The sequence below is a fragment of the Pituophis catenifer genome, unplaced genomic scaffold (assembly GCF_029215685.1).
Source record: "Pituophis catenifer annectens isolate HBS135680 unplaced genomic scaffold, rPitCat1.0.hap2 SCAF_38, whole genome shotgun sequence".
NCBI lineage: Eukaryota > Metazoa > Chordata > Lepidosauria > Squamata > Colubridae > Pituophis > Pituophis catenifer.
The window spans coordinates 148,202-288,203 of record NW_027256918.1 but is presented as its reverse complement, the minus strand read 5'-3'; the positions used below and the strand labels follow the sequence as shown (position 1 = coordinate 288,203).

Sequence of the window (140,002 nt, the reverse complement as noted above, 5' to 3'; positions counted from 1 at the left end):
AGAACTTTTAAGTCTCGTTCAATTCTTCTATCCTCAGAATTGGTCTTTGAAAGGAGAAACCAGTTTGGTACCCAAAAGAGAATTTTTTTTTTCTTATCTAGCCTCTTCTTGTATTCCGACCATCGTTTTGGTCTGGCGATGTCAAATTTTGCAAAATCACAGTTTGAACAGCTTCGCGTCTCTCCTCTCTGCTTTGTCACTAGCTGAGTCATAATCGCACTGCAAAGTTGTTGAAAATTGAAAACAAAAATAAAAGGAGGATTTACTGGACCAAGCTGAGGGCGGGGGAGAGGGGGAGGGGGAGAGCCCAGATTCAAAGGAAGCCCAGATTCTAGGAAATAATTCGATTATTTATTTGATAACATGACAATTAGAACAAATAAAAAGAGCCTTGGTAGTACAGTGGTTTAATGCACCCTGTTATTAACACAGCTGCCTGCAATTTCTGCAGGTTCGAATCTTACCAGGCTCAAGGTTGACTCAGCCTTCCATCCTTTCTAAGGTAGGTTAAATGAGGACCCAGTTTGTGGGGGCAATAAGCTGACTTTGTATAAATATACAAAAGTATGAAGGCTATTGCTTAACGCATTGTAAGCCGCCCTGAGTCTCCGGAGAAGGGCGGCATATAAATCAAATTAAAAAAAAAAAGAAAAGAAAACGAAAGAAGGAAGGAAGGAAAGAAAGAAAGAAAAAGAAAAAAAGAGAAGCTGACTTTGTATAAAATATACAAAAGTATGAAGGCTATTGCTTAACGCATTGTAAGCCGCCCTGAGTCTCCGGAGAAGGGCGGCATATAAATCAAATTAAAAAAAAAAAGAAAAGAAAACGAAAGAAGGAAGGAAGGAAAGAAAGAAAGAAAGAAAGAAAAAAAGAAAAAAAGAGAAGCTGACTTTGTATAAATATACAAAAGTATGAAGGCTATTGCTTAACGCATTGTAAGCCGCCCTAAGTCTCCGGAGAAGGGCGGCATATAAATCAAATTAAAAAAAAAAAGAAAAGAAAGAGAAAGAAAGAAGGAAGGAAGGAAAGAAGGAAAGAAAGAAAGAAAAAAAGAAAAAAAGAGAAGCTGACTTTGTATAAATATACAAAAGTATGAAGGCTATTGCTTAACGCATTGTAAGCCGCCCTGAGTCTCCGGAGAAGGGCGGCATATAAATCAAATTAAAAAAAATAAAAAATAAAAAAAAAATAAAAAAAAATTAACCAGGGGAACTCCTTGCCTCCAGAAGTTGTGAATGCTCTGGAATTTTTCCAGTTGTGAAACACTGGAAGTTTTTAAGAAGAGGTTGGATAACCATTTGTCTGAAGTGGTGTAGAGTTTCCTGCCTAAGCAGGGGGTTGGACAAGAAGACCTCCAGGGTCCCTTCCAACTCCCGTTATTCTAAAAATTCTAAATTTGCCAGCAACATTTCTATAAAAAGCCTTTTTAAGATTCTGGCGCCGGGCTGAAATCCCTAAATCCTGGGCTGGTTTTCTTTTTGTCCTGATCTTCCAAATATTACACTTCCGATTCGGCATCTGGAAATTGTTGGTGCCTTTTGATTCAAGGCAGCCTTCTCTTTCAGGGCTGCACATCTGGCTGCGAAAACACTTAAGCTTTACGATGTTTCAAAGGAGAGGAAGAGAGGATACGGGGGAGCGATGGCTTAGGAGGTGCTGCCATCTGCTGCCGAGAGGCGACTTCTCCATGGCGGGAACGGTTCCCATCGGAGATTCGCGACGCAACTCCCATCCCAATGACCTTGAGTTAACGTCCTTGGAAACTCCATATTGGCTGGGGAATCCTGGGAGTTGAAGTCCCCAGGACCTTGAAGTTGGCGAGGTTGGGAAACATTGCCGTGGGGGGGGGGGGCGAGGGGGGGGAGATATTATACAGGTAGTCCTCGACTTACCAACAGTTCATTTATAGTGACCATTCAAAGTTATGACGGCACTGGAAAAAAAAAGAGACTTTGTCATAACATTAAATTGTTACGGGCTATCAACGTAACGATTTTAAATTGGGGTTATTTTAAATTTTTGGGATTTTAATTGGAGCCTAATTATTTAATGATTTTAAATTTTAATCGTTGTTTTGTTCTGTTTTTAAATAGGCTGTACACCGCCCTGAGTCCTTCGGGAGAAGGGCGGTATAGAAATATTATTATTATTATTATTATTATTATTATTATTATTATTATTATTATTATTATTATTATTATTATTATTATTATTATTATATAACATTGTCTTTTCAGAGTTACGAGCTTTCCAGCATCTCTATGATCATGGGATCAAAATTCAGATGTTTCGACAACTGACTCGTATTTATGACCGTTGCTGTGTCCCGAGATCCCCTTTTGCGACCTTCTCCTAAGTAAAAGTCTATGAGGAAGTCGGATTTGCTTCAACCATGTGACTCACTTAATGGCGGCGATTCACTTAAGAACTGAGGCAAGAAAGGACGTCCAATGGGACAAAACTCACTTTTGTAACAAACGATTCATTTTTAACCACAGAAAATTTGGGCTCAGTTGTGGTCGTTACATCGAGAACTACCTGTAATGCAATTTATTCTTGCGGGTGGGAAAATACAGCAGTGGCCAAAATTGTGGAAACCTTTTGGGAAAAGTGTATTTTTGAGGTTTGATGGCTAATAACACTACTTTTTTTTTTTTTTTTGGAGTTTCGAGATCATCCTATTCCACTGCTGGAATGGCCTGGGAATAGCCCAGTAAAAAATTAACCCAATGGAAAATCTATGGAGCGGAATAAAGAAACTTGTTAGTCAGAAGCCACCCAGCAATAAAACCCAGTTAATAGAAACAACCCTTCAATCTTAATTTCACATTAGAACAGCTGCAGAACTAAGACTTGGTTCACTCCATGGGAAGACGTTGTAAGGCCGTCATTCGTGCTAAAGGTTACCCAACGAACGATTAACTGACATGATGATAAATTTTTTTTTTTGCTTTAATTTATATGCCGCCCTTCTCTGGAGACTCAGGGCGGCTTACAAGGCGTTAAGTAATAGCCTTCATCCTTTTGTATATTTATACAAAGTCAGCTTATTGCCCCCACAAACTGGGTCCTCAATTTACCTACCTTAGAAAGGATGGAAGGCTGAGTCAACCTTGAGCCTGGTGAGATTCAAACTTACAGTAATTGCAGACAGCTGGTGTTAATCACAATGCTATCAGTCTGCTGAGCCACGAGATTTTTGTATATCTCGTTTTTTCTATGGTGATTTTTGTATATCTCATTTTTTATATGGTGATTTTTGTGTATCTCGTTTTTTTCTACGTGTTGCACTTTTCTTCTTTATCCTGTAACTGCTATTCGAATAGTAAATCCTTCATAAAAGTTATTGCATTACATTCTTGATTAAATTATCTTTCCATTGATATATAATTTCATGGGACTGCAAGGCGATCCAACCGGTCGGTCCTAGAGGAGATCAACCCTGACTGCTCTTTAGAAGGCCAGATCCTGAAGATGGAACTCAAATCCTTTGGCCACCTAATGAGAAGGAGGGACTCACTGGAGAAGAGCCTCATGCTGGGAACGATGGAGGGCAAAAGAAGAAGAAGGGGATGATGGCAGAGAAGGAGGTGGCTGGATGGAGTCACTGAAGCAGTCGGCGTGAGCTTCAATGGACTCCAGAGGATGGTGGTGGACAGGAAGGCCTGGAGGAACGTTGTCCATGGGGTCATCATGGGTCGGACATGATTTTGCAACTAATAACAAAACTCCAAATTTTAATTTTAAAAAAATACACTTTTCCCAAAATTTGGCCACTACTGTATGTGAAATGTCTTTGAAAAGCCATGGGTCATTTTACACGGGGGAAGTTGCAAAAAATAGGCTCTTGGCATCAAGCCAGCTGTGACCCCATGTCTTCCTGAGAACCCAAAGAGATTCTCGCCATCGTACCGGAGCTCGTGTTTGAAGACATGCCGCAAAAGTGTTGCATTTACAAACATTTGGAAGTTTATTTTTTTAAAAAAAGGAAAAACATCACAACCACGAACATCGTTTACATTAAATTTCCATCCTCCTGACTTCCAAAGACAATTTTACCGGGCAAGCTCACGACAAAGTTGCTTTAAAAAAAGGAAAGGAAAAAATAAAAATAAAAATGAGTTTTTAGTTAAACAGCCATGTTTTTTTGTTGTTGTTGTTGTGGTTTTTTTTTTCTTAAAGGGAAAAGAATAAAGAATAACTCGGCACGCTACCATTTAACTTTTGTTTTAATGTTTCTCCACAAACGGTGAAAAATACTAAGTACAGACAAGGAATCATCATAATGTTGGAGCCAACATTATAAATATGGAATTATAAATTTAAAACATTTTCTGGTTTAAAAAATAAATCTGGTAGTAAATGCAGTCCAGCAGGAAAAAAAGAAGGGAAGCCACTGGCCGCTAATAGGGCCGGTCTCTGCGGTCCTGACGGTGCTCCCCCCTAGGAAAAAGAGAAGGAATCGGATCAGAATGGAAGAAGCTCCCCAAATCCCACCTCCTTTCCTTCTCCGCCAATCCCAATTTCCTGGACCTACTTGTCCATCTTCCCTGGTCCTCCGCGCCTGCTGCCTCGGCCTCCTAGCTGCTCCATTAGAGGTCCAGGCGGGCCCCCGGGGCCTCCTCGCCGGCCCCCTCCAAAGCCCCCTCGGTCCATGCCACGGCCTCCTCGGAACCCGCCTCGGTCTCCCCCACGGCCTCCGCGAAACATCCCTCCGGGGCCGCCGCGGTCCATCAAGCCTCCTCGGCCTCCTCTCATGCCGCTGGGGCCGCCCCTGCCGCGATCACCACCTAAGAGCAGGAAAGACAGGGGTGCTCAAGACGAGGCAAGCCCCGCCCACCGAGGCAGGCGGCATTCAAGATGGCCGTCTCGGAAGCACCCACGGCGGGCTCGGTTACCTGCGGCACACACCGGGCCGAGCCACTCGGGAAACCGTGGAAAACGCGGATGCGTCTTTAATCGCCCGAGTGTGTTCCCCACTTCCCCTCCCCCAAAACAGGATCCGTCCGTCCCTCTTATCAACGGGACAAGGGTGGGTGTGGACACAGCAGCAAGCAAAGGCCCAAGCACCCCAGTTTCCTATACGGTTTCCTCTCTCACGCTTTCGCTACATCCAAAGAGAAGAGTCAACCCAAATTTGGCCGCAGTCGCCCCTTTTAAGCTACGCCAAGAGGTTGTAAGGAGGGGCTTCCGGCGAGGACATTAAAGCCAGAAAGGAGAGGGGAGTTGTGCGGTGTATTTGGCGCACTGAGATTGCAAATCGGGCCATCGGGTTTTCCTAATACACCTTGAATATAAAACAGTTTTTCAAACGAGGGAATTTTGGGGGCTGGAAGTCTACGCCTCTCAAAAGTTGCCCGGTTGGAAAAGCGCTGTTCTAAAATAAGGCAAATTTTTGTTTTTAACAGGAGGTGCAGACCGTAGTCTGCAGAGCCTCAAAAGAGAAGTCAGCAGGCGGCAGAGTTTATGGCATCCTCTGACGTGGTAGAGATCCTTATTTCCAGGGCAAGGAGGACAGTTTTGTTGACTCGTCCAGGGAGAAAGAAACTGGTGCAGTAGGCATTTTCATCGGAGTGGAGATTTATTTTGGGAGATGGGGAGGGCCGCTTCATACACAGGGATGTGGGCGAAGGCCGCAACGGAGGGCATGTGACATGCAGGCCGAGCCAGGGGGTTTTGCCCGTTATGTGGGACTGGGGCAGATTGAAGGAGCAAGCATCGAAGGACCGAAATAAGTCTTGGCATCACCACCATGCTATTCAAGAGATCTTGCAAAGGTCAAAATATCTAGTATTTAAGACATCAGTTACTTGAAATAAACCGACGTCCGGTTATCTTCTGGGCCTTTTTAAGCCTAACATTTAAAGAGAGTTCGGAGGCAAGTTGGGGCTGACCCCCGAGGGCTTGGGAGTGACCGAAGTGGGAGGGGGAGAACAAAACAGGTGATTCGGTCGAGACAGACTGTGCCCAGCACCCAACTGACTTGCCTTCCCCAAGGAATCTTAAAATCTTTCTCACTGAAGAGTGAGAAAACCTGGAGAGCCAGGCAAAGTTTGCCAGAAAGCAAAAACAGGGCAGTGAAAAAAAAAAAGGATTTAAAAATATCCTTTTAATTCCTTCAGCCCTAACGGGGCCTTTGTAAGCAGCTTGCAAGGACTGGGAAACGCGATGGGAACAGCATGTGGGCTGCCCAGAGCCCGTCCGGGGGGGTCACTGCCGCAAAACGGGGCTACCGTCATTGGGACTGGAACTTCCCTTGCTAAGCAAGGTGCTGTTAAGTGCATTTGTGCCTCAATGACGACCTCTTTAGGCCACTTAGTTGTGTTAAGTGAATCACTGCACATGGTCATTAAGCTTCCCTTGTAGGTTTCTCGCCTACTGGAAAGATCACAAACGGTAATCTTATGACCCCCGACACCCCCCCCCTCCCAAGGAAGAAGCTGCAACCATCGCAAATCAGTTCGGTTGCCAAGGCCCCCCGGATATAATCGTGTGACTGCAAGGAAGATTACAAAACAGTTGTGTTTTAGTCTGGCTGAGGAATTCTGGGAGTTGAAGTCCCACAAGTTGGCCGGGTTTGGAGACACCCCCCCCCCCCGCAATCAGCGGTGGTGGCGCAGGGGTTAAGAGTGCAGTACTGCAAGCTACTTTTGCGGACCGCCAGGAGTTTAATCCTGACCAGGTCAAGGGTGTCTCAAGCCTTCCGTCCTTCTGAGGTCGCTAAAATGAGGAGACCCAGATGGTTGGGGGGGGCCCCCAAGAGGCTGACTCTGTAAACCTCTTAAGAGAGGGCTGCGAAGCGGTCTATGAATCTAAGTGCTATTGCTATAAGGCAGGGGTGCCAAACTTGATTTCGTTGAGGGCCGCATCAAGATTCTGTTTGGCCTGGAGGGGGGGTTGGGCATGGCCAGCATGATGTCACTTGTGTTGTGGGGGGGCTCCTGTGATGGCCCAAGTGCTCTGCCAGTGAAAACAGGCTCTGAAACTTTTGTTTTCGGCTGGGTCAGCCTCCTGCAACCCTCTGCCAGGGAAAACGGAGCCAGGGGGCGCACAGCCCTCACAAGCTCAATTTTCGCTGGCAGAGGCACCACGGGCTGGTCCTTCGGTGTTTCCAGGGCAGCCCCACAGGTCAGATCTAAGCAACCCGTAGGCCAGATCAGGCTCCCAAGCCTTGAGTTCGACACCCTGCTATAAGGGATCTTAAATCGTCGGAAGCCACAGATACAAGTGCCTTGTATCGACATACAGGAAATGGGAAGCCACTGAGGTTACTAAGGGCCCCATAGAACCTGGGGTAGCTCTTGCGGAAGAAACACACACCCCCTTCCCCAAAATATCAAAGCAGCTTCCTCTCTACCTGGGCTCCTGTCCGAGCATGCGCCCACGGGCCATGCTTCCAACTGCCTACCTACTGTCCCTAACGCTGCGTGGAACCAACTCCTCCTTGGAAGCGTTTTATACACAAACGAAGGAAAAAGATACCACCTGTATAAGTACCCTTACCACTATTGGTCCCGTATATGAGCCCTCTAAGTGGCAGCGGCTTTCCAAGCAAGAATCCAGGACCTTGTGAATATCACATAAGCAGAGATCAGTGTCAAAATAGTCCGACTCCCACCCCAGCTCACAGACAGTAGGGGCATACCTGGAGGCGGGAAAGGTGGCGGGAGGAAGCCTTCGGGCTTCGGAGCCTTGCACTGGTTGCATTCTGTTCTCCAAGCAAAGTTCTGGTTTCCGCAGCCCCTAGAAAGGACCAGGGTTCCATTAGGAGGGGGTGGGGTGGGGTGGGGTGGGGGAGAGAAACTGGCCTGATCCACACAACCAAAGCCCCCGTACGCACGCTCTCAGGCAAGAGCAAAGGATGAGCAGGGCCTCCCCCCTCATCTTTGCAAGGGGGGCCGCTGCAGAGAATGTACAACATCCGTGGATTTTTCTAGGAAAGCAGGAGGGCGGCTAGGAACTTGGGCAGGTAAAGGCAGATGAAAATGAATGACAGGTAGTCCTCGACTTAAAAAGGCCGCAAATTGAGCTCAACAATTTCTGTGGTTAAGGGAGACATCCATTACGTGTAATTTTGAGCCCTTTTCCCCCTGACTTTTCTCGCCGCCGTTTAGGTGACTCGTTGCAGGTTTTTAAATTAGTTAAAACATGGTCCGTTAAGTGGAACCGGCTTCCTCATAGTGTCAGGCTTCGGTGCTATCTTAAATAAACTTCATTCTCAAACGCAAAGTCTCTAATGAATCACTTTTATTTTATTTTATTACTTTTGTCTGTCGGAAAAGGGGATCGCGCAGGACAGTGCGACCGTCAGAAATACGAATCGGTTGCCAAGGAGGTGAATTTCGATCCCGTGACTGTGGGGATGCTGCAATGGATGTTAAGTGGGGAAAAAAAACTGGTCTTTTTTTCCCCCAGTGCTGTCGTAACTTCAGACGGTCACTAAACGAACTGCTGTTAAGTCGAGGACTACTTGTATATTTTGCCCAGGTGGGCAGAGGCACTCAAAATGTGGGCGGAAAAAACATACCACATAGGGATCAATAATCCTGAAAAGGGGGAGGGGGGGTGTTTCCTGATTTTATTCTCGGCCCTTTTCAACAGGGAAGCCCCATAGAGGGATGCGACTGTGTTAGGGAGGAAAGAACCAACATGTGACTTACGGATTCGGGCACTGCCAGTCTCCAGCTCGGTGCTGGACATTTCCACCACCCGAAGGGTTTCCTCGGGATCCTCGGGGCCCTCTCGGAGCAAAGCCACCGCCCCGGTCACCACCTCGGCTGCCCATACGGCCCATTGGTCCACCGGGGCCACCAGGGCCTCCTGGACCTGAAAAGACAACAGAAGGTGAGTCCAAGGACACTCCACCTCCCCGGCGGAGCATTACCTGCCGCTTTGTGTTTGCCCGGTGCCCCAAAGTTACCTCCACGGAGGGGAGGAGGCATGCCTCGAGGTTCCCGGGGCAGCATGCCTCCTCGCATGCTGTTCAGAGGCAGCTTCTTCCGAGCCATGGAGACCTTCAGTTTGCTGCCTTGGAACTCCTTCCCTGAAACGAAGAAGAAATCGTTCACTTGGGTCATCAAAGCTGCGCCTGAGGGGCTCGTAACACGGCTGGCCGGTGGAGGACGGAGGAGCTAGTCAAATTTAAGGCAGGTTTGTCTTGCCATGGATAAGTCTGCATTACTATAAATCTTCTCATCGTTCCCATCACCCATCTCCTCCCACTTATGACTGTGACCTTGTTTAGGGTATCCTTTCGATTTATATTGATATTGTTTCCAGACTGCTTATTTGTTCCCTATGACTATCATTAAGTGCTGTACCTTATGATTCTTGACGAATGTATCTTATCTTTAATGTAAACTGAGACTTTATGCACCAAAGACAAATTCCTTGTGTGTCCAATCACACTTGGCCAATAAAGAATTCTATTCTTCTATTCTATTCTATTCTATTCTATTCTATTCTATTCTATTCTATTCTATTCTATTCTATTATTCCCATTTCCATCCTATCCTATCCTATCCTATCCTATCCTATCCTATCCTATCCTAAATTCTTATTCTATTCTATTCCTATTTCCATTTCCATCCTATCCTATCCTATCCTATCCTATCCTATCCTATCCTATCCTATCCTATCCTATCCTATCCTATCCTAAATTCTTATTCTATTCTATTCCTATTTCCATTTCCATTTCCATCCTATCCTATCCTAAATTCTTATTCTATTCTATTCTATTCTATTCTATTCTATTCTATTCTATTCCTATTTCCATTTCCATTTCCATTTCTATCCTATTCTATCCTAAATTCTTATTCTTATTCTATTCTATTCTATTCTATTCTATTCTATTCTATTCTATTCTATTCTATTCTATTATTCTATTATTCTATTCTATTCTATTCTATTCTATTCTATTCTATTCTATTCTATTCTATTCTTCTATTCTATTCTATTCTATTCTATGGTGGCGCAGTGGTTAAGAGCGCAGGGCTGCAGGCTACTTCTGCTGGCAATTCGAATCTCACCGACTCAAGATTGACTCAGCTTGCCATCCTTCTGAGGTTAGTAAAATGAGGACCCAGATTGTTGGGGGCAAGAGGCTGACTCTGTAAAACCGCTTAGAGAGGGCTGTGAAGCGGTATATAAGTCTAAATGCTAAGGAGGAGGAATGGGGAACAGGGGCTGGACTCGGTTCCCCAACCCAGTATTTCTCAGCCTGGGTGAAGTTCTGAGGATGGCTTGGGGGGTGGGGGTGGGGAGAAAATTCTGGGAGTTGAAGTGCACACACAGCTGGAAGCTACTGAGGTTGAAAAAAGCATAATGGGTGGGAAGGAAGGACCACCAACCAGCCGAAGCTGCAACATTCATGCAAGGCTCATCTAAAGAGCATTGGAGGGGATCTGTAAAATGTCTGAATTGGCAAGAGCTGTCCCGTGTCTTCCTCAATTGAGAAAAAAACAGGGAAAGGAAGGGTCCCTCCACTTAGCTGTCCCAGGCCAGAAGTTTCCAATCCTTCCCCAAGTTGGAAGAAAGCACTATTAGATTTGGCAAAGCTAAACCCAACAAGAGAGGGGCAGGCAGCTCCCAACAGCAGTAGCCATTTCTGAGGCTTCAGCAGACCTCTATACTACCTTCCTCTCTCTCTGAGGCAAAACAGCCTTTTGGTCAAGGTTGAATTGTTCACACTGCCCGTTTGCAGAAATCAAAGCATAACCCAAGTCTTGCTTTGACCGTCCCTTCCTTAAGCTGAATTTCTGCAAACTCCCGATTCAACCCTTCGGAGTGAGTGACAGGCAACGTTTGTGTTGTAACTAAACTCACCATCGAGCCACTCTACGGCTGCTTTGGCGGTGGGTGGGTCGTCATAGCAGACAGTTGCATCTCCTTTGGGCTTCCCGGTATCTTTGTCAAGATAGATTGTGATCATGGGTTGTCCAGTTCTTTTGTTCATCTGGGGAATGAGGGAGGGAGGGAGGGGAAGGATGACAGAAAAGAACGTTTTCACAGCGCTGAAAGTTTAAGTTGCAAATTAAGGACAACGGAATGTCAGGGGGGTGCGGGAGACTGTAATTTGAAACCCATTGAGCTCCACAGTTTGCCTATCTCTATGTAGCACATCACCACAAGCTCCAATTTTTAAGCAAAAGGTCCAGAAACAGGCATTTATGGGAGCCAAACCTGCCTTTCCTTCCTACATATATACATATGTATGTGTGTGTGTGTGTGTGTGTTATATATATAGTATATATATACATACACATATATTATGGGTCACAATGTTCACTGTGTTTCAAACTTTTTAATAGACACTGTTCGGGATCAGATTTGACATTCACCTTAACAATGCCACACTGTTTGAAGAAGTCAGTCAGATCCTCTAGAGTCACATTGTCAGTCAGGCCCTGTACGTACACGGAACTGTTATCAAGGTCATCATCCAAGTCTAGAGGTGGGCCTGTAAACACAAATCACGGGTCAGCCCAAACATCTACGTCATCATGTCTTCAGAATGACTGTATGCTACTTCCTGCTTTTCCAAGGGCCTGTTCCCGGGCAACCCTATCCATCAATTTTTAAGCCCAGGGTTACTGTATTAAAGTTGCTACTCTGATTTATAGGACCCAAGGATATGGATCTACCTACCTACCATCTAATCATCTATCTTCTACCTACCTATCTATACCTACCATCTATCTTCTATTTATCAATCATCTATCTTCTATCATCTATCTACCTATCTATACCTACCATCTATCTTCTATTTATCAATCATCTATCTAATCATCTATCTATACCTACCATCTATCTTCTATTTATCAATCATCCATCTATCTATCTATCTATCTATCTATCTATCTATCTATCTATCTATCTATCTATCATCTATCTCCTATCCATCCATCCATCCTTTTATCATCTATCATCTATCTATCCATCCATCTTTTATCATCTATCTATCTATCTATCTATCTATCTATCTATCTATCATCTATCTATCTATCTATCTATCTATCTATCTATCTATCTATCTATCTATCATCTCTCTCTCTCAAAATAGCAAGGCTGCTTAATCTAACTTCAGCCAGCAGAGTGAAGTCAAGTGCAAGTAAACATACAGAGAGAGAGAGGGGGGGGGAGAGAGGGAGAGAGAGAGCTGGAATTTTGTGCTGGCCTGCTTTCTGGCACGGATTGGTGCACTGGAAGCCCTGCACTAAAAGAGACCCAACGGCTGATCTGCCCATTTTGGGCTTCAAGAAAGAGTTTTCCCCTCATTTGTCCAAATGCTGCCTTCTCCTTTCAGCAAAAGACGAATGGATGCAGATGGGAGAGGTTTAAGGCTGCTTTGCGGAAGGTAACCCAACGATGATAGAGGAACCTCTTTAACATTTTAAGCAGCGACTTCCAAGTTTACCTAAATCGAGATCTGCCACGTCATCCATGTGTCCTGTCGTCCGGAAGGGGGGAAAAAGAAACCACAGAAGCCATCGTTAGTACCTGCCCCGCGAGCTCGGCTACCCAACAAAACACACAACTACCTATTTACAACCGCGATTAGATGGCGTGGGTTAAAACTCGAATTGACCGCACTGCAAAAACAAAAAAACAAAAAAACCATTTTGCAATGCAACACCCTTTATGCTTTTTTGTTTGCGGCTTGCAAGTTTTAGCAGCCTTCTAAAACCATCACCTGGTATTATTACACACACGGTGGCTGAAGGGGGATGGGGGTGGGGTGGGGCTTTTTCTTGGGTCAAATCAGTGTTGCCAAGTTTTACCAAGATTTACTACTTATTAAAACGCCAAAGCCTCTGAAAAAAGTGATTTCCTTCCCCAATTAGTTTCTCTCAACACCTCATCAACCCTTCATATTTTTTTTTAAACACCCTTTTGTTCTGTCACCGTAGGTTAAAACCTTCTAAAAGACCCATGAAGGCATTGCCGGCAGTACCCATTAAAAGTTCTGTTGCATAGGGCATTTTTCACCATTTAGGAAGCTAACAAATTTAAATTTATGTTATTATTATTATTTTATTATTTTAATTTTTTTTTTCTGGCTGCATATTTTTTTATTTAAATTTTTTTTTTAAAACACGATCCCATTGTAATTGCTCAAAAACTTACCACCAGGCTTACTGAAGCCACCTCGCTCTCCAGCGCTGCTGGGGGGATAAACGAAGAAATGAAGGCCTTCCCTTTAAAAAAGCCAGTCCCGCTTGGAGCCTCTGGGGCTCACTGGGAGAAGGGCACTGGCTAACATATCCAAAACATTGCATCTGTCTGTCTGTCTGTCTCTGTCATCTCGTCACTAGGCCTTTCTTCAGGGCAGCTTGTTCAAATCTCCTTTACACACGTAACGTACACCTTTGGTTTGGTCTGGGGCTGGATATACCACATTTGAGCAGTGGGACTGTTCCACGGCTAATGACGTTAACCATGCAATACTTGGCTTACCGGTAGGAACCGGAAACGATGGGGGGGAAATCTTTTTCCATTCTTTTTTTGTTTTGTTTTGGTTTTTTTTAAAAAAATAATACTTGCATACAGGCACATTGGGCATTAGCCCCTCTTGTCAACTCCCTCCTTGTTTTGCGAACGTAAAGTTGCATCCTCAGCCTCTTGCAAGAAGGAGAATCATCCAAAATTCCTGGATGGGGAAACCTTTTAACATTAACAGTTGAAAAAGAAAAGGAAAGGGAAAACAACAAACAAAAAAAAAGACAGCAAACCCTAGAATACAATGCAGTTGACAAGTCATTAAACCATACATTCAGGTCTCTACTGGATTTAACAGTCTCTGTGAAAGGAGGTCTTACAGAATTACACCATATTCTGAGGTCTCAGGATGCAACTTTGCGTATCGCAACTCCACGAAGATCCGTATCTGTGTTTTTAACGCAGGGCATTAGAATCATGAAATACAATTTGTGGGCAAATAAGAGCCTCATTTATGGGGTGATGATGATGAGTTTTAAAAGGACAAGAATGTGAATTTAAGAAAAAAGGAGGGAGAAGAACAGTTAACGGTGAGCAAGTATTGCATCATTAACCCATAAAAGATTTAATAAACACAATTCCAAGCTGATGCATGCAGCTTTCCTTCGTTCCCAAAGTACACACCATATATGTAATCCTTCCCTTTTTAACAGATGTTTTACACTTTTAATTTTACACAATTCTAAAGTTATCACACCTCCCCTCTAAGTAACATGAAATACTATATGCAGTTACCAAAGTTACAGAAGGTTTCCATTTATACAATTGTACACATTTGGTTTAAAAATATTCTAGGTATATATATATATATATATTTTTTTCCTCTCCATATGGACACCGTGTCTAGTCCCACTTTTCATTATGCTGCCGGCTGAGTACTGAATACGGGTACTTTTTAAGTACTGAAGTGTATACAAGGATCTCACTTTGTAACCTGTAGCATATAAATGCGACAAAGCATGTTAAAAAGTTTCCATGTTTAACAGCCAGTGAAAATATAAAAATACTGAGGCAGTGAAAAAAAAAGGGCATCATGTTAAGAACATCGGGCTCCTTACCTTGCAGGATAGAGACTGAAATGCATCACCACACCGGGAGCGAGGGACCCCGCACCAACCCTGGGGCTGACATCACCGGGCCAGCTTTGAGGTGCGGTTTTCCTACTGCCAATAACAAGGGCAACCCCCTCCCTTTCCAATTTTCAATTTTAAAGTGGCATTTTGGGCACCTGAATGAACCTGAAGACACTGGGATGCCCTGTGGTTAAAAAAGGCTAGAGGTGAGTTTGAGATTTAAAAGAAAAGGGGGAGGGGGGGGAAGGGGAGGAGAGAGATGTGGTGATGGCCATTTCAAGTGTCTACGTCTTACTTTTAAAACACATCTAGGAACACCCAACAAATGAAATCGTTTACATATAAAAACTATGGAGCCCTTTTCCATTCAAGCCAATCCAAAAAGGTTATTTTTCTTCAGCGGGGTTAAGGGGTCATTAAACGAGCTGGTTTTGAAGTCATAAAAATCAAGCGATTGACTGAGCAATATAAAGATTTCAAACCATTTGGACTTGTCGGTGCTTCAACTATGCAGAGGGGCGCTTTGGTTTATGCGCGTTATCAGACCTAACGGAGCCGGGAAGATGTGTGTCACATTAGGCGTGATAACAACGGGGACCCTTTTCCTTCCCGCCCGCCCGTGGTCCCTTAATTCAATCGGTTTGCCGAGTGGACCCCTCTGCGTAGCGTGGCATACGTGGGTAGAACACACACAGACACACACACAAAAAAAAAACACGGCACCTTCAGTTATCAAAAGACCCTCGATCGACCACCTTGTCTTTTTTTTTTTTTAACCTTAAATCAATCAATCACTCAACGGGGCAACGAGAACGGACGGAAACGAGCTTCCCAAATCAGATCCCGCCATCGCTGGAAATGGCCGGGAACTTGATTTAGGGATACCCGAGAAGCTCCTTTGGGGAGCCGGACTCAAGATCTCTGGGCTTCGTTGGGACCGTTTTAAGGGCATGGCTGGCACGAAGCCTGGCACGAAGGCAATGGCCACGCCAGAGCCATTGTGGGGCTTGAGAAAGTGGCCGAGGCTTCCACGGAGCAGCTCTGCCACTAACTCAAGGAGCTATGGCCGAGAGCAAACAGAGCTAGAACAAGGGAAAGGATTTATACCAAAAAAGCAGTGTTGGGGGGGGGGCACCTTAGTACATATACCTGAAACAGCAAAACAAAAATCAGCCAGGAGGACCAACATGCAGACACCCTTGGAAAAGAGGGGGGTATGTGTGTGTTCGACCCACAGAGGACGTTTCCCCGCCCTCCCCCTCTGTTCCGCGTGGAAGGCAGCTGAAAGTTTCATTAATTTAGACACCCGAATCCCCTCTCGTGACCCTGCTCCCCATCATCGCCGCAGGGAAAATTCATCCTGCGCCTAGTTTTCCCCCTTAAGGAGATTGTTCCATGGATTAATGAGCGGTAACAGCTCCTTGCTATTAATAACAACTCCTCCATAGGAAGAGAGAGAGAAAAAAAAAGAAAAGCCATTTTGCTCTGGCATCTTTCAGCCCTTCTCGCTGCCGCACACCACCACTACAAGGGTTTAAAATCAAATTAACGAGAGGAAGGAAGGAAGAAAAAGGTTTACTCTTACCCCATTCCGCCGCGGCCTCCTCCTCCCCGCCCACCTCTGCTCACGCCTCCACGATCAAATCCCCCTCTGCCCCTGCCCCTGTTTTCAGGGCCGCTCAAGCTCCGGCTTTCTCCTGGGCCAGAAAAGCCTCCAGAGTCTTGGCCATACACACCCATGTTGCTGGGATGGTCTTGGCGGAATGAACCTAAGGAACAATTCACACAGCGTTAAGGACGCGGGCCGCGGGCCCCGGCAAGACCCCCGAGACGGTTGCGGAACGACAGGTTAAGACTCTGCAAACTCTACCGGCTGGCTTGATGCTAAGGCTTGGCAACAATCCCAATTAAAAAAGCACCCCTTTCGCTACTACGGTGTGTAAGTTCGAACTACACGAGAGGCTCCTCTCCAAGGGGCAGAAAACTCCACAGAGAACGGGAAGGGTCTCCCTGGATGGGCGAGACCGAAACCTCTAGCGGAAATCTGACAAGCTTTTTTTACGTTTCTCTATCAGCGATATGGCATGAACAAGCCTAAACAACTGGAACGCTGGATTTAAAAGGCAAGCAAGAAGATTCGCAGTTGGGTCTGGCAGGAGAAGAGAGATCTCTTTTTAAAGAGAGGAACGGAACCGTTCAGAATTCACCGTTAACTGAAATAGTCCTTGACTTACAACAGTTCCGTTTTAATGGCTTAACTCGTTTCGAAGTGATAACGGCGCTGGGGAAAAAAAGCGACAGAAGGCTGCTTTTCGCACTTATGACTGTTTCAGCGTGATCAAAATTTGGAGGAGGCTTGGCAACTGGCATGTACTTATGACGGTTGCAGTGTCCAGGGTGGGGGGTGGGGGGGGTCATGGTTTGCCACTTTTTGATATGCAAAGCCAATACAGAAACCAGATTCACTTAACAACCACCTTACTAACTTAACAACTATTTATTATTTATTTATTAGTTCGATTTATATATGCCACCCTTCTCCGTAGACTCAGGGCGGCTTACAATGCGTTAAGCAATAGCCTTCATACTTTTGTATATACCTGCTTAGTAGGGCTTTCGCCCCCCCACCCCTAAGCGGTGTTCTTTTTTTTATACAAAGTCAGCTTATTGCCCCCACAATCCGGGTCCTCATTTTACCTACCTCGGAAGGATGGAAGGCTGAGTCAACCTTGAGCCTGGTGACATTTGAACTCGCAGTAATTGCAGGCAGCTGGCAGCTAAGTGCTACTTTAACAGCACTTAGTCCACTGCGCCACCAGGCTCCTATGGTAAGGTTGTAAAATGAGGCAATTTTTTTTTACAATTCTCTTGCCTACCTGCGGAAATGTTGGGCTCAACTGTGGTCGTAAGACAAGGACTACTTTTGTATCAGAAATGGGGACCTTGGACTGAAAGGCCGGGGGAGGGGGAGGAGGAGAGAGAGGAGGGGATTACTTACTTGGCTGCCCATAGCTGCTGCTCTGCTGGCTGTACTGGCTTGGTGCCTGGCTGTAAGATCCAGTGGGAGGTGGGTAGCTGGTGGGGGGCTGCTGCCCATAGCTGCTTTGTTGCCCATAGCTACTCTGTTGGCCATAGCCAGTCTGTTGCCCGTAGGTGCTCTGCTGGGAGTAAGTGCTCTGGTCGTAACTACTTGGTTGAGAGGAAGAGTAGCTGAAAAGACATGGCAAAGCACAGGAAAGCAGCTACTGGTTAAAACAGGAGAAAAGTTTTTGAAGGGGACTTAAGAGATGGCCTAGCCCGGGGGTCTGCAACGCACAGCTCTGGAGCCACGTGTGGCTCTTTCATCCCTCTGCTGTGTCTCCCCGTCATTTAAAACATGTGTCACAACTGCCAACGAACGACACCTGCTGGCACATGATTTATTGAGCTTTTCAACCCTTTTTTAAATGTTTTTGTTGCATGCAGAAATAAAAAATTGGTTTTCTCTGCAGCAATTCACTGATTTCATAAACGCAACACGCTATCGTTTTTTTTATACATAGCATAAAGGTAAAAAAAATGATATATGCGGTGTTATCTTCATTTTAGATGTCAAAAGGGTTTTGTGGCTCCCGGTGTTTTCTTTTCTGTGGGAAATGGATCCAAATGGCTCTTTTGAGTGTTTAGCCCAAGCTGTCAGCTGCTCTTCATTAACTGACAGCCTTATCAAAATAATGTCTGAGGCATTTTCATAGCTGAAGGATGTATGTTATTAGCAGTTCGCCGTCAGTGATATGGAGTATTCAAATAATCCCAATCATGGGTCCCCATTACAATCTGCGTAACATTACTCTTTTTTTAAATATTTGTCCTCGCTAAAGATTGATTTTTCTCTAACCGCACCAGCACAGTCCAAAAAGTGAAATGTTCACAAGATTGTCTCCCTTGAAGTTAAAAAGCCAGGGGTGGAATAAAGTTATGATGATGATGATGACTCATCGCAGAGTCAGCCTGAATTTGGCATTTTTATCCACCTATCAAGTTATTTGTATCCTGCCTTTTATTATTTTTACAAGTAAGATGGTGAACATATCCAACACGCTTTCCTTCTATTTTCCCTGCGGCAACAACCCTGTGAGGTAGATTGGACGGAGAGAGAGTGACTGGCCCGAAGTCACCCAAGCTTTCATGGCTAATATGGGATTTAAACTCACGGTCTCCTGCTATCTAATCTGGAATAATAATAATAATAATAATAATAATAATAATAATAATAATAATAATAATAATAATAATAATAATAATTTTATTTCTATACCGCCCTTCTCCCGAAGGACTCAGGGCAGTGTACAGCCTGATTAAAAGCACAAAGACAGACAAAATTTAAAAATAATTAAAATTATTAAATAATTGGCTCAATTATAAAACCCCCCAATTTAAAATCCCACATTTAAAACCAATTAAAATCTTTACATTGATAGCCCGGCCTGGCGGAACAACAAGGTTTTGAGGGCACAGCGAAATACACGGAGACACTTAATTACTAGAGAGAATATGCTTACATCTCCTGAATATTGAAACCCACAATTAGATAGCCTTGGTTATAGCTTGCCCTAATGAAGTGCAATACAACTGAATTGCTTAGGTGTGGGTGGGTGGGGCAGGAGGGGATCGGAGTCTAAAAAGAACCCCTTCGTTATGTTCCACTGTGTTTGTTGTTGGGTTTTTGAACTAGCTGGCTACACAAAACACAGTATCACTATCCAAGACATGATCTGGGATGCCAAGACATTTAAATTTTGGGTCACCAAAGGCCCAGGATAGTATAAACTTCAGAAAGGACATCAGATTCAATGCTTCTTGTTAAAAAGGCCATCCTCCAATCCTAGGACGTTTATCCAGCAGAAACCAAACACGGAGACAGGGAGGACAGGATTTGTGAAGGCTCACCTAGTTGGTGGGTAGGCTGGAGGTGCAGTCACCGGCTGCATTGGGTAACTTCCAGGAACCTGATAACTGTAGTTACTCTGGCCATATCCTAGGCTCGGTTGACTGTAGCCTGTTGAACTAGACTGAGCTTGGGTGGTGTCTGAAGGTTTGCTGCCATCCTGGGGTCTAAATGGGGAAATCAAGAAACAGAAGCGTATTTGATACAAAGCTTTTCAGATGAAGAACTGGCTATCACGTCATGTTAACAAGCTGTAAAAAGAAAAAAAAAGAAAAAGAAACAAGCACTTTCTTCTTACACAATGCAGTTGTTACCTCTTTTTATAATTCTTCAGTTTCAAAGTCTCCTTTTAATATATATATATATATGGAGAGAAAACAAAAATTCTGCAAAACCACCATCCATAAGGCAACAGGTAGTTCTCGGCTTATGACCCCAATGGAGCCAATTTCTGTTGCTAAGCGAGACAGTTATTAAGTGAGTTTTGCCCCATTCTACAACCTCCCTAAGGGACGCGGTGGCTAAGTGGCTAAGATGCTGAGCTTGCCTATCAAAAGGTCGGGAGTTCGAATTCCTAGTGCCGCCTAACGGGGTGAGCTCCCGTGACTTGTCCCAGCTTCTGCCAACCTAGCAGTTCGAAAGCAGGTAAAAAAAATGCAAGTAGAAAAATAGGGACCACCTTTGGTGGGAAGGGAACAGCGTTCCATGTGCCTCTGGCGTTGAGTCATGCCGGCCACATGACCACGGAGACGTCTTCGGACAGCGCTGGCTCTTCGGCTTTGAAACGGAGATGAGCACCGCCCCCTAGAGTCGGGAACGACTAGCATGTATGTGCGAGGGGAACCTTTACCTTTTTTTACAACCTTCCTTGTCTTGGTTGTTAAGTGAATCTGGCTTCCCCATTGACTTTGCTTGCCAGAAGGTTGCAAAAGGGGATTAGGTGACCCTGCAACCGTCATAAATGGGAACCGCTTGCCAAGCGTTTGAATTTTCATCACGTTGACCGTGGGGATGCTGCAATGGTCACAAGTGTGAAAAACGGCCGTAAGTCATTTTGTTCGAACGGCCACGAGGACTACCTGTGCTCTCTCATTCTATGTGTGTGTTGGGAGGGAGGCATGTCTGTAGCTCTTAGTAACTGGCCTTGAACCAAGACAACAATCTTGCCCCAATCACCGAGGCAAAACTATTTTTTTAAAACAAATCCAGAGTACAGATATCTTTCCACCCAACACAAGAGTGAATTTTATACGTGATCTGCTTCACTTTAGGCTTTAATGGAGAAGGGGCAGAGAAGACTGGAGAATAATTCAGGGAAGTAATTCGGGGGAGCATTTGCAATCCAAGGAAAAAAAGCAGAACGGAGGCACGATATGAACTTTAAAAAAAAAAAAAACAACAACACAACACAACCAAATCCGTACTTTACCTCTCAGCTGTAGTACTTGTTGGCTGCTGTCCATAGGTAGGATAAGCTGGCTGAGTGCCGTAAGCAGATGGGGCGGCATAGGAAGCCTGTGTGGTAGTAACAGTGGCAGTTGTGGTGTCATAAGCAGCGGTGCCGTACCCTTGGACGGGCTGGCTGTAAGCCTGAGGGGCAGCTGGGGTGGTATAACCTGGAAAGGAAGCGAAAGTAAAACCGTGGTGCTTCTTGTTATCTGTCAAATTGTATGTGCAGTCCCCGACTTGTGCCCCCCAGAAGTTCTGTTGCTAAGCGAGACGTTTCTTAAGCAACATTCACCCCCTTTTAAAACCTTTTTTTTTTTTGGCCACCATTGTTAAATGAATCCCTGCAAGTGGTTAAGTTAGTGACACGGTTAAGTGAATCTGGCTTCCCTTTTGAGTCTGCTTTTCGGAAGGCCGCAAAAGGTTGCTCGCCTGACTCTGAGACACCACAATTGTCGTAAATCCGAGTCAGTTGCCAAGCAGCTGAATTTTGATCATGTGACCAAGGGGATGCTGCAACGGCCGTTAAGTGTGAAAAACGGTCCTAAGTCACTTAGTCCATTTGTAACGTCACTAAACAAAAGGTTGTTAAGTCGAGGACTACCTGTACAAACATAGATATTATGGCACCTGAAATAACCTTAATCTGAGATCAAGGAAGTCTTAAATTAAAGACCAGAGGATTCCCTAATCAGGATGGACAACCGTCGAGGAATCCGGGGAGCTGAAAACCATTTAGGGGAAGGCCATCCAATGTATAAAAAGGTATTTAAGGCGGTGTATTTTCTCCTACTGCTACCTAACAGACCACAGGGTGATGCTAGTTACTATACAACCCAGCTTTCAAAATCTAATTACTAAAGAATTGCCTTGTGAACTATCACTAGTTTCATTTCAACGTAACCAGCAGAGAAACAATGATATAAACTTTCCTCATTTCCACAATTAAAAGATTTTTTTAAAAAATTGTTCATATTTTATGTGAAAACAAGAGAGAACCATGCAATGTATTACAGTAGAGGAAATGTGCCAGAATGCTGAAAACGAGACAGGAAGTGCTTGCTGAATTCAACCCAAACATGGGACAAAATACAGTGTACAGTTAGTTGCCCAACTGTGGAGAATGGGAGAAGAAAGGTCTCTCAATGGAAGAGCTTCCTTCCTGGAGTTGCAGGATGCTCCATTGCTGGAGGTTTTCAAGAATAGACTGGACAACCATTTGTATCAGAATGGAATAGGGTTTCCTGCCTTGGTGAGTGGGGGGGGGGGGGGGACTAGAACAGGGGTCCCCAACCTCTGGGCCCTGGTCTACTAGTTGTGGGTGCTGCAACACTGGAGGCTTTTAAGAAGAGACTGGACAACCATTTGTCTGTAATGGTTTAGGGTTGGAGTAGAAGACCCCCAAGGTCCCTTCCGACTCTTATTCTGAAGTGCTTCCGTCATAAATTGCATTGTTGAAACTTCTGCCCTCTTTCTCTTTAAAAGCCCTAACCATGATAATGCAGGTTTCGAGCACGAGGGGGGAGGTGGGGGAAACCATGCTACTTAGGAAGGGAGTAGAAGTTTTTTTTCACAGTGTTTTTGCATGCACCGAAATTTCAACGGGTTTCTGCCCATCCTTCAAAGGCAATCTTCTTGCAATATCAACATGAAGCATTCGGATCCCGATTTTTAACCGTGCAAGCAAAGTATTCTACAGAACATTTACGAAACATTGAATGTCGGTAACACATTTTGGAGGAGCGATCAGTCAAATGAAACGTGCAGGGATGTTAACAACTGAAAGATGCCTTATTATGTTGCTCACCCTTTAGGAAACTAGAAAAGCAGAGTTAAGCCAAATGGTCTTTTCCCACAGCTGAGGTTTTTTTTTTTTTTTTTTTTTAAAAACAATAATTTTATCAGCAGCCAGAAAGAACTGATTAATGACCCTTCTTATAGAAACGTGGCCTTTCTAACCGGAGTAGCAAACCGCCAAATGGGCCTTTTTACGACCACGCTGCAGGTTTTTGCTGCCAAGATAAAAAAAAACTCCTAAAAGGTGAACACCATAACGTTTAGACAAAATGGACGGCACTTCCCATGCAAAATTGAGGAGATTCAAACCTGTGCTGGTCCCTTCTACTGTGGAAAGCACGAGACAAAAAGTAGAGGGCATTTCAGCAGAACACGCAAGCCACGCTTTAAGCTAACTTCCTCGAAACGAGAGGAGGGAGAAAAAAAAAAGTTCTAGCGTCTCAGAACACCCAGGAATGTTTCATTCGCAAGGAGCCACTTTTTTTGCTAAGCCTTCAGAAGCGTCTCAATTAGGTGAGGACCAGTAGCCCCAATCTTTCTTGATCAGCCAATTGATCCGCGGCATCGTTCTCTCCCCCATCCCAAATAAATAAATACAGGCAGTCCTCGACTTACGACCACAATCGAGCCCCACATTTTTGTTGCCAAGTGAGACAGTGAAGTAATTTTTTCCCCACCGTTGTTAAGTGAATCACTGCAGTTGTTAAGTTAGTAAAGTGGTTGAGGACTCAGATTGTTCTGACTCTGTAAACCGCTTAGAGAGGGCTATAAAACACTGTAAAGCGGTCTATAAGTCTAAGTGCTGTTGCTATTGACTCAGCCTTCCATCCTTCCGAGGTCGGTAAAACGAGGACCCAGATTGTTGGGGGTGGTGGGCCGATTCTGTAAACCTCTTAAGAGGGGGCTGTGAAGCGAGATCGAAGTCTAAGTGCCATTGCCACTGTTAAGTCAATTAGGCTTCTCATCAGAGAAGACTCATCAGAGAAGACTTCTCTTAGACTTTGCTCATCAGAAGGTCACTAAAGGGATTCATAAGAGCCCTGGACACTGCACCCCATCATAAATATGAGTCAGCTGTCAAGCGTCTGAATTTTGGTCAGGGATATGTTTCAACAGTCATTTTTTTCAGTGCCGTTGTTCAAACAGTCACTAAACAACTGTTGTAAGTCAAGGACTACCAGAACAAGAGTGACTGAAGACAGATGTGCTCACCAGTTGGAGGCTGCCCATAAGAACCCGCATATGCAGTCTGCCCGTAGGTAGCTGTGGTCTGAGCCTGGGTGTAGTTGGCATCCGTGGGTTGCCCATACGTGCCATAGCTTTGCTGTCCGTAGGCCTGCTGGCAACAAGAAACATATTAAAAACTATGCCGCTCAAGAACAGATGTGAGAATCTTACTTTTTTTTTATTGTAATTCGTATGTATGGGCATGTCAGAGGTTACATCATCCCAGTTCCTATTTTGAAACGTCCCCAAGTCAGTCGGAACAACTGAATCATCTCATCTCATCATTGGTATCATTACCAATACCCACGAGACCCGAAGGGAAAAAGAGAAACAGGTATATAGTTGGTGGTCCGAGAAATATTCAGGGCTTCCCCCGTAAGTCCAATTCATTCTCTTTTGCCAGGACGACGTTACAGAGGAAAAATCGATTATGGTGCATTAGCAGATAGTTCAAGTTGATGATTTCGTTTAGCCCAGAACTAACATTTAGCAAAAGTGAAGAGATCTGTTCTTAACTTTTCTCCACCCTAAAATCTCCTCAAATTCTCTCGACTCCGCAGCATAATATTTATGGAGATTCTCAATCATCCAGGTCATGGATGTCCCGAAGTGCTTTTTGCAAAAGACCACTGGACTTTTTTTCTTCCTTTAAAAACATTTTCTTCCTCATCCAAGAAGCTTACTTAAAACTGAAGCAGCTTTTTGGACGAGAAGTAAAATGTTTTCAAAGGAAACCCCAATCCCACCCCACCCCCCCAAAAAAGTCCAGTTGTCTTTTGCAAGAAGCATCTTTGAGATGTCTGCAGTACGCTGTGTTTCTTTAAAATACTTAAGTACTATGCAAAAACATTTCTTTTGCTTGTAAACAGCAATTAAGAGACAAGCCTGTATAAACAACTTTGGTATTTTTATTTTTAACACAATCCGCACATTTTAATGAAGACTCCCAAGAAGCATGTATGGGAATGGAGCTTCAAAGATATAAATGTCTCACTATACAGAGCATAGCATCATCTATTCAGAGGTAGCTAACCCCCTTATTCCTGCCAGGGTTTCAAAGAGGCAAAATGGCAAATATAGGAGAGAGATTAAATGTTACCACTAAGTTTGTTGCTCTTTGGGGGGGTATTTCAGTGAATTTTAGTATCCATAGTTTTCAATGCCATTGTCATTTTTAACTTTTTTTTTTTAAATATTTTGTTAAAACATTTAAAACCTTTTAAATGTTTATTTGTAATCTGGGTAGTCCTCGATTTACGACCACCATGGAGCCTCAAATTTCTGTTGCTAAAGTGAGACACTTTAGTGAATTTTGCCCCATTTTTATGATGCCACAATTGTTTAAGCGAATCACTGCAGCTGTTAAATTAGTAACCCGGTTGTTAAGTGAATCTGGTGGCTTTCCCACTGACTTTGCTTGTCAGAAACCCACGAAAGGGGATCACATGACCCCGGGACGCTGCAACCGTCATAAATATGAGCCAGTTGCCAAGTGTCTGAATTTTGATCACGTGACCGGGGGGGAGGGGGGGAGGATGCTACAACGGTCGTGTGAAAAATGGTCGTAAATCATATTTTTCAGTGCCGTTGTAACTTTGAAAAGTGACTAAGTGAACTGTAGTAAGGACTACCTGTAGCATCACCTATTAGAAACGTATTTAGATATAAAATGTACATTTACATTAAAAACTCCGAAATATACACTCTGCCAAACCTGGGCTTTAGTGCTGCATAGTGTATGTGTTATCAAGGCCACACATGCACCCTTCCTTCCCATTTTCTCCCACAACAGTGACCCTATTAAGTTAGCGGGTCTATATTCCGTGTATCATAAAACCTAATTTCAACAGGAAAGAATCTTTGCAGCTCAGGATTGAACTGTCACAAGTTTGCTTGCAGACGTCTCATTACCCAACTAAGTAACGTCATCAAGCGAATTGGGTAATGAAACATCTGCAAGGAAGCAACCAACCAATCAAACAAACAAACAAACACAAAAGCTGGTTTAAAAAGAACACTTCAATCAGGAGAGATTGAAGTAGCTTTTACACAAAGCTTGCCAACATTTTTCATGGGCTTTTGGCATTTTCTTTCCTAAGACCGCCAATACAAGGGGGTATTTTTGTGAATAGAGACAAGGTAGGCACTTTCCAATTTAACAGCTTGTTTTTTTAATCCTAGAAAATCTGTTAAAGCTTCAAACTGGTCAGAGTTTCTATTGTTATCCTGGTGGTTGCATTTTACCTGGGTAGTCTGTGCATATCCTTGAGTTGGTTGAGCCGCATATGCAGTGTAGCTATAAAAAGAAGAGGAAATATTGGAAGGTTTATAAAACAAAAGAACTTGGTTTAAAAAGCAGCAAAATGCATCGCTTCTCGTGTAAAGCTCTTAATGCAACTTTGCAATGACAAAACTGATACTACTTTAGAACTCTAATCCAAGTTTTTTTTTTTTATGTAACATTACTATATATAGAAAAACTCACCCCTGCTGGGCAGCTGCTTGACTGTAGGTACTATAATCTGCAGATGGTAAGAAGAAAACAAAACCAAGAGTAAGGGGAAAAAAATAACTATAAAACCAACTCTATCTAAAATCTAGTTTTTTCATTTCAGAGTAAAGGTGTTAAGAACTCCTGAGAGAAAAGACCTTGTGCTAATAGTCATCAGAAGATGGACCGATTAAAAAAATTACCATTACACAAGCAAAATGCAATTTATATAATGCAGTCAGACTGTAAATTTTGGTTTTTAATGTGAAGCTAAAATGTTCAATGAACAAAACCAAATTCTACTGTATCTTGGGTAGTCAATTTGGGTGTTGTGTTTAATTTTAATATATGCAGATTGTTTTCTTCCAGATTTTTTTGTAAAGCATGTGCTTGAGAATTGTTATCAATTTTATAATGTTTTGTGGCCATGCGTCTATCCAATATCCTGCCAACTTGCATTCACATAAGCGGTACTTTCTATATGCTTGATTTTGAGAAGGAAGAATGTGATTGTATTTTTCTTCCTATTTGGGGAGAAACTAGCCATGAAAAAAATATGGCCAACAGACTTGGAGGCACATAACCTCCACTATGCCTTTTCTCTACATTTTTGCAACACAGTGAAGCATGAAAATCCAGGATTCTAGATCCAGTTATCTAGATCTGGCACATAAAACGAGCTGGGATTTATAAACCAATTTCAAATCAAGGGTTCAAATTGGGGGGCATTGGTAAAAAAAAATCATATGGGATCAAATAAGATTAAACTTTGTGACAGACTAACATGATTTCCATTCCACAAAGCAACTCTTTTTCACTTAGTTGCAAATACAGTGCCATGACTAGCAAAACAAAAACAAAAACAAAACACACCCCACATCTCTACACATACTATTTTCAAATATTTTTCCTGCTTTATCAGGTAAAATATTTTCTAATCAACAGTAAAATCTGTTTTACTTAAATTTGTTTAATTTGTTTAGCTTTTCATTTTCCATAAGGAATATTATTGTATTTTATGTGGTTTAGCAGCATTCAAAATGGAATCTTTATTTAAAGAATTATAAACTGCTTTTTTGGCATACACTACTAAAATATACATGTGTATAGATGTTCTACCCAGGTAACCTTCACAAGCATCTTATAATTCTTTTACCTGTACAAGCGTAACAGCCAAACCACTTCAAAGTCTCAGTGAGGAAAGAAACTAAACTAATCTTACTCCTTAAGTCTCCAACTGGAATTAACAGACTTTTCAGCTTGATCATAAACCTGCTCACTAATAGGGTGCAGTGGCTTATTTCCAAATGTGCTATTGATCTTGACCTTTTAAAATGCAGAGTTGTGATTGGATTATGCTCTATACACATATATTTGAACTGCCTTTTTTTTATACCCCCAGGACAAATTTCAGAGTAGAAGCCATTATCAGCTGCAGCAAAAGTAAATAATGTTCTGCCACCTTGGAACTTAGCAAATTATACCTTTTAACTTTTCTAAACTAGATGTAAATTGCTACCATTGGTTGCTTGGAGCAACAAAACTGAAAGCATTGCTAAGAATATTTTAAGAACGATGTATTTCCCTGATTAAAAATGAAGTTTCATTTTAACACACGTTTCCTTTAAAGAAATAAAAACTTGGTTGCTGTCTTGTGTTTTAGATACAGCTTTATTGCTTTTCTTGTAAACCGTGTTTAATAATGGAGAATGTAAAACATCGGTCAGCTCCAGCATAAACTGAAAGCAGTAAAATCAAAATCCAATCCTTGTCTAAACCACTTTCACTAACTTTAAAATGCATGGACTTCCACACACACACCCCCATGCTGCCTAGGGGAATTCTGAGAGTTGAATTTCGCACTTCTCAAAGTCGTGAAGCTGGAGTAAAGACAGGCAGCAGCAGAAGAGATTCATGCAGGGAGAAAATATGCAGCAATGTTTACAAGATGAAGATCAAAAGGGCCCAGAAGCAGAGCTGGGAGCAAAGAGGAAGAGCAACAGAAGATAAAATAAAGGGAGGCCATGTAAGAATCTCCAAGAAAGAGCAGAATAATCCCTAAAAAGAGCCAATGAACCAAATTTCAGTTTTTCAATTTGAGAAATAAAAAAAAAAAGGGGGGGGGGTGGACGACCTAAACCAGAGTGTAATTCTAATACAGGTAGTCCTTGACCTATGACAACTGAGCCAAAATTTCTGTTGTTAAGTGAAACACTTAGGTTTTGCCACATTTTACAACCTTGCTTGCCACAGGTGTTGAATCAGTGCAGTTGCTGAGTTAGTAACATGGTTGTTGTAAGTGAACCTGGCTCCTGTAATTGGAGATAACGGTATATATAATTATAAATTATTTGTAATAATTTGCTTGCCAGAAGGTCACAAAAAGGGAACCATCATAAATATGAGAGCCAAGGGTCTGAATTTTGACCAGCGGAAATGCCACCACGGTCGTTAAGTGTGAAAAACGGTCACCAGTCACTCTTGGCAGCGCCACCTCCAACGGTCACTCAATGAACTGTTGTTAAGTCGAGGACTACCTGTAAAATAGAGCGGTGTTTCTCAACCTCAACCTTTTTAAGATGGTAGGACTTTCCAACTCCCAATGCTGGCTGGGGAATTCTGGGAGTTGTAGTCCTACCGCCATCTTAAGTTGCAGCCCTACTGCCTTCTGGGAGTTGTAGTCCTACTGCCGCCTTAAAATGGCTGAGAAACACTGGAAGGGGGGGGAGAAAAAAAAGAGCAGGAAGGCAAAAAAGAGCAAGAAAAGAAAGCAACAGATTTAAAAAAATAGAATCAGAGGAAGGAAGTCTTTAAAAACGGGAAGGAAGGAAGGAAGGAAAGAAGCACAGGAAGGGCGCCAGCAGAGGTTAAAATTTAAAAAAAGCCTGAAAAAATAAAAATAAATAAATAAATAAAAATCAGTCCATTGGAGTCCATTAAAAGAAGAGGTGGGGAAGGAGGGAGGGAGGGAGGGAGAATGGCGCGGCTGTTCCATCCTCCGCCTCTCCTCCCTCCCTCCCTTCCCCCCCCCACCACGTTCAATGGAGCAACTAGGCCCGGTGGCAGCGCTGCGCATGCGCGCCTCGGCCCCACGCCTGCGCACTTCGCCGGCGCCCTCGCCGCCTTTCTCTCTTCCCCTCCCCCACCCCCCCGTCTCAACGGCCGCCCGGCCGACCTTTCCGCTCCCCGTCCGCGCGCTCGGGAGCGGCGGAATTTTCCAGAAGGGGGCCGAGGCCGAGGTTTCTCGTCGCCGCCCGGCGCCTCAAGGCCGCTACGTTTCCTCCCCTCCCCCCCCCCTCACAGACTAGGCCGCAGCCTGTTTTCGCCTCACCCGTCGACGCCATCGCTTCGCTCGCTCCCCTCCGCTGCTGTCGTCGTCGTCGTCGTCGCCGGCGCTGCCTGGTTGTCCCGCTTCGGCGTCGTCAGCGTCGTCTCTCCGCCTCCGCCTCCTTCTTCTTCTTCTTCCTCCCTCCCTCCTCCTCGCTAACGTCCTCCCGGTCTTTCTGCAGCCCGCGACTGCGCAGGCGCGAGCCTTTCTTCCTCCTCCTCCTTTCCTCCCCCTCCCACCTCAGCAAGGGACGCTACCACCGCGCGGCGAAGAGGAGGGGGGGAGCAGACTCCGCGGACGCGCCTTTCCTCCCCAGGAAAGAAAACCAGAGAGGGGCCCCCCCAAAGAAGAGAGAAAGGTAAGACAGAGGAGAAAGGCCGGGCCAAGGCAGCGAGAGAACGAGAATGCGGTTCTTTTTTTCCCCCATCGCTAGGATGTACCACCCCCCCGCGCCAGATGTTAGAATGGTACCGTCCGGGCTCTTCTTAGGGATCCTCGCTCAAGAGGCGGAAGGATGGGAAAACGTGGAGGAATCTGCCAATGGGGTTGAATTGGGATGGAGAGTGGGGGGGGGTGGATGATGGGAGGGGTTGTACTTTGCTCAATTTGTACAAAAGGGAAGGGCAAGGGGGTCGACTACGAAGCACCAAGGTGGTACTTTCCTTGGTGCCTGGCTTGGGATTTTAATTCCCATCAACACCACATTTACAACACTTTGTAAATCCTTAGTAGGACCATAGCTAGGATTCTGCACCCAGTTTTGCTCCCCACATTGCAAAAAAAAAATGTTGATGTTGAGACACTTTGCAAAAAGGAGCCTGGATAGCTCAGCAGACTAAAGCACTGTTATTAACAAGTGCTGCTTGCAATTACTGCAAGTTCGAATCTCCCCAGGCTCAAGGTCGACTCAGCCTTCCATCCTTTCTAAGGTAGGTAAAATGAGGACCCAGTTTGTGGGGGCAATAAGCTGACTTTGTATATAATATACAAAAGGATGAAGGCTATTGCTTAGTGCATTGTAAGCCGCCCTGAGTCTCCAGAGAAGGGCGGCATATAAATCAAATTTTAAAAAAAAGAAAGAGAAAGAGAAGGAAGGAAGGAAGGAAGGAAGGAAGGAAAGAAAGAAAGAAAGAAAGAAAGAAAGAAAGAAAGAAAGAAAGAAAGAAAGAAAGAAAGAAAGAAAGAGAAGCTGACTTTGTATGTAATATACAAAAGGATGAAGGCTATTGCTTAACGCCTTGTAAGCCCCCCTGAGTCTCTGGAGAAGGGCGGCATATAAATCAAATTAAAAAAAAAAGAAAAGAAAGAGAAAGAAGGAAGGAAGGAAGGAAGGAAAGAAAGAAAGAAAGAAAGAAAGAAAGAAAGAAAGAAAGAAAGAAAGAAAGAAAGAAAGAAAGAAAAGCTGACTTTGTATGTAATATACAAAAGGATGAAGGCTATTGCTTAACGCCTTGTAAGCCGCCCTGAGTCTCCGGAGAAGGGCGGCATATAAATCAAATTTTAAAAAAAAGAAAAGAAAGAGAAGGAAGGAAGGAAGGAAGGAAAGAAGGAAAGAAAGAAAGAAAGAAAGAAAGAAAGAAAGAAAGAAAGAAAAAGAAAGAAAGAGAAGCTGACTTTGTATGTAATATACAAAAGGATGAAGGCTATTGCTTAACGCCTTGTAAGCCCCCCTGAGTCTCCGGAGAAGGGCGGCATATAAATCAAATTTTAAAAAAAAAAAAGGTGCAAAGAAGAGCAACTAAGATGATCGAAGGACCTGGAGAGTAAAACCTACGAAGAACGGTTGCAGGAATTGGCTGTGGTTAAGCTAGAGAAAAGAAGGACTCGGGGTGACACGATAGCAGGATTCCAGTATTTGAGGGGCTGCCACAAAAAGAGGGGGGGTCAAATTATTCTCCAAAGCAAGAAACACAATGGATGGAAACTAACCAAGGAGACCTTATACCACTTCAAACAAGTGGCTGTCCAGTCTCTTCTTCAAGACCTCCAGTGATGGAGCATCCACAACTTCTGGTGGCAAGCTGTTCCACTGGTTAATTGTGGGGCAGCTTGCCTTCAGGAATTGTGGGTGTTCCATCACTGGAGGTTTTGAAGGAGAGAATGCTGGTCTGGAATGCTTACAATCCTCCTGCCAAAGCAGGAGGTTGGACTAGAAGATCTCCAAGGCCCCTTGCAACTGTGTTATTCTCCAAGGCATCTGAAGGAGCAACGGATGGAAACTCATTGAGGAGAGAAGCAATCTGGAATTAAGGAGAAATTTATTTATTATTTATTTATTTATTACATGTATTTATATGCCGCCATTCTCCCGAAGGACTCGGGGCGGCGAACACAAGTTAAGAAACAAGTACAATAAAATCATAATTTAATCCAAATAATTAATTAGTAGTAAATAATAAAGCCCGGAATCAGTCTCAGCCTATTCGTTTAAAAAGCCAAGTCTTCAAGTCCCGACGGAAGGAGCGGAGAACTTCCTAACAGTGAGAACAATTAACCAGTGGAACAGCATGCCACCAGAAGTTGTCAGTGCCCCATCACTGGGGGCTTTTAAGAAGAGATCGGACAGCCATTTCTCTGAAATGGTATAAGGCCTCCTGCTTGAGCAGGGGGTGGTGGACTAGATGACCTCGAAGGTCCCTTCGAACTCTTGTTCTACGTTCCTCTGACGGGGGCAGGATTTTTTCCCTTGGTGGTTTTTCTCCTGAACTGTTAACTTTCCTCATGGAAATGCAGGCAGTCTGTTTTTAGCATTTCCTCGTTCGTTTGTGAAACTAATTTCTGAAGGTGGGTTTTAATCAGGGAGCATCCTCCGTGGATACAGAACGATTAAAACTCGGACCGCACGTTTTCTGAATAGTTTTGATCCCAGAGCTATAATGGCACTCAACCATGAACTAAAGGGCCACCATCGGTGAGCTGTTGGACAGCATGACTTGGTCTGTTGTGTGGATGTTTGGGTGGTTTAGGGGGTGGGGAATTTGTGGTGGGTGGGAGTGTGTTTGGGGATTGTTATGTGTGTTGGACCTGGTCTTTGGATGTTAAGTGAATTTCGTTGTATGGGTATACTCTGAATACATGTACAATGACAATAAAGTTTGTTTGTCTGTCTGTCTGTCTATCTATCATCTATCTATCATCTATCTCTATCATCTATATCTATCATCTATCTCTATCTATCTATCATCTATCTCTATCTATCATCTATCTATCATCTATCTCTATCTATCATCTATCAATCTATCATCTATCTATCATTTATCTCTATCTATCTATCATCTCTATCATCTATCTATCATCTATCTATCATCTATCTATCTATCTATCTATCTATCTATATCTATCATCTATCATCTATCTATCTATCTATCTCTATATCTTTCTATGTTTGTCTGTCTGTCTATCTAAATATCTATGTATCTATCTATGTATATGTATATATCTATCTATCCATGCATATCTATCTATCTATCATCTATATCTATCATCTATCTATCATCTATCTCTATCATCTATCAATCTATCATCTATCTATCATCTATCTATCTATCTATCTATCTATCTATCTATCTATCTATATCTATCATCTATCATCTATCTATCTATCATCTATCTATCCATCTATCTATCTATCTATCCCCAGAATAACTCTTTGAGTTTGGCTTCGCACGGGGTGCGTGTGTGAATCCAGCCAGCCACCATCCAACAAATCACAGCTTAAGCCATTAGCAAGCCGGTTTTGTTGCAAACCTCAACTTTGGCCTCCAGGATTGAGAATTTGCCTCTCCTTAAGACACCAACGGTTGGTTTGACGGTTCGGCGGCCCTTCCTCTTCCTCTGGAAAGGAGCTCCGAATCGTGGTTTGTTAAAAGAGATTGTAAGAGTGTGCCGGCTTCTCACTCCAATGAACTTGCCGGAGTCGGTCAATAGAACGTTGAGGGTGTAGGAAACCAAGAAGGAAGTAGTCGAGAATGCCAGGCTCAGTGGAGGAAAAAAAATAATAATAATAAAGATAAAGAGATAAGCACACACACATACCAACCTGCGCATGTGCCCCCTAGAATGGGGTCCAGCAGGGTCTTTGCAACCCCTGGCAAAAGAGTTGGCTTGCTTAGACTTGGAAGGGAGTGGGGGGGGGAGGGAGAGCCCTCCCCCTCCCCTCCTCAGCATCTTCTACCCTGCTTCCTCCTCTTTCGAGATGCTCCCTCGCCCTTTCCAACATGTGCCAAGCCGTGCCCGCATGGACAAGCTGCTGGCATGTCCAAAATGGCTGCAAACGCCAGCCTTCTCCAAACTGATCAGCTGCCAGACAGACAGACTGGCCGGGGCATCCCACCCACCCCTGCCTTTAGCAGCTGTTCTCTCTCTCTCTCTCTCTCTCTCTCTCTCTCTCTCTTTCTTTCTTTCTCTCTCTCTCTCTTTCTCTTTCTCTCTCTCTCTCTCTTTCTCTCTCTCTCTCTCTCTCTCTCTTTCTCTCTCTCCCAGGGTGAAATCAATTGGGGTGGGAAACGTCCCTCTTTTTGCAAGCCTCCGGGGCTGCAGAATGGGGTGGGTTGTTGAGTTTGGGGGTGGGGGGGCGTCCTATAGAATGGACAGCTGCAAAAGCGGGAGTGGGTGGGCTTTAATTCAATTGCAGAGGTTTTGAATTGCAGGCGGGGTGAGTGGTGGGGAGTGGGGAAGGGGGGGCCGGTGTGACTCAGAGGCAGCATGTGCAAAAGGAACAGATAATCTCCGACCTCCGAACCTTCCACCGGGCCTTGGAAGACCTGGATCTTCCAACGGACGGGCCTGGGTTGACTCTAAACTGATTTTGTAGCTTTTTGAATTCTTAAATCTTAAATTTGAATTGGTATTTATTTTTTTATTATTTTTTTATTTTATTTTTAATTTGATTTATATGCCGCCCTTCTCCAGAGACTCAGGGCGGCTTACAATGCGTTAAGCAACAGCCTTCATACTTTTATATATATTTTATACAAAGACAGTTTATTGCCCCCACAATCTGGGTCCTCATTTTACCTACCTTTGAAAGGATGGAAGGCTGAGTCAACCTTGAGCCTGGTGAGATTCGAACTTGCAGTAATTGCAGGCAGCTGATGTTAATAACAGTGCTTTAGTCTGCTGCGCCACCAGGGCTCTGGGAATACCCACGTTTAACCTTATCTATTGGATATTCTGTTTTAATTTGTCTTTTTAACTTTTGTATTCTCTGTTTCTTATTGTTGTGAGCCGCCCTGAGTCCTTCGGGAGAAGGGCGGCATACAAATCCAATAAATAAATAATAAATAAATAAACCCAAATCCACCGAAGATCCGTTTTTTAAAAAATTCCAGTTTTCTAAGAAACTCCCGAGCCGTCCTCCTTCCCAGGCTGTTCCCTGTGGCAGCTAAACTCCTTTTGAACGCGGGGAACTCAAAAAAAAAAAAAAAGGGGGGGGGGTCGCCTTTCACGTTTTAATGCGAGTCCTCGACTTAAAATGGCCACAACGGAGCCCAACACCTTTCCGTTGCTAAACGAGACTTCGGGTTGAGTGAGTTTTTGCCCCCCTCCTCCCCGCTCTGTGACCTTCCTTCCTTGCCGTCAGTCGTTCAGCGAATCACACTGCCGTTTGTTAAGTTAGCAACACGGCTGTTAAATGAATGCAGCTTCCCCCATTGACTTCGCATGTTGGTCGGTCGCAAAAGTGGATCTCGTGACTTCCCCCATCCTCCGGGACGCTGCAACCGTCATAAGTACATGCCAGTTGGCAAGGCTCTGAATAGTCATCTGTGTGATAAAAGGTCCGATGTCCCTTCCAACTCTGTTATTCCGTATTATTCTGTAGATACATGTGTGTGTTTGTGCACCAGAGAAAGGGCACATAAAGCTATAAAAAATATCCAGGCCCTTTAAAATTGTTGCTGTTCTTTTTCTGCTGGGTCAGTAAAGGAGCAGGGGATTGCTAGAGTGGCTGGGAAACTGTCACAGAACATTAAAGTGATGATCACGTGATGGCAGCAGCTAGTAAAAACGGAAGCTGCCATAAAAAGTCATGGGGTCCTAGATTTTGGATGCATTCTAGAAGTTAACCTATTTGTGGTGGCATAGTTCAAAAACGATGCGCCATTTCACCCAGGTAAAAAGTCATGCAGCCAGAATTACACTAGATCGCAAAGTTATCAACAAAGAACCACGTGGGAGAAGGCAGCGGTAAACCACACAGAACGCGCTTCTGTATTTTTACTGAGAAAAACCACACGGATTATTAAAAAAAATTAAATGAGCGATAAAAATATATCCATCCGGTTGCTAAACGTCAGCGCTGACTTGATGGCACGTAATCAAAAAATTAAGAAGTAAATAAAGACTTTCTTGAGTCAGATTCAACTCCTGTCGATTGGGTTGGGAAGAGGACAGAGAGTCTTCCCTGTTGGCGCCTGATGTGATTTTTTTTTAAATTTCATTTTGCTTGTTAGGATCAAGACAACGTACAGAGTGAACTGAATTAATTCAAATTTATGCTCCGGTGCGTTTCTGCTCGTCTTCCATTCCTGCGGATCCCCCGTAAGTCCTAAATGGATCCCACTCTAATTAATTTATTTTTATTTTTTGGAGATTAGCAAACTGTGCAGCGGGCAAACGATGCAATTTTGCTAAAATGATGCGCTCGCACCGACGCATAATCGCTATGCTCGATTCTCCTTTGATATGTGGGTTGACATTTGATGATCTCGGTGTTCTCCAGAAAAGATCCAGAAGAGCTTCAAAGACACATACATTAGCTTCACAGAGCCAATTGGCTTAAAAATAAACCTGCAAACCAGCCAGCATTTATGTTTTAAATTCACCGGAGAAGGAAGAAAGTTAATATCTGGAGAAGAACTAGATGTAGTAGGCCACTCCATATAGCTTGGCCAACGGATCTCAGCGGAAGGTGATAACAATAAAGGAAATTGTACGGCGTGTTAAATGCGATTGGCAGGCATTTGGCATGTCGAAGCGTGAATCAGCCTCGTTCCCTCTCTGGGGAAACTGTAATTAATTAGAGGTGAATGGATCTTGTTTTCCATGGAGTATACTTTCAAAGAAAGAAGACCCGAAGTATATAGACGTGATAAGGTTCTCTGGCCACGCTACCGTAAATCTTAGGATGGAAGCTCGGCTGGCAAACACTTAATGCAGTGACAAGGCAAACTTAACAAGTTGTGCCTGAAGAGAAAAGTTTTCGATCGATCGATCCGAAAGCTATATGAGGGGCACACAGCAGTGGAACAATTAAATGCTTGGCATCGCGAGATAGAAAGACCCACACATGGATAAGAGAACAAAGGATGCTGTGAGAAACTGAGTTGTTTAGGCTGCTGGAATTTTCACACCCAGGACGAGCGGTCTTGCAGATAGCAATAGCACTTAAGGCTTCACGGTGCTTTTACAGCCCCTTCTAAGCGGTTTAGAGAGTCAGCCTCTTGCCCCCCCCCCAACAATCTGGATCCTCATTTTACCCACCTCGGAAGGACGGAAGGCTGAGTCAACCTTGAGCCGGTCAGAATCAAACTGCTGGCAGTGGGCAGAATTAGCCTGCAATACTGCAATCTAACAGGAAGGAAGGAAGGAAGGAAGGAAGGAAGGAAGGAAGGAAGGAAGGAAGGGCAATAGCACTTAGACTTATATACTGCTTTACAGTGCTTGTACAACTCCTCTCTAAGAGGTTTACAGAGTCAGCCTCTTGCCCCCCAACAATCTGGGTCCTGGTTAATAACAGCCCTCTCTTCTCCTAGGGGGCATGTTCATCCCAAGGCTGAGATGGATCCGGCATCTCCCCGTCGCTTCCTCCATCTTGATGCTGCTCCTCACTGTCGTCTGGGTGACCGGCGTCGGAGAACATTTGGTCTTATCACCCAGCATGCTAAGTAGCCCTTTGCAAGGTTGGTCTCCCTCTTTGAAACTTCTCTTGTATTAAGACGACTTTCCTCGCTCCGAGAATTACATGCCTTGAATTACAGCCAGCTAGGGACGATGGGGTGTCTCATACTTGAGTGGTGGTGTGACCTAGGCTCACTTAGTCATTACAATTAGTCCCAAACAAACCTATTTTATTATAACGGCTGAGATTGACTTCATTCCCAGCTTAGTCCAAATTAATTCCAAAACAAGTCCTTCAGAAAAAGTCCTTCGGGTTTATCACAAATTTTTATCTTCTTTGGCATCCTGCCAAAGGCCTTTCTTGGCAAAGCCCCACAAAGTTCAGAAACGAGAGATGCTGACTGGAAACAGATTTAGCAATGTTGCTTTCCTACAAAGAGCCCAAGAGCCTTTGCTGCTCTTTTAAGCCTTGTGGGAGGGGCCAATCATCGCCTGGCCTTACTCCCGAGTCGTCCCTTTTGTTTTAACTGCGCCTTCTGGCAGCTCTGCGCATGCGCGCACTAGGAACAGGCTCCTCCTATTCCTCTGCCTCTCTGCTGTCCAACTCTGGGGGCTCCGAAGTCCGCGCGCATCACTCCCAGATAGCCCTGGCCCCATCTCTGTCTCTGACGCAGAGCCCTCGTCCGGGCCTTCCCCAGACTCCAGGACTGGTCCATGTTCCTCCCCAGCCTCCTTACTATCCGACTCTGCAGGCTGCTGGTGGACCACAACAAGTGGCTGCCTGGCTGGGGAATTCTGGGCGTTGAAGTCCACAGGTCTTGAAGGTGCCCAGGTTGGACATCCCGATTACAAATACTTAGCAATCCCATCTGGAATTTTACAGATTTCTTTCGTGCTTCTGTCGCATTGCATTTTTTAAGCGACGGCTTAAAAAGTACAGGTTAGGCGAGATCTGGCTCAAAACCAGTCACTGCGAGAGGGACCTTGGGAGTCCCCAGTGGACGATCGCTTAAGCATGGGCAGCCGAAAAAGCTAATACAATCCTTGGTGGTATAGACCGTGGCATAGAATCAAAATCAGTATTAGTACTGCTTTGTAAATCCTTAGTAAGGCCATAACTGGAATACAGCATCCAGTTTTGGTCACCACGTTACAAAAAACGATGTTGAGACTTTGGGAAAAAGCGCAGAGAAGAGCAACTAGAATGATTAAAGGCCTGGAGGCTAAACCGTATGAAGAACGGTTGCAGGAATTGGGTATGGCTAGTTTAGAGAGAAGAAGGACTAGCGGGGACATGATAGCAGTGCTCCAGTATTTGAGGGGCTGCCACAAAGAAGAGTGGGGGATCAATTTATTTTCCAAAGCCCCAAAAGGCAGGACAAGAAGCAACGGATGGAAACTACTCAAGGAGAGAAGCAGCCTGGAATTAAGGAGAAACTTCCTAACAGTGAGGACAATTAAACAGTGGAACAGCTGGCCACCAGGAGTTGTAGGTGCTTCATCACTGGAGGCTTTTAAGAAGAGACTAGACAGCCATTTGTGTAAATTGGTATCGGGTCTCCTCCTTGAATAGGGGGTAGGACTAGAAGGTCTCTAAGGTCCCTTCTTGCTCTATTCTGATTGATTTTTTTTTTTTTAAATTTGATTTATATGCCGCCCTTCTCCGGAGACTCAGAGCGGCTTACAATGCGCTAAGCAATAGCCTTCATCCTTTTGTATATTTATACAAAGTCAGCTTATTGCCCCCACAAACTGGGTCCTCAATTTACCTACCTTAGAAAGGATGGAAGGCTGAGTCAACCTTGAGCCTTGGCGAGATTCGAACGCAGTAATTGCAGACAGCTGGAGTTAAATTACAATGCATTAGTCTGCTGAGCTATCCAGGCTCATTTTTTGATCGATTGATCAATCGACCTAATTAACCACATTAATCTATTTCAGGGCCCACGGAGTACCTCAAATGGGGTGTTATAAACGACAGAAAAGGAAGCGGCGTTAATAGCACGAGGTCTCTTCTCTTGCAGCCTTCCGCCTGGTGACGTACTGCCTGGGCCATGCCAACGGCTCCCTCCTGGCCACCAGCTTGCTCTTCTTCCCACTGCTGAGCTGGCACCTCGAGCTTCAGCAAGGGGCCCTTGGCTACCTCCGGACCAACACGGTCTCTGCTGTCACTTCAGCCCTGGTCTACGTGTTCCTGGCTGGACTCTGGGGAGTTGAACCGCAGGCCACCGTCAGCGGCTACATCCCTGTCCACCTGGCTCTGCTGGGCTGCCACGGAAAGCGCTCGGGGTGGCTGCCCGTGGCTCTGCTGGCAGGATTGCTGTTCGGCCTCGGGGAGATCCTGTCCCCGCGTTCTCCCTTCCTCCTGAACGTCTCCGGATTGCTCACGGGACTACTGGCCTGTATCCTTTCCAAACATGTGGGCAGTGTTGTGGCCCGCCGGCAACAACAGAGTCGGATAGTGAGGAGGTTGGGGAGGAACACGGGCCAGTCCTGGGAAAGGACTGGGGAAAGCTCAGACGAGGGCTCTGCGTCGGAGGCAGAGAGGGAGTTAGATGGCAGTGAGGCAGAGGAACAGCTGGAGCCTGTTCCCAGTTTGTGCATGCACAGAGCTGCCAGAAGACAAGAATGACTCAGAAATCAGGGTCGACTTGGGAGTAAAGCCACACCTTGGAGGAGATTGGCCCCCTCCCCTAGGAAACAAAAGAGGAGCAAACGGGGGAGGGGGCTTTTGCAGGAAACAATTCGTTCGTGACTCTGAGAGACTCTGTGCCAAGTTTTGCCTTGTACTGCATTTGGAAACTAGTTACGTGGCAGCTGTCCAAGCGAGATAAGGTCTGTGTCGATAAATATTCCTTTGAAAAACTGTTTGGACAGGCCTTGCTGGCTGTGAATGAAAGGAATTCACAGTCGTCTAAATAAAAGAGGTTTTGCCGGGACCAAAAAGCTTCCTGCTTTTTAACGGAGCCTAGGTCAAAACAGGCTCTGAGGGTGGGATAGGGGACGAGAAGGGGGCCACTTCTAGGACCCATGTGGCTCCCAAATCATTGGCAGCCCTCCCAGATTTTAAAAATATTTTTTGATGATTTTTTTTGGGGTAAAGGGGGGAAAAATACTAGAGTTGACTAGAGGACCTCGGAGGTCCCTTCTAGAGCTATGACGATTTGATGATTCTACGATTGTCCTTAATGCCTCAGATGGTGCTGGTAGATGGCCCAAGAGGCACCTGGCAAGGCTGCAGAAGAGGATTGCAGGCTGGAGCTACCTCAGAAGGGTTTTTTCTCACTCAATCAGGCCCTTCGCCTCCGGCACCCTCCCAACTACGGACATAAAGGAAAGGTATTTTGGAATGACGTCAATGTTGCTTTCCACGGCTGCCAAACTACAACTCCCAACACCCCTTGCTAGCCAGGGAGCTGAGGGATGGTAATTCCGTGTGGTCACCATCCCAAGTTGCCCAGTGCACAATCTAGAGCCGAGGTGGCGCAGTGGTTAGAGTGCAGCACTGCAGGCTACTTCAGATGACTGCTAGCTGCAGTTCGGCGGTTCAAATCTCACCAGTCTCAAGGTCCGCCTTCCGTCCTTCCGAGGTGGGTAAAATGAGGACCCAGATTGTTGGGGGCAAGAGGCTGACTCTGTAAACTGCTTAGAGAGGAGCTGTAAAGTCTGAAGGCTATTGCTGTTCCTTCCTTCCTTCCTTCCTTCCTTCCTTCCTTCCTTCCTTTCTCCTTCCTTCCTTCCTCCTTCCTTTCTTCTTCCTTCCTTCCTTCCTTCCTCCTTCCTTCCTTTCTTTCTTCTTCCTTCCTTCCTTCCTTTCTTCTTCTTTCCTTCCTTCCTTCCTTCCTTTCTCCTTCCTTCCTTCCTTCCTTCCTTTCTCCTTCCTTCCTTCCTTTCTTCTTCCTTCCTTCCTTCCTTTCTTTCTTCTTCCTTCCTTCCTTCCTTTCTTCTTCTTTCCTTCCTTCCTTCCTTCCTTCCTTCCTTCCTTTCTTCTTCCTTCCTTCCTTCCTTCCTTCCTTCCTTCCTTCCTTCCTTCCTTCCTTCCTTCCTTCCTGTGCAGTAGTTAGAAAGGAGTATTGCAAGCTAACTCTGCAGACTGCCAGGTGTTTGACTCTCATCAGGCTCAAGGTTGACTCAGCCTTCCGTCCTTCCTTCCGAGGTGGGTAAAATGAGGACCCAGATTGTTGGGGAGGCAAGAGGCCGACTCTGTAAACCGCTTAGAGAAGGCTGTAAAAGCACTGTGAAGCGGTATGTAAGTCTATTTGCTATTGCTATCTAATAGACAATTGTTCCAATCTCACTGATTTTCTTCCGTCTTCCAGAATTCCTGCGCAGGAGACGTTTTCACCCGACTTGGCAGGGACGGTTGCCATCCAGATTCCGGCCCCTCCTCCATCCTGGACTGATGAAAGGGTAACCCAGCTGCCGTTTCCTCCTACTTCCCAGCACCCCTTCTCAGATCCCGGCCAAGTTTTGGGCTCCCCTTACTTCTCTCTCCCAAATTTCCCGACGGAAGAAGAGCTGATAGAAGCGGGAATCCGAGCTTCTCTGCAAGACAGAAATGAAGAGGAAGTGAAGCTGCTCAAATCTTCCGTCTCTTCCCTCCGGTAAGTCCTTGGGAGAAATCGGGTGGGCAGAGCCGAGTAGAACCTCCAGCCGTAGGAGCAGTGTATCTGTAAAGCGCAAGATTCCGGGGAACAAACGAAAGGAGACTTCCGCCTCCATGATTTTGGATCCCGTGACCCTGCAACGGTCGTAAGAGTGAAAAACGGCCCCAAGTCAATTTTTTTCCCCGTGCTGTCGTAACTTCGAAGAGTTCACTAAATGAATTGTTGTAAATAGAGGACTACCTGTATATTTATAGTTATATGCACACAGTTTATGGAGATTCTCAGTCATCCAGGTCAAAGGTGCTTTTTTTTCCAAGAGGCCACTGGATTTTCTGATTTTTCTTTGAAGACGTTTCCCTTCTCCTCCAGGAAGCTTCTTCAAGTTCTCAGTTCAGTTCTTCTTCGGAGCTGAAGAAGCTCCTTGGAGGAGAAGCGAAACGCCTTCAAAGAAAAACCAGAAAGTCCAGTGGCCTCTTGAGAAAAAAAAAAAAAACACCGTTGGGATGAACGCAGTTGTTTTACTCTGGCAAGATTCTGTCTGTAGGTAAACCCATAAAGAAGTTTTATTTCAGAAGTAACGCCGCCCGTTGTTCTTGTTTCGTGGGCCTGACTGTCCGGCCTCTGATGCCAACGCTGCCGCCTTCTCTTCGTCCCTCTTCCCAGGCTCCAGCAGCTGCAGAAGATGGGCTTCGCCACGGAAGAGGCCGTGATCGCTCTGGCAGCCACCGGCCACGTGGAAGGCGCCGTCTCTCTACTGATCGGAGGCCACGTGGGGGACCAAGCCGTGGTGACGGCCGAGACCCGCTCAGCGCCTCCTCTCACACAACCTCAGTCAATCCCCAACCCATGAGATGGCATTGGGGGCAGAACTCCGGCCAGACCGGGCAGAAACGGAGTGGCCACGAATGCCACAAGATAAGTGGGCTGCGTGGCAGAATTGAAGCTGGTTTTGCAAGAGCCCGGAAAGGCCGCAGACCGGTTTCAAACTCTCTGCGGGAGACGCAGGTTCATCTGTGCCTACCTGGATTGCTAGAAGGCAGCGAGGAGTTGAGGGGCAGAAGGAGGGCGCAGAGGATGCCTTTCCAGACCAGAATTATGATTTATCTGCTTGCAATTTCCTTTTTTCCACTCCGGCTATGAATAAATGGAGCACAGAAACAAAAAACAGTGGTGAAATCTGAACCGGTTTACTACCAGTTCGCTGGCTGCGCATATGCAGTGCGCACCGTGCACCAAATGCAAGGTGCACACACGCGCAGTGCTCGCCAGGAGGAGGCATGCGGTAAGTAGAACAGCACGCGAGGGGGGATTGATCAGCTGTGGCACACAATCTTTTTTTTTATTTTTAAAAGCATTGCCTTTAAAACTAAAAAAAAAAAAAAAGCCTCTGACGATCGTGCGGCTCAGCTGGGATCATCAGAGGCTTTTTTTTCAACTTTTAAAAGCATTTTTTCTACAACCTTAAAATGCTTTTAAAAGGCTCTGACGATCCCAGCTGAGCCGCGCGATCATCAGAAGCTTTTTCTTTTTACTTTTAAAAGCATTTTTTCTACAACCTTAAGAGGTTGCAGAAAAAAATGCTTTTAAAAGCCTCAAAGCCTCTGACGATCCCAACTGAGCCACACGATCATCAGAGGCTTTTAAAAAAACTTTTAAAAGCATTTTTTCGGCCGAAGAAGTTGTAGAAAAAATGCTTTTAAAAGCCTCTGACGATCCCAGCTGAGCTGCGCGATCATCAGAGGCTTTTTAAAAAAAAACTTTTAAAAGCATTTTTTCGGCCGAAGAGGTTATAGAAAAAATGCTTTTAAAAGCCTCTGACGATCCCAGCTGAGCCGCGCGATCATCAGAGGCTTTTTTTTTTTTTTTTTAATTTTTAAAAGCATTTTTTTGGCCAAAGAGGTTGTAGAAAAAATGCTTTTAAAAGTAAAAAAAAAAAAAAAAAAGCCTCTGATGATCGTGCGGCTCAGCTGGGCAGGGGGTGGGTGGGTAGGGATTTTTGCTACCGGTTCTCCGAACCACCTGCCGGCATCGCTACTGGATCGGGTGATCCGGTCCGAACCGGGAGCATTTCACCCCTGAAAAAAACCCACCCCGAAGTTGCATGCAAAAGGAACTGAACTGCAGGAACCCAATGCTATTTTTGCCAAGTGTACCCACCCATTCTAGAGACTAGAGACCAGTTTAAAAAGTGGGGTGTAAGAATGAGCCCACGGGGATCCCATGGGAAGCATCCAGGAAAACATGCCTCCCTGTTAGATGCACAAGGATACCATTAATTTTTAAAAACGCAGATCGAGCAGATGCAGGCACAGAGAGGGCACAAAGGCTGTCCTTTAAACAGAAGAATATATATATATTTTTCTCCTCCCCGCCCCTCAAAATTGTTGACTGATGCTGGAAAGGAGAAGCCAGCAATCCTCACCTTCGCCACCGTCCCTCCCCAACAAATCTTGTCCAAAAAAAAAAAAAAACAATAAAGGAAGAAATACTGTATACAAATTTCAAAAAAGTTGGGATCATCAATAAAGACTCCCGTCTTAATCCCATGTAAGCTTTTTTTTACAGATTCTGGTTTCCTTCCACGACACGCCTCAGAATTTGGGCAACAATCAGTCGGTTTATCCAGTAAGTGCCAGAAGATGCTTTCTCATCTGACTCCGGAAAAGCACTTTTGAAATCCCTGCTCCTAAGGGAGTAGAGACGGGGAGGCTCCGATTTTGCTCAGCTGCTCTGTGTGTGTCTGTGATCAGATTGATTGAATTCCCACTGCATTTCCATCCATTTGGGGCGTTTCTCAACCTTGGGAACTTTTTTAAGACTTCGACTCCCAGAATCCCCCCCGATTAAACGTTCCCAGGATTGAGAAATACAGCTTTACGGAAGACAGAATGACTGGGGTTTTGTTTTATTTTCTGGATTGAAAAAGAGAAAATTTGAAAAAAAAAGGATAAAATTGAAATTCAAAGCATGAGCAGCGAGAAAAAAAAACGCCTCTCGGCATCTGGAGCCTCTGAGGACATGCCGGAGAGATGCCACCACGGAGGAGAGGGTGGCAAAAGGCTGGATGTGTTGGACCGGTCCTTGCCGAATTGTGGCCCAATCTGACCACAAGGAGGGAATCTCTGGCGAGTGACAGCCAAGCCGAGACCCCCACTCTCTCCCCCCCCCCCCCGCATAAGCATAGACCCCCATAACACCTATTCCTATTTGTTCCATAGCAGGAACAAACCCCCTGTGTGAAAAGAACAAATAAATACAACGGAGGATTTGTTAGCAGGGCCCTGTCCCCAGCTTGGTTCATCGAACAGCCCGTGTCTCCATCACCACCGGTCCAAGGCAGAGGGAGGAGGAGAAAGAACCGCGGTACTCCTTCCACATCGGAGGTCCCTCAATCCAGACGTGGCCCTCTTCTTCGCCTGATGGTGGGCAGAGTCTCCTTCATTTCTTCCTCTCCTCTCCCTTCTGAGAAAGACGGTGCGAGTTCACCCGGTAGGCCGCCAAATACTCGCTGCGCTTACTCCGATCGTCGCCGGGGACCCCCGTAGCGGCCGGATCAAAGCCGGATCCCAGATCTGGTTCTGCCAACGGAGGAAGGAACGTCAATGGTGCTTTAGCTGCAGGAACTGCGAAATTCTAGGGTGCGCTTGTCTCTCTCTATACGTGCCTTATCCTTTTCCTTGCGGCTTTTGAGATGTGTGTGAAAATGCGCCGGCTAGGGTTTTGAGGTGTCCCTCTAGATCCTCTTCTCTCTCTCTCCCCCTTCCCAATTTTGGAAATGGCTCAACTCCAACGCCGCACATTTTTTAAGAGCAACATCCTCCAATGCGTCGTTGGGGCCGTTTTGAATAATGTGCAATTTGGCAAAATAAAATCTTTGCAGGACTACAGCTCAGGAGTCCAAGAAATAAAGGGAGACTAGTATAGATCTATTTCAAGCTATTTAGCTCTCATCAGCTAGCCATACCCTTACTCGGATTCCAACTTGGTCTGCCTGCATATTAGGCAGTTGTATTAACCTCTGAGCCAAGAGAGAATTATGTAGATATTTCAAGCGATTTAGCTCTCATCAGCTAGCCATACCCTTACTCGGATTTGAACTTGGGCTTCCTGCATATTAGGCAGTTGTATTAACCTCTGAGCCAAGAGAGAATTGTGTAGATCTATTTCAAGCTATTTAGCTCTCATCAGCTAGCCATACCCTTACTCGGATTCCAACTTGGGCTGCCTGCATATTAGGCAGTTGTATTAACCTCTGAGCCACAAGTTCTCCTCCCTTTATCAGCTTGAGTCAGGGGAGAGATTGTTTTTCTATCAGGTTCGAATCCAAGTAAGGGTATGGCTAGCTGATGAGAGCTAAAATAGCTTGAAATAGATCTATAGTCTCCCTTTATTTCTTTATCAGCAAAATATAAATTTGGTATAAAATGGTTTGTCGTGAATGCGACTGCTTGAGGGCTCCTGGATTGGAGCTGAAAGGCGACAGGGATGCAGTATGCTCCCTCCCACATGTTGGGGTAGACCAGATGCCTCGATAGAAAAACTCATTTAGCCCGAACACCCAACGGAGGTGTCATTTCCAGCCAGGCGCCGAGGGATGTGGGGAGGAGCCTGGGAAGGAGACCGATCCCATCGGAGGTAAACTGAACCTCCATCTCCAGGAGCAGTTCTGTTCCAGAGAGGTCTGCTATTGGAAGACGAGGAGCCGATTCGAAGCCATTCCCGTGCATCTCCCTATCTTTTCCAGATAACTTCACAGAGGGACACCTCCCTACACTGTGTCTCTTATCACTGCGATCTCCCGTACTCCCTAGGCGCACTGGAACTACAATTCCCAGAACCATCCGGCCAATTTGGCCTTTGGAATTACGAGAGCTGCAGTCTCCGTGGAACTGGACACCTACCCCCCACCCTCAAAAAATGGATTGTTAATTCCACCTCTGCTGGCCGGGTGCAAGCTTTATTTTTCGGTGCATGCAGGCCAGTCGGAGATGCCACTGAGCAGGTGCAAAGAATCGGGAATTTTACAGCTCCGGCAATCCAAATCTCATTTGTTTTGATACCGCGGAGGTGGAATTTTCCGATTTCCCCCTCCAATCCTGCAGCCAGAGGATATATCCGCCCCCACCCACCCCTTCCACCAGCAGGGGAGTCAAGACAGGCCAAACCATGCTAGGACTTAAAAAACAAAACGTGTTCAGGAAGGCGATGGACACAACAGGAAAAGGCTGGTTGTTGCAGAGATGGCATGCATGCAACGTTTTGGAGTGGAGGTAGAAGGCGGAAAAACCTCACGGCAGGTGCCGGGGAGATCTCTGGGATCCTGGCGTCTGGCGAATAATGCACCATGCGTTGGAAGAAGAGGAATTTGGGGGTGGGGGGGGGAGGGAAGGCAGGCCCTCGCATTACGCATTACCTGGCCAGATGATAGCTTCCAGCAAGGTGACTCTCCTAGCCAGGAGCTCCAGCTGGGCTTGCTGTTCTAGGAAGCTTGGCAAGCTAATGGCCTGGCAGGGAGCGAAGAAGAGCAGAGTGGAAATTCGATTGACCCATTGACCCACCCGGAGGGAACAAGAAGGGGAGGACTGGGAGGGCGAGTATGGGGTAGAGGGTCTCTCTTGTGGGGCAGAAAGAAAGGAACCCAGGGATGTCTCCCATATATGGAACCTGCAGGAAGGGAAGGTTCTGTTGTGGCCCATCAGCGGCCTGTGCAATTAGTAGCTGATTCCGACAGCGAGGAGGCTGGTTGGTGCTGCGTCAGCAGCTTGTGCAGCTGGCGCTCGAGTCGGACAGTGAGGAGGCTGGAAAAGATGTGGGGATTCAGCCAGGGCCTTCAGAAGCTCCTTTAAGTGAAGAGGACGAAGAGGAGGAGCCTCTTCTCGATGCACGGGCGCGCAGAGCTGCCAAAAGGCAGGAGTAGCTCCTCAGGAGGACGTCTCCTCGAGAGTAAGGCTTGGGGCTAATTGGCCACTCCCTTAGCCTATTTAAGGAGGAACACCGATTGCAGCAAGTTGTAGGGAACAACTTTAGTTCACTTTCTTTCGCGTCTGCAAAATTGCTTCTGGGCTTTCTGCCAACTCTAGTAAGACTGTGATTACCTTAATCTTAGAATTCTGGTAGGCTGTTAAAGACAGTTTTATTAACAGCCTTTGGTTGATAAAGACTAAGTTATTTGAGTAAAATAAGCTTTGTATAGAGTTTCTGTGTGCTGCGTTCTTTGGGGTCCGTAGCTGGGGCAGAACAGGTTCTGAGTTTGCTTGTCAGAAGCCGGCTGGGAATACTGTAAATCAGAGGTGGGGGAACGGTGGCCATTTTATGGCTTGTGGACTCCGACTCCCAGAATTCTTCCTCATTGCTGCCTCTGGAATTCTGGGAGTCGAAGTCCCACAAGTCACCTCTGCTGTAAAGGGCGATTTTATTCCGCCTTGGATACCGTAACCATCCTATATGCATTCCAGTTGCCAAGTGCCTGGATCGCAATCGCACGCCTGCGGGAACGCCGCCACCGTCGTAAGCCCGAGGAGCAGCTGTAAGTCACGTTTTGCAATGTTGTTGTAACTCAAGAGCAACTCGTTTAGCAAATGGGTGTAAGCCGAAGACTACCCGAATAGAAATAAAGACTGCTTTTGCTAGACAAAAAATGTCTGCATTTTTTTTTAAAAAACCACTCCGTTTTGTGCCTTTTTTTAGTGACATTGTCTGCCGCCTCCTTAGTGGTGCGGTGGCCTAGAGGGGGAGCTCTCGCCTCACCATCAGGAGGCTGTGAGTTCGATCCTAGGTAGAGGCAGATATTCCTCTCTCTGGGCACAATGAGAATTTATCTGCCGAACAAAACTCCGTACTGACAACAGGAAAGGCATCCGGCCATTCAAACACTCTACTAGCTCCATTCAGTTGCCCGGATTCCACCCCGCAAGGGATTATGGGGTCGTTAAATGAAGATGACGGCGTTTGTCTGCAGCCTCCTTGCTTTCCCATCTATCCTCAAGGAGGCTCAAAGGGGACAGAAATTTCCAAGCATCTTGAGAGTAAAACACACCGACAGAAACTTTCATGGGAAGAAAGAACTTTGGAGAAATGGCAAGGAAATATACGATGCATTATTGCACCATGTTTATGGAGATCCTCAGCCATCCAGGTCACGGTTGAAAAAAAGCAAAGGTGTTTGGTAGTACAATGGTCTAAGGCACCCTGTTATTAAGCTGGTTATTAAGACCAGCTGCCTGCAATTACTGCAGGTTCGAATCTCACCAAGGCTCAAGGTTGACTCAGCCTTCCATCCTTTCTAAGGTAGGTAAATTGAGGACCCAGTTTGTGGGGGCAATAAGCTGACTTTGTATAAATATACAAAAGAATGAAGGTTATTGCTTAATGCATTGTAAGCCGCCCTGAGTCTCCGGAGAAGGGCGGCATATAAATCAAATTAAAAAAAAAAAGAGGCAATGTCTTCCTTGAAGACGTTTCGCTTCTCCGCCACGAAGATTCTGCTCACACGCGTGGCTCCTTAGCTCGGTTGGTGTCTGAACCGAAGAAGCTCCTCGGAGGAGAAGCGAAAGATCTCCGAGGGAAATAAGGAAGTCCAGTCGCCTCTTGGGGAAAAAAAATAAACACCTTTGGGATCCCTGGGTCATATTTCTTTCTCCTTGGATCTGAAGAAGCAGACTCTCAGTGGGGAAGCCCACTTGGTCTTTAAGATGCCGCCATCTTCACCGTTTCGGACAAAGAGCCTTGGTAGTACAGTGGTTTAAAGCACCCTGTTATTAAGACCAGCTGCCTGCAATTACTGCAGGTTCGAATCTCTCCAAGGCTCAAGGTCGACTCAGCCTTCCATCCTTTCTAAGGTAGGTAAATTGAGGGCCCAGTTTGTGGGGGCAATAAGCTGACTTTGTATAAATATACAAAAGAATGAAGGTTATTGCTTAACGCATTGTAAGCCGCCCTGAGTCTCCGGAGAAGGGCGGCATATAAATCAAATTTAAAAAAAAAAAAATGGCTGAAGTCGGAGAGGGGGAGGTGGGGGGGTTCTAAGTTGTAGACAAAAAAGGCAATGCTGCATATAAAAGAACAGGCAGAGTTCCAATCCTACTATTGTGGCCGCTATTTTAACATTTTGATCCTACGGGGTGGACATCCCTGATTCCAGACCTGGCCTCTGACCTCTCCTGCCCTTAGAGATCTACAAAAGGCTCAGATCTCTGAATTTCTGAGATCTCCAAACTAGCCTCCTTAAACTTCTGGGTTCTCATTTAAAATCACCATTTCTGGATGTTCCTTCGGAGCAAGCGTGGACCTTTCTGGAATAAGGATCTTGGTGGAATTATTTTGGCACCCAGGAACGTATAAATATAAGACTTTTTTAAAAAAAAAATAATAACGACTACGTTGAATCAATTGTTGTCACAGTCCCTGCACACTTAAACCCCACACTTCGACAAGGCCGATTCCTGAAGTCTTGTCGCTCTTTGGATTTGGATCCACCTTCTGCTCCCTGCAAAATGTACTTTCTGGGAGTCTACAATATAGCGTCCGTCACCCAGATGTTGTAAAAGAAATAAAACATTTTTCCTTTTTCTTTGGTCACCAGGGGGAGCCCTCTGAATGCTAACAGGCCAAAATCCCAGTCAAGAGCTTATTAAGCAGACTCTCTGAAGAGGGAGGGAGGGAGGAAAGAAAGAAAGAAAAGAAAGGAAAGCATGAGAAAGGGAAAAGGAAGGAAGGGACATGGAAGAAGGGAGGGAGGGATGGAGGGAGGGAAGAAGGAAGGAAGGAAAAGCATGAGAAAGGGAAAAGGAAGGAAGGGAGGTGGAAGAAGGGAGGGAGGGAAGAAGGAAGGGAGGGAGGGAGGAAAAGCATGAGAAAGGGAAAAGGAAGGAAGGGATGTGGAAGAAGGGAGGGAGGGAAGAAGGAAGGGAGGAAAAGCATGAGAAAGGGAAAAGGAACGAAGGGACGTGGAAGAAGGGAGGGAGGGATGGAGGGAGGGAAGAAAGAAGGAAGGAAAAGCATGAGAAAGGGAAAAGGAAGGAAGGGAGGTGGAAGAAGGGAGGAAGGGAAGGAGGAAGGAATGTAGGGAGGGAGGGAAGAAGGAAGGAAGGGAGGGAGGGAGGGAGGAAAAGCATGAGAAAGGGAAAAGGATGGAAAGTAGGTGGAAGAAGGAAGGAAGGAAGAGGGAGGAAGAAATATAGGGAGGGAGGAAGGGAGGGAGGAATATAGGGAGGAAAAAAGGAGGATGAGAAATGGGGGAAAGAACGGAGGGAGGGAGGGAGGAAAGAAGGAAAGAAGGAAAAGCATGAGAAAGGGAAAAGGAAGGAAGGGAGATGGAAGAAGGGAGGGAGGAAGGAAAGAAGGAAGGAAGAAAAAGCATAAGAAAGGGAAAACGAAAGGTAGGTGGAAGAAGGAAGGGAAGGAGGGAGGAATGAAGGGAGGGAGGGAAGAAGGGAGGGAGGGAGGGAGGAAAAGCATGAGAAAGGGAAAAGGAAGGAAGGTAGGTGGAAGAAGGAAGGAAGAGGGAGGAAGAAATATAGGGAGGGAGGGAGGAATATAGGGAGGAAAAGAGGATGAGAAAGGGGGAAAGAAGGGAGGGAGGAAGGGAAGGAAGGAAGGGAGGGAGGAAGGGAAGGAAGGAAGGGATGGAGGAAGGGAAGGAGGGAAGGAAGGTAAAGAGGAGGACGATAAAGAGAAGGAAGGGATGGAGGGAGGGAGAGAAGGCCGCCTGGCCAGAGTGGGGTATATCTCCCTTTTAATCTGCACCAATCCAGCTGCCCCGCTCCCAAACCAGAGAGAGAGGATGGTCCAGGCAGCTTCTCCCAAGAGATGCATCCATCCAAGAAGAGCCTTTTCCACCTTGGCACCTTCCCCATCAGGAGGGACAAAACCCGGGACGCCAGAAGCTGCAACCCTCCCCTCTCCTATATCTGGGGAGACCCCTGCCCCCGCTTTGCCCAGAGAGGTGCTGCTTCCCTTCGGTTTGGCCTGTCCTCCTCCTCCTCCTCCTCCTCCTCCTCCTCCTCCTCCTCCTCCGCCTTCCTTGCCCTGTCTGGCCTCTACTCACCATGCAGCCCAATCATGGCCTCCAAGATTAAAACCCTTTCTGCTAAAATCTTCAAAGCCTCTCGGAGCTGGTGTAAACCCTCCCCCTGCGGACGAAAGAGACAGACACAGCCGTGAAAGGAAGGCAGGCACACGCGTGTACAAGGAGCAGGAGAGAGGAGGATGGAAAGAGAAAGAAAAACGAGTGTGAGGGCCCCCCCCCCCGCCTTGCCTTTTTTCCTAGACGGTCCCAAACTTTCTCGCAGGCATCCCGAATTCCCCCAAACACTCGAGTTTATCCATATGTGTGTGTGTGTGAATGCAATTATTATTCACAGGCAGTAAAGGCAGTCAGTCTTTCATCTTTCATGCACAGAGTGTTTTTTTGTTTTTTTTCTGGGAGAGGAAGGTGCCATGCAGGCAAAAAGAACGAGGAGTGGGTGCAGGATTTGGGAAAATTCAATGGGGGGAGCCAGCATGCTGTCAAAAGAAAAGGGGAGTTGTGGGGGCAAAGAAGCGGGGTGCTTTTTTTGCATCACATCCCCAGGTGCCTGCAAACTCCAAAGAATTACAGAGTTAGAATTTGGAAGCCATCCACTCCAATCCTCGGTGCGGGAAGCTGGCCACGATCGCATCCCGTGGTCCGGCCACGACGGGTTAATTCGTGATTATGAATGAATGGATTTGTGATTCATGCTTTTACGGGGGGGTGTTGGGTCTCAAAAGAGCTCCAGAGGGCATCTAAACCAGCTTCTCCTTGGCTGAGCCGTGACTGACACCCCTCTTTCCCCCAAATGAGCTAAAGAGTCCCCCCCTCTCGTTTACCTGTATCTTACTCCTGTTATTAAAAGTTGCTGGGTGGGGAAGGAAGAGCAGGGAACGCTTTCAAAAGTAAATATTAAACTACCGTACGGTATTGCGAGGCTAAAAGCAGCTTCTTTTGAAAATGGCATAGGAGGCTAATGCCTCCTACTAAGGCAGCATTTAACATCCAGCTGCCTGCAATTACTGCGAGTTCAATTCTCACCAGGCTCAAGGTCGACTCAGCCTTCCATCCTTTCTAAGGTGGGTAAAATGAGGACCCGGTTTGTGGGGGCAATAAGCTGACTTTGTATAAAATATATACAAAAGGATGAAGGCTATTGCTTAACGCATTGTAAGCCGCCCTGAGTCTCCGGAGAAGGGTGGCATATAAAAATAAAAATAAAAAAATAAAATAAAAAAATAAAAAATCTTGAGCTGCTGCGTCGAATGGCAGAGGTTCACGAACTATGGTAAACAGAGTTCAAGATTTATTTATTTTGCTTAAACTTGGTGCCCTGCGGAAATATGACCATATTTTTCAGAGTATAAGACGCACTTCCCGCCCCCCAAAAAGAGGGTGAAAATTTGTGTGCCTCTTGTATACTGAATGCTCTGCCTGCTTTTTTATATGCATTGCATTATCAATCAATCAGAATAGAGCTGGAAGCCTCCTCCTCCTCCTTCTCCTCCTCCCTTCTAGCACTGATGATGTTACCTACTTGGGTCATGAAATGTCTGCAAGAAAATAACCTAGCTCAGAGAGCACCAAGGACCCCACAGTCTTCCTCCTTCTCTTCCTCCTCTTCTCCTGCCTCTTCCTCCTCCTCCTCCTTCCTTCTAGCACTGATGATGTTACCTACTTGGGTCATGAAACGTTTGTAAGAAAACTACCAAGCTCAGGGAGCACCAAGGAGCCCACAAATCCTCTTCTTCTCCCTCTTCCTCGTCCTCCCGCAACTTCCTTCTAGCACTGATGATGTTACTTAGCTGGGTCGTGAAACGTCTACAAGAAAACTACCAAGTTGGGAGCGCACCAACCCTGAGCTACCAATATTATCTTCTCTATTTAGTATGTTTTTTTTTTTCTCCCCCAAATATACCATCTCCCAAGATGCTGCTCTTCGGACGTAAGGCTCCCCGAGCTTTGAACTTTTTTGATTAAAAACTGGAAAGACGGGATGAAAAATTGGGGGAGAGCTGACGATCTCCCAACTGTTTTGCCTTTTCATCATCTGACTGAAAGTCTTTTGGATGGCAGCTGAATCCTTGTTCTTGGGCAGGTGGGACGGATGGCGTTAAGAGATGAGAGGGGAGGGGTCCTCTTGGCACGAGGCACCAAAGAGCAGGGGTGAAATCCAGCAGGTTCTGACAGGTTCGGGAGAACCGGTAGCGGAAATTTTGAGCAGTTCGGAGAACCGGCAAATACCACCTCTGGCTGGCCCCAGAGTGGGGTGGGAATGGAGATTTTGCAATATCATTCCCCTGGAGTGGGGTGAGAATGGAGATTTTGCAGTATCCTTCCCCCAGGAGTGGGGAGGGAATGGAGATTTTGCAATATCGTCCCCCTGGAGTGGGAGGGAATGGAGATTTTGCAATATTCTTCTACCTGGAGTGGGGAGGGAATGGAGATTTTGCAATATCCTTCCCCCAGGAGTGGGAGAGAATGGGAATTTTGCAATATCGTTCCCCTGGAGTGGGAGGGAATGGAGATTTTGCAATATCCTTCCCCCGGGAGTGGGGAGGGAATGGAGATTTTGCAATATCCTTCCCCCGGGAGTGGGGAGGGAATGGAGATTTTGCAATATCATTCCCTTGGAGTGGGGTGGGAATGGAGATTTTGCAATATCATTCCCTTGGAGTGGGGTGGGAATGGAGATTTTGCAATATCCTTCTCCCGGGAGTGGGGAGGGAATGGAGATTTTGCAATATCCTTCCCCTGGAGTGGGGAGGGAATGGGGATTTTGCAATATCGTTCCCCTGGAGTGGGGACGGAATGGAGATTTTGCAATATCCTTCCCCTGGAGTGGGGAGGGAATGGGGATTTTGCAATATCCTTCCCCTGGAGTGGGGAGGGAATGGAGATTTTGCAATATCCTTCCCCTGGAGTGGGGAGGGAATGGAGATTTTGCAATATCGTTCCCTTGGAGTGGGGTGGGAATGGAGATTTTGCAATATCCTTCCCCTGGAGTGGGGTGGGAATGGGGATTTTGAAGTATCCTTCCCCCAGGATTGGGGTGAGAATGGAGATTTTGCAGTATCCTTCCCCTGTCACGCCCACCAAGCCACACCACGCCCACCAAGCCACGCCCACAGAACCAGTAGTAAAAAAAAAAATGGATTTCACCACTGACAGAGAGAGAAGAGCTACGGAGGAGAGAGAGAGAGAGGGAGGGAGGGACGGAAAGGGGGATATATCACCCAGAACGTACCCAGGATCCCTTCTCGCCTGGGTCACCCTTGAAAACTGGTTCCCCCTGCAAGAAATCAAAATGAGATTGATTGATTGATTGATTGATTGATTGATTTGATTGATTGATTGATTGATTGATTTATTGATTTATTTATTTAAAATTTATATACCGCCCTTCTCCCTGATGACTCAGGGCGGTGTACAGCCAGAATTAAAAAACATGAAATACAAATATTAAAAAACAATTAAAATATATATAAATTTGGCCCAAAATTAAAAATTCAAACCAATTAAAACATTTAAAATTTCTTCTTAAGCCAGCCCGGCTTGCTGGAAAAAGTGGGTTTTCAGGGCACGGCGGAGATGTTAGAAAACAAGGGGAGCAAAATTTGTCTCACTCTCTACCTGGCTCTTTGCTGAAAAGGAGCGTTGGGACTACAACTCCCATCCCGCCTGCCCCAGCTTTCACGCCTAAGGCGGAACTAGAACTCACCGTCTCCTAGTGATTGGCCCAAAGTCACATAACTGACTTTCACGCCTAAGGCGGAACTAGAACTCACAGTCTCCTAGTGATTGGCCCAAAGTCATGTGACTGACTTTCACGCCTAAGGCGGAACTAGAACTCACAGTCTCCTAGTGATTGGCCCAAAGTCATGTGACTGACTTTCACGCCTAAGGCGGAACTAGAACTCACAGTCTCCTAGTGATTGGCCCAAAGTCATGTAACTGACTTTCACGCCTAAGGCGGAACTAGAACTCACAGTCTCCTAGTGATTGGCCCAAAGTCATGTAACTGACTTCCACGCCTAAGGCGGAACTAGAACTCACAGTCTCCTAGTGATTGGCCCAAGGTCACGTAACTGACTTTCACGCCTAAGGCGGAACGAGAACTCACAGTCTCCTAGTGTTTGGCCCAAAGTCATGTAACTGACTTTCACGCCTAAGGCGGAACTAGAACTCACAGTCTCCTAGTGATTGGCCCAAAGTCATGTAACTGACTTCCACGCCTAAGGCGGAACTAGAACTCACAGTCTCCTAGTGATTGGCCCAAGGTCACGTAACTGACTTTCACGCCTAAGGCGGAACGAGAACTCACAGTCTCCTAGTGATTGGCCCAAGGTCATGTGACTGACTTTCACGCCTAAGGCGGAACGAGAACTCACAGTCTCCTAGTGATTGGCCCAAGGTCATGTGACTGACTTTCACGCCTAAGGCGGAACTAGAACTCACAGTCTCCTAGTGATTGGCCCAAGGTCATGTGACTGACTTTCACGCCTAAGGCGGAACGAGAACTCACAGTCTCCTAGTGATTGGCCCAAAGTCATGTAACTGACTTCCACGCCTAAGGCGGAACGAGAACTCACAGTCTCCTAGTGATTGGCCCAAGGTCATGTAACTGACTTTCACGCCTAAGGCGGAACTAGAACTCACAGTCTCCTAGTGATTGGCCCAAGGTCATGTGACTGACTTTCACGCCTAAGGCGGAACGAGAACTCACAGTCTCCTAGTGATTGGCCCAAAGTCATGTAACTGACTTCCACGCCTAAGGCGGAACGAGAACTCACAGTCTCCTAGTGATTGGCCCAAGGTCACGTAACTGACTTTCACGCCTAAGGCGGAACGAGAACTCACAGTCTCCTAGTGATTGGCCCAAGGTCATGTGACTGACTTTCACGCCTAAGGCGGAACGAGAACTCACAGTCTCCTAGTGATTGGCCCAAAGTCATGTAACTGACTTCCACGCCTAAGGCGGAACTAGAACTCACAGTCTCCTAGTGATTGGCCCAAGGTCACGTAACTGACTTTCACGCCTAAGGCGGAACTAGAACTCACAGTCTCCTAGTGATTGGCCCAAGGTCATGTGACTGACTTTCACGCCTAAGGCGGAACGAGAACTCACAGTCTCCTAGTGATTGGCCCAAGGTCACGTAACTGACTTTCACGCCTAAGGCGGAACTAGAACTCACAGTCTCCTAGTGATTGGCCCAAGGTCATGTGACTGACTTTCACGCCTAAGGCGGAACGAGAACTCACAGTCTCCTAGTGATTGGCCCAAAGTCATGTAACTGACTTCCACGCCTAAGGCGGAACTAGAACTCACAGTCTCCTAGTGATTGGCCCAAGGTCACGTAACTGACTTTCACGCCTAAGGCGGGACTAGAACTCACTGTCTCCCACTTTCCAGCCTGGTGCCTTAACCACGAAACCACCAACTAACTCTCTGGGTCATTAACTTATGAAACTGGCAACCTGGGCCAAAATGGGGCAAAGCAAATGTCTCACTTAACCACAGAAATCTGGGGCTCAGTGGCGGCCGTAAGTTGAGAACTACCTATACTAGGTATCACAACAGACTTGAAGGACAGGCACAGACCAAGATGCTACAGATGAAGTCAGTTGCTTATTTGGGCGTCCGGAAGGAAAACGACGGTATTTGAGGTGCCCCACCCATCCTTGTTTCAGGGGTACATGGCTTGGATCCCCAACTTCCAAAGTGGAAACTCACCCTCTCTCCTTTCTGTCCAAGGGTACCAGCGGCCCCGTCAGCACCTGGTGATCCTGGAATTCCCTGGAAGAAACCATCACACCGTCTCAGACGAGGTCCGGCGGTGGAATTCCATCCTTCTTCCCGGAGGGAATTCCTTCCCCGTTTCCCCAATTTTCTTCCTGGAGAGATGGTTGGTCTACTTACGTCACGCCCTGGAGAACCTGGTTTCCCAGCAGGTCCTGGAGGACCTAGAGAGAGAGAGAGAAAGACAGCATATCCTGGTCAACCCTCTACTTCTGCTGAACGGTTGTGGTAAGAAAAAGGGGGCTGAAGAAGACTTCTTGGGAATTGAAGTCCACACTTCTTACCCACGCCTCTTAAAAGTTGCCAACCCTAGTGTCAGAGTGCGCAGAGTGTGACTATTTTTTGAGACAACCCAGGAGCAAAATACAGTAAACAGAGGTTTGTCTTTCAAATAGTGGGTTATCTACAAGGGATATATACATACATGTACTAGACAAAGTCAGGCAATCAATCATCAACTACAGCACGGAAGCACACACGGAGAGAGAGAGAGAGAGAGAGACGCCCTCACAGGGTCTCTCTTATATATACAGCCTCTTAAAGTGGTCATTACAGCAGCTGGTCAGCTATTAAATCATCATTACCCTGACACCTAGTCTAACCTTGAAGGATCTAGCTCTTCATGTTTTATGATTAATAAAATAAATAATAAATACTATTTTATTATTTACTCTTAATTAATTATTTGGATTAAATTATGATTTTATTGTGCTTGTTTCTTAACTTGTGTTCGCCGCCCTGAGTCCTTCGGGAGAATGGCGGCATATAAATACATGTAATAAATAAATAAATAAATAAATAAATAATGTTCAATCACCGAAACTTCCTGAAGAGGTCAACTCACTTCAATCATCCCACTGGTGACGGACAGCTGTGGTTTGTCCTTCCAGCTTTCCATCCATCCATCCGTTTATTGAAAGAATATATTTGCCCAGAAACCAGGTTCCTAGGCGGCTTATAAAATGTTTATTGTCCGTTTATTGCACATCCGAAAGCAATTTAGACTTTTACACTCGGTGTTTCCGGACAGGTTGGGATGTGACAATTCTTACCTGTTGTGCCCGGAAGTCCCGGAGGTCCAGCTGGACCAGTTACAGCCGTTTCAGGGAAGGAGTTGGAGAGAAGCAAATCTCCTAAAAGGCATAAGAGAAAAGAAAAACCATGAAGAAAATCTCATTAAGAGCACCCAGGTGTATTCTCTCTCTCTCTCTTTATCACTCTTTATCTCCCCGCTCTCTCTCCCCCTTTCTCTCTCTCTCCCTTTTCTCTCCCTTTCTTTCTCCCCACATTCGCTCCCTTCTCTCTTTTTCCCTCTCTCTCTTCCTCCCTCCCTCCCTCTCCCTCTCTCTCCCATCCTTCTCTTTCTCTCCCTTCTTTCTCTTTCCCCTCTCTCCCTCCCTCCTTCTCTTTTCCTCCCTCCCTCCCTCTCTCTCCCTTCCTTCCTCCCTTCTTTCTCTCTCCCCTTTGTCTCTCTCCCCATTCTCTCCCTTCTTTCTCTCTCCTTCTCCCTCCCTCCCTCCTTCTCTCCCTCCCTCCCCCTCCCCTCTTTCTCTCTCCTTCTCTCCCCTCTCTCCCTTCTCTCTGCTTCTCTCTCCCTATCTCTCTATCTCCTCCTCTCTCTTCCTCCATCCCTCCCTCTCTCCCCTCTTTCTCTCTCCCTCTCCCCTTTGTCTCCCTTCTTTCTCTTTCCTTCTCCTTCCCTCTCCCTCCTTCTCTTCCTCCCTCCCCCCTCCCCTCTTTCTCTCTCCTTCTCTCCCCTCTCTCTTCTCTCTCCTTCTCTCTCCCTATCTCTCTATCTCCTCCTCTCTCTTCCTCCATCCCTCCCTCTCTCCCCTTTCTCTCTCCCTCTCCCCTTTCTCTCCCTTCTTTCTTTCCTTCTCTCTCCCTCTCTCATTCTCTCTCCCCTTTCTCTCTCCCCCATTCTCTCCCTTCTTTCTCTCTCTCCTTCTCTTTCTCCCTCTCTCCCTCCTTCTCTCTCTTCCTCCCTCCCCCTCTTTCCCCTCTCTCTCTCCCTCATTCTCTCCCTTCTTTCTCTTTCTCCTTCTCTCTCTCTCTCTCTCTCTCCCTCCTCTCTTCCTCCCTCTCTCCCTTTCTCTCTCCTCCTCCTTTTCTCTCCTTCTTTCCCTTCCTCCCCCCCTCTCCCTCTCCCTCTCTCTCTCCCCATACACAATTACAGGTAGTCCTCGACTTACAAGTGACTTATGACCGTTTTTGACAATGATGACCGTTGCAGCAGCATCTCCATCCTCATGCGATTAATATTCGGATGTTCGACAACTAGGTCAGCTGTGAGATGCGTGGACTGCAACTCCCAGCATTCCCCAGCCTGACTTTACCTTGATCTGGGATTGGTGAAATTTGGGGCCCGACGGGGGCCGGTGGTCCCGGAGGTCCCGGAGGTCCAGGGGGACCCTTCTCACCAGGAAAGCCCCTGGCCCCATCTCGTCCTGGTGGGCCAGGGGGACCGGTGGGACCTGGAAGAAATAAAGGTAGACTATGGAGAAGGATGAGCCAAGCACGGCAACGAAGGAGCCCTGGTGGCGGAGTGCAGAATTGCAGGATGACTCTGCCCACTGTCAGCAGTTCGATCCTCACTAGCTACTACCTACTGGGCTGGCTTGAGCTAAATTTTAAATTGATTTTAAATTGGGTTGTTTTAATTACGGCCAAAATATTTAATTATTTTAATACTGTTTTTAAATTTTGTATGCTCTGTTTTTACTTAGGCTGTGCACCGCCCTGAGTCCTTTTGGAGAAGGGCGGTATAGAAATTTAATTAATTAATTAAATAAATAAATAAATACCTACTTGGGCCTGGGTCAAAACAGGAGCTTCCAGCCGCCGGCCCTACCGGCTCAGGCGAACCGGATGGATCCAGCTGGATTTCACCGCTGGAGTGCACCCCATAAGAAGCTTACCCTGTGGTCCAACAGGGCCCTTGACCCCAGGAATGCCCGAAGGGCCCCGGATCCCAGCGTCGCCCTTAGGCCCTACGGGGCCCGGGGGTCCTTGGGAAGCCAACCTTCCTGGAAGACAGAAAAGAGAGAGAAGAGGAAACTCAGTGTAAAGTTTGTTCAGAAGTGTCAATTTGGGGATTTCGATCAACAGGATTGTAACTGGAGGAACGAGGAGTCCCCGACCTTACAACAGTTCGCTTAGTGACCGCTCGAAGTTACGGCCACATTGAAAAAAACTGACCTGTTGTGTGAGTGTTTTTCATACGTGCGATCATTGCAGCATCCCCATGGCAGTGGGGAAATCCAAATTTTTTTTTTTACTACCGGTTCTGTGGGCGTGGTGTGGCTTGGTGGGTGGGTGTGGCAGGGGAAGGTTCCCGCAAAACCTCCATTCCCACCCCACTCCAGGGGAAGGATACTGCAAAATCTGCATTCCTTCCCCGCTCCTGGGGGAAGGATACTGCAAAATCCCCATTCCCTCCCCACTCCAGGGGAAGGATACTGCAAAATCCCCATTCCCACCCCACTCCTGGGGGAAGGATACTGCAAAATCCCCATTCCCACTCCACTCCAGGGGAAGGATACTGCAAAATCCCCATTCCCTCCCCACTCCTGGGGGAAGAATACTGCAAAATCCCCATTCCCACCCTACTCCAGGGGAAGGATACTCCAAAATCCCCATTCCCACCCCACTCCTGGGGGAAGGATACTGCAAAATCCCCATTCCCTCCCCACTCCTGGGGGAAGGATACTGCAAAATCTCCATTCCCTCCCCACTCCAGGGGAAGGATATTGCAAAATCTCCATTCCCTCCCACTCCAGGGGAACGATATTGCAAAATCTCCATTCCCTCCCCACTCCAGGGGAAGGATATTGCAAAATCCCCATTCCCTCCCACTCCAGGGGAACGATATTGCAAAATCCCCATTCCCTCCCCATTCCTGGGGGAAGGATACTGCAAAATCTCCATTCCCACCCCACTCCTGGGGCCAGCCAGAGGTGGTATTTGCCGGTTCTCCAAACTACTCAAAATTTCCACTACCGGTTCTCCCGAACCTGTCAGAACCTGCTGGATTTCACCCCTGCCCCATGGTCACGTGATCAAAATTAAACGATGCTTGGCAACTGGCATGTACTTACGACGGTTTTTGGCATACCCCCCCCCCAAGGTCACTTGATCCCCTTTTGCGACCCTCGGACCAGCAAAAGCCCATGGGGAAGGCAGCTTCACATCCCAACCTTGTTCCTAAATTTCACCGCTGCTGTGATTCACTTTAACGGCGGTGGCAAGGGAGGTCGTAAAATGGGGCGCCACTCCCTGAACGAACGTCTCGCTTAGCAACGTGAAATTCCGGGCTCAGCCTGTAGTTCTCTACCTAACGACCACGGGGAGCGTGGTTCTGGCTGAGCAAAGCCACTGTGGGTTCTACCCCGATTTTTGTGAGCCTTTTTTCCGCCACCGTCGTTAAACGAATCTCGGCTTCTCCTCTGTGTATTTTGCACAGTCGAAAGCAAATTATCAAACCCCTACCACGCAATTTATAGCTAATTGAAGGCAGGGGAGAGGCTGCGTTGCAAAGCAATTAGAAGGAGTTGGAAGGGGAAGGGGTTGTAAATTGAATTCAGGCAGCCCCCTCCCCAATCGGTCACATTCTTGCATTGTGTAGTTGTGGCAGGTTTTTTTTTTTCTTCTTCTTCGTTGGGCGAGAGATCAAGCTCCATTCGCCATCCTGTCCAGAGGAAAACAGAGCAGCCCCCTCCCCCCGTAACGCCCCCCCACCACCACCCACAGGAGCCCTTGCTCATCCCACCCACCCACCGACCCCTTCCCGGCCCTCCCTTTGTGCAAAATGGAGGCCGGCGATCAATTTTTGTCAGTGCTTCCACACCAAACCAGAAGCATATGTTGTGTTGCAGTGAAGGAGTGGAGGGAGGGGGGGGGAGAGGGGGTCGTGGGGATGTGGGGGGGGCAGATAAATCTTTCCAGCTGCAGAAATTGAAACCAGTGCCCGCCGGAGCTGAGAGGCGAACAGTCCCCGATGCCCCCCCAACCCCACCCGGTGCAGCCGTCTTCGGTCCCAGCCCCTCTTCACGCTTAACGCTCCCCAGTCCTCATACAACCCTAAATCTGGGGAGGGGGCCGGAGGTAGCTGGAGATGACACTCTGAAGTGGATTATTTGCCCCCCACCCCCCCGTCCCACTTTAATCCTAGGGGTGGGGGAGATGCCTGGATGTTGCTCTAGCTCTGTGCAAACTGGCAAACACGGGTTGGGGTCTCTCACACACACGAGGTTCCCCCGTGTCACCTCTTCGAAAGCAGACCCCACCCCACATTTCTCCTTGGATCCCTTCGACTTTCACCAACTTTTTACTTACCTGCTGTTTATATGTGCACTGTGAGCTTCTGCATTTGTGTGTCCAATCACACTTGGCCAATAAAGAATTCTCTCTTCTCTCCTCTTCTTCTGTTGAGTTCGATTCTCTTCTAATATTCTGTTCTGTTGTGTTCTGTTGAGTTCGATTCTCTTCTAATAGTCTGTTCGGTTGTGTTCTGTTGAGTTCGATTCTCTTCTAATATTCTGTTCGGTTGTCTTCTGTTGAGTTCGATTCTCTTCTAATATCCTGTTCTGTTGTCCTCTGTTGAGTTCGATTCTCTTCTAATATCCTGTTCTGTTGTCTTCTGTTGAGTTCGATTCTCTTCTAATATTCTGTTCTGTTGTCTTCTGTTGAGTTCGATTCTCTTCTAATATTCTGTTCTGTTGTCTTCTGTTGAGTTCGATTCTCTTCTAATATTCTGTTCTGTTGTCTTCTGTTGAGTTCGATTCTCTTCTAATATTCTGTTCTGTTGTCTTCTGTTGAGTTCTCTTCTCTTCTAATATTCTGTTCGGTTGTGTTCTGTTGAGTTCGATTCTCTTCTAATATACTGTTCTGTTGAGTTCCGTTGAGTTCTATTTTCTTCTAATATTCTGTTCTGTTGAGTTTGATTCTCTTCTAATATTCTGTTGTCTTCTGTTGAGTTCGATTCTCTTCTAATATCCTGTTCTGTTGTCTTCTGTTGAGTTCGATTCTCTTCTAATATTCTGTTCTGTTGTCCTCTGTTGAGTTCGATTCTCTTCTAATATTCTGTTCTGTTGTCTTCTGTTGAGTTCGATTCTCTTCTAATATTCTGTTCGGTTATGTTCTGTTGAGTTCGATTCTCTTCTAATATTCTGTTCGGTTGTGTTCTGTTGAGTTCGATTCTCTTCTAATATTCTGTTCTGTTGTCTTCTGTTGAGTTCTCTTCTCTTCTAATATTCTGTTCTGTTGTCTTCTGTTGAGTTCTCTTCTCTTCTAATATTCTGTTCTGTTGTCTTCTGTTGAGTTCAATTCTAAATTCTAAATAATTCTAAATTCTAAATTCTAAATTCTTATTCCTATTCAATTTCCTATTCTTCTGCAAAGGTTGTAAATGTGAAAACCTGACAATAAATCAGTGGGAACTGTCAACTTGACTTTGGTGAACGTATCACACAGACACCCATTGCAGGCAGCCTTCCTTCTCACTCACTCACCCGTCTCGCGTTCTTCTCCGGGTTTTCCTCGCGTGGCCTGAGAGGCCCACAGATTGAAAGGATCGGGGGCAGCATCGCCCGTGGCGGTCAAGCATCGTCGAGATACAGCCGAAGGACCGGATTCACCTGCCGTGAATGTAGCTACCTGTGGGCCAGAAAAAGGAACGGATTCAATCATGCCATTGTCTCCCCCTCCATGTCCTCCTTCCTGCGGGAGAGGCTTCCGGCTTTAACAAATACAGCTACTCCCAGGAGTGGGTTGCTGGGAGTTCATAGGGGTTCGAGAGAACCTCTAGCTAAGATTCTGGGCAGTTCGGAGAACTCCCAAATCCCACTCCTGGCTGGTTCCGCCCACCCCTCCTTTCCCCTCCCCTTCCAGTAGTCCCCATGCCGCCTGTTTTGGATGCAGGTAAGTGCAGGATGCTCGCGGAGGCTCAGGGAGGGTGAAAAATAGGCCTACAGGAAGTTCGGGAAGGCCGGAAACGGGCCTGTTTCCAGCCTCCAGAGGGCCTCCGGAGCCTGGGGAGGCCATTTTCGCCCTCCCGGAGGCATCGAGAAAAGCCTCCAGAGCCTGGAGTAACTCTTGTCACTGCCATTTTTTGTATCTGTCAGCTGGGCTCCCATTCTGAGATTTACGGTAGACTGATTTGACTCTTATCTCAGAAGCCACTGCGCATGTCCACATTCCTTCTTCCACATTTTTTTTCATTTTCTTCTAACTTTTTTTGTTCGCCCGCCAAGAGGCAAGGCAGGACCGCTGCCAAGATGTAATTAATTAGCTAGTAAGACTGTTTTCACTTTCTTTATAATAAAATATGTTTATTAGACTATATCTCGGGTTTATTTTCTTAAAGTATACTCCAAGGAAAAAGCCACGATCCATTCTCTAATAAAGGTGCAATTACCCAAAAGCGGAATGGGATTAATTGCCACCCTGACAGGGAGGGCATAAAGGCCCTCCCCCTCCCCGTGGTGCAGGAGGCCGACTAGGCCACGCCCACCATGGCCACGCCCACCCAGCAACCAGGCAGTGAACCCCTCTGCTAAAATTTTTGAAGCCCACTCCTGGCTCCTCTCCAAGGCAGCTCAGCAATACAGTTCTAAATTAAAATAATTGAATTTTAATAATTCAATAATTATTAAATTATTTATTTATTTATTTATTTATTTATTTATTTATTTATTTATTATATTTCTATACCGCCTTTCTCCCGTAGGACTCAAGGCGGTGTACAGTCAAGAAAAATATAGACACACAAACATCATAAAATTGCTAATTAAAATTGTTACTTAGTTTGGTCAATTAAATAAAACCCAGAATTAGATAACATTTAAAAAATCATTCACATGTTCGTATGTTTAGCCCCGCCTGTTGGAACATCAGGGTCTTGAGGGCACGGCGGAAAGCACGGAGATCAGGGATATTCCGTATCTCCGGGGACAGTTCATTCCAAAGGGTTGGAGCCCCCACAGAGAAGGCCCTCCCCCTGGGAGTCGCCAGTCGACATAATTTGACTGACGGTACCCTGAGTAGTCCCTCCCTGTGAGAACGAACTGGTCGGTGGGAGGCTATTGGTGGCAAAAGACGGTCTCGTAGGTACCCAGGTCCTAAGCCATGGAGCGCTTTAAAGGTGATAACCAAATTTAATAATTTTTAATAATTATTAATAATTTTTAGTAAAAGACTAACCTTGGCTTCCAGGAGATTGACTTTCGCCAAAAGCTCAGAGAATTTGCTGCAGTTGAAACAACCTTCGGAGGCAAAACAGAGAACGGGTGAAGGAAAAAAAGGAGTTTTAACATTTTCCTGGACAGGACATACGAATCATGCATCATGCTCCAATATGTCAGAGGTTGCCACAAAGAAGAAGGAATCAAGTTATTCTCCAAAGCGCCTGAGCAACGGATGGAAAGCAATTGAGAAGAGAACCAACTTAGAACTAAGAAGAAATTTCCTGAGGACGATTAACCAGGGGAACAGCTCGCCACCAGAAGTTGTGGGTGCTTCATCACTGGAGGTTTTTAAGAAGAGATTGGATAACCATTTGACTGAAATGGGATAGGTTTCCTGTCTGAGCAAAGGGGGTTGGACTAGAAGACCTCCAAGGTCCCTTCTAACTCTGCTATTCTATTCCATTCTGTTCTGTCCAGTTGGTGAAATCCAATTTTTTTTACTACCGGTTTTGTGGGCGTGGCTTGGTGGGCGTGGCAGGGGAAGGATATTGCAAAATCTCCATTCCCAGCCCACTCTGGGGCCAGCCAGAGGTAGTATTTAATAATAATAATAATAATAATAATAATAATAATAATAATAATAATAATAATAATAATAATAATAATAATAATAATATTAGTACACCGCCCTGAGTCCTTCGGGAGAATGGGCGGTATATAAATAAAATAATAATAATAATAATAATAATAATAATAATAATAATAATAATAATAATAATAATAATATTCTCCCGAAGGACTCAGGGCAGTGTACAGCCAAAATTAAAATACAAATATACAAAATCTAGTTAAAATTAATTAAAATCATTAAATAGTTTTGGCCGAATTTTAAAACCCAAAATTAAAACCCAATTTAAAATCAATTTTAAAATTTGTCTTGTGCTAATCAGGTGGTGCTGAAACTGAAACTGAAACTGAAACAGTCTGTTTGCAGTTTGCTGCAAGGAGGCAAATTGCTGGGAGGCAGAGGCAGATTTTTTTTTTCTTGTTTTCCTTTCCCAAAAAAGGTGCGTCTTATACGCTGAAAAATACGGTATACTTCCTATTTCTAAACAGCCCATCTTCCTTTCGTCTCCTTTCGAACTTGTGTTTTCCCAGGGAGCAAAATTAAAACATTATTTTTTGGGGGGAAAATTATTTACAAGGCTCCTGTGAGTTGGAAATTGGAAAGATAAAATGTCCCTCACCGGAATAGGTTGCAGGTCGGATGGGCAGCCTACTCACAGCAGGGATCCCCTGTGTGACACCTGGAGTATCTTGGTAGCTGACGGGGTCTGGAAAAAAAAAAACAAAAGAAGAAGAAAAAAAGTGTGAAGAAGGACATAAGTCACATTTTTCTCTCAACTTGCAACCATGTGTTTAACGCCTGTTACAACGGCACTCGGGGCTTAAAGATGGATTATTGAATAAGCCATGATTGTGTGATTAGGTTTATGGCCCATGGTGATTTTGTTGACTCTTCGAAGGTTTTATTTTATACTGTTGTAAAAGTCCATATAAATGTTCTGCCCCAGCTCTGGATTCCCGAGGATATTGACACATACCAACGATCCTTATCAAATTTATTAAGTAGCAAGAATAAACAAGACCGGCAAAGGTTGGCAATCAGCCCAGAAAACAAGATACGATAAACCAAAATACTCTGATAATAAATACGAGTTGTTTCCAGCAAGAAAGCACTAGCTGCGTGCGACTTAAATAGATTAATGGAGTGGCCAATTATCCTCAAGCCCTACTCTCAGGGAGACCTCCTCCTCCTGAGTAGCCACTCCTGCCTCTTGGCAGCCCTGCGTGCTCGAGCATTGAGGAGAGGCTCCTCCACTTCGCTCTCTCCACTTGAAGGAGCCTCTGGAGGTTCTGAAGGCCCTGGCTGAGTCTCGGCCTCTGGCACCACATCCTCTTCAGCCTCCTCGCTGTCCGACGTGAGCGCCCGCTGCTGGCGCAACACCATGCCAGCCTCCTCATCGTCGGGATCAGCCACGATCCGTGCAGGCTGCTGGCGGGCCACAACATTAAATTAAAAGGGACGCGGTGGCTCGGTGGCTAAGATGCTGAGCTTGTCGATCGAAAGGTCAGCAGTTCGGCAGTTCGAATCCCGAGTGCCGCGTAATGGGGTGAGGGACCCCAGAGGTTGCACGCGTGTCGGTACCTGCTTCGCAGTTGGTTCCCGAATGCCCAGGGCAACATTTCCACTCCAGAGCGGTGACCATCTTGTATGCCTGCTTGTACGTCGGTCGAATTATTGTCCTGTAGCTGGAGGACAAAACAAGAACAAGCAACTTCAAGGGACAGGAATGACCCCGGAAAATTGTGCCTGGAGGGAGAATCCGAAAGGGAGAGCAGGAACCCAAGCATTTAGGCAGGGGGCTATCCAAATGTGGCAACTTTAAGACTCGTGGACTTTAACTCCTAGAATTCCCCAGCCACGTGGCTTTTTTTTTTTTTGGTTTTGGGTTGGAATGGGTGAGAAGATACTATTGTCGTCTGCCAGCGGCCTGCAGAGCTAGCAACAGAGTCGGACAGTGAGGAGGCTGGGGAGGGACATGGGCCAGTCCTGGAGTCTGGGGAAGGCTCAGACGAGGGCTCTGCGTCGGAGGCAGAGATGGGGCCAGAGCCATCTGGGAGTTATGTGCTGACTCCGGAGCCTCCAGAGTCGGACCTCAGCAAGGCAGAGGAACAATGTTCCCACTGCGCGCATGTGCAGAGCTGCCAAAAGGCAAGAAGAGTTAAAACAAAAGGGACGACTCGGGAGTAAGGCCTGGAGATGATTGGCCCCTCCCATAAGGCTTAAAAGAGGAGCAAAGGCATGTGAGCCTTTGCAGGAAGCAACTTTGTTTGCGCTGGTCGGTTTAAATTCTGAAGCTCCGTTTTGGCCTTGCAAAGCTAATTGCCAATTTGGTCTTTGGCAGCGCGTCAAGGGAGATAAAGGCGGGTGCTTATCAGCCTTATCCCGAAGGACTGCGGCAGAACTTCTGTCGGACTCTTTACAAACTATTTGTGACTCATCCCGGGCTGGGAACGAACGGAATTCACAGCCGTTGAAATAAAAAGAGGGATTTGGGGACTAATCGTGTGCTTTTTACTAGGTCAGAACAGATACGGTGGGTTTGGGAAGCGTGAAATGTCCCTCTTTCGTCCGACTCCTCACCTGCCCGCCGAACAACCCATAGGCCAGCGACAATTTTGGAAAACTCTCTGGAGATAGGTGCCATTTTGGATGTGACAGGAAACCGTCTTGGTGGCCGTGTAAGAACACCAGTTTCTGAAAGAGACCACAAACACAGGATGTCAACAAGGGGCAGCCGCTCCCAAGCATTGATTTAATGACGCTCGTGGCAGCATCAACCCAACCCCTTGAAGTTCACCATAACCCCGGTGAGTTGTTGGCCACGTGGTGCCTCAGGCACAGAGCCCATGTTTCCATCCCTGGGACGAAGTCTGCGCAGACTTCCAAAGTAAACCTCATTTTGATTTAAAGAAAGGCGTTGCAATCGTCCAAAAACTAGAGTGCCAGCCTGGAATCATGGTCAAATTGGGAGCCAACTCTGAAAGGTACGTGGTGTCTCAGTGGCTAAGATGCTGAGCTTGTCAATCGAAAGGTTGGCAGTTCAACGGTTCGAATCCCTAGCGCCGCGGAACGGGGTGAGCTCCCGTGACTTGTCCCAGCTTCTGCCAACCTAGCAGTTCGAAACCACGTAAAAAAAAAATGCAAGTAGAAAAATAGGGACCCCCTTTGGTGGGAAGGAAACAGCGTTTCCGTGCGCCTTTGGCGTTGAGTCATGCCAGCCACATGACCACGGAGATGTCTTCTTCGGACAGCTCTGGCTCTTCGGCTTTGAAACGGAGATGAGCACTGTCCCCTAGAGTTGGGAACGACTAGCACATATGTGCGAGGGGAACCTTTACCTTTATCTTACGGTAGTTTAATATTACTTTTTATTTTATTTATTTATTTATTTCATTGGATTTATATACTGCCCTACTCCCGAAGGACTCAGGGTGGTGAACAGCCACAGAATAAAAACACATAAATACAAAAATTTAAAATAGAATAAAAACGAATTAAATCATTTGGCTGAGAGAAATTTAAAATACCCAATAATTTAAAAACAAATTCCAGGCCAGCTTGATGAAATAAGAAAGTCTTGAGTTTTTAAAGTATTCCCTGCTCTTACTTCCCGCCCAGCAACTTTTAATAACAGCAGTAAGATACAGGTAAACGGGGGGGCTCTTTAGCTCATTGGGGGGGGGGTGTCAGTCACAGCTAAGCCAAGCAGAAGATGGTCAGGAAAAGCTGGTTTAGATGCCCTCTGGAGCTCTTTTGCACCCCCAAACCCCGTAAAGCATGAATCACAAATTCATTCATCCATAATCATGAATTAACCCGTCCAACCCCCTTTGCCGAAAAGTCGGCAAGTTCGGCGGTTCGAATCCCTAGCACAGATCTCCTGCGTGAGCAAAGGGGTTCGACTAGATGACCTCCAGGGTCCCTTCTCCAACTCCGTTACTGTAAACACTTTGGCTCATATTTCATGGAAATTTTGCAATTTCCCAAACCCGACTTTCCAGATTTCCTCTACCCGGTCCAATTCGGAGTTCTGGCTTTTGTGGATTTTTTTTTGCTTTCCAAGAAAGACAATCCAAAGGCAGGGATCTTTGGGATCTCCCTGGGAGAGCCAGACCATCCAGATCTCCTGGGATCGAATGGCTGTTGCTTAACCCAAACAAAGCATCTTTTTTTTCCTCCCTCTCCATGCAGCTCCAGCCGCTCGCCCCAGCCGAGGAAGGCTACTAGTGAGTTACTAAAGGCCTTCATTGTTGGCGTAGAAACCGCATGGGCTCTCGGCCACTTGGGCAACAAAGAGGAGCTGGGTGCTGGATGCCCGTCACGCAGGGGTGGGGGGTGGGAGAATGGGAATTTGGAAAAGGGTGCAAAAGAGCCCAGCTGCAAACCACTCTGAAAAGGCAGGAGGAAAAGGGAATTTCCCTCCGCCCTTTCGCCAGCGGATGCCAAGTTCTCATCTGGAGAGGCTGTAATTTTCCACGCCGGAGACATCAATCGCAGAACTCTCGGGAGGCTGGAGGAAGGAAACCCCCCCACCCCACCCCGCCATTCCACATGGGGGGGGGGTGTTCATGACCCTGCACTCCTCCTTCCTCTCTCCGTCTCTCCAGCCCTTCAAAAGTGCACACGTTCGATTGTGCATCTTTCGGGGCTGTTGAAAGATGTTTAATTAATGCGGAAGTTGCCAGAGTTCATTTGATTAGACCGCTCTTTTAATAATCTGAAAAAATTTTCAATTGCAAATTAAACATTCAGTTTTAAGTTATTGTGGCAGAATTTCACAAGGATTAAAGAAGATGAGTATTTTGGTTACCTTGATTGTGATTTCTTGAATTGCTCTAATTCTGTATGTGTTTGTACAGTTCTCCACAATTTATCTACTAGAACTCAATAAAGGAAGTGAGATTTTAAATTAAAAAAAAAAAAAAGTGCACACGTTCGGACGTCCCTTCGACGTACAACATTTGTCCAGCGACGGTTTTCGATTTTAGAGTTCACATTTTTTTTGCACTTTCTGTCTCCTGGGCTTTGATCGAAAGGCGAGGCGAAGGTGCTGTACGATAGATAAAATGCTTAGCCTCTTTCGTCTTCTCCTTCCTCCTCCTCCTCTTTCCCTTTTCTTCTCCTCCTCTCCGCAAACCCCACTCCCTTCTAGCACTGATGATGTTACTGTAAAGTTTCCGAAAGATGCCCTAATTAAGTTGCTCATGGCAACTTGAAAGCTTTGCAAGTTGACAGTTACCTAGTTTGGATCACGAAACGTCCAACGTCCACAAGAAAATAAGCAAGCTCAGAGAGCACCAAGGACCCCACAGTCCTCTCCTCCTCTTCCTCTTCCTTCTCAACAAACCCCACTCCCTTCTAGCACTGATGATGTTACCTAGTAGGTTAATGAAAGAAAACAACCAAGCTCAGAGAGCACCAAGGACCCCACAATCCTCCTCCTCCTCCTCCCCCAACTTCCTTTTAGCACTGATGATGTTACCTAGTTTAGTAATGAAACGTCTGCAAGAAAACAAGCAAGCTCAGAGAGCACCAAGCAATCAACAATTCTCTTTCTCCTCCTTCTCCTTCCTTCCTTCCTTCTTCCTTCTTCCTTCCTTCCTTCCTTTCCTCCTCCTCCTCCTCCTCCTCCTCCTCCTCCTCCTCTCCGCAAACCCCACTCCCTTCCAGCACTGATGATGTTAGTTTGGGTAATGAAACATCTACAAGAAAACTACCAAGCTCAGAGAGCACCAAGGACCCCACAATCCTCCTCCTCCTCTTCTTCTCCCTCCTCCTCCTCCTCCCCCAACTTCCTTCTAGCACTGATGATGTTACCTAGTTTGGTAATGAAACGTCTACAAGAAAACAAGCAAGCTCAGAGAGCACCAAGCAATCAACAATCCTTTCTCCTCCTTCTCCTTCCTTCCTTCCTTCCTTCCTTCCTTCCTTCCTTCCTTCCTTCCTTCCTTTCTTTCCTCCTCCTCCTCCTCCTCCTCCTCTCCGCAAACCCCACTCCCTTCCAGCACTGATGATGTTAGTTTGGATAATGAAACATCTACAAGAAAACTACCAAGCTCAGAGAGCACCAAGCAACCAGCAATCCTCTTTCTCCTCCTTCCTTCCTTCCTTCCTTCCTTCCTTCCTTCCTTCCTTCCTTCCCTCCTCCTCTCCGCAAACCCCAACTTCCTTCTAGCACTGATGATGTTAGTTTGGGTAATGAAACATCTACAAGAAAACTACCAAGCTCAGAATGCACCAAGCAACCAGCAATCCTCTTTCTCCTTCCTTCCTTCCTTCCTTCCTTCCTTCCTTCCTTCCTTCCTTCCTTCCCTCCCTCCTCCTCTCCGCAAACCCCACTCCCTTCTAGCACTGATGTTAGTTTGGGTAATGAAACATCTACAAGAAAACTACCAAGCTCAGAGAGCACCAAGCAACCAGCAATCCTTTCTCCTCCTTCTTCCTTCCTTCCTTCCTTCCTTCCTTCCTTCCTTCCTTCCTTCCTTCCTTCATTCCCTCCTCCTCTCCGCAAACCCCACTCCCTTCTAGCACTGATGTTAGTTTGGGTAATGAAACATCTACAAGAAAACTACCAAGCTCAGAGAGCACCAAGCAACCAGCAATCCTCTTTCTCCTCCTTCTCCTTCCTTCCTTCCTTCCTTCCTTCCTTCCTTCCTTCCTTCCTTCCTTCCTTCCTTCCTCCTCTCCGCAAACCCCATTCTCTTCTAGCACTGATGATGTTACCTAGTTTGGGTCACAAAACGTCCACAAGAAAACTACCAAGCTCAGAGAGACCCAAGGACCCCCTCACATCATCCCTGAGCTACAAATATCCTCCTTTATTTAGCCTTCGTATTTATCAAAGAAACTCCCAGTCAGTCAGGGGAAGAGCACATCCTGCTAATCATTCCCTTATTTGGAGTTAATTTTCCTTTTTTTTTTTTTTTTTTTGGGACCCATTGATTCAGACCTGGGGAGGGAGGGAGGGAGGGAAGGGGGAAGCATTCAGCAAGGAGGTCAAAAAGGGACCGCCGTGTAAGTTCCAACTTCCTACAGGGCTGACAGAAGTCCTTCAATAAACATTAGGAGGAAGACTGCACTCATTCAATCGCCTGGCACAAAAACGGACGCTGAGAAGTTGCCAGAAGAATTTCGTCCCGTCGCTTGCCAGAGAACTAACTTTGCACTTCCAGGAAGGAAGATGGGTTGGTGGGAGGCAAAGAACGAGGAGGGGGAAATCCCTGGCGGAGAGCCCCAAGCAGCTCTTAAAACCCCCCTATGTCTTCCCCTCCAGCTGCAACGCTGAATTGTAGTGGTTGAATGGACCCAAAGGTGCTTTCGGGAAAACTTGGATGACTGAGAATCTCTACAGACTTTTAGCTACATAATTTGGGATGGACCCCCTTGGAACGGGGTGGGAGTAGGAATGGATTTCCAGAGGGGAAAAAAATGAAGACTACAGGAACCATTTGCACCATTCAGGTGACCCTGAGGAGGCAGATAAAACCTCTCCAAGTGGCCTCAACGATCCTTGAAAAAGGATGCAAACGACCAACTGTCTGCAAGGAATATAAATCCTTCCGTTCGCCACTATCCGGTCAGAGCTGAAGAAGCTTCTTGGATGAGAAGTGAAACGTCTCAAAAGAAAAAAAAACAACAACCAAAAACCAAAAGACTGGGTAGATGGATGGATGGGCTAGGTGGAAAGAGAGAGAATGAGAGAGAGAGAGAGAGAGAGAGAGAGAAAGAGAGAGGGATAGAAGGGAGAGATAGAGGAGAGAGACAGAGAGAAAAGAGGGAGGGAGGGAGGAAGAGAAGAGAGAGAGGGATGAAGAAGGAGGAAGAGAGTGAGGGGAAGGAGGGAGGAAGAGAGGAGACAGAGAGGGAGGGAGGAAGAGAGGAGGGAGAGAGAGATGGATAGGAGGGCGAGAGAGATAGAGGAGAGAGACAGAGAAAGAGGGAGGGAGGAAGAGAGGAGACAGAGGGAGGGAGGAAGAGATGAGGGGAAGGAGGGAAGAAGAGAGGAGACAGGGAGGGAGGGAGGGGGGGGAGAGAGGGATAGGAGGGAGAGAGATAGAGGAAAGAGACAGAGAGAAAGAGGGAGGGAGGAAGAGAGGAGAGAGAGGGATGGGGAAGGAGGGAGGAAGAGAGGGGAAGGATGGAAGAAGAGAGGAGACAGGGAGGGAGGAAGACAGAGTGAGGGGAAGGAGGGAGGAAGAGAGGAGACAGAGAGGGAAGGAGGGAGAGATGAGGGAGAGAGAGAAGGATAGGAGGGAGAGAGAGATAGAGGAGAGAGACAGAGAGAAAAAGGGAGGGAGGAAGAGAGGAGAGAGAGGGATGGGGAAGGAGAGAGGAAGAGAGGAGACAAAGGGAGGGAGGAAGAGAGAGAGTGAGGGGAAGGAGGGAGGAAGAGAAGAGACAGAGAGGGAGGGAGGAAGAGAGGAGGGAGAAAGAGAGGGAGAGGAGGGAGGGAGAGTAGAGGAAAGAGACAGAAAGAGGGAGGGAGGAAGAGCGGAGGGAGAGAGAGAGAGGGATAGGAGGGAGAGAGAGATAGAGGAGAGAGACAGAGAGAAAAAGGGAGGGAGGAAGAGAGGAGAGAGAGGGATGGGGAAGGAGGGAGGAAGAGAGGAGATAAAGGGAGGGAGGAAGAGAGAGGAGAAGGAGGGAAAAAGAGAGGAGACAGAGGGAGGGAGGAAGAGAGAGAGTGAGGGGAAGGAGGGAGGAAGAGAGGAGACAGAGAGGGAGAGAGGAAGAGAGGAGGGAGAAAGAGAGGGATAGGAAGGAGGGAGAGATAGAGGAAAGAGACAGAGAGAAAGAGGGAGGGAGGAAGAGAGGAGGGAGAGAGAGAGAGGGATAGGAGGGAGGGAGAGATAGAGGAGAGAGACAGAGAGAAAAAGGGAGGAAGAGGAAGAGAGGAGAGAGAGGGATGGGGAAGGAGGGAGGAAGAGAGGAGACAAAGGGAGGGAGGAAGAGAGAGAGTGAGGGGAAGGAGGGAGGAAGAGAGGAGGGAGAGAGAGAGGGAGAGGAGGGAGGGAGAGATAGAGGAAGAGAGGAGAGAGAGGGATGGGGAAGGAAGGAGGAAGAGAGGAGACAGAAAGGGAGGGAGGAAAAGAGAGAGACTAACTGCTGAGTTTTTTTTCAGTGCTGACAACACAGCAGGAGAACTTCCTGAGCTGCAATTAACATGCACAATGTAAACAAACACATTAAGGAAAAAACGAGTAAACAGGAAAATTAGCAGTCAGAAGGACCAGAGGCTGCCATGCAGAACATGCATTTCAAATGAGCCCAGAGCTCACCATTGGGGGGGTGGGGGGGTGGGGGGGGAAAATCAAGGCCGCCCCAGGCGCCTCTTCCCAGCGAGCAGATTTCAATTATACCACAGTTGAATCAGATCGACTATAAACGAAAACGAAGAGCAACGGAACAGCCACCAAATCTTCTCAATAAGTGGGATCACAGTGGCGCAAACTCTGAACGGGGGGGGGCATCACTCGGGGACCCCTGGATTCCCTCCTGCATTCCCACAACCACCTACATCCGAGCTAATGAAATTTGCTGTTCACTTAGCACAAATACATCCCGTTAACAGCTTAATATCACCCCAGGGAAATGTTCTTCCTTCCCAAGCTTTTGGGAATCTCTTTAGCAAGTTTTTGGCAAGCCAACATTTGGAGAAAATGTTGGCTTGCGACGTCCTTGGCCAGCCTTGCAGCCCCCCCCCCCTTTGCCAGTCCTGGGGGAACAGATCGCCTGCTAGCCCCCCTCTCCACGCCCCCATATCACAAAAGGCTCTTTATGTGCCGCCTTTCCCTGCAATTCAGCCTCTTCTGAAGGGCTGTGGGTGGTGGGTGGCCCATCGGTCGGTCAGTCGGTCAGCCGGCTGGCCGGACGATCCCTGCCTGGCCAGAGGATTTTTGGCTGGGAACAGGGAGGTTAAAAGGTCTCCGCTTTGGAAGTAGCCACAAATGCTGGGCTCAGCATCTGGGATGAGGGAGGCTTGCCTGCAGCTGGATGGACGAGGGCCAGCGGCTCGGAGGAGTGGAAGGCACAATTCTCTACTCTCTCATCTGCCCCTCCCCCCCCCACAGCCCTCTGGCTGCAGGACCACCTTGGGAGTCCCCTCCCCCAACCCACCCACCCACCCACCCAACAAAGCATTTGGAAGCAGGCGGTTCGGGTGCCACCCTCGGAGCTGAAGACGCAAGATTGCCCACAGAAGTTGGGGGCGTTTGGGGACTCAGCTTTGCCCCACTTGGTCCAGGCTGTCGATGGTCCAACTCCAGAGGAAGCTTGGAGGTCCATCCTGGCGTCTCCATGACCCCAGCCTTGGGTCTATAATTAAAGGCACTTTTCCTTCCTTCATTCATCCACAGGAAATTCATCAACTTCCTTTTCCTCCCTGTTATTATCCAGATTCTGGTTATTCCCCCCCCCTGCCCCCGTTTTCACATGGAGCCTTGAGCGGGAAGGATCCTGACCCTAGATACAGAGGCCATGCCTGGCTTACTGTCGCAACTGATGTTGTCAGCAATGCCCTTGGACGGTTTTAACTCTGTTGGGAGCAGGAAAGGGAAAAAAATAAATAAATCCAGAGTTCCATCAGCAAAACTGTTCTACAGTTCAACAGAGGAATGATGGAGTCTGTCATCTGCACCTCCATAACTGTCTGGTTTGGCTCTGCATCCCAACAAGACGGACACGGACTTCAGAGGATCAGTAGAACGGCAGAAAAAAACAATGGCTACCAACCTGCCTTCCATGGAGGACCTGTTTACTGCACGAGTCAAAAAGAGGGCTGGGAAAATATCTATAGACCCCTCGCATCCTGGACATAAACTCTTTCAACTCCTACCCTCAAAACGAGGCTATAGAGCACTGCACACCAGAACAACTAGACACAAGGACAGTTTTTCCCCCATGCCACCACTCTGCTAAACAAATAATTCCCTCAACACTGTCAAAACTATTCACTAAGTCTGCATTACTATTAGTATTAAACTTCTCATCATTCCTATCACCCATCTCCTCCCACTTAGGACTGCATGACTGTAACTTTGCTGCTTACATCCTTACGATTTATATTGTTTCCTAGTATGATTCGATTGCTTATTTGTACCCTATGACTAAGTGTTGTACCTTACGATTCTTGACAAATGTATCTTGTCTTTTTATGTATACTGAGACCAGTTGCACCAAAGACAAATTCCTTGTGTGTCCAATCACACTTGGCCAATAAAGAAGTCAAGTCAAAAGTCAAGTCAAAAGTCAAGTCAAAAGTCAAGTCAAGTCAAGTCAAAAGTCAAGTCAAAAGTCAAGTCAAGGGAAAAGTCAAGTCAAAAGTCAAGTCAAAAGTCAAGTCAAAAGTCAAGTCAAGTCAAAAGTCAAGTCAAAAGTCAAGTCAAGTCAAGTCAAGTCAAGTCAAGTCAAGTCAAGTCAAGTCAAGTCTATTCTATTCTATTCTATTCTATTCTATTCTATTCTATTCTATTCTATTCTATTCTATTCTATTCAGCTTCTCTGAGCCTTGATGAAGCCGAAAAACAGGAACATGGCATGGAAAAGTCAAGGGGGCTACCATGGAGGCCCCAAACCGGGCCTGTAGAGGCCATGTTGGGCCGGGCTTCTAACATCCACCCAAATGTGCTAGTTTGGCATCCTGTTATTTTGGGACAGGAAGTCCAGGAGAAGGACCCAGTTGGGCTTCAGATGGGGTCCTTGTAGGTCAAGAGATTTCTCTCCAGATCAGGGGTCTCCAACCTTGGCAACTTTACGGCTTGTGGACTTCAACTCCCAGAATTCCTCAGCCAGCATGCTTGTGGACTTCAACTCCCAGAATTCCTGGGAGGAATGGTGGCTGAGGAATTCTGGGAATTGAAGTCCACAAGCCGTAAAGTTGCCAAGGTTGGAGACTCCTGCTCCAGATTGAATTTTCACCCCTGCTTGGAAAACGGTGCCCCCCCCCCCTCCCCAAGACCCCAAATGTGAGGTCACTCTCAATTACTCCAAGCTGGGAAGACCTTCCCTTTCGGGCACCACCCAAGAGTTGGTGTTGGGGGGGGGCCATGCGGAAGGGGTCCCCAGCACCCCCTTTGCCACAGCACAGCCTGAGTATCAGCTCAACACAAGCTCAGCTTGTTCGGGATCCAGCCCAGCTGTGGCTGTTTTGTTGCTCGCTGCTCAGCAGCATCAAAGAAATCAGAACATTTCTCCCCATTTTTTTCTAGTCCTGCCTGGAATGCCGCCAACTTTGGTCCCAGCAAGTGATGAAATCCAATTTCTTTTTACTACCGGTTCTGTGGGCGTGGTGGGCGTGGCAAGGGAAAGGATACTGCAAAATCTCCATTCCCACTCAACTCTGGGGCCAGCCAGAGGTGGCATTTTGCCAAACTGCTCAAAATTTCCGCTACGGGTTCTCCAGAATCTGTCAGAACCTGCTGGATTTCACCCCTGGCCCCAGCCCAGAATGGGACACTTTTTTTTTTTTTTGTCCCATCAAAGGAGTCTTCTGATTGGGTTGCCAACTATAGGGGGGAAGCGTGCCCATCTCCGTTTCAAGGCCAGCGCTGTCCGAAGACATTTCCGCGGTCACGTGGCCAGCAGGATATCACAAAGCGCCGTTCCCTTCCCACCGAAGTGGTACCTATTTATCTACTCGCATTTGCATGCTTTCGAACTGCTTAGGGGGGCGGGGGCGGGCAGGAGCCTGAGCAAACTCACCCCATTACCCAGGAGCCATTACAAAGCATCCTGAACCTACGGAACTCCCTGCAACTAGATGTTGCTTTAAAAAAAAAAAATAGGGCGCTGATTCCTCCAGGTCTATACTACAGCTGGATTCAGGCAGCTTGACACCCCATAATTCTCATTTCTTGATTTGTTTTGGTTGGTGGCTTGTTCCATAAACTGAGATGCAAGATTCTGGGCAATTCTACCTTCAACCTAGCGCTGCATTCACACCCAACAATACTCATCCAGAGTTAATTATTATTATTATTATTTATTATTATTATTAATTTAATTTGTATACTGCCCTTCTCCCAAAAGGGACTCAGGGCGGTGAACAGCCAAAATTAAAAAAAACATACAAATGCAAAAGTTAAGATAATTAAAAGAATTAAATTGAATCCCCATTCATAACTCCCCCCCCCCCCCCGCAGGCTGCATTCCTGCAACACGTTGGCCTGGCACGTGTCGGGGCTCGCTCGGGGTTCGACGGGTCGTGAGAACGGGCTTTGGGCAAGGCAGCCTCGCTGCAACGACCCCAGCTGCAAAGAAACCACGGCCAAAGTCCTGTCCGTTACTCAAAGTGGAGCCTCCCCCTTCAGGAGCACCCTACCTGCCAGGTCGGGGCGGAGGAAGGAGGGGGAAAAAGCTCGTCTCTTACCTGCGGGAGGCGAATTGCAGCCCAGCGCGGGTCCAGGTGCCGCTGCCCGGCCGTGGGAGGAGGAAGAGGAGGAGGAGGAGGAGGAGGAGGCAGCAGAGCCTCGGCCAAAGAGGGGCGCGCAGAGCCGGGCAGGGAGAGCGCTGCCCGGGGCTTCTGCCCACTGCTTCCATGTCTGCCCACCGTCGCTTTTGCCCGCAGGCTTCGCGGCTGGTTGCAAGAGGGAGGAGGAGGAGGAGGAGGAGGAGGAGGAGGTCAGAGGAAGAGGAGGAAAACGGAGGGAGGAGGAGGAGGAGGAGGAGGAAGAGGAGGAAGGCAGATGAAGAGAAGGAGGAGGAAGGCGGAGGGTAGAGAGAGGAGGAAGGCAGAGGAAGGCAGAGGAAGAGGAGGAGGAGGAAGGCGGAGGGTAGAGAGAGGAGGAAGGCAGAGAAAGGCAGATGAAGAGAAGGAGGAGGAAGGCGGAGGGTAGAGAGAGGAGGAAGGCAGAGAAAGGCAGAGGAAGAGGAGGAGGAGGAAGAGGGTGGAGGAGGAAGAGAGAGAAGGAGGAAGAAGACGGAGGTAGACAGAGGAGGAGGAAGAGGAGGAAGGCAGATGAAGACAAGGAGGAAGGCGGAGGGTAGAGAGAGGAGGAAGGCAGAGGAAGAGGAGGAGGAGGAAGGTAGAGAGAGGAGGAAGGCAGAAAAAGGTAGAGGAAAGAGGAGGAAGGCAGAGGAAAGAGGAGGAAGGTAGAGAGAGAAGGAAGGCAGAGAAAGGCAGAGGAAGAGGAGGAGGAGGAAGAGGGTGGAGGAGGAAGAGAGAGAAGGAGGAAGAGAGGGAAGGAGGAAGAAGACGGAGGAAGACAGAGGAGGAGGAAGAGGAGGAAGGCAGATGAAGAGAAGGAGGAGGAAGGCGGAGGGTAGAGAGAGGAGGAAGGCAGAGGAAGAGGAGGAGGAGGAAGGTAGAGAGAGGAGGAAGGCAGAAAAAGGCAGAGGAAAGAGGAGGAAGGCAGATGAAGAGAAGGAGGAAGGCAGAGGAGGAAGAGAGAGGAGGAAGGCAGAAAAAGGCAGAGGAAAGAGGAGGAAGGCAGATGAAGAGAAGGAGGAAGGCAGAGGAGGAAGAGAGAGGAGGAAGGCAGAAAAGGCAAAAGAAAGAGGAGGACGACGAGGAGGAGGAGGAGGAAGGCAGATGAAGCGAAGGAGGAGGAGGAGGAGAAGGAGGGTAGAGGAGGAAGGCAGATGGAGAGGAGGAGGAGGAGGGGGGAGGGAAGGAAGGAAGGAAGGGAGGGAAGGAAGGAAGGAAGGCAGAGGAAGAAGAAGAAGAAGAGGGGATCCACTCCCCGCGCCCCGAAGTTGGTCGGGCTCAATCCGGGCTTTTCCCCGCAGGAGGGGCGCGTGCTGACGAGCGCGGAACCCCCACTTGAGAGTAACACGAAAGGGGAGGGGCGGCCGCCAGCCCCACCCACCTACTCCCCCCCCCTCGCCCGCCCGCCCGCCTGCAGCTGGGCTGGGTTCGGCTCAGGTCGCTGGCCCTGCCCGAGTCCCGCTTGCAAGGGCGGCTCCCCGCGCAACCGGGGACGGGGCTTTCCGAGGTGGAGGGTGGGGGGTCTTTGCCTTGGCTGCGCCCTCCTCCCCCCCTCCCCCCCCGCTGACTGTTGGGGTTCAGCCCAGTGGTGGGTTTCAAATTTGACTACCGGTTCTCTGGGTGTGGCTTGGTGGGCGTGGCAGGAGGATACTGCAAAATCTCCATTCCCACCCCACTCCAGGGGAAGGATACTGTAAAATCTCCATTCCCTCCCCACTCCAGGGGAAGGATACTGTAAAATCTCCATTCCCTCCCCACTCCAGGGGAAGGATACTGTAAAATCCCCATTCCCTCCCCGCTCCACGGGAAGGATACTGCAAAATCCCCATTCCCTCCCCGCTCCAGGGGAAGGATACTGTAAAATCCCAATTTCCTCCCCACTCCAGGGGGAAGGATACTGCAAAATCACCATTCCCTCCCCACTCCATGGGAAGGATACTGCAAAATCCCCATTCCCTCCCCGCTCCACGGGAAGGATACTGCAAAATCACCGTTCCCTCCCCACTCCAGGGGAAGGATACTGTAAAATCCCCATTCCCTCCCCGCTCCAGGGGAAGGATACTGTAAAATCTCCATTCCCTCCCCACTCCACGGGAAGGATACTGCAAAATCCCCATTCCCACCCCGCTCCAGGGGAAGGATACTGTAAAATCCCCATTCCCTCCCTGCTCCAGGGGAAGGATACTGTAAAATCCCCATTCCCTCCCCGCTCCAGGGGAAGGATACTGTAAAATCCCCATTCCCTCCCCACTCCACGGGAAGGATACTGCAAAATCACCATTCCCTCCCCACTCCAGGGGAAGGATACTGCAAAATCACCATTCCCACCCCGCTCCAGGGGAAGGATACTGCAAAATCCCCGTTCCCTCCCCGCTCCAGGGGAAGGATACTGCAAAATCCCCATTCCCTCCCCACTCCAGGCAAAGGATAGTGTGCTGGCTGGGGAATTCTGGGAGCTGAAGTCCACAAGTCTTAAAGCTGCCAAGTTTGAAGACCTCTGAGTGAGGGCTTTGGGGCCAGCCTTTTGGGGAGGGGATTCAGAGAGACCCCCTGCCTCACAGGAGGCATCAGGCCCAGGCAGAGAGTGTCTCCTGGATTGCCATCTGTCAGAAATGGTGTAGGGTCTCCTGCTTGGCCGTGGTGGGGGGAGGTTGGGGTTGGACTAGATGACCTACAAGGTCCCTTCCCCAACTCTTGTTAATATGAATCCCACCAACCGGAGAAACGCGTTGAAATGATTCTTCCCCAAAGCAGAAATTGGGAACTTTTATCCCAAGTGGAGGTTTTGGAGGCTGATTTGGGGAGATCCGCTGATCAATGACTGCCGTTTCGGAGTTCAGCCGCGCACCAAGAGCTTCCAACAGATTGTTAATCTGTTATCGATCTACTCCCCCTACCTGAATTCCTTCAGAGACCCTCCAGATCTCACCTGGATTTTGAATTTGCGACTGGGGTGGTGATCAACAGCGCCCTCTGGTGGTCCGGGCTGGGTTGGCATCCTAGGAACTGCCAGAACTCCAGAAAGTAACTTTTTCCAGCTTTTATTAAAAAGCATCGGCTGTTTAGTAAGGGGATCATTATAAAACATTGAATAAAAATGCTACCAGGCTTCTTCAGGAGCTAAGCTATAGCTAAGGACGAAGTCCTGAAAGTTACGTCTGCCAGCGGGGTGCGGATCCCCAAAGGATCTTACGGGGACCAGAATATACAATTCAATTATTTAATGGGATGCCCCAGCGTGATTTTATTTATTTATTTATTAGTTCGATTGATATGCCGCCCTTCTCCGGAGACTCAGGGCGGCTTACAATGTGTTAAGCAATAGCCTCCATACTTTTTGTATATACCTGCTTAGTAGGGCTTTTGGCCCCCCCAAGCAGTGTTTGTTTGTTTATTTTATTTATTTATTTATTATTTATTTATTTATTTATTGGTTCGATTTATATGCCGCCCTTCTCCGTAGACTCAGGGCGGCCTACAATGCGTTAAGCAATAGCCTCCATACTTTTGTATATACCTGCTTAGTAGGGCTTTCAGCCCCCCCCAAGCAGTGTTTATTTATTTATTTATTATTTATTTATTTATTGGTTCGATTTATATGCCGCCCTTCTCCGGAGACTCAGGGCGGCTTACAATGCGTTAAGCAAAAGCCTTCATCCTTTTTGTATATACCTGCTTAGTAGGGCTTTCGGACCCCCCCCAAGCGGGGATAAGTGATAAGACGTAAACAAAATAGTGGACTAAAAATAAAATAAATAAAATAAATAAAAATAGTGGACTAAATATCTTTTAAGACATTTTTAGCCTAACGGAGCAAATAACTCTTCAAGTAGAACTTTTAATAAGTTTGTTATGTTTTTCAGGGCACCACGACTGTTTTTAATGTATTCTATTCTTGATACCCGTGTTATAGAAATATATTTTTACAGAACGGAAGTAAACAGGGGGGAAATGAAATGTGTACATTCTTGCTTGAGGGGGTCCGGGTGGTCTTTCCTACATGTTAATGTATCGAGTGTGATAGTGTTGTCTATATGTTGCTTAAGAGCTGGTTTAACATAGTGTAATAAAAGTTTTTGTTCTACAATGCAACGAAACAAGTGGTTTCCGGCACGCGTGCCATTATTCTGGAAAATATTCTGAGCAGGGAAGCACAAATAGCGTGGATCAGTGGTGCAATTCAATTTTTTTTTTTACTACCGGTTCTTTGGGCGTGGCTTGGTGGGTGTGCCAGGGGAAGGATACGGCAAAATCTCCATTCCCACCCCACTCCAGGGGGAAGGGTACTGCAAAATCCCCATTCCTTCCCCACTCCTGGAGGAAGGATACTACAAAATCTCCATTCCCTCCCCGCTCCTGGGGGAAGGATACTGCAAAATCCCCATTCCCTCCCCACTCCAGGGGAAGGATACTACAAAATCCCCATTCCCTCCCCACTCCAGGGGAAGGATACTACAAAATCTCCATTCCCACCCCACTCCTAGAGGAAGGATATTGCAAAATCTCCATTCCCTCCCCACTCCAGGGCAAGGATACTGCAAAATCATCATTCCCTCCCCACTGCTGGGGGAAGGATATTGCAAAATCTCCATTCCCTCCCCGCTCCTGGGGGGAAGGATACTGCAAAATCCCCATTCCCACCCCACTCCTGGGGGAAGGATATTGCAAAATCTCCATTCCCACCCCACTCTGGGGGCCAGCCAGAGGTGGCATTTGCCGGTTCTCCGAACTGCTCAAAATTTCCGCTACCGGTTCGTCAGAACCTGCTGGATTTCACCCCTGGAGTGGATGTTATTTGCACACTGTCAAACGCTCAGGAGACCAAAGAGTAGCTGTGTACTGTCAATCAAGGAGATCTCACAAGGTTCAGGTGGGAAATCAAAAAAAAAAGAAAAAGATTTTTATTAACCTACCGAAACTTGCTTGTCCCTAGAAAAATTAAACGAATTGGTTCACCCAGCAGGTAAAAGATTCTGAACCAAAGCAGATCCCACCCATCTAATCTTAGACACAAGGTTACATTAAAAGGCAGACCCTGCGAGGGTCCAGCCAGTAGGGGGAAAGACCCCCATGAGGAATTAAACCAAGCACTTGCTGGAACAACACAAGACCTACTACAAATACGTCACGAGCTGCTGAAAAGTAACGCGGGATTAGCACAAATCTTCACGACGACGGGATAGGTAAGGGTCAATTTCCTCTAGACTCTGGATTACCAAACAAACGCACAGGGCCAAGAAAACAGCCCGAAGAAGACACACAACAGCTGAAACTTAGGTGGCGAAGTCAGGCAGCTGGCTGGACATCACGCCGGAGGCGGGCGCTCACTTCTTCCTGCCCCCTCTCTCTTTGAGAGCCAGGTGGATCACCGAACCGCTGCTCATGTTGTAGTAAGCCAAGGAGTTGGAATCTTTGATGAAGATGCCCTGAAAGACACAAGACCACAAGTTTCAAGACCAAAGACTAGAGCAGTGATGGCTTGTTGTGGCCCGTCAGCGGCCTGTGCGGCTGGTAGCTAATTCAGACGGTGAGGAGGCTGGTGTGGTGCTGTGCCAGATTTGGAGTTGGCATTCACATCCAGGAACGGAAAGTAATTCAAGCTGAGAAGCAAGTTGAAGAGGAAGCAAGGGGGGGAAAAAAAGTTCATTTATAAGCGATTCTGTGTTGGGAAGTCTACGGCAACATGCGGGGGTGGGCTGCTGGGGGTTCGGCAGATTCTGTGCAGTTCAGAGAACCCCCAAATCCCACCCCTGGCTGGCCCCGCCCTACCCCTCCCAGGAGTCCCCACCTGGCCTATTTTAGATGCAGGTAAATGCAGGGCACGCATGGAGACTCGGGGAGGGTTAAAAACAGGCCTACCTTAAGTTCGGAGCCTGGGGAGGCTGTTCTCGCCATCCCAGAGGCTCGAGAAAAGCCTCCGGAGCCTGGGGAGGGCAAAAACGCCACCCTTCCCATGGTGCAGGTGGCTGACTAGGCCAAATTTTGGAAGCCCACCCCTGGGCTGGAGTAAAGAAGAAAAGGAGGACCTACAGTTGAATTACGGCATCCGAGGAAGCCGGAGGGTTCCATTTCCAAGGCTGGAGGATGACTCACCTCGTACTGGAGCTTCTGTTTCCCAGCAGGCATGCCGGTGGCCTCGTGAATCTTCACCTTGATAACAGAAACCTGCGGGCCGAAGAAGACAGGCCCCTCTTTAGGAGAACGTGGTGCAGCATCAGGGAAGGATCAAAAAAGCCCCCAGTATTCTTTTTTTTTTTTTTTTTAATTTGATTTATATGCCGCCCTGATTTATAAGACTCAGGGCGGCTTACAATGCGCTAAGCAATAGCCTTCATCCTTTTGTATATTTATACAAAGTCAGCTTATTGCCCCCACAACTGGGTCCTCAATTTACCTACCTTAGAAAGGATGGAAGGCTGAGTCAACCTTGAGCCTTGGCGAGATTCGAACCTGCAGTAATTGCAGGCAGCTGGTCTTAATAACCAGCTTAATAACAGGGTGCCTTAAACCCCTGTACTACCAAGGCTCTTCATGGTATTCTGCCATGATGGGCAGTTAAGAAACACCCAGATGTGAGGGTAAGAGAGGGAGGAAGAGAGAAGAAAGGAAGGGGAAGTACGGAGGAGAAGAGGAGGAGGGGAAGAGAAAGTAAGGAGGAAAGAAAAGAGAAGAGGTGGTAGGTTGGAGGAGAAAGATTGCTGTAGAATAAAGAAGACGAAATGGAAGAAAGGCAACCCCGAACAAATATAAAGAATGAATTGTTTAAAGAATAAAAGAGAACAAATGTGAATAAATAGCAATCATTAGAATTTAAGGGCAAATGAAGATGTTGTTTATGTAAGCAAGCATAGAAATATTGAGACATGATAAAAGAAAAGGGGAAAAAAAAGATTTGGGCAAAAACTGTAATTGAGTAAAATGCATTTGAGTTTGATGAATTGTGTAAGATAAGATATGGCCAGATGTGGGTAAATCTGGGGCGGGGGACCAATAAATTTAAAAAAAAAAGAAACATCCAGATGAGCGTGACTGTGTTTCAAACACAGGAACTCCTTGACTTATAAACCATTCATTTTGTGGCCATTCGGAAGTTACGTCAGTTTGGGGCTTCTCCAGGACTCGGGATCGAGCTGGGGCCAGAAATAATCAGGTTTATTTAAGAAACCCGTGATCGTCCAGGTCAGAGTGTTTTTGTGCTATTTGCAAGAGTAGGGACCACAACTCTCAGAATCCCTCCACTTATGGACACAATTGAGCCCAAGCATTTCTGACGTCGTAACTTTGAATGGCCCTCAAAGGAACTGGTCGCTCTACCTGTACGATGGCGGCCAATCTACCTACCTGGTCGGAGAGCGGGAGAGTGAAGACCAGGACTTGGCCACTCAGCTTCCATTCCGTTTTGTCCTGCATGTTGGGGACTTGGACTTTGACGGTGACTGGACCCTGGTGGAGCAGAGATGAGAATTATTTTATTGTATAATAAATAATAATTATTTTATAATTAAGAAAAAAATGATTGAAATTTGAGTTTTAAATGTAATGACTGCCCTTTCTGGGCTGTTCCACTCTGTAAAAATTCCACTGATGACTGTCTCGACTTATGACCAAAATTGTGGGCTCGGTTAAAAGTCATAAGTGTCAGGTTTCGAGGTCGTCTCAAATAAATTGCATTTCAAACAAAGTCTTTGATGAAAAACTCCCATTTATTAAGCACGACATTCTAACTCCGACTCCATCGCAGCCAACACTGACTTCCAGACCCAAAACCCTCCCTTTCCGTTCCCCACTCCTCTGCACTCACTGGCCATCTTCCAAGTCACTCTACCCCTAATCTACTGCTCCAGCTCAAAGGAATTTCCCCCCTCCCATCCCGTCTCCTAGGGGATATTATCTCCAGGGAAAATAAGCAGGTGAAAAGTCAAACGTCCCTTTCCAGACGCCTCCGCTCCTCCTTCTTATGTCAGCACTAGAGTAAATGCAGCTTGAAGTGCTGACAATAAGTCTAGGACTAACTGAATAGAACTTCTAAAGGAGTTTCTGAAGCTTGGCCCGTTTAAGAAACCTGGATGTCAACCCGGAAGCTGGCCTGACTGAGGCCATTTTGAGACTTCAGCGCTGACACACTTGAGAAGAGGGACAGGGAGGAGGGAAGAGAGATGTAATCCCTATTTTGTGACCTTCTGGCAAACGAAGCCAGATGGACTCAACAACCGTGCTCCAAACTTAACTGTTAATTCACTTAACAGCTGTGGCAAGCAAGGTCGTAAGATGGGACAAAGTGCTCTTAACTGTCTCGCTTTAGCTATGGACATTTCGGGCTCCATTTTGGTCACAAGCCGAGGAGTGCCTGTATGGCATGAAAGGCATACAAGCACCGTATGCCTTTAAAGGCATACAGTAAGATCAGCCCGGCCCAAATCTTCCACATGAAGGTGCTTTTTTTTTTAGCCTGCTGGCCAAATTTTCCCTCTGGTCAGAGAGAGGCGGCTTTCCAAGAGTCATTCCGAGCTTCATCACTGGAGGCTTTCGAGAAGAGACTGGACAGAAATGGTGTCGGGTCTCCTGCTTGGGCAGGGGGTTGGACTAGATAACCTACAAGGTCCCTTCCCACTTTGTTAATCTTTAATCAAAGCGTCCTCGGAGATGCCCAATGCTTGGGTGAGGGGGGTTGGACTAGATGACCTACAAGGTCCCATCCAAAGCAGAACTCCGCACCTTGTTTCTGCGTAGAAACTCTTCCTCTGGCATCAGGCTTTCTTCGGACTTGAGTTTCTTGGAAGCCGGCTCATCGTCCATGGGGGGTGGAGGGTGAACCTGAGACACGGGGGATGGAGCCGAGACAGGTGCTACAGGTGGGGCTGGAACAAAGGCTGAAATAACAGAAACGCCGCTTTGGTAAGAAAACTGCAAAAGTGATATTCGGAAGGCGGTGGGGGTGGGAGTGGGGGAGCGAGGAGAAACAGGGCTGTACAACTTCCTCAAGCAGCAGGTGCCGAAGACGGCGTCAAAATGTTATTTCCACGCCAGAGTCAAGAATTAACAGTCGGGACCTTCCTTTGCCCGAGTCAATGGCTTCTTGCAAAAAAGCAGTCATCGAGACGCCGATGTTAAGCGCCCCGCTTCTTCGTCGGAGAGGGGCGACTGAATTTGGCAAATGCCGGGCTGCTTTTGCTGCATGCAACGATGCAGGGGCCCAGAGGCGCTTCCTAGCCGCAGGAATAACCACGGCGGCTCTTCGAAGGCGAGACCCATCGGACACCCGCTGCTTTGAAGGAGGAGAAGACACAAGAATAGGAGGAGAAAGAGGAAAGTAACCGGTCGTAACTCCAAAGCAAAAGAAGAAAAAACAAAAGAAAAAAGAAAAAAAAGCTGTGTTAAAAATCAGGTCAGTTCAGCTGAAAGCTCAAGGGAAGCCGGGCACTCTTCTCTTCCCCAAACACCCCACAAGCCAGACACCCCATCGGCCAAAAGTCTAGGGAGATTCTCAGCCATCCAGGTCATAGTTGTCCCACAGGTGTTTTTTTTTTCCAAAAGACAACTTGGGACTTTCTTCGGCCAGGAAACAGCCTGTTTCAGTTTCAGCACAGCCTGATTAGCACAAGCAGCTGATTGTTGATCGGAATGGCTGGAAAATGGGGCGCGCGGAGGCCAAAAATGGGGCACGTGGAGGTGGCAATTGGCAATGGCAGCCTGAAACAGCTGATGGTCGGGAGGCCGATCCAACCAACAATCAGCTGCTTCTGCTAATCAGGCTGAGCTGAAGCTGAAACTGGCTGTTTGCTGCAATGAGGCAACTGGACAGCCAGGAGCCTAAACTTCAGTCCCTCTCAATAAAAAACGTGGGTTTTGCAGGAGAAACATGAAGGTTAAATAAGCCTCTAAGCCTCCATGAGATATCTTTGTCACGAAAGGGTGATGCCCTCCTGCACTTCCTGTGTGGCGTGTCCAGCGAGAGGATGCGCTGATCAGCTCTTTGCAACCTACGCTGCCGAGATATCTACCTGTCCTAAACTCTTAAGAGGGGACAGAGATCATTTTAAAGGACCGTATTTTTCAGAGTATAAGACGGTCGGGACTATAAGACGCACCTTACCTGGGGAGGAAAACAAGGAAAAAAAAAAATCTGCCTCTACCTCTGCCTCCCAGCAATTTGCCTCCTGGCAGCAAACAGCCTGTTTGTTTCAGTTTCAGCACAGCCTGATTAGCACAAGCAGCTGATTGTTGATCGGAATGGGCTGAAAATGGGGCGCGCGGAGGCCGAAAACGGGGCACGTGGAGGCGGCAATAGGTGATCCCTGCAACAGCTGATGGTCGGGAGGCCGATCCAACTGACAATCAGCTGCTTGTGCTAATCAGGCTGTGCTGAAGCTGAAACAGGCTTTTTGCTGCAACGAAGCAAATTGCTGGGAGGCAGAGGCCAAAGGGTGGGGGACGGCAGGTGGGCGGGGCTACATTTGGAGTATAAGACGCGCCCAAATTTTCAGCCTCTTTTAGCGGGGGAAAAAGTGCATCTTATACTCCAAAAAACACGGTAATTAAATCCATTAAATGCAAATAAATCCAATTCCTTGCTCAAAGCGGGAATTCGAAGCCTTCGCATCTCATAGAGCTCTTCGGCTTCAATCTGAACACATCCCTTTTTGGCCACTGTGGCACATTATTGTGGTTGCGATCTTCACTTTTTTTTTTTAAACCAAACAGCGCACTTTCCTACTTGTGTCCTTGACAAGCCAAACTTAACAGCTGCACAACAATTACAGCAATGCAATGCAGCCCAGTGAGTTTTATGTATTTATTATTTGGCATGTCCTCTACGATGGATCCCTCTGTTGTAGGAAGCCTCTGGCTCCCTCACAAGGTGGAACTCCGGCACCCAACTCAACATGCAACCACACAACACCTTAGAAGAGCAGCAACAATCAGGCCAAGGAATCTACAGGGTCAGAAGTACTGACAGACAGACAGACAGACAGACATCAGTGAGGACTTGCCAGGGTTCCCCACTCCGGACAGACAAGAAGAAGTGAATGCATGCAGATCAGAGCTCAACTTGAAAAGGTTAGCGATTAGCTGAGATCACAGTGACATTTAAGAAGTTACCTGGACTGCCGACCGGTCCCTGTCTGTAGCCTATATTGTAACAATTAAATATCATTAGTCAAACAGCTTAGCTCAACTGCGGCCTATGATCATCAGAGAGAGCTGGCTTAGCTTTTTTCGTGTTTCAACCTGAAATGCAAATCCCAGTCCGTTAATTTACCCTGCACAAGGATGCTGCCAAACAGTATATATGCATTTATTTAACTGAATTCTAACGATTAGGGTGGGTAGTGTACATTCTTCCATACCAATGGAACATTCCCAGTCCCCCCCTCCACCCAAAGAAAAAGGAATAAGAAAGAGAATTAGGATGGTGGACTGGATAAGAATGACAAGGTGTGCTCATTTTTTTTTTTTTGCAAAACAAGGTCTGCTGAGACCAAGGTTGGCAAATTCTGTCTTTGCCCATCATCTCTTTCTACGCTTTGGATAAAAGAACGATGTACAAAAATGACTTGTTGCCTGAATACAGTTCTTTATAAAAGCAACCCGAAGTTGCCAAGAAAGCAATTTAGGGAGAGAGCAAACATTCATTACAGCATCGCCTCTAAAGGAACAGAAGGTGACCGAACAATATCTGAATATAAATACTAAAGTAGTTCGGTTTTGTTTTTAATTACCTATTTGCCGATAGTAATCACAATTGGCTAGGTTTGTGCATCTCTACCATTTAAAAACACAATGCATAGCCTATCAAGCCAGAATGTGGTTTGAGCCTGGCTTATGTTGTGGTCCGCCAGCAGCCTGCGGAGCTGGCACCAGAGTTGGACAGTAAGGAGGCTGGGGAGGAACATGGGCCAGTCCTGGAGTCTGGGGAAGGCTCGGATAAGGCTCTGCGTCGGAGGCAGAGATGGGGCCAGGGCCATCTGGGAGGTATGTGCTGCCTCCGGAGTCTCCAGAGTCGGACCTCAGCGAGGCAGAGGAACAGGAGGAGCCTGTTCCTAGTGTGCGCATACACAGAGGTGCCAGAAGGCGCGAACAGTTAAAGCAAAAGGGACGACTCGGGAGTAAGGCCTGGAGATGATTAGCCCCTCCCATAAGGCTTAAAAGAGAAGCAAAGGCACGTGGGCCCTTTGCAGGAAAGCAAGATTGTTAATTCTGTTCCCAGTCAGCATCTCTGTTTGATTCTGGACTCCGTGTGGCTTTGCCAAGTAGGTCTTAGACAGCGTGGCAAGGGAGATAAAGGTTGGTGATTATCCCGAAGGACTTTTTGCAACTAATTGGGACTCAGCTGTGAATGAACGTAATTCACAGCTGTTGCAATAAAAGAGGTTTTGGGGACTATTCGGGTGTTTTAATGACTCAGGAAACCGAAGTCACAACAGCTTACGCTTAATATTTTGCTTGAAAGTAGCCAGTAGGCGAATGTTGGCCTCCTTCAGGATGAAGAATATTTTACTTTCAGCGCTTAACATTTTCTATTTTAACAGCAAAAAAAAAAAAATCTTACATGGAATTTTGTAACGTAATGGTTGAGCCTCAGCTTTCTTTAAAAAGCGACATTTAATGCTGTTGTTAAGGGCACGGCGGGAGGAGCTGTGAGCGTTGGGAAGGATGCACCTCCAGGGAAGTCCTGAGAGACCTTGGATTCTAAGGACCTTCCGTGTCTCCTACAGTGACGGCTAGGAAGAGGAGCACTGACCTGTGGGTACAATCATGGGCGGAGGCCGCGGGGCCATAATAGGCGGAGCTGAGGGCGGCATCGGCACAACATTAATCCGGGGGGCGTGGATGATTGGGGGCATTGGAGCGGCGATGACGGAACCTGGTGGCAAACGGACCACGGAAGTCATCGGCGGGCGAGGCATGACCGGAACTGCGCTGACGACGGTGGTGCGAATTGGAGGGGGCATCTGGAAGGCAAACCAGTGTCAAGGGGGAGCTGTGTGAAAGGGACCAGACCAGAAACGAGGGTATTTCTAATTTGACTTTGGAGCAGAGGCTGGGTCAAATTGGACGAGCCCTCCACCCAGAAGTTGTGGGGAAAATAGAACGAGGGAAGACTTACACAAGAAAGCAGGATATAAACCTAATCCTTCAAACATTTTGACTGCCGAGATGAAGTCGGTACAAGTAGTACTCGACTTACGACCGCAATTGAGCCCAAAATTTGGGTCGCTCAGTGAGACGTTTTGTTAAGCGGGTTTGGCTCCATTTTAAGACTTTTCTTGCCACGGTTGATAAAAAGTTAATAAGCCAGTGATTGATAAAATAAAAATAAGCCATTGCAGTTGCTAAATAACCCGGTTGTTAAGTGAATCTGGCTTCTGGGATCGCGTGACTCCCGGACATTGAGAATGTCATAAATAAGGAGTCAACTGCCAAGCTTCTGAATCTTGTTCACATGACTGTAGTCGTGTGAAAACCGATGACAAGTCCCTTTTTTCAATGATGCTGTAACTGCGAACCGTCACTAAATGAACTGTTGTTAAGTCGAGGACTACCTGTGTCTACAGCAGGCGAGGAGGACTAAGGAGGGAAGGTTCTCAGGGAACAGGGCTTACCGAGGGAGGGCGGGGCACGGAGGCAATGGGCGGAGCACCGCTCGGGATGTTGGGGGCCGAGGACAGAGGCGGAGGCATCTCGTTGGGTTTGCTTGGCCCGATTTTCTCCTTGGTGTCGTCTTCTGGCACCAGCCCTTTGGCCTTGTGGATCGCCTCAATCTGCTCTTGCAGGGTTATGTTGGCCTGGGCTGCCTGTTGGGTCCTCGCCATGCTGCCCGAGTGGCCGTCCCAAGTCACCTGAAACACCACCGTGGAACAAGGGTCAAGCTCGGTCAGTATATATATATTCTGTATATATTTATAATCATCATTATCGTCTTCATTGAACAACCCTATCATTCCTTGCAGGGTGGAATCTGGGCAACTGAATGGAGCTAGCAGAGAGTTTTACTGGCCAGATGCCCTTCCTGTCACCAGTACGGAGTTTTGTTCAGCAGATAAATTCTCACTGTGCCCAGAGAGAGAAATTATCCACCTCTACCTAGGATCGAATTCACAGTGTCCTGATTGTGAGGTGAGAGCTTCACCTCTAGGCCACTGCACCACTCATTCTATATATATTTTATTTTATTTTTTATTTTATTTTATTTTGAATTTGTATACCGTCCTTCTCCCTGAGGACTCAGGGCGGTGAACAGCCAAATAAAAACATCAAATACAAATATTAAAATACAGTTAAAAATATATATATAGATTTGGCCCCATATATATTTATACTGAGTGTAAATCCTTCCATTCCCCACCATCCCGTCAAGAGATGAAGAAGCTTCTCGGATGAGAAGGGAAACGTCTGCAAAGAAAAACCAGAAAAGCCCAGTTGCCTCTTGAAAAAGCACCTTTGGGACCTCTGGTTGCAAGCTAACGACAGGCCAGGTGTGGAAGGGAAGAGCTTCTCTTGGCTGCCCTGCCAGGGACATACCTTTTCTTCAGGCTTCTGGATCTCTTCTTCACCAATTTTCTTGCCGATAGCCGTTTCTTCCACGCCAAAAATATCCGTACGGCGCTCAGCCAGCTGCTTCAAGCTGCTTTCGATATCCAGGCCTAAATGGACACGAATAAGGAAAGGTTTCATTTTTTTTCAAGATGGGACACAATTTGAAGACCCTCGGATGTTCCCCAACTCCCAGAAAAATTTATTTATTTATAATGAGATTCATTAAGGCAACCTAGCCTAAAAAAACATTATTGATAACATAACCCGTTTCCCCCCAGAATAAGGCATCCCCTGATAATAAGCCCAATCGGGCTTTTGAGCGCATGGCAATAAGGCCAAGCGCTTATTTCAGGGTTCAAAAAAATATAAGACAGGGTCTTGTTTTTGGGGAAACATGGTATCTATCTATCTATCTATCTATCCATCCATCCATCCATCCATCCATCCATCCATCCATCCATCTATCTATCATCCATATCTGTCTGTCTGTCTGTCTGTCTGTCTGTCTATCTATCTATGTATCTATCTATCTATCTATCTATGTATCTATCTATCTATCTATCTATCTATCTATCTATCTATCTATCTATCTATCATCTATGGTATCTATCTATCCATCCATCCATCCATCCATCCATCTATCTATCTATCTATCTATCTATCATCCATATCTGTCTGTCTGTCCGTCCATCCATCCATCCATCCATCCATCCATCCATCCATCCATCTATCATCCATATCTGTGTGTCTGTCTGTCTGTCTGTCTGTCTGTCTGTCTGTCTGTCTGTCTGTCTGTCTGTCTATCTATCTATCTATCTATCTATCTATCTATCTATCTATCTATCTATCTATCTATCTATCTATCTATCTATCTATCTATGGTATCTATCTATCTATCCATCCATCCATCCATCCATCTATCTATCTATCTATCATCCATATCTATCTGTCTGTCCGTCCATCCATCCATCCATCCATCCATCCATCCATCCATCCATCCATCCATCCATCCATCTATCTATCTATCATCCATATCTGTGTGTCTGTCTATCTATCTATCTATCTATCTATCTATCTATCTATCTATCTATCTATCTATCTATCTATCATCTATGGTATCTATCTATCTATCCATCCATCCATCCATCCATCTATCTATCTATCATCCATATCTATCTGTCCGTCCATCCATCCATCCATCCATCCATCCATCCATCCATCCATCCATCTATCTATCTATCTATTTATCTATCTATCTACCTTGTTTCCCCAAAAATAAGACCCCGTCTTATATTTTTTTGAACCCTGAAATAAGCACTTGGCCTTATTGCCATGCGCTCAAAAGCCCGATTGGGCTTATTATCAGGGGGTGTTTTATTTTGGAGGAAACAGGGTAGATGGATGATAGAAAGATAGATTGATAGATTGATAGATAGACAGACAGACAGATATGGATGATAGATGGATGGATGGATGGATGGATGGACGGACGGACGGACGGACAGACAGACAGACACCCTGTTTTCCCCAAAATAAAACATCCCCTTATAGTAAACCCAATCAGGCTTTTGAGCGCATGGCAATAAGGCCAAGCGCTTATTTCAGGGTTCAAAAAAATATTAGACAGGGTCTTGTTTTCGGGGAAACACGGTAGATTAAACATAAAATTACAGAAATAACACAATAGCACACAACATCAACGCAAGAACAAAAAAAATATATATCAATTATCTCTTAACAGGAGTCCATTCTGGGTCTTTTAAAGCCTTCCTAAATGCCACCAGGGCAGGAAAAATCCAGATCTTAGGATCTCATTCCAGAGGGCACCGTTCTTGCTCGGAAGCCAGAGTTTGTGAGTTCAAGTCCCGCCTTGGCTATGAAAACCAGCAGGACAACCTTGGGCCAGTCACTTTCTCTCCGCCTAACTCACAAGGTGGTTGTCGTTGGGGAGGAAAATAGGACAAGGAAGGGGTCCCCAGCAACCCTGGGATGCTGCATCCTTTGTAAATGCATGCTGAATTTTGATGATGTGGCCGCAGAGATGCTGTGACAGTTGCAAGTATAACTGTGGCACAGTGGTTAGAATGCAGAATGGCAGGCTAACTCTGCCGACTGCCGGCAGTTCGATCCTGACTGGCTCAAGGTAGACTTTTCCTGAGGTCAGTCAAATGAGGAGCCAGATTGTTGGGGGCCAGAGGCCGACTCTGTAAACCGCTTAGAGAGGGCTGGAAAGCACTGTGAAGCGGTATATAAGTCTAAGTGCAATTGCTGTGGCTATAAGGATTGATTGTCAGTCCATTTTTTCCAGCATTGTAGTAACTGAACGGTTGCTAAACAGTCGTAAATTGAAGACTACCTGTAAAAGGTTCTTCGCTTTTTAAAAGTTCAACATATCCCAGGTGGCAGGTTTGCTAGAAATAAATTTACAAATGCTCTGAGCTGCTGCAGAGTAATCTAACTCACCAGTATTCCATTTTAATCGAATCCAAATTGCTATTTAAATGAGCACGTGACAGCTAGCGAGGAGATCCTGGCTGGACTCACCTGGGGCATACACTTCGTCATCCGTCTGCTTTTCTCGGAGAGAGCGATCTCTTTGTTCCAACCAGCGGGGATCCAGAAGGCCAATCCGCATGTGTTCCTGCATTTTGCTGGCAGGGATTTTCTCCCCGGTAATGGGGGAGACCAGATACTCGTCTGGAGCTGGGGTTGGGGGCAGAGGCTTGGAAGCTGGAGGGAGCAGAAAAGACACATGTTAACAAGGGTTTTTTTTCCCCCCTCGGCTGTGGAGATCAGAGTGTGCAAAATAAACCTCTCCAGGTAGGTTAGTCTTGCCTGGGGAATTCTGGGAGTTGAAGTCCACTCATCTTAAAGATATCGTTCAAGATGGCGGCGTGCGTAGACGCTGTATTTCTTTTTAATTTTTTTAAAATTTTCTTTTAATACAAGCATTCCATCTTTCATTAAACTGCGTGTCGTCTGAGTATAAAATTCTGTGTCTTAACAATTCAACTTACCACCATGTTCATTGCTTACATTCATTCTTATATTAATACTAGATAGTAATAATAATAAAATAACATAACCCTAACATTTCTCTTAACTTATCTGATTTTACAATACCTTACTCTTATATTTATTCTCTAACCATTGATAAAATAACTCCCATATATTACAGTAATCTGATTCTTCCTTTCCTTGAATTGAAAATGTTAAATCTATTCATTTCTGCACATTCTAATATTTTCTTAATCACATTCTCATCCGTAGGGATCTCTTCGCTTTTCCAGTTTTGTGCAAATACAAATTCTAGCTGCGGTTATTACATGAATACTCAAATATACATTGTCTTTACTATAAACTTCTGGTTAAGATCCCCAACAGGAATATTTCAGGTTTTTATGGTATGGGAAAAGTAGACAATGCAGTTTTGAGCTCCTGGTATCACAACTAGTCTGGGCAAAAACTAGTCTGCATCTGTAGGGAGTTGCAACCAATTTCATTGTATACATTTATTTATTTATTTATTTATTATATTTCTATACCACCTTTCTCCCGTAGGACTCAAGGCGGTGTACAGTCAAGAAAAATATAGACACAAATGATGTCTATACATGATGTACACAATGACAATATAGGTGGCCAAGGTTAAGAGACACTGATACAGGCTCTGGATTTCATCTTACCTTTCGGATCATAATCTTTCCGGACAATGACTTGATCTGGAGTAGGGGGCAGCGGTGGGGGCATCGGAGTTTCTGGAGGTGGAGGGACCTTCTGGCTGTCATCGTCGTCATCAGAACCCTTCAAGTGTTAAAAAAAAGAGGAGGAGGAAGAGGAGGGTGAGACGGCAGTAATTAATCTCCAATTGCTCCTGTCCACTTCCAAGCCCTGAAGATCATTCAATCCGATCATACCACCTCCCACCCACCCAAGTGTGAGATTTGGAGGAACCCATCAAACTGCAGACCCCCCCAATGGGGGTCTGTTTTCATCACTCACTTCGTCCATGTCCTGCACTTGGGTGTCCTGGTCCAGCTGGGAGGGAGCCTCGTCCGCCTTCTCTTGCTTGTCGTCTTCGTCGTCCGATTCTACCTCCATCTCCACCTCTTCGCTCTCCCCAAACTTCTCGTAACGTTCCTGGATCAGGATGCGAGCCCCGAGTTCCTCGGGAGTGGTTGGAGGAGGAAAATTTCCTTCAAGAGAAAGGAGGGGTGGGAAAAAAATTCTTGTTAATTGTCACGAAGTGGATCACAGGGAGACGTCCGGCCTACCTTTGAATTATAATTCAAATCAGGATCTAAAAGTAAATCTTCTTTGCAAGCTAATCAACTTCGGTTTGGAAAGCGGGGGGGAGGGGGGCTTGACTGCTGTGAATCAACTATGATCTTGGTACCCTAATTTATTCTGCAATTCCCCTCCCTGTTCAAAAGCCGGCTGGGACCGAAGGGGGAAACTATGCTGGAGGACCACATCCCGAAGTCTTCATGTCTGATTTCTCCTTCCTGATATCCGTAGTGGTTCCTGGCTGCACGGAGCCTCTGGAAAAACAGATGACGCTTTTGAAATCAATGAGGGAATGAACCTTGTTCCGAGGGCTGGAAATCCACCGTTTCCACCACCACGAAATCGTGCCAGTCGATCTGGGCGTAAGCCACCCGCTCGCGCTCCTTCTCCTCCTCTTCCTTCTTCCGCTCACGCTCCTGGAATTTGGCCCACTCGACTCTGTAGCACGCCTGCCGACGACACCAACAATGGGAAACAGAGAGCCCTTATGAGGAGAGGCCATAGAAAAACCACCTTCCTTTTTTACAGGATTTGGGAAAGTTCCCCTTTTTCGTTAAATTCAGGAATCCTTTGGAAGAGACCGAATTATATTTCTAAGTCAGCATGAGGCAGCCTGGGCTTTTTTGCCAAACCCTCCCTTGGTCAAAAACAATGAAAATAAAAAGAGTATTTCAATTTGTTGGCATTTTGAGGCAAGAAATAATGGAAACAGCAGGGTAGATTTTAAATAGGTAAAAAGAAAGAAACTCCAAGCGTCCCCAAAAATTATCAGAAAATGGGAGGGGGGGAGGGAAACCCTGCCCCTGTCCACAAACACCCCCATTTTGTACCAAAATCCAGATTTACTCAATCCTTCCCACCGAAACCCACGTGAATGTTGCACCCAACTAGAAAACAATACCCAGTCTGATTAAAGTTCTTATCTGGGACAGAAGATTTTAAGGATCTAAATATTACAAGCAAATTATACAAGAAAGAAGGAAAGAAAGAAAGAAAGAAAGAAAGAAAGAAAGAAAGAAAGAAAGAAAGAAAAGAAAAGAAAGAAAGAAAGAAAGAAAAGAAAGAAAGAAAGAAAAGAAAGAAAGAAAGAAAGGAAAAGAAAGAAAAGAGAGAAAGAAAAAGAAAAAGAAAAAAGAAAAAGAAAGAGAAAAAGAAAAAAGAAAGAGAGAAAAAACGAGAAAGAAAGGAAAGAAGGAAAGAAAGAAAAAGATAGAAAAAAAGAAGGAAGGAAGGAAAGAAAGAAAGAAGAAAAATTCCTTAGTCACCTGATCTAAGACTTCTTTTGGATTTTCAGCTTCCTTCTTCAATTTTATAATGAGGCCCTTTGGTGGGATCAAGATCTGTAAAAACACATCCTTTTAATATGTAAGATTTCTCAGGAAACCAATTCTACTTCTCCAGTACTTTTTTGGGTAGAAAAACAACCTTTGTAAACCCTCCCCTTGCGTCCAAAGAGCATGATCTTCACCTTGGTGTACTGTTCCACCAGTTTGGTGAAGTAATTGAAGAGGCTGTGCTGCGGACGCAGGAAGTCGAACTGATAGTTCCTCTGTTCCTTCTGCATCAGCTGGGTCAGGAACTGCCGGCCATTGCGAGCCACGAATTGGGCGGTCAATTTCACCACGTCCAGGTCAAAAGCCGAGATGGAGGGAGGGTCTGCAATGAACTCAAATTCTGGTGGGGGCTCCTTGGGAATCACCGTTTCCTGAATCACCTGGGCCTGGACCTGCAGAGGAAAGAGGCACAGAACTCCGATATTCTCTCCACTCCACCCATTTTATTTAATTTTTTTATTTTATTATTGATTATTCGTTAAGGTTAAGTTGCTAAGAAAGCTGCTCGGTTTCTACTGTCAGGCCTGGAAGACATCTTTGGCCTTGGGCCTTCAGGCCTGTCACATTTACTGCTGTGGGAAACTGGGAGGGGGGAGATTGTATGGAGCAGGGGTGATATGTAGTCAAAATAACATTCCTTTCTCAGGGAGTCAAGGACATCTTGCCCTGCACATGGAGGGCTGGAACTGGGAGGCATCCTCAGTTAGGATGGTGCTTTGATTGGACCATGTGATGGACATGTGGGTGCTGGGCAGGAACTTGGACTTTCCTTTGGGTGGGGAAAACCTGGAAGGGTTTAGATTTGGGTTTTCCCAGATGTGCCATCTCTAATAAAATAGAACTTTTGAGGACCTTCAAGCCTCGGAGTCTTCTTTCGTTGGAGGTGTTACTTGGAACCCTGACGTTTACATTGTAGAAGCGACTGAGTTGTTTTCAGCGACATAATCAAACATTCCAAACAGACGATGGTGGGGTTAACGATGAAGTTAAAACTTGCGAAGTAGAAGCGGAATTCAAAGTTAAAAATTCAAAAGGCTAAGAAGTTGACAAGGCAGAAATCTCAACCCATCAGCCGTCCCTAAAATTGTGTCCTGCTCTAAGGCCTCCCATGCTTATTGGCAGAACCAGGTTTTTACACTCTGCTGGGAAACCAGAGGGCTGGAGCCTTGCCTCACCTCCGAGGATAACATGTTCCAAAGGGTGGGGGCAATGGCAAAGATCCCACCAGTTGGAATTTCTTCACCGACAGGATATGCAGTGTGCCCTCCCTGCTTGATGCCAAGCTATTTCTCAAGGATAAGGAAAAGAAATTGCTGGACGAAGGACGTTCATCCATTTCTGGCTTATTTTTAGCAATATCTTCCCAGGAAATGAGAAAGTCAAGAGAAGCTATAAACTTTTTAAATCTTGGCCTTATGTGTAGAATCACAAAGGGAGGAAGGAGCTGCACAAAAAGATGAAGCCCAGAGAGGAGATATTTTTACCTTTTGGGGAAGCTGCTGCTGAGCACTTTGCTGGGCCTGCATAACCTTCGGAATGGCCGCGGAGGGCTCCTGCGCCTTTCCTTCCTTGAACTCATTGACCTTGTGGCGGTAGTAGGCATGGTAAGGATCATTGGGGTTCAGGAAATTAAATTTGGGGTTGTTTATTTCATTCTGGCGGATCCGAGCTTCAAACTCCGGGCCGTTTCTGGAAAATGGTAAGAGGAGAAATCAAAACCAAACCAAACCAAACTGTTGCTCAGAAACCATGACATAAACCCCAGAATCTCTCTCAAAGCAAGACACGTCAAATTCAAAACATTCCAAGCCACAAAATCACTGCTGAACTATTCTGAGCCTGAAAAGTTTGCATCTCGGCATCCAAGATGGGAGAGTTTCCAGACACTTCCGGAATAGTCAGCATAGCATCAGAAAGTTTTTCTGTGCCTAATCAGACATTCTTATCTTAAGGGAAGGCAGCCTGAGTTCAAAATCAGAAATTATTTCAAGGGATCACGATCAGAAAGCAACTTGTACCACTGGGGAGTTTTTAGTGCATGATAACTGGATGGCCTCTATCTCTCTGGTACAGGGGTCGGCTACCCGCGGCTCTGGAGCCACATGTGGCTCTTTCATCTCTCTGCTGCGGCTCCCTGTCGCCTGTCAGCTCTACAATTGATAGGGCTTTCGGTTAGGACAGGTAGAGGAAAAAGGATGCCGTGCTAGGAGACAACTATGGTGGGGAAACTAGATTTCCAGTCAACAGGAAAAAAGGACGCTACGCTAGGAGCAGCTTTATGGTGGGGGAACCGGACTTCCGGTCGGCTCTAGAAATGAACAGGGGGCTTCCGGTTAGAACCTTTGTGGCTCTTTGAGTGTTTAAAGTTGCCGACCCCGTTCTGGTGTTTTGTAGGGCTCTGAAGACCTGGCTTTTCCAGGCCTTTCACAAGTGTAAGATTGTTTCAACGTTTGCAATCTGATTCTTGTCATCCTTATCATTTTTTAGTGATTGTATTTTTCCTTTGTTTTTACCCTGAGCTATCCAGAATTGTTGGGAGTTGGGCGACGTACAAATCTAATAAATAATAATAAGCCCAGTTCAATCCGACAGAGGCTGCCCCAAAGCCTCTCTGCTTGTGTGCCGCAAACGGAACTTAGTTTACGAGCTTCATCCAAGGTTTCTCACCTAGCCACAAAGCTGGCTGTCTTATCCACGATATTCCTAACCTCCGGTGGCGGATATATAATTCCCACAACTGGTTTGGCAGGTGTAGTTTCTTCCTTCTGCGGTTCATCTTCTGGCTGCATGGAGACATCGAGAAGGCATCATTTAGGCTTTCAGAATCAAAATCATTGCATTTGTTAAATGTGTAACCCGGTCGTCAATGGCTTCCCCATTGACTACGCTTGTCCGAAGGTCGCAAAAAGGGATCACGTGACCCCTTTATGACACTGCAACCGTCATAAATATAAGTCAGTTGCCAAGCATCTGAATTTTGATCAGGTGACAGTAGGGATGCTGCAATTGTCGTTAAGTGCGAAAAATGGTCCCAAGAAACCTAATTCAGTGCCATTGTAACTTTCTAAATGAACTGTTGTAAGTCGAGGACTACCTATATTTCTGTTCAAGAGGGGCAACAACCACAGATCTGATATCCCAAGGGTAGGGGTGGGGGCTGGGGCAAATATTTAAATATTTTGGATGATTTAAAATATTAAAATATTTTTGGATGGTTTAAAATTTTACAATATTTTCGGTTTAAAATTTTACAATAGTTTCGATTTAAAATTTAAAAAAATATTTTCCATTTGAAATTTTAAAATATTTTCAATTTGAAATTTAAAAAATATTTTGGATGATTTAAAATTTTGCGATACTTTTGATTTAAAGTTTAAAAAGTATTTTCCATTTGAAATTTTAAAGTATTTTCAATTTGAAATTTAAAAAATATTTTGGAGGATTTAAAATTTTGCGATACTTTTGATTTAAAATTTAAAAAGTATTTTCCATTTGAAATTTTAAAATATTTTCAATTTGAAATTTAAAAAATATTTTGGATGATTTATAATTTTGCGATAGTTTCGATTTAAAATTTAAAAAATATTTTCAATCTGAAATTTAAAAATATTTTCAATTTGAAATTTTAAAAAAAATATTTTCAATTTAAACATTTTTAAAGCATCCTGGTTAGGTTTCCTGCCCTTTTAATGGGCCCCTGGCTTCATTTCCTATCCCAAACTGGCTGGGGACCATGGGATTTGCAGCCCCACCTATGGGAGGGCGGAGCTACAGCAAGAGCTGTGTTCAGCCCCTTCCCTCACTACAACTCCCAGCACACCCCGCGCCTCTCGCTAAGCACTCTGGGAGAAAGCCTCGCGCGCCCCCCCCCCCCGCTCCCCTCTGAGAGGCCTCAAGCGCGGAGCGACAACGGAGTGGGGGGGGGGGAGAGTCCTCATTCCCGAAGACGAAAGCCTCGAAGTACCTGCTTGGGCTCCGGAGGGGCTGGTTGAGCGGGCGCCATCGCCTGCACCGGTCCGGCCGGCATGACGCTCCTTCACCGTGGCGCTACCGAAAGCTCCGCGCAAAAAAAACCAAAAAACGGTTCTGTAAACCTCGGCTCTAAAATGGCGGCCGCAGCCAGAATGCGCGCGCACAAAGGGAGTGCGAAGAGGGCGGAGCCTATAAGAAGAAGCGGCGCCTGCGCACCCCACTGAAGCGGCGCTGTTTAGACGGGCGGGGTGGGGAGGACCTTGGAGCCAGCGTTCCAAAGGGGCGGGGGCCTCGGGCCCGCGCGTGCGCCGATGGGGAGGGAGGCTTCCCGCGGTTGCCATGGCAGCGGAAGCCTGCGCGGCGCCTGGCGAGAGCCGGCGGCTGGGGCTGCTTATTCGGCAAGTGGGTCTTTCCTTCTCCCCCCTACCCCCACCCCCGTGGCCCCCTCCCCAGTTTTTCCTTGGGAGGGGTCTCTGGGAGGCAAGGAACCCATAAGTCTGGGCTGCTCTGGCAGGGCTGGGGGTGATGGGTGTTGTTCTGCGGCATTGGGGAGAGTGCCTCTGGGCATGGGCAGAGTGCCTTTTGCTTTCTGGCTCAATTCACAACATAGGGGTCGACCGTTTGGCTTAGGTGGTTAGAGGCTAGAAAGCCAGGAGAGTGGGAATGCCAGCTGGCTGCCTTTGGCTTCAATTCTCTCTCTCTCTCTGCCCTAGCCCACCTCGCAGGGTTGTTGTAGCTGTTTTCTTTAGTAAATTTTTTTTAAGGCAAACAAACATTTTTTTTTTAAATAATAATTTTTATAATTTTTTTAAATTATAAAATAATTTTTTTAAATTATTTCATTTCATTTCATTTCATTTTATTATTTCATTTCATTTTCATTTTATTAAATTTGTATACCGCCCTACTCCCGAAGGACTCAGGGCGGTGAACAGCCATAAAATAAAACATGTAGATACAAAATTTAAAATAGAGATAAAACTAATTAAATAAATTTGGCTGAGACATTTTAAAACCCCAATAAATTAAAACCAAATTTAAAATTCCATTTAAAAAGAGGAAAAAGTTTAGGTCAGGCCAGCTTGATGGAATAAAAACGTCTTAAGCGCGCGACGGAAGGTACGCAGATCCGGAATCCTCCGTATCTCCGGGGGGAGCTCGTTCCAGATCGTAGGTGCCCCCACAGAGATTTCTATACCGCCCTAACTCCCGAAGGACTCGGGGCGCTGCACAAAATAATTTTTATAATTTTTTTATAATAATTTTTTAAAAACAAACGGATATAAAACGAATTTTATAATAATTTTTTAAAAAAACAAACGAAACATACAAACGGGCGGGGCCTGGGTGGACTCTAAACTGATTTTGTAGCTTTTTAAATTCTTAAATTTGAATTTGTATTCCCACCTTGGACCCTTATCTATTGGATGTTCTGCCTTAATTTGTTTTTTTTAAACTTTTGTATTTTCTGTTTCTTATTGTTGTGAGCCACCCCGAGTCGTTCGGGAGAAGGGCGGCATACAAATCCAATAAATAATAAATAAATAAATATAAACAAAAACAGATATTTACATCTTCTTTTCAAAATACACAATTAATGGTTTTAATGGTTATTTTAGTTTTTTAATAAGACGGGGGCCAAATTATTTAATATATTTTTAAATTGTTTTAAATTTTTTGTATATGTGCTTTTTTAGTGTTGGCTGTGCACCACCCTGAGTCCTTTGGGAGAAGGGCGGTATAAAAATTTAAATAATAAATAATAAACATCTTCGCATCAGTAATCTATATTTAATATATTTTCACTTTCTCATCTTAATCTATCTTTTATACATGTATTTCTAGTATATCACATATATATATATACTCTTAATCTAAATATTTTATTTACATTTAACATAAACAGGTACCTAGTTTCCTTTCCACAATTTATATCTTCCCATTTGTTTCCATATTTCTCCACCTAATTCAGTGTTTCTCAACCTTGAAGATGGGTGGACTTCAACTCCCAGAATCCCCCAGCCAGCAGCGGTGCTGGCTGGAGAATTCTGGGAGTTGAAGTCCACAAGTCTTAAAGCTGCCAAGTGTGAAGACCTCTGCTTTATTCTTTCCCTTAGCTTCCCCTTTCACTTGCTTTTCCTGTGCTTTCAGGTAAGCCATTTTCATGCCAGCGTCTTACCTGAACTGCTTCCCTCCAGGAACATCTGTCTGAAGACTCAAAGGCGCTTTTCTTATGGTTCAAAGGACATCTGGGGAGGGGGACATCATGGTGAGTTTGTTGGTTAACCAAAACTGCATGGAGAGCTTGCGGAAGGATATCACGGATCTCCAAGGGACAGTCATCAGCGTGTTCTCCCACGCTGGAGCGGTGCGTTTCCCTTCCTGGAAATTCCCAGATAAAGTGTCTTGTGACTTGGACTTGGTGGCTTTGATGGGACAATATGACTTTGTGGAGAATGACCCGGAATTTACCCAGCATTCTCACGTGGTTCTTCTGGAACTGGTGATCGACAGGTAAAGTTACACCTGAAGTTTCCCGCGACTTGGGCCCACTGGTGGGTTTCAAAAATTTACGCTACCGGTTCGGTGTGGGCGTCGCTAGGTGCAAGTGGAGGGGATGTGACTGAGTGAGCGTGGCCAACTTGACGTCACTCACGCCCATGTCCACTCAGTCACATGACCCCTCCCCCACCTAGCCACGCCCACAGGAAAAGGTAGAAAATTTTTTGGAATTTCCACCTAACTATCCGCGCCCCAGCGGTGGGTTCTACTTACCTTTACTACCGGTTCGCAATGGGGCCAGTTTTGATGACGTCGGGATGGGTGGGCGGAGCCTCCCTCCGGTTTTACTACCAGTTCTGTAGAACTCAGCAATGGCGGCAGGAAAGGCATCCGGCCAGTAAAATACTCAGCTCCATTCAGTTGCCCAAGACTCCACCCTGCAAGGGATTATGGAGTCATTAAAAGGATGATGATGATTTGGTCGTACGTCGAGAACCACATGCAGCACAGGGGTGATTAATTGAGCTGTTCTTCCCCCTGTATTGCCGATTCCATTTAATTTTCCGTGATTGTTTTTTCTTTAAAATATCGTTTGTCCTGCAATGGGAAGGAGCAGTGGGGCATGGAGTTGCCATGAAATGAAAGCAAGATTTCCTTTTGGCTCCCAAAGGCTTCTGCTGCTGCTCCAGAGTTTCACGGGATATACCGAGAGCCTCATCAGCGAAGAAGCGGTGCCCCCTTCCCGGGCGGTAGGGCCCTCCATGTCTATAGGGCTGACTGTACGGAAGTACTGGAACAGCATGCTGAAACTGGGGGCCCTTTACCAGCAGCTGGTGGCCGAGGTAGGCAAATGTCCGTCTGTCCCAGTCCAGCCAAAGATATATATATATATATTTTCCCCTTGGAGTTTCTCCTCTTGAGTTTTCACAGGCCGCATTCGGGGACGCAGCCGAGAAGAAACCATCCGCCGAAGAGGGCAAGGCCTCCAAACCACACGATCCATCAATCTGCTCACTGCTGTCCTCACCTAGGCTTCCTTAGAAAGCATGAAGCAGTCTTAATTCCCGCCCAACCTCTTTAATTTAAATGACTGTGAATGACTGTCATTCACAGCCAACAAGGCTTTGGTAAACAGTCTTTCAGAGGAACGCTTATCAACACCCACCTTATCTCCCTTGGAACGCTGCCAGAGAAGCCATTTCCAAACGCAGGGCAAGGCCAAACTTGGCACAGATTCTTTTAGAGTCACGAACAGAACTTTTCAATCTTGACTTCGACCAATTGCTTCCTGCAAAAGCCCACGTCCTGTTCGCTCCTCTTTTTATGTCCTATGGGAGGGGCCAATCTCCTCCAAGGTTGGCCTTACTCCTGAGTCGACCCTGCTTTCTTAATTGTTCTTGTTTTTCTGGCAGCTCTGCGCATGCGCACACTGGGAACGGGCTCCAGCTGTTCCTCTACCTCGCTGCCGTCTAGCTTCCTCTCTGCCTCCAACGCAGAGCCCTCGTCCGAGCTTTCCCCAGCCCCCAGGATTGGCCCAAGTTCCTCCCCAACCTCCTCACTGTCCGTTGTCAGTTTCAAGTGCTTGACAGAGCAGCAAAAAAAAAATTTTTTTTTTCTTTTTCTAATTATCTGGTCAAAAGATTCCAAAGCTGTTTGGTCCAAAATGTCAGCCCCTGGGCTCCTTTTCTTCCTTTTTTCTTTCCCTTGCCCCCTCCCCAAATTTCACTCTGAGTGATTTCAGGCCAAAGTGGTTTGTGTGTCTGTGCATTTTCTAAATTTATTTTTTAAATACAAATAATACAAACATATTACATATACATCTAAATACAAAAAAAAGAAAGAACGAGGAAAAAGAACAAATATTACAGTGCATCTCCAACCCATCCCGGAAACCATTTCCCCGCTCCCTTTATATTTCTTCATCTATAACAACTAAAAGATATACAATATATTCCAATTTTGTGCCCTTATCCCCTCCAAAACAACATATATTCTTGAGTAGGTTTATTCCCTTTGCCTTCCGCCAACACCGATTTTATAAAATTCCCCCCCTATTTCATTATAATTGTTCGCTTTGCTCATCCCTTTTTTTAAAATGTAATTTCTGTTAATTTATCATTCGTTGCCATGTCCCAAATTTCATTATACCACTCGTTTCTTTGATTATACCAATTTCGTCCAAAGTGAGCTGTGTCAACCTGCAAGGTGGAATTTATTATTTATATTACGTGAAATAATAATTCGTACTAAGATGCCAGGTTTTTTTGTTTTTGTTTTTCCCCCTTTTTGTGCCTAGAAAAAATATGCTCCTAATCTAAAATATTCCTTCCGGGCCACAAAAGCTGAGAACGAACATTTGAAAAGTGGGTCTCCCGAGTCGGATGTGACTTTGCCCATGTTTCACTCTCCGTTAACGTCTTCCGCCGGCAGCAGGTTGCTGGACAATGCCCTCAGTGCCCGCTCGGATCCTTCGGTTAATCTGCCCGGCCGGAGTGTCCACTCCCAGACGATCGAGAGCGCTCTGGTGCCCTGTGATGCTTGTGAAAGCACTCAGGCCAGCCTGCAGGAAGTGGGCAAGGCCATCATCGACCTCTGCGGCTCCTTGAACATCTCGTCTTCCCTGGGCAAGTTCCTGAAGATGGTGGAGGAAAGACTTGGAGGCAAGCTGCTCACGGTCATGGATGTTGGCTACTGGGCCACCGAGCAGAGCAAGGACCTTTCCCGCATCAACAAACACATCCAGATGCTGATGGGGCTCATCAACCCTTTGAAGGGGGAGCTGGAAGAGTTTGAGAAGCAGAAGAACGAGCTGAAGCAGCAGCTGGAGAACCTGGACGGCTGTCTGCAGAAAGAGAAGGAAGCCAAGAGGCAACAGAGGGAGGAGACCGAGAAGCTCTTGCAAAAAAAGGAGAGGGAAAGCCAGCAACTGATGGCCAAGCTGCAGAAGGCGAAGGAGGACCTCGGAAACCGTAAATATAAATAATAATAACTTTATTGTCATTGTACGTGTACACACAGTATACCCATACAACGAAATTCACTTAACATCCAAAGACCAGGCCCAACACACATAACAATCCCCAAACACACTCCCACCCACCCACAATTTCCCACCCCTAAACCACCCAAACATCCACACAACAGACCAAGTAATGCTGTCCAACAGCTCACTGATGGCGGCCCTTTAGTTCATTGTTGAGCGCAACTATAGCTCTGGGATTAAAACTATTCAGAAAACGTGTGGTCCGAGTTTTAGTTGTTCTGTATCTTCCAAAAAGATTAAGCCCTGCTTTTGCCGTCGATGGCAGCTTAGGCACCCAGGTTGGGAAGGCTTCGGAAGGTCAGCAGTTCTTCCGTTCTGGTTCTCACAGAACGAGCTCTCCCTTCTTCCAGAGAAGAATCCTGACCGGCTCAAGGTTGACTCAGCCTTCCGTCCTTCCGAGGTCGGTAAAATGAGGACCCAGATGGTTGGAGAGGCAAGAGGCTGACTCTGTAAACCGCTTAGAGAGGGCCGTGTGAAAGCACTGTGAAGCGGTCTGTAAGTCTTCAGAGCTGTGGTGGCGCAGTGGTTAATAGGCGGTATTGCAGGCTAATTCTGCCGACTGCCAGCCGGCAGTTCGATTCTGACCGGCTCAAGGTTGATTCAGCCTTCTGTATTTCCAAGGTCAATAAAATGAGAGCCCGGATTGTTGGGAGCAAGAGGCTGACTCTGTAAACCGTTTAGAGAGGGCTGGAGCTAGCAGAGTGTTTTACTGGCCGGATGCCCTTCTTGTCACCAGTACGGAGTTTTGTTCAGCAGATATATTCTCATTGTGCCCAGAGAGAGAGAAATATCTGCCTCTACCTAGGATCGAACTCACAACCTCCTGATTGGGAGGCGAGAGTTCCAGCTCTAAGCCACCGCTCCGCTCCTGTGAATTTAATAAGTAAATAAATTAAAATGACGGAATGGCGTTTCTCCGTTCTTCGGGCCCCAATTCAGAATCGTTCCTCTCTTTTCGAATCCGCTTCTCCTCTTAGCTGGTTTCGACCTGCTCTCCCCTAAAGAGTCTTTCGTGTGGCTTGTTTCAGGAGCTGTTTCTCTGGAGGCGAGTCTTTCCACCTTGAAAGCAAAGCTGCAGGTACAGGAAAGCACCATCCAGGAACTGGGTAAGAACAAACTGCACACTGAATTTAAGACGGGTGTTTCTAGTTGAAAAATTACTTTTTTTTTTTTTTTAGCACCGTGGTAATTTTGAACGGCCGCTAAACAGGGCAGTCGTTCAGCCAGGACTACCTTTGTTGTTGTTAGTTGCGAAGTCGTGTCCGACCCATCGCGACCCCATGGACAATGCTCCTCCAGGCCTTCCTGTCCTCTACCATCCTCTGGAGTCCATTGAAGCTCCTGCCGACTGCTTCAGTGACTCCATCCAGCCACCTCCTTCTCTGCCATCGTCCCCTTCTTCTTCTTTTGCCCTCCATCGTTCCCAGCATTCGGCTCTTCTCCGGGGAGTCCTTCCTTCTCATTAGGTGGCCAAAATATTTGAGTCTCATCTTCAGGATCTGGCCTTCCAAAGAGCAGTCAGGGTTGATCTCCTCTAGGACTGACCGGTTGGATCACCTTGCAGTCCAAGGGACTCGCAGGAGTCTTCTCCAGCACCAGAGTTCAAAGGCCTCCATTCTTTGGCGCTCGGCCTTTCTTATGGTCCAACTTTCACAGCCAGACATTGCAACTGGGAAAACCATCGCCTTGACTATACGCACTAGGACTACCTTAGGTGTATCTTAATCTCTTCGTACTGTAATTGCTGTGTTACTATAGGTAGTCCTCAACTTACAACTGGACATCTTATCGTGCACTAATCAAACTGCAACCAAAATCTCAGATCCTGGTGGGAGAAAGCTCGGGGAGCAAACAGTCCCAGGAAGAAACTTCTACTAGACTAGGGGTCTCCAACCATGGCAACTTGTGGACTCCAACTCCCAGAGTCCCTGCTGGCTGAGGAATTCTGGGAGTTGAAGTCCACAAGTCTTAAAAGTTGCCCAGGTTGGAGACCCTGGGCCTAGATGACCTATAAGATCTCTTCCAACTCTGTTATTCTAAGCCTAAAACACATGTAAGAAAAGGCCTCGGGAGCCACCGAGTTCCTGAGCCCCTCAGCTGTTTCCACCCCAGGCTCCCGAACGGTTGTGCTTTTCACAGAACAGGCCCGAAAGGATCTGCAAGAGGAGATGGAGTCCAAGATGGTGGACAAGGGCGAAGTAGACAAGCGGGAGGAGCAGCTGAAGGCCCTGGGCAGCCAGCTGGAGAGGGTGGAGGAGCAGCTGAACTGGACCAGCCTGGAGCTCAACAAAGAGAGAGCCAGAGGGGAGAGCATGCTCCAGCACCAGGAGGTGAGAGGGGCTAGGAGTGGGGCAGAGAGGCTGTCCAAGGAGGAGATATGTCCTTCCCCCAGGAAACTCTAAGTTAGACTGGGAAATGGAAGAAGGAACAAGAAGCCACTTCTGTCTTCATGCCAAGAAAAGTAGGAGATATGTCCATGAAGCTTACTGTGAAAAGCTCCTGAAGCTCTATTTCAAGCTATAGCTAGCCGTACCCTTACTCGGGTTCGAACTTGGGCTGCCTGCATATTAAGCAGTTGTATTAACCTCTGAGCCACAAGTTCTCCTCCCTTTATCAGCTTGAGCCAGGGGAGAGATTAAGTGTTTTTCTATCATATATATATATATATATATATCATTTTATTGGCATTTCAGCCCCATAATATCACCCTTCCATCTCTCCCCTGCAGTCTCTCCAGGTCAAGCAACAGAATCTAATGGAGCAGCTGGACAGCCTGGACCAAGAATACGAGCAGCTGAAGACCACCATGGCCGACAGTGAAGATGACCGGCAGATGATGAGAGAGAGGCTGAAGGAGATCCAGGAAGAAAAGTGGGAGATGCAAAGCCGGCTGGAGGCCCAGAAGGTCTGGGGAAAGGCAGTGGGGTAGGAACTGTGGTCGTAAGTTGGGGGGTTATACCTGTACTGCAGGCTTAATTCTGCCGACTGCCAGGAGTTCGATCCTGACCGGCTTAAGGTTGACTCAGCCTTCCCTCCTTCCGAGGTGGGTAAAATGAGGACCCAGATGGTTGTGGGGCAAGAGGCTGACTCTGTAAACCTCTTAAGAGAGGGCTAGAAAGCGCTGTGAAGCGGTCTATAAGTCTAAGTGCTGTTGCTATTAAGAGCTGTGGTGGCACAGTGATTAGAAGGCAGTATTGCAGGCTAATTCTGCCCACTGCCAGCAGTTCGATCCTGACTGGCTCAAGGTTGACTCAGCCTTCCATCCTTCCGAGGTGGGTCAAATGAGGACCCAGATTGTTGGGGTTTGCTAGATGCTGACTCTGTAAAATGCTTAGAGAGGGCTGTGAAGCACCGTGAAGTGGTATATAAGTCTAAGTGCTATTGCTTTGCTCTTCCTTCCTTCCTTCCTTCTTTCCTTCCTTCCTTCCTTCCTTCTGGTTAGAATGCAGTATGGCAGGCTAATTCTGCCAACTGCCAGCAGTTTGATCCTGACTGGCTCAAGGTTGACTCAGCCTTCTGTCCTTCCATAAAATGAGGACCCAGATTGTTGGGGGCAAGAGGCTGACTCTGTAAACCGCTTAGAGAGGGTTAGAAAGCACTGGGAAGCCGCATATAAGTCTTAAGTGCTATTTTCCTTCCTTCCTTCCTTCCTTCCTTCCTTCCTTCCTTCCTTCCTTCCTTCCCCTTCCCTTCCCTTCCCTTCCTGTACAGTGGTTAGAAGGCAGTATTGCCGGCTAACTCTGCTCACTGCCAGCAGTTCAATCCTGACCAGCTCAAGGTTGACTCAGCCTTCCTTCCTTCCTGTACAGTGGCTAGAAGGCAGTATTGCAGGCTAACTCTGCTCACTACCAGCAGTTCGATCCTGACCGGCTCAAGGGTTGACTCAGCCTTCCATCCTTTCGAAGTCGGTAAAACGAGGACCCAGATTGTTGGGGGCCATATGTGCCGACTCTGTATAAAACCGCTCAGAAAGTGCTGGAAAGCATTATGAAGCGGTCTACAAGTCTAAATGCTATCGCTCTTTGCTGCGCTTTCCTCCCATCGCTCGCTAGTTCCGAGGCCAGGCTTAGTTTCCGTCTCCCCGTAGGAGCTCTGCTGTAGAATTCAGAAAGCTTGCAAGGTCACCTGCACCGCTCTCTCCACCCAGAAGCTCACCGAGAAACTGAGGCAGGAGAAGCAGAGCTTGGAGCAATCTGCCTCCGAACTACAGAGGACCATCTCCGAGCTCGGGGAGTTGATCCACGAGATGAAGGAGAAGGAGAAACTTTTGGTCTTCTTCCCAGATCTTCACATCCCCGTCGAGACCAAGTTTGAAAGTAAGTCCTTGGGTGTGTGTGTGTGTGTGTGTGTGTGTGTGTGTGTGTGTGATGAAGCGGCTTGATGATTAAATGCTGTGAATCTGGACCACCCACCCCTCAACCAAAGTTCTCCCCACGCGAGGTTAATCTGGGTCTCCGGAGGGCCTCGGTGGGGTGGGGAAGGCCCATTTTGGCCCTCCCCAGGCTCCTAGAAAGTCTCTGGAGCCCAGGGACGGTGAAAAACGGGACTTCCGGTCCAACCGGAAGTCAGCAAACGGTCAATTTTTAACAACAAAGGGCCACCCGGGGTGGGGGGGGTCTCCCGCCCATCCTCGTTTCGAGCACAGCCATTCCAAAAACTCCGTCCCTTCCCCTCTGGCACGGATCCCCAAACCTGGTTTGTTTCTTGGCAGTCTCCGGGAATGTCATGGAAGACATGGGAAAACAGCTGCAGGCCAACAACATCCGCATCAGCGTTCTGGAGGAAGAGAATTCCCGTCTCCGAAACGCGATAGGCAAAATGAAAGAGCCGCCCCATCAGGAGACGCAGAAGGTAGATGGGGGGGGGGTGTTTCCCAGGGCACCCTGGACGGGGCAGAGGGGAAGGGCGCCTTGGTGGCGCAGCAGACTAAAGCGCTGTTAAGCAATACCAGCTGCCTGCAATTACTGCGAGTTCGAATCTCACCAGGCTCAAGGTTGACTCAGCCTTCCATCCTTCCGAGGTAGGGAAAATGAGGACCCGGATTGTGGGGGCAATAAGCTGACTTTGTATAAAAAAGAACACCTCTTAGGGGGGTCCCGAAAGCCCTACTAAGCAGGTATATACAAAAGTATGAAGGCTATTGCTTAACGCATTGTAAGCCGCCCTGAGTCTCCGGAAAAGGGCGGCATATAAATCGAACCAACAAATAAATAAATAATAAATAAATAAATCCAAAGTCACCAGGCTATCAGCCACTTGGCCAGCAACGGGGGTAGTGGTGGGTTTCAAAATTTTTTACTACCGGTTCTGTGGGCGTGGCTTAGTGGGCGTGGCTTGTCTTGGTGGGCATGTTAGGGGAAGTTTACCCTTCCATGATGGGGAGGAAATCCCCATTTCCTCCCCATCATCTGGGACTCGGGAGGCAGAGAATAGATGGGGGACGGGGCCAGTCAGAATTTTTACTACCGGTTCTCCGAACTACTCAAAATTCCCGCTACCGGTTCTCCAGAACTCGTCAGAACCTGCTGAAGCCCACCTCCGGCGTGACCTTCCGCACATGTGTTTTGAACCGGTCCAAACCGGCTGAATATCACCCTGACAACCATTTTCCATCATGACCCAGTAACATCCGTCTGCACTCCTCGGATAGCGTCAACAGAAGTGCCTTCCTTCCGTCTCTTAGGATACGGACGCCTAACAGGGAATTCCTCTTTCCGTAGTTTGCACTTCCAACCCAGCTGTGGATTCGGTCGGCCGAAAAACCCGGGCCTCAAGACAGCGCGGTGCCGCCTCCCGTAGGGTGAGTGGGCTATCCCCAAAGGGAGATCGGTTTGAAACGGGGGACGGGGGAAACAGGCTTCTTCTGAAGCACCGGCTTCTCCGACGGCTCCTTTTGCAGGTACCCCGCAGCGTCCGGCTTTCAGGGACAGGCTGCCAGGCCTCCGACGATCAGCAGCAGCGCCACAGGAAGCGCCTCGCGACACAGACCTCCGAACAAACCCGCGGCCTACAATCCCGCCCCGCAATGGACTTCCGGAAACCAGCCGCCCAGGACCCCCTTGGGCCCCGCTCCGTTCAATCTTTTCTACAAGGAGGCAGTAAGCAACCCTTACGCCCAGGCCAAAGGGAGAGGCCGCCTGCCTCCGCCAGGTTACTGTACCCGCAACCACCAGAAATAAAGAGAAGCGCGCTTAAGAAGGACTCCAGGAGCGTCACTGGGGGGGACGGGAGGTCTCGAGAAATGCAGCCAGTGGTGGGTTCCTCCTGGTTTGGCCGAGCCGGTAGTGGTGACGATATGACATCACCGAACCGGTTCTACCTCCCCGCCCTCCCTTGTTATTCATACCTTTTATTTGGCCCCACCCCCAATCTATTGCTGCCTCCTGAGTCCCAGCTGATCGGCTAGAAGGACAAAAACTGAGTAGACAAATAAGTAGACCGGTGCCTCCAAAAGCAAATGGGTAGACCAATGCCTCCAAAAACAAATGAGTAGACCGGTGCCTCCAAAAACAAATGAGTAGACCGGTGCCTCCAAAAACAAATGGGTAGACCAGTGCCTCCAAAACCAAATGAGTAGACCGGTGCCTCCAAAAACAAATGAGTAGACCAGTACTTCCATAAACAAATGAGTAGACCAGTACCTCCATAAACAAATGAGTAGACCAGTACCTCCATAAACAAATGGGTACACTGGTGCCTCCAAAAACAAATGAGTAGACCGGTGCCTGCAAAAATAAATGGATAGACCAATACAGCTCTGCAAGCAGTTAAAAGCCAGTACCTCTGTTAAATCCTAAAGAATTGTCACATGACCATCAAACCACGCCCACAAAATAAGCCACGCTAATTGTTGTTCAGCTAATTGTTCTAAGAAAAACGTAATAAATGCACTTTTATGCCCTTCATTTTTACGTTTAGCAACCATAAAAAAAACTTCTGTAGTATCATTTCTCTTTCCCTCCCTCCCTCCCTTTCCCTTTCTCTTTCTCTTTCCATTTCTTTCTTTCCCTCCCTCTTTCTTTCTCTTTCCCTTCCACTCCCTCTTTCTCTTTCTCTCTCTTTCTTTCTCTTTCCCTCCCTCTCTCTCTCTTTCCCTGGAGAAAACTATTGGAGCTGGGCTGGGCCGACGGCGCACGCCCCCAAAGAGAGGGCTCTGCAATGCCACCTCTAGCACGCGTGCCATAGTTTCACCGCTAGGGGCCTAGGGTCACCTTCTTGAGCAGGGGTTGGACTAGAAGTCCTCCAAGGTCCCTCCCACCTCTGTCATTCTGTAAAAGAGGAGGAAACGTCTGGATGAGGAAAAAAAAATACAACGAGAAAAAGGACCGGTGGCACCTGTTTCAGTTTGCTAGAATTGTTTTAATTAGGACAAGGGGCTCATATATATATGTGTGTGTGTGTAGGTCTTTGGTTATTCGGGTTTTCTCCCGCGTAAAATTGGAGGTGTCTTGGCTACGTTTCGACGAAGTCTCATTCGTCACCTTCAGGCTGGTGTTTTCGGCTTCGTGCTTCTAGGAGCAATGTGTGATCTCCTAGAAGCACGAAGCCGAGAACACCAGCCTGAAGATGACGAATGAGACTTCGTCGAAACGTCGCCAAGACACCTCCAATTTTACGCGGGAGAAAACCCGAATAACCAAAGACCTACATACAAACACCCGCGAAAACATATATATATATCGACCAATCAGAATCCACCTTTGCCTCTTTTCATAGAAAAACGTCAGTTACAATCACACAGTTTGCCCATAAGAACCAAACCGAGAACTTCAGCCAGAAGATAACAAATGTGATTTTGTCGAAACGTCGCTGCTACCCTTCTAGGGATATGTTTGTCATTACACGGGAAGAAACCCGAGTTATTAACTGTACACACACACACACACATATATATATATATAAATATATATATGTGTATAGTTAATATTTCGGGTTTCTTCCCGTGTAATTGTGGATAGCCTGATGATGGCAGATGAGATTCTGTCGAAACGTCGCTTCTACCCTTTTAGGGATATATCCACAATTACACGGGAAGAAACCCGAAATATTAACTATACACACATATATACCCGTGAAAACTTACATAGACAAATATATATATATATATATATATATATATATATATATATATATATATATATATATATATATATATATATATATATATATATATATATACACACCTTCCAATGAAGTCTGGAATATCCCAGCCCTCTCTGAGATGTCGTCCCAGGACCCTCGCCCAAATAAGTTAGTATAAATAAAGAAGCATTTCAAACATCCATCCCCATCCCACCGGCTGAATCTCGTTTTTCCTTTGCAAACCATCCCAAAAAACGGACTTAGTTGGAAGCCTCGCGCATGTCGGCCCTTGTCTTCGTTTCTTCACGAGATGGAAGACCCCAGATGGCTTCCCAGAAGGGCAGGCTGACCCCAGCTCAGATCCAAGCTGCACAAAACGTCCGAAGGACACACACCCAAAAAAAGGGAGCGGATTCCAATCCGGGTAGTGGTAGTAGGAGACGATGCACAAACAGGCGGAAGGAAGATATGAATACATTATTTACACGTACTACTTGGGAGTAGTTCCTGTCCTGGTGGAGCCCCGAGTATAGTCAGTGTAGCTGCTTCTCAAAGCAACCCCAGAAACGTATCCAAAACTCAACGTTTCTCGAGCTTGGCAGCTTTTAAGATGCGTGGACTTCAACTCCCAGAATTCTGGGAGAGACGGCTGGGGGAATTCTGGGAGTTGAAGTCCACGCATCTTAAAAAAGGCCGCCAGGTTTGAGAAAAAAACATTGCTTCTCTAAAGCAATGGCTTCTTGGAAAGACGGCCTCCTCCCTCGGAGTGCAGGAAGGACAGGATTTGCTCCCTGTCTCAGCAACAGTTTCCTGAAAGGAAGATAAAAGAAGAAGGGAGGAGAAAGAAAGAAAGAAAAAAATGTCAGGGGTCTCCAAAACTTGGCAACTTTTTAAGACTTGTGGACTTCAAGTCCCAGAATTCCTCAGCCAGGAATTGGAAGTCCACAAGTCTTAAAGTTGCCAAGTTTGGAGACCTCTGATTTATGTGGTCATAGCCCCCCACTCCCCACACATAGGCACGGGGTGGGGGTATTAGGGTTTGAGGCTCTGGAAAGCCGCCTGCACCAACCTGGAAGCCAAAACGGGGCACAGGGGCACAGCGCAAGGCCCCCCCCCCCATGCCCCTGAAAAGCCTGCTGCACCTCTTGTGCGCCTGCGTCCCCCCGCCTGCGCCCCATCCCTGCACAGCAGAGACCCGAAGACCAGCTGGCCGGCGGAAGGCTTGTGCGCATGCGTGGTGGAGCTGGGCTAGGGCGACAGCTGACGTGCCCGCAGAGATGGCTGTACGTGCCACCTGTGGCACGCGTGCCATCGGTTCGCCATCACGGAGCTAAAGCAATGAACGTTTCGGGGTGCAACACCGATCGAAAAAGAGCTTTAGATTCTGGAGCCAGACCCGAGATCTAATGCCCAAATGTTTTCTTGAAACGTGCAGAGTGCCGGCTGAGCCAGCAGCTGCACATCTGGGCGCGAAGCCTGCCACTTCCAGACCAACTCAGGGCACCTCCACAGCTGTACTAGATGGGGTGGTGGCTGCAAAACAGCTGGGCATTCTCAATGCACATCTGGGCGTGAAGCCTGCCACTTCCAGACCAACTTAGGGCACCTCCACAGCTGTACTCTGGAGGGGGCGGTGGTTGCAAAACAGCTGGGCATTCTCGATGCACATCTGGGCGTGAAGCCTGCCACTTCCAGACCAACTTAGGGCACCTCCACATCTGTACTCTGGAGGGGGCGGTGGTTGCAAAACAGCTGGGCATTCTCGATGCACATCTGGGCGTGAAGCCTGCCACTTCCAGACCAACTCAGGGCACCTCCACAGCTGTATTCTGATGGGGGTGGTGGGTGCAAAACAGCTGGGCATTCTCAATGCACATCTGGGCGTGAAGCCTACTTCCAGACCAACTCGGCACCTCCACAGCTGGAGGGGACGGTGGCTGCAAAACAGCTGGGCATTCTCGATGCACATCTGGCCGTGAAGCCTGCCACTTCCAGACCAACTCAGGGCACCTCCACAGCTGTACTCTAATGGGGGGCAGCGGCTGCAAAACAGCTGGGCATTCTCGATGCACATCTGGCCGTGAAGCCTGCCACTTCCAGACCAACTCAGGGCACCTCCACAGCTGTACTCTAATGGGGGGCAGCGGCTGCAAAACAGCTGGGCATTCTCGATGCACATCTGGCCATGAAGCCTGCCACTTCCAGACCAACTCCGGGCACTCTTGATGGAGAGCTGCAAAACAGCTGGCCATTCTCGCTTTGCTCGCTCACTAACTCTCCTAGGGTTTTTCAGGGCCAGTGCTTCCCAGGTCGAACAGTTTGAAATATGGTTGGGGGTTTCAATTCCCAGAATTCTGGGGGCCTGCCAGGTGAGGGGGTGGGATGGGAATTCTGGGAGTCGAAGTCCACGCCTCTTAAAATGACCCAAGTTGGAAGAAAAAAAAAAGAAACATGAAAGCAAACATTTCTGACATCTGACCAACCAATATATAAATATTATTACTCTGCTTCTGCCACTACAGAGCCTGTAGTACAGTGGACTAAAGCACACTGTTATTAACATCTGCTGCTTGCAATTACTGCAAGTTCAAGTCTCCCCGGGCTCAAGGTTGACTCAGCCTTCCATCCTTTCTAAGGTAGGTAAAATGAGGACCCAGATTGTGGGGGCAATAAGATGACTTTGTATAAATATACAAAAAGTATGAAGGCTTTTGCTTAACGCATTGTAAGCCGCCCTGAGTCTCCGGAGAAGGGCGGCATATAATTCAAATTTAAAAAAAAAAGAAAAGAAAGAGAAAGAAAGAAGGAAGGAAGGAAGGAAGGAAGGAAGGAAGGAAGGAAAGAAAGAAAGAAAGAAAGAAAGAAAGAAAGAAAGAAAGAAAGAAAGAAAGAAAGAAAGAAAGAAAGAAAGAAAAAAAGAGAAGCTGACTTTGTATAAATATACAAAAAAAGGATGAAGGCTATTGCTTAACGCATTGTAAGCCGCCCTGAGTCTCCGGAGAAGGGCGGCATATAAATTAAAGCAAAAAAAAATAAAAATAAATTAAATTTGGAAAGCGAGGCTCAGGAAACTCGAGGGGCAGCTGCCTCTACCCCCCCACCCCAAGCAAGGGCTCTTACCGAGAACGTTGTGTTTACAGAGAGGGCAAGTCTGTTGCAGGAGAAGCCACGGATCTACGCAGTCCCGGTGAAATTCGTGCAGGCAGGGTAGCACCCGGAGACACTGTTGGGCAAGCCAAGATCTACTCAGGAGTTGCAGGAGGGAGGAACCACCTGCGTTCTTTCCCTCTTGAGTTGGTAGCTCCTCCTGGCCCCATATAGTTCGGCCTCTTTCTTTTGTTTTGTTTTTTTGAAAAAGTTTATTTTTATTTCTCATGAACATGTCTTCAAACGTGCCGTCTTCTTATCTATTGTTGATCATACCTATTCTCTTTTGACTTTCGCATTAGTTCATTAAGCCATTTAAATATCTCCGGGGGTTTGTTAATTGATTTATTTTCATTCATTTCATTTTTCATTTTATTAAATTTGTATACCGCCCTACTCCCGAAGGACTCAGGGCGGTGAGCAGGCACAAAATAAAACACATAAATGCAAAAGTTAAAAAACATAATTAAAACCAAATTAAATAATTTTATTCAATTTGTATCCCGCCTTTCTCCTAGCGGACTCAGGGCGGTGCACAGCCAGAACTAAAACACATACCAATTTCAAAATTTAAAATTTTTTAAAAGAATTATATGACTTTGGCCCAAAATTTAAAACATTCAAACTAAAACCCATTGACAATTTAAAAAGCTAAAAAAAAAAAAAAGGGGGGGGGGGTTTCACGCCAGCCCTGCTTGATGCTCTTCTACCATTCCATCTCCCTTATTTTACGACAATCCTCCTCCTCCTCCTCCTCTCTTTTCCTTCCCTCCCTTCTTCTATCTTCTTTCTTCCTCTCCTTCCCCTTTTTCCCCCACACCTCCCTTCTTTCTAACCTTCTCTCCCACTCTTTATTTCTCCTCCCTTTCTTCCTCTCCTTTTCCCTTCCCTCTCTCCTTCCTCTCTTCTCCCCTCCTATCTATTCCTCTACTCCCTCCTTCCATTCTCTCGCCGTTGTTGCATTCATTTTCAATTCAGTATCTTTCAAAATGGTATCCGAGCAGGATTTTCTATTTATATTTACTTTCTTTTCAGTTCCTTTTCTATTTCACACGTATCATCATAAATTGTACATTTACATAATAATATTTTTTTCTTTCCCCCCCCTCTTCCCCCCTTTTCCATTTACACAGGTGTCATTTGGGTTTCTATATCTTTTTGGCCTTCTCTCTCATTTACTTATTTATTTTATTTTTATTTTATTTCCAATTTATATACCGCCCTTCTCCCTGAGGACTCAGGGCGGTGTACAGCCAAAATTAAGAACATGAAATATTAAAAACAATTAAAATATATATAAATTTGGCCCAAAAATTAAAAATCACAAACCAATTAAAACATTTAAAAATTTCTTCTTAAGCCAGCCCGGCTTGCTGGAAAAAATGGGTTTTAAGGGCACGACAGAAGGCACTGATGAGGTCTTATACCTTTTCTAATTTATTAATCCATAATCTTTTATGGCTCAGCCTCTTTTGAAGAGAACCCTGGTTAAAACATCTCAACTCCATCTCAGCACCTCCAGAAGCACCTCCAGGGATCTACGACAGAGGGAGCAACCAGCTCCCGATCTCCGGTTAGACGTTCCAACATTTCCAACATCTCCAATAAATCAGCCACAAGCAGAATTTATCCCCGAGTCTTACCTGATTCTTTTGAAACTGGTCCAGGCAGATGGCACAGCTGTCAATCTCGTGCGCCCAGCTGTGGGGTGCCCTGCCAGGATGGTAACGCCGAGTTTTCAAGGCCAGCAACTTCTGAGCAATGTGTTGCTTGAGATCCAGCTGCAAGTGGAGAAGATTTACTATTAGGCCGACCGATACCATCCTCACCCTACAAGAATGGACTATAGAATGAATAAATAGGACATCCAGCCAGTGATGAAATTTGTTACTACCGGTTCTGTGGGCGTGGTTTGATGGTAGTGGGGGGGGGGGTTAATGTGACTGGGTGGGCATGGCCAACTTTTTTTTTTTTTTTTTTTTAACTTTTAAAAGCATTTTTTCTACAACCTTAAGAGGTTGCAGGAAAAAAAAGGCTTTTAAAAGCCTCTGACGATCAGGCAACTCAGCTGGGATCGTCAGAGGCTTTTAAAAGCAATTTTTTTCTACGACGTCTTAAGGTTGCAGAAAAAATGCTTTTAAAAGTAAAAAACAAAACAAAACTTGGCCACCCCCACCCAGTCACATTAACCTTTACTGATTCTTCTTTTGTTGCTTGCCATATTATTTTAGATAAAAGCCTTTCAGAGGCTTTTTTTTTTTCTGAAGCTCTGTTTGGAGGCTTTTTTTTCTGAAGCTTCTTTCAGCCTCTGAAACCTCCGTTTGAGAAGCCGGGCGGGGCTACATTCGGAGTAGAAGACGCAGCCAGATTTTCACCCTCTTTTTTGGGGGGGGGGAAAGGTGCGTCTTATACTCCAAAAAATACGGTATCTTGAATTCTACGGAATAGTGCAATATTAATGCAATATCAGGGGTTTTCAATTCAATTGTATAGAATGCGAAGGAGGTGTGTTTTTTTTTGTTTTATTTTTATAGTTATAATGTGCACCGAAGAGGGCATTTCATATCGTTGTACGGGGTGCAATGACGATAAACGAAATTAAACTAAACTAGCGTATGCCCGAGGCCGAGAGCGGGGCCCCACCTCAGATTCTTGGTCCAACTGACTATGCCGGGACTGTCGTTGTGCCTGCACAATCACACCTGTGCACAGGATCAACGCAATGAGCAAGATTGCATTCCACAGCTGCTGGAGGTATTTCTGCAAACAGAGACCCACCCCCAAAAGGAACAGTCGTCACTCCTGAGTTGATGAGTGGGGTACAACCTGCTTACTCGGGCTTAGTAAAACAACAACTAACAACAACGAGCCTGGATAGCTCAGCAGACTAATGCATTGTAATTTAACTCCAGCTGTCTGCAATTAGTAAGTTCGAATCTCACCAGGCTCAAGGTTGACTCAGCCTTCCATCCTTTCAAAGGTAGGTAAAATGAGGACCCGGATCGTGGGGGCAATAAGCTGACTTTGTATAAGTATGAAGGCTATTGCTTAATGCATTGTAAGTCGCCCTGAGTCTCCGGAGAAGGGCGGCATATAAATTAAAGCAAAAATAATAATAATAATAATAATTCAGAGGAGGAGGAGGAGGGGTGGGAGTCAGGGTCAGCATCAAGGCAACCTGAGAGCTCCGAGGGGGAAGAGGGAATGGAGCTGTCAGAGAGAGAGAGACAGTGGCGGAGCCTGGGCCATCCATCAGCCCTCAGATGGAGAGTCAACAGCCCCCAGGTCTGGAGGTGGCTGATGAGGAGGAGGAGGAACAGCTGGGTCCAGTGCCTGACGTGCAAATGCACAGAAGGCAGAGGAGAGGAGAGCAGTGGAAATCTATGGGCTGGTCCTCAGGACGAAGAGCCACCGCTGCTAGCGAAGCCCCACCCTAGCTCTGGGGATAAAAGGCAAGGAGCGGAGATGAATAGATGTGGCAGACAACTATTCATCTGCCAGCCAGACTGACTTGTTAGCCTGCGGTGAGAGAGAAACTTTTTGCCGGGGCTGCCGGCGCTCCGAATAAAGAAATATTTTGAGTTTACTTCAGAAGGTTTGTTGTGTTTGAGGAGCTGGGTCAGAACCGAACCACTTTACAAATTGGGCAGCCGTGTAAATCTACTATCGATTTGCAACCATTTATCTAGTGACTACAACGGCACTGGGGGAAAAAAAAAATCCTCGCATTTACGACCACCGTCGCATCCCCTGGTCCGGCGATAAAAATTCGGGGCTTTGGGCAACCCGCACGCATTTGCAACAATTTGCAGCATCCTGAAAATACGTGATTTGTCATTTGTGATTTTTTTCCCCCAGCCGGCTTCCAACAAGTGAAGCCGACAAGGCAAGCCGGCCAGCTGATTCGCTTAACGACCGCTTGTGATTTGCTTAACAACGGTGGCAATAATTGGCTTTCGAAACTGGACGTGACCTCAATGCCTTGCTTAGCAAGGGGGAATTCTGTTCCCGTTAAGTCGAGGCCTACCTGCCTTCCTCTGTTGTTACCTGTAGCCTCCAGAATGTTCTTCTTATGACCCGCACGGACCTATCAATCAACACATTTCAACAGAACATCTGGCTCTTTTCACCAACCTGGACCTTTGAGCTGTTTTCACCCGTGCAGATAACGCCCTGCCACTCGCCATACATGCCACCCCGCGAGAGGCCACAGGTTGACCAGAGGGTCAGAGTCACCCCCTTGAAAGAGAGAGAGAAAAAAAGGGGGGGGACGACAATTGAGGTTAGGCTAAAACCAGCGATAGAGACAATGAAACCGATGAGGTTTCAAAAACTACACAACACAACACAACTGGCAGCGATTTAAAGAATAACCGAGTTGGAAGGGACCTCGGAGATCTTCTAGTCCAACCCCCTGCTCGAGCAGGAGGCCCTATGCCAGTGAGGGCGAACCTTTTTTAGAGACCCGAGTGCCCAAACTTCAACCCCCAAACCCAATGATTTATCGCAAAGTGCCAATAGGGCAATTTAACCTGAATAATGAGGTTTTGACTACCTAAAATAACGATAAACAAGGCAAGAGTTCAGCTAATTGTTCTAAGAAAAACGTGAGAAATGCAGTTTTATGCGCCTTCAATTTTTTTTTCTGCTTTTGAGCGTTTTAGCAACAATAAAAAAGGAAAACTTTCGTAGTATCATTTCTCTTTTCCTTCCTCTCTTTTTGTTTCTTTCTCTTTCCCTCCCTCGCTTTCCCTCCCACCCTTTTTCTTTGTTTCCCTCTCTCTTTCCCTCCCTCCCTTTCTCTTTCTTTCTTTCCCTCCCTCTTTCCCTCCCTCCCTTTCTTTCTCTTTCCCTCTCTTCCCCTTTCCCTCCCTCCTTCTCTTTTTTCTTTCCCTCTTTCCCTCCCTCTCTCTTTTTCTGTTTCTCTTTCCCTCTTTCCCTCCCTCTTTCCCTCTCTCCCTCCCTCCCTTTTTCTTTCTCTTTCCCTCCCTCTTTCTTTCTCTTTCCCTCTCTCTCTTTCCCTCCCTCTCTTTCCCTCCCTCTTTCTCTTTCTTTCTTTCCCTTTCTCTTTCCCTCCCTCCCTCTTTCTCTTTCTTTCTCTTTCCCTCTCTCTCTCTTTCCCTCCCTCTTTCCCTCCCTCTTTCTCTTTCTTTCTCTTTCCCTCTCTCTCTTTCCCTCCCTCCCTCTTTCTCTCTTTCTCTTTCCCTCTCTCTCTCTCTTTCCCTCCCTCCCTCTTTCTCTTTCCCTCTCTCTCTCTCTCTCTTTCCCTCCCTCCCTCTTTCTCTTTCTTTCTCTCTTTCCCTCTCTCTCTCTCTTTCCCTGGTCAAGATGGAGGCCGCCTGAGATTGGCATTTGGCCTGGCCTGGGGCTGAGATGCAACCAAAGACCTTTTCTGTTTTGCCAGGAGAGTGTGTGTGTGTGTGTGTGTGTGTGTGTGTGTGTGTGTCAGAATCCTTCTGAAAGTGCCACACAAAGAGTTTTCGATGAATGGGCCACTCGGCCCTGGCTTCCCTGCCCAGGATGGTGCCACCTCCCTCTTCCCTTGCCAGCCACATACCATGTTCTCCAGCAGCCCTGCTTGGTAGGTGATCTTTGCTGTGGCCTGAAGACCTCTGCAAAAAAAGGAAGGAGAGGGAAGAATGAATAACAGAATAACAGAGGCGGAGGGAGCCTTGGAGGTCTTCTAGTCCAGCCCCTGCTTAAGCAGGAGACCCTATATCAGGGATCTGCAACCTTAAAACACTCAAAAGAGCCATTTGGACCCGTTTCCCACAGAAAAGAAAAACACCGGGAGCCACAAAACCTGGGTGGGCGTGGCCAACTCGACGTCACTCACTTCCACCAGTCACATGACCCCCCCCTCAGCCACGCCTACCCAGCCGGTCATTAGGGCTGAGAACCTGTTGTTAAAAAAAACACCGGGAACCACAAAATCCTTTTGACATCTCTCTCTCCCTCCCTTCCCCCTCTCTCTGTATCCCGCCGTGGCAGGGGAAGGATACTGCAAAATCCCCATTCCCTCCCTACTCCTGGGGGAAGGATATTGCAAAATCTCCATTCCCACCCCACTCTGGGGCCAGCCAGAGGTGGTATTGGCCGGTTCCCCGAAGTACTCAAAATTTCTTGTGCCGGTTCTCCGAACTGCTCAAAATTTCCGCTACCGGTTCTCCCGAACCTGTCAGAACCTGCTGGATTTCACCCCTGCTCCAGTCCTTCCTCCCCTACCCCCCACCCCCCCAGTACCCAGGCAGCTCACCTCAGCAGTGCCCCGAGGAGCTTGGTCACGTTTTCTGAAGTCTGGACTATCACCACGGGCTTCGAAAGGACCTGGGAGACATCCAGCTGTAGCAGAGAGAAGGCAAGGAAAAGACCATCGGTGGGGGAATGAGGGCAGGGGGTCCCATTATCTCTCCATGCACCATCAAGAGCATCCATACCTACCTCTCGGATTCTGTTCTGATTCAGGGCAAGGATGAGCAGGGCTGAAGCCCCCAAAACAAGGGCCCGTTTCATCTGCAGGGAGAAAAACCCACCGAGGAATTAAGAAACAGGAAGAGGACGGTGACCCCTTGGTTCTAAAGATCAGGACAAGGAGACCCTATACCCGTGATGGCGAACCTGTGGCACGCGTGCCAAAAGTGGCACGCAGAGCCATCTCTCCGGGCACGCCAGCCGTCGTCGCCCATTGCTTTTCCAGGTTTCGGCATGCACATGTGCGCCGCCTAGCTGGTTTTCACACGGGGGGGGGGGGGGGGGGGGTCGACGGAAACTAGAAGACCAGCTCCCTGGCGTTCCCTCCCACAATCAGCTGTGCTTTTGAAGCTGTTTTTCAGCTCCCACGATCTTCCGTGCTTTGCCTGCTTTTCTAATTGCTGCTCCCATCAGCTGTTCTTTTGAAGCTGTTTTTCCAGCCGTGAGTGAAGCCATCTTCCGTGCTTTGCCTGCTTTTCTAATTGCTGCTCCTTCCGACGATCAGCTGTTCTTTTGAAGCTGTTTTTCCAGCCCCAAAGCGAGTGAAGCCATCTTCCGTGCTTTGCCTGCTTTTCTAATTGCTGCTCCTTCCGACGATCAGCTGTTCTTTTGAAGCTGTTTTTCCAGCCCCAAGGCGAGTGAAGCCATCTTCCGTGCTTTGCCTGCTTTTCTAATTGCTGCTCCCTCCAATGATCAGCTGTTCTTTTGAAGCTGTTTTTCCAGCCCCAAGGCGAGTGAAGCCATCTTCTGTGCTTTGCCTGCTTTTCTAATTGCTGCTCCTTCCGACGATCAGCTGTTCTTTTGAAGCTGTTTTTCCAGCCCCAAAGCGAGTGAAGCCATCTTCCGTGCTTTGCCTGCTTTTCTAATTGCTGCTCCCTCCGACGATCAGCTGTTCTTTTGAAGCTGTTTTTCCAGCCCCAAGGCGAGTGAAGCCATCTTCCGTGCTTTGCCTGCTTTTCTAATTGCTGCTCCCTCCGACGATCAGCTGTGCTTTTGAAGCTGTTTTTTTTTTTAGCCCCAACCAGCAAACCAGCGAGCGAACTAATGTGCTGAAGCTGACCAGGTTAAGGACGCTAGCCGGATGAATACCTGGTAGGCAGAATTCCCGCCCTCCCCCCCCATTTTCCTCCCCAAAAACTAAGGTGCGTCTTATACTCCGAAAAATACGGTACCTTGTCAACCACAGTGCTGGCAAAAGATTCCTCTTTGTGGCCCTTGGGGGACTCTGTTTGTTCCTCCTCCACCGGAACCACACCAATCCAGGTGTCCTCATCCTCCAGCCTGGGCTCGGTGTCATTCACCTGGGAGAGAAGGGATGGAAGACAAGGTGACCTCTGTCCGTTCCCTGCAAGCCCAGGAACTCGGCTTCCAGCATCTGCTTTCCAACCAAAGGAAATATGGAACAAGCCACCATGACCTCGTACGCATCGGGAGTTTGTCTGTACAGGTAGACCTCACCTTAACGAACACCTTTGGGACCAGAATTGCCCTGGCTGAGTTAGGCGGTCGTTAAGGGAAGCGCACCTGATTTGACGGCCCATTTTTGCCCCCGGTTGTTACATGAATCATGGCAGTGAAGTCGTTAAGTGAATCTGCCCAGTGGGAAGGTAGCATGACCCCCGGGGATGCTGCCGCTGTCCTAAGTACAGATAGTCCTTGTGTTATGACCACAATTGAGCCCGACATTTATGTTGCTAAGTGAAACATGTCCAAAGGCGGCCTCGGGTTTACCTGCCCATCTTGCCCTTCCCCGTTCTTAGAGCACCAAAAGCCCACTCCTCAAACAGCCCCTCTCTCATGTGGTGTGGAAGAAGGTTGACCCCCCCCCGTCCCCTCCCTGGAGCACCAAGAGCCCCCTCCCAAAACAGCCGCTCTCCCACGCGGTTCAGAAGGTTGCTCGCCCCTCTGCCGCCCATCCTTAGAGCCCCCTCCCCAAAGAGCCCCAATGCGGTTCAGAAGAAGGCTGAACCCCCCCTCTTCCCCATCCCTAGAGCACCAAGAGCCCCCTCCCCAAAAAGCTCCTCTCCCACCCGCTTCAGAAGTTGACCCCCCTCTACCCCCCATGCCTTAGAGCCCCTTCCCCAAAGAGCCCCAATGCGGTTCAGAAGAAGGATGAACCCCCCTCTTCCCCATCCCTAGAGCACCAGGAGCCCCCTCCCCAAACCCCTCTCATGCGGTGTGGAAGAAGGTTGACCCCCCCACCCCCTCTCTGGAGCACCAAAAGCCCCCTCCCCTAACAGCTCCTCTCCCACCCGCTTCAGAAGTTGACCCCCCCCTCTACCTCCCATCCTTAGAGCCCCCTCCCCAAAGAGCTTCTCTCCCACCAGCTTCAATTGACCCCCCCACCTCCCATCCTTAGAGCCCCCTCCCCAAACAGCCCCTCTCCCACGCGGTTCAAAAAAAGGCTGACCCCCTTCTCCCCCATCCCTACAGCACCAAGAGCCCCCTCCCCAAAGAACCCCTCTCCCACCCGCTTCAGAAGTTGATCCCCCCTCTACTCCTGCCTCCTTAGAGCCCCCTCCCCCCTTAGAGCCCCCTCCCCCCTTAGAGCCCCCTCCCCTAACAGCTCCTCTCCCACCTGCTTCAGAAGTTGACCCCCCTTCTACCCCCCATCCTTAGAGCCCCCTCCCCAAAGAGCTCCTCTCCCATCTGCTTCAGAAGTTGACCCCCCCTACCTCCCATCGTAGAGCCCCCTCCCCAAAGAGCCCCAAAGCGGTTCAGAAGAAGGCTGAACCCCCCCACCTCTCTCCCATCCCTAGAGCACCAAGAGCCCCCTCCCCAAACAGCTCCTCTCCCACCCGCTTCAGAAGTTGACCCCCCTCTACCCCCATGCCTTAGAGCCCCCTCCCCAAAGAGCCCCAAAGCGGTTCAGAAGAAGGCTGAACGCCCCCCCCTCTCCCCCATCCCTAGAGCACCAAGAGCCCCCTCCCCAAACAGCCCCTCTCCCACGCGCTTCAGAAGAAAGCTGACACCCCCCATCCCTAGAGCCCCCCTCCCCAAATAGCCAGCCAGCCAGCCAGCCCCCCCTTCCCCTCCCCGGTCTCTCGCGTGGGGGAGGGGGCTGCGTGGGGGGGGGAGGGAGCCCACCCACCCCCCTTTGGAGCCCCGCAGGCTCACCAGCACCAGGCTGCCCCGCACAGCGGCCGCCGCCTCCAGCTCCAAGCCCGGCCGGCCCAGCAACGCGCCCTGCAAGGTGCAACAGCAGCCCCGGCCGGGCAGCGACACCTCCACCTGCGCCGCTGCAGCCGAGCCCGGGGAGGAGGAAGCAGCAGCCTCGGCCGCCGCCAGCAGCCACGCCAGCAGCCCCGGCATCGCCATCGCCAGCATCGCCTCCGCCTCCTCCGCCACGCGCCCAACCCCAACCGCCTCCCACGGGCCGCCCGGCTGGGTTGAGCTTCTGTTGCATGCACAGGAAAGGGGCTAAACCATGGTTTGCTGTGGGGGCTCTGCACCTGCTAAGCCGCCTCTTAGCCGAGGTTTGTTGGAGAGGTTGCATCTGTTGCATGTAGTAGAGGAAAGGGGCTAAACCATGGTTTGCTATGGGGGCTCTGCACCTGCTAAGCCGCCTCTTAGCCGGGGTTTGTTGGAGAGGGGCTACTAAGCCATGGTTTGCATGGGGGCTCTGCTCCCATTAAACCATCTCTTAGCCGGAGTTTGTTGGAGAGGGGCTGCATGCACAGAAAAGGGCTAAACCATGGTTTGCATGGGGGCTCTGCATCTGCTAAGCCGCCTCTTAGTTGGAGAGGGTGCATCTGTTGCATGTAGTAGAGGAAAGGGGCTAAACCATGGTTTGCATGGGGGCTCTGCTCCCATTAAACCACCTCTTAGCCGGGGGTTTGTTGGAGAGGGGCTGCATGCACAGAAAAGGGGCTAAACCATGGTTTGCATGGGGGCTCTGCTCCCATTAAGCCGCCTCTTAGCCGGGTTTTGTTGGAGAGGGTGCATCTGTTGCATGCCCAGGAAAGGGGCTAAACCATGGTTTGCATGGGGGCTCTGCTCCCATTAAACCACCTCTTAGCCGGGGGTTTGTTGGAGAGGGGCTGCATGCACAGAAAAGGGGCTAAACCATGGTTTGCATGGGGGCTCTGCATCTGCTAAGCCGCCTCTTAGTTGGAGAGGGTGCATCTGTTGCATGTAGTAGAGGAAAGGGGCTAAACCATGGTTTGCATGGGGGTTGTGCACCCGCTAAGCCGCCTCTTAGCCGGGGTTTGTTGGAGAGGTGCATCTATTGCATGCACAGAAAAGGGGCTAAACTATGGTTTGCATGGGGGCTCTGCATCTGCTAAGCCGCCTCTTAGCATGTAGTAGAGGAAAGGGGCTAAACCATGGTTTGCATGGGGGCTCTGCTCCCATTAAACCATCTCTCAGCCGGGGTTTGTTGGAGAGGGGCTACTAAGCCATGGTTTGCATGGGGGCCGTGCTCCCCCTAAGCCACCTCTTTATTTATTTTATTTATTTATTTGATTTGTATACCGCCCTACTCCCGAAGGACTCAGGGCGGTGAACAGCCAACAATAAAATACATAAATACACAAAATTTAAAAACCCGATAAAATCAAATTAAACTTTTTGGCCCAGACAAATTAAAATACCCCAATAATTTAAAAACAGATTAAAATTTACATATTTAAAAAGGGAAGAGATAAGCCACCTCTTAGCCAGGGTTTGTTGGAGAGGGGCTAAGCCATGATTTGCTTTGGTGACTGGGTGCATGGAGGCTCTGCTCCCATTAAACCGCCTCCTTAGCCATGGTTTGTTGCAGAGGTGCGTGTGGACGAAAAGAGAGCTAGCCAATGACAAGGAGTCCTCTACTTACAACCAGCAAAAGTCACAAATGGAGATCATTGCAAGCATCGTAGATCTACGCCAGTTGCCAAGGGACCCAAATTGGGATCGTGTAACTCTGGGGACGCTGCGGTCGTTAAGTGCAAGGACTGGTTATAAATCGAGGACTGCCTTTGGGGTTGCAAGCATGAAGATAAATCTTGGAGTCTGCAAAAAGGCAATCCTTCGCTAATAAACCACCTTAATGGTGGCCAATGTTTTAGAGAAGCGGCTTTCTTGCAGGGCAGACACGAAATCTGATTATGGCACAGCTCAGGAAGCCAAGGCAGTTGTGGCCCTCCAGATGTGGCCCTTTACATCTGGCCGCACTTCTACAGAGCGCTTCTACAGAGCTTCTGCAGCTTTAAAACTGTCTGGACTTCAACTCCCAGAAGGCTCCAGCCAGAGAAAAGCTGGTGGGCTGAGATGCCCTCTAGAAGTCACAGCTGGGATTGCAGAAGGAAGTAGTACTGCCTGTTCTACGGTGGCTGGTAGGGGACATTATTGTGGCTGAAAACAAAAATCAGCTGATCAGCCAAGCTATGCCTTGTTCCAATCTATCCATCAGAGCTGGAATAAGCAGGTATATACAAAAAGTATGAAGGCTATTAGCTTAACGCATTGTAGGCCACCCTGAGTCTCCGGAGAAGGGCGGCATATAAATCAAATTAAAAAAAAAAGAAAAGAAAGAGAAAGAAAGAAAGAAAGAAAGAAAAAGAAAGAAAGAAAGAAAGAAAGAAAGAGAAGTTGACTTTGTATAAAAATATACAAAAGAATGAGGGCTATTGCTTAACGCATTGTAAGCCGCCCTGAGTCTCCGGAAAAGGGCGGCATATAAATCGAACCAATAAATAAACAATAAACAATAAATAAGGGAAAACATTAGTGATGATATTAAAGGGAATATAAGGAATATTAGGAATAATTTTTTTTTTTAATTTGATTTATATGCCGCCCTTCTCCGGAGACTCAGGGCGGCTTACAATGCGTTAAGCAATAGCTTTCATACTTTCGTATATTTATACAAAGTCAGCTTATTGCCCCCACAAACTGGGTCCTCAATTTACCTACCTTAGAAAGGATGGAAGGCTGAGTCAACCTTGAGCCTGGTAAGATTCGAACCTGCAGTAATTGCAGGCAGCTGTGTTAATAACAGGGTGCATTAAACCACTGTACTACCAAGTACACTGTAGTACACTGTACTACCAAGTACATATTATGTGAGATTTTAAATTTAAGGGGTTTAATATAGAGATGAGAGGAAAAATTGAATTTGGTTAAGATCAGAGGCTAAGATGAAGGGTAATATATTGGTTTTAAAAAAAAGAATATATATTATGGCAAAAAGAAAATATATAAATTGTAAATTTAACTGAAATGACTAAAAATTGTCTAAATTTGTGACCGGCCAATACTCTGTTCAGAAAAAAATACATTGTATGTTTGTTTGTCTGTCTGTGTGTTTTGTTTTTTTTTTAATTTGATTTATATGCCGCCCTTCTCCGAAGACTCAGGGCGGCTTACAATGTGCTCAGCAATGTGTTAAAAAACTTTTATAAAAAAAGAAGAAAGAAAGAAAGAAAAGAAAGAAGAAAGAAAGAAAGAAAGAAAGAAAGAAAGAAAGAAAGAAAGAAAGAAATCTGAGCAGGGTAATTTCATCCCTTGGGTTAGAATTTTAAGAAGGGTGAGAAAGAAAAGTGTTTTTTTTTAAAAGCCTTAATCTGTTTGCAGCAAACATTCCTAAGCAGGGCAAGGAATCGGGTGCCTGAAGTTTGATACGGCCTCTTGAGCCATCCTTTTGTGAAATAAGCCCGATCGATTTTAATGCACTGAAACTGGGAATCAAGACTGTGATCGATTAGGTGGAGTCTGCCTGGAGCATGGATCTCATTGCCCAACATCCCTTTTACACAGAGTTCCCATTCTATATAATGTGAGAACATGGCAGTGATTGTTAAAGCTGCTGCCAGGAAGAACAAGATCATGATTACAAGCTCTATGAAGATGATAAAAAAACTAATTAGGGTGATACTTGTATTATTAACCACAAGGAGTTCAGACTTGTTTGTTTTTATATCCTTATTTGTGGTCTGCTTTTCATTAAAAATATAATAATAATCCCAATCCCAAGGTTGAGAACAGATTTTGAAATAAATCTGTGGGTGTTGAAATAAATCACGGTTGAAAATCAATGTTGAATCCTTAGATGGGTCACCTTTAGCATGAATGATGGCCTTACAACGTCTTCCCATGGAGTGAACCAAGTCTTTTCGTTCTGCAGCTGCCATCATGTGAAACCAAGATTGAATGATGGCTTCTATGAACTGGGTTTAATTGCTGGGTCGCTTCTGACGAATAAGTTTCTTTAGTTAGCTCCATAGATTTTCCAATTGGGTGAAGGTCTGGGCTATTCCCAGGCCATTCCAGCAGTGGAATAGGATTATCTTGAAACTCCAAAAGAAAAAGTGGTGTTATTAGCCATCAGAATTCAAAAATACACTTTTCCCAAAAGGTTTCTACAGTTTTGGCCGCTACCGTTAACTTTCTTTCCACTTTCCTACTCAGCTTTTGGCTTTATTTATCTTTCTCTTGTTCCATTACGACCCTGGAATCCTTTGCTATCAGATTTCACTGCCAGATCTCAAGAAGACAAGAGCGGGGAGTGTTTGTTTGCTAAATTCCTTAAATGCTTCCGCCATCCCCCATTTTTTGCAAGCATCCTGACCTGTGTGTTTCTCGACCTCAGCTACTTTCAAGATGGGTTGGACTTCGACTCCCAGAATTCCGAAGCCAGCTTGAATTGACACCTTAGAACGGTGTGTCTCCCAACCCCAGCAACTACGCACTTTCCCCACAAATATTCATTGTATGTTTTACAACACTAGGAGTGACAACCGCCTCTTCATGCAGGTGAAGAAGGAGAGTGCAAAAGTTGGCTTGAAACTCAACCTTAAGAAAACTAGGATCATGGCATCCAGACCTCTCAACTCCTGGAAAATAGATGGGGAAGAAATGGAGGTAGTGAGAGATTTTATTTTCCTGGTCTCCAAGATCACCGCAGATGGGGACTGCGGACAAGAAATTAAAAGACGCTTGCTCCTGGGGAGGAAAGCCATGTCAAATCTAGACCGCATAATAAAAAGCAGAGACATCAATCACCCTGCCAATAAAAGAGCGTATCGTCAAGGCTACTGATTTTCCCAGTTGCGATGGATGGCTGTGAAAGTTGGACCATAAGGAAGGCTGAGGGCCAAAGAATGGAGGCTTTTGAACTCTGGTGCTGGAGAAGACTCCTGCGAGTCCCTTGGACTGCAAGACCATCCAACCGGTCAGTCCTAGAGGAGATCAACCCTGAAGGCCAGATCCTGAAGAGGAAACGCAAATCCTTTGGCCACCTAATGAGAAAGAAGGACTCCCTGGAGAAGAGCTCTATTTTTCAATTGATTTTAGCTTCCAAACCTTTTATCAGTTTTGTTGCTCTCCTCCCATCCTGGCCAAGAAGACGCTCCCCCACCTCCCCACATATTCCCGAGCTGATTGGGCAACCTGCTTGGGCAACCTGCAGTACGGGGCACCAGGTACGAAAAATCGAAGCCGCTGTTTCTTCATCAACTCGGCTCTGGAAGGCCCAATTGTGAGAAACAGAGGCAGATTTCGTCATCTCGGCGGTGATCAAAGCTTTTGCTTGCAGATAGGCAGATGGGCTGTCTATTTATTTATTTTATTATTTATTTATTTTTTTGCAAGCTTGCTTCCCTGGCCTTGGTGGCCGGCAATAGTTTTAATCCTCAATATCCTTTCATCCTCAAAAGAAACGTTTTTCTACTTGCATTTTTTTTTACCTGCTTTCGAACTGCTGGGTTGGCAGAAGCTGGGACAAGTCACGGGAGCTCACCCCGTTACGCGGCACCAGGGATTCGAACCGCCGAACTGCCAACCTTTCGATCGACAAGCTTCAGCGTCTTAGCCCCTGAGCCACTGCGTCCTTCTTCAAATCTGTCTTATTTTGCACAAAATGCCAACGTACTGTTTTTGCCTCTTAGATCCGCGTTCTCGCTTTGCTCTACCTGCTGATGAGAGAGGGATCTGCCGTCTCCTTTATCTCTCTGCCCAATCTGTTGTTTGCTTTTATTATTGTCACCCTCCCAATATATCACACCATGCCAGCCACGCCAGTGGTACCCTACCGATGGAACAAATGGCTATTGTTCCATCGCCTAGCCTGACACTTACGGAAGGAGCTTAAACGGATTAGCCCCGAGCAGTTGCACAACAGGCTCATACACACACATACACATTTTTTTTTTTAAAATTAAAAAAAGGCCAAAAAAAAAAGAGAGGCTTTTTTCGATTTGGAGCATTTCCAGATTTCAGCAGAACTGGTAGGACAAGAAACCCAGATGGAAATTCGCAGTCCTGTTTAGGACTCTGGCCTGGGGGGCTGTTGCAAAACAGATTTATTTTTTGGTGCAATTTGGCAAAAGGAGAAGTAGGGAAGGGAAGGGTTTTTTTTTGTTTTTTTTTTGGAATATATGTTGTACATTTTTCTTTTAAAAACCTAAAAAAGAAATTCCGTGTCTATCTGAACAGAGTGTTGTCTGGGCACAATTCATTTTGAGTAAACAAAACAACAATCACCATATTAAGTGATCTTAATAAAACATTATCGGTGTTAATTGCATGGGAATAATACAATTGGATTATCTGTCTCACAAAATGTTCGATACAAATGTTCATTCTCTTTTTTGAATTCTCTTTAGTTTGTAACCTCTGTTTCTATTCGTTAACCGTTGGTAAAATAAATCCCATGTTAAAAAAATATATTCTGGTTTTTTTTTTTCCTTTTCTTTTATCTTAAGCGTCAATCTATCCATCTCAGCACATTCTAATATTTTTTTTTATTAATAAAAGGGAAGGTTAAAAGATTTAAGGACCAAGAAGAAGGAATTAAGGAGCACTTAGGACCACTGTAGCATCCTCGCGGTCATGCAATCAAAATTTAGACGCTTGGCGATCGATTCATATTTATGACGGTGTCCCAGGGTTACGTGATTCCCTTTTCCGGCGAACAAAGTCAATTAGGGAAGCCAGACTCACTTTTAACAACGGTTTGACTTCTTTAACAGCTGCTGTGATTCGCTTAACAACGGCGGCAAGAAAGATTGTCCCAATGGGGGCGAACTCACTTAACCAATGTTTCACTTAGCGACAGAAATTTTTAGGCTCAGTTGTGGCTGTAATTCGAGGATTGCCTCATAGTCATTTTTTTTCCTGGACTTGCCCAGGAGAAATGAGAAAAAGCTTCCCTTGTGATCGTGAGAAACCTCCTTCTCTCCTTCCATCCTTTTGCTCCTAACGAAGATCTCGTTTGTTTGTTTTTCCTGGAGTTTTATGTAACCGGGCTCTGAAATTCTGTACTCAAACTAATCTCCAATTAGAGCCGGGAGTCTTTCATGAGTTGCAGAGAAAGATTAACCGGCGGGGTGAAGGATCCTTTCCTACTTCTATAATCAGTGGGCGGTTGATCTTAATTAGGAAAGTTAATTTTTAATTGGGGGAACCAGATTTTTATTTTAGTCTTCCCCTATCGATTTGAAGATCTCAGAAGTAGTGCAAATGAAAGAGAGATTACGCCTCTCCAGGCAGAGAGAGAGATTCTAGAAATACAAGTTTGATACCTTTAGGAAAGAGGCTACAGATCAGAACTATCGGCCTGTCGTAATCCTTCCACTTCCACTGTATTTGTAAATATATATTTGTAAATCCATACATTGAGACACGCATTGTAAAACGTTGCAGCTCACATCCACAAGAATCTACCTGTCAAAAGGTGGACCGCAGGCAGCCAAAGTCCAAAATTGCTTCATCCGTGTTCGTTTCGTTTTTTTTTTCCAGGCACAGAAAATGAGAATAAATGTATTGCTTTTTTTTTTTTTTTTTTTGGAGAGAGAGAAAAGAGTTCAAAATGCTTTGTATCGGGTTTGCACAATTGTTTGTGCCATTATATTGATCTTAGACTAACGGGGTGAGAAGGGACCTTGGGAAGTCTTGAAGGAATCAAGACAAAAAACCAAAAAAAAGCTGAAATATTAGCCTATATGTTTCAGGTGCTTTTAAGATCGTGTATTTTGTTCAGCTCAGCTTCTGCGGGATTCCTAGCCAATATTCCTAGCAACATCTCTGGTGATTCTCTTAGCAACAACACAGAAATAGTTTCCTGTTCTGTTCTTGTGGGATGTGTCTTCAACTTCACCTGGGGATTTCCTTGTGGCCTCCTCTCCTCTTTTGGAATTGTCCTGAGTCAGTCATGTCAGGTTTGCTGAGTTTTTGTAGAATTCCGTTCCCCATTATGGCTCATTCCCAGGACTTTCGTGCCTAAGGACGAACCAGAACTCGCCGTCTCCCAGTGGTTGGCCCAAATCCACCCAGCAAAATCACTGCGGTTGTTAAACGAATCGTGCGGTCATTAAGCCAATCTGGCTCCCGCCCTTCCTTTACTTGTCTGGAAAGATCACAAATGCAGATCACAGGATGACCCTGGGACCTGCCGACGTCGAAACTACATGCTAGTTGCCGAGCGCCTGGATTTTGATCATGTGACTGCAGGGATTCCACGCCGGCTGTGGAATTCTGGGAGTCGAAGTCCACCCAAGTTCAACATGCCAAGGCTGAGAAATATTGCTCTAACATGTCAACACTCAGGCTATGTAAGAAGAGCTGGACAAAATGCAACCTGATCCACCATGCGGACTTGCCCAGCCAGAAGTTTTATTATGTTCTCCTTTTTTACCTCCAATTTCTTCCAATCGCCAAGCTGCCAACCTCCCCTCCTGCCTACCGAGCCCTGGCAATAACCCTGCCAGCTCTTCACCCCAGGGTGACTTTTTTTTTTTAATTTGATTTATATGCCGCCCTTCTCCGGAGACTCAGGGCGGCCTACAATGCGTTAAGCAATAGCCTTCATACTTTTGTATATTTTATACAAAGTCAGCTTATTGCCCCCACGAACTGGGTCCTCAATTTACCTACCTTAGAAAGGATGGAAGGCTGAGTCAACCTTGAGCCTGGGGAGATTCGAACTAGCAGTAATTGCAGACAGCTGAATGATAATAACAGGCTATTAGTCTGCTGCGCCACCAGGCTCATCCAAGCTGATCAAAGAAAAGTTCCTTGAGAGATGGCAAAACACATTTCTTCCTCTTGGCCCCATTGTCTTATTGGGGCCTTCCCGACTGAGCAACAGATTTCTCTGAAATTCTTGCCGGGGATTATGGGAGCAGCAGTACCTGTTTCAAACATTAGGCAATGACCTAGCTCTCTGGGAACACGCTGGTGCTAGGAAGAGTGGAAGAGAGGAAAAAGAAGAAGGGGGATGACCAGGGACAAGGTGGTGGGGGTGATGTGGAGAGCTTGAAGGGTAGAGACAGATCTTCCTGGACAAGGTCCGTTTCTTCATCATCGGCGCTAGTGCTAGCACTGATGTTGTTACCTAGATGGGTCATGAAAGGTTTGCAAGAAAAGAAGCAA

General features: G+C 46.8%; 6 protein-coding genes across 15 annotated transcripts; 2 read left to right on the top strand and 4 right to left on the bottom strand.

The window, feature by feature from the left end:
- Positions 1 to 4,211: 4,211 nt before the first annotated feature.
- Positions 4,212 to 29,989, bottom strand: LOC139326308 (RNA-binding protein EWS-like). 9 transcript variants are annotated; one of them, XM_070956474.1, is made up of 18 exons: positions 29,790 to 29,989; positions 26,453 to 26,489; positions 26,212 to 26,263; positions 23,953 to 24,079; positions 20,927 to 21,113; positions 19,500 to 19,664; positions 17,569 to 17,780; positions 16,156 to 16,339; positions 13,126 to 13,163; positions 12,416 to 12,448; positions 11,340 to 11,458; positions 10,825 to 10,954; positions 8,921 to 9,043; positions 8,661 to 8,826; positions 7,646 to 7,743; positions 7,504 to 7,566; positions 4,538 to 4,790; positions 4,212 to 4,443 (listed from the first exon to the last, which is right to left on the bottom strand). In XM_070956474.1, exons 1-18 carry the CDS (start codon positions 29,800 to 29,802, stop codon positions 4,404 to 4,406), a joined length of 2,040 nt encoding a protein of 679 aa, XP_070812575.1. In that variant the 5' UTR covers positions 29,803 to 29,989; the 3' UTR covers positions 4,212 to 4,403. The 9 variants fall into 9 exon arrangements, with proteins under 9 accessions (XP_070812575.1, XP_070812577.1, XP_070812576.1 ...); XM_070956476.1 differs by having other exon boundaries at positions 13,126 to 13,160; XM_070956475.1 differs by having other exon boundaries at positions 23,953 to 24,076.
- Positions 29,990 to 37,545: 7,556 nt separating this feature from the next.
- On the top strand, positions 37,546 to 43,082 carry LOC139326307 (rhomboid domain-containing protein 3-like). Its single transcript, XM_070956473.1, has 5 exons — positions 37,546 to 37,687; positions 39,650 to 40,027; positions 40,823 to 40,964; positions 41,945 to 42,229; positions 42,896 to 43,082. Exons 1-5 carry the CDS (start codon positions 37,546 to 37,548, stop codon positions 43,080 to 43,082), a joined length of 1,134 nt encoding a protein of 377 aa, XP_070812574.1.
- Positions 43,083 to 45,447: 2,365 nt separating this feature from the next.
- LOC139326305 (EMI domain-containing protein 1-like) lies at positions 45,448 to 80,388 on the bottom strand. Its single transcript, XM_070956470.1, is given in 14 exon segments — positions 45,448 to 45,810; positions 55,489 to 55,533; positions 57,976 to 58,067; positions 58,070 to 58,124; positions 58,126 to 58,205; positions 59,094 to 59,174; positions 60,378 to 60,515; positions 60,960 to 61,067; positions 64,551 to 64,695; positions 66,241 to 66,302; positions 67,472 to 67,558; positions 68,434 to 68,537; positions 69,433 to 69,546; positions 80,219 to 80,388. Coding segments are annotated over 14 exon segments (1,539 nt in total). The 3' UTR covers positions 45,448 to 45,552.
- Positions 80,389 to 85,140: 4,752 nt separating this feature from the next.
- Positions 85,141 to 104,549, bottom strand: LOC139326300 (splicing factor 3A subunit 1). Its single transcript, XM_070956462.1, has 17 exons — positions 104,399 to 104,549; positions 103,102 to 103,217; positions 101,919 to 102,123; positions 100,569 to 100,826; positions 100,366 to 100,440; positions 99,399 to 99,549; positions 98,816 to 99,009; positions 98,500 to 98,617; positions 97,358 to 97,543; positions 94,799 to 94,920; positions 93,880 to 94,116; positions 93,018 to 93,228; positions 91,376 to 91,405; positions 88,991 to 89,145; positions 87,617 to 87,718; positions 86,369 to 86,440; positions 85,141 to 85,701 (listed from the first exon to the last, which is right to left on the bottom strand). Exons 1-17 carry the CDS (start codon positions 104,459 to 104,461, stop codon positions 85,600 to 85,602), a joined length of 2,397 nt encoding a protein of 798 aa, XP_070812563.1. The 5' UTR covers positions 104,462 to 104,549; the 3' UTR covers positions 85,141 to 85,599.
- Positions 104,550 to 106,562: 2,013 nt separating this feature from the next.
- LOC139326302 (coiled-coil domain-containing protein 157-like) lies at positions 106,563 to 116,130 on the top strand. Of its 2 annotated transcripts, XM_070956465.1 has the most exons (10): positions 106,563 to 106,920; positions 107,579 to 107,750; positions 109,205 to 109,877; positions 110,980 to 111,057; positions 112,091 to 112,281; positions 112,680 to 112,856; positions 114,039 to 114,267; positions 114,663 to 114,802; positions 115,672 to 115,751; positions 115,851 to 116,130. In XM_070956465.1, exons 1-10 carry the CDS (start codon positions 106,640 to 106,642, stop codon positions 116,128 to 116,130), a joined length of 2,301 nt encoding a protein of 766 aa, XP_070812566.1. In that variant the 5' UTR covers positions 106,563 to 106,639. The 2 variants fall into 2 exon arrangements, with proteins under 2 accessions (XP_070812566.1, XP_070812567.1); XM_070956466.1 differs by lacking the exons at positions 114,663 to 114,802; positions 115,672 to 115,751; positions 115,851 to 116,130 and having other exon boundaries at positions 112,680 to 112,876; positions 114,099 to 114,166.
- Positions 116,131 to 119,065: 2,935 nt separating this feature from the next.
- Positions 119,066 to 130,969, bottom strand: LOC139326311 (RING finger protein 215-like). Its single transcript, XM_070956484.1, has 11 exons — positions 130,769 to 130,969; positions 128,824 to 128,952; positions 127,622 to 127,693; positions 127,437 to 127,522; positions 126,738 to 126,792; positions 125,315 to 125,419; positions 123,824 to 123,940; positions 122,824 to 122,961; positions 121,154 to 121,256; positions 119,947 to 120,058; positions 119,066 to 119,102 (listed from the first exon to the last, which is right to left on the bottom strand). Exons 1-11 carry the CDS (start codon positions 130,967 to 130,969, stop codon positions 119,066 to 119,068), a joined length of 1,155 nt encoding a protein of 384 aa, XP_070812585.1.
- Between the last annotated feature and the right edge of the window lie 9,033 nt (positions 130,970 to 140,002).

Coding starts and splice junctions, on each gene's coding strand:
- LOC139326308 (XM_070956474.1), bottom strand. Junction 13,164..16,155: donor GGAGGCCGCGGCGGAATGGG/GTAAGAGTAAAC, acceptor TTATCCCCCCAG/CAGCGCTGGAGAGCGAGGTG. Junction 8,827..8,920: donor GCCTCCTCCCCTCCGTGGAG/GTAACTTTGGGG, acceptor TTGTCTTTTCAG/GTCCAGGAGGCCCTGGTGGC.
- LOC139326307 (XM_070956473.1), top strand. CDS start 37,546: ATGTTCATCCCAAGGCTGAGATGGATCCGGCATCTCCCCGTCGCTTCC. Junction 37,688..39,649: donor GCTAAGTAGCCCTTTGCAAG/GTTGGTCTCCCT, acceptor CTTCTCTTGCAG/CCTTCCGCCTGGTGACGTAC. Junction 40,965..41,944: donor ACTACGGACATAAAGGAAAG/GTATTTTGGAAT, acceptor TCCGTCTTCCAG/AATTCCTGCGCAGGAGACGT.
- LOC139326300 (XM_070956462.1), bottom strand. CDS start 104,461: ATGCCGGCCGGACCGGTGCAGGCGATGGCGCCCGCTCAACCAGCCCCT. Junction 100,441..100,568: donor TGGTGGAACAGTACACCAAG/GTGAAGATCATG, acceptor GTGTTTTTACAG/ATCTTGATCCCACCAAAGGG. Junction 94,117..94,798: donor TCCAGAAGCCTGAAGAAAAG/GTATGTCCCTGG, acceptor GTGGTGTTTCAG/GTGACTTGGGACGGCCACTC.
- LOC139326302 (XM_070956465.1), top strand. CDS start 106,640: ATGGTTCAAAGGACATCTGGGGAGGGGGACATCATGGTGAGTTTGTTG. Junction 106,921..107,578: donor CTGGAACTGGTGATCGACAG/GTAAAGTTACAC, acceptor TGGCTCCCAAAG/GCTTCTGCTGCTGCTCCAGA. Junction 107,751..109,204: donor ACCAGCAGCTGGTGGCCGAG/GTAGGCAAATGT, acceptor TTTTGTGCCTAG/AAAAAATATGCTCCTAATCT.
- LOC139326311 (XM_070956484.1), bottom strand. CDS start 130,969: ATGGCGATGCCGGGGCTGCTGGCGTGGCTGCTGGCGGCGGCCGAGGCT. Junction 128,953..130,768: donor TGCGGGGCAGCCTGGTGCTG/GTGAGCCTGCGG, acceptor CTTCTCTCCCAG/GTGAATGACACCGAGCCCAG. Junction 120,059..121,153: donor CTGTAAACACAACGTTCTCG/GTAAGAGCCCTT, acceptor GCCCCCCATTAG/AGTACAGCTGTGGAGGTGCC.